General features: G+C 44.8%; 1 long non-coding RNA gene and 16 other non-coding genes across 18 annotated transcripts; 9 read left to right on the top strand and 8 right to left on the bottom strand.

The window, feature by feature from the left end:
• Positions 1-36,506: 36,506 nt before the first annotated feature.
• Positions 36,507-36,580, top strand: TRNAN-GUU (transfer RNA asparagine (anticodon GUU)). The gene has a single exon. It is a non-coding gene; the product is annotated as a tRNA-Asn (tRNA).
• A 10,356-nt stretch (positions 36,581-46,936) lies between these two features.
• TRNAV-CAC (transfer RNA valine (anticodon CAC)) lies at positions 46,937-47,009 on the top strand. Its single transcript has one exon. It is a non-coding gene; the product is annotated as a tRNA-Val (tRNA).
• A 4,551-nt stretch (positions 47,010-51,560) lies between these two features.
• Positions 51,561-51,634, bottom strand: TRNAN-GUU (transfer RNA asparagine (anticodon GUU)). The gene has a single exon. It is a non-coding gene; the product is annotated as a tRNA-Asn (tRNA).
• Positions 51,635-52,186: 552 nt separating this feature from the next.
• Positions 52,187-52,258, top strand: TRNAH-GUG (transfer RNA histidin (anticodon GUG)). Its single transcript has one exon. It is a non-coding gene; the product is annotated as a tRNA-His (tRNA).
• A 1,860-nt stretch (positions 52,259-54,118) lies between these two features.
• Positions 54,119-54,190, top strand: TRNAE-UUC (transfer RNA glutamic acid (anticodon UUC)). Its single transcript has one exon. It is a non-coding gene; the product is annotated as a tRNA-Glu (tRNA).
• A 5,873-nt stretch (positions 54,191-60,063) lies between these two features.
• Positions 60,064-60,134, bottom strand: TRNAG-CCC (transfer RNA glycine (anticodon CCC)). The gene has a single exon. It is a non-coding gene; the product is annotated as a tRNA-Gly (tRNA).
• Positions 60,135-65,567: 5,433 nt separating this feature from the next.
• Positions 65,568-65,638, top strand: TRNAG-CCC (transfer RNA glycine (anticodon CCC)). The gene has a single exon. It is a non-coding gene; the product is annotated as a tRNA-Gly (tRNA).
• Positions 65,639-71,511: 5,873 nt separating this feature from the next.
• On the bottom strand, positions 71,512-71,583 carry TRNAE-UUC (transfer RNA glutamic acid (anticodon UUC)). Its single transcript has one exon. It is a non-coding gene; the product is annotated as a tRNA-Glu (tRNA).
• Positions 71,584-73,443: 1,860 nt separating this feature from the next.
• Positions 73,444-73,515, bottom strand: TRNAH-GUG (transfer RNA histidin (anticodon GUG)). The gene has a single exon. It is a non-coding gene; the product is annotated as a tRNA-His (tRNA).
• A 551-nt stretch (positions 73,516-74,066) lies between these two features.
• On the top strand, positions 74,067-74,140 carry TRNAN-GUU (transfer RNA asparagine (anticodon GUU)). The gene has a single exon. It is a non-coding gene; the product is annotated as a tRNA-Asn (tRNA).
• A 4,551-nt stretch (positions 74,141-78,691) lies between these two features.
• TRNAV-CAC (transfer RNA valine (anticodon CAC)) lies at positions 78,692-78,764 on the bottom strand. Its single transcript has one exon. It is a non-coding gene; the product is annotated as a tRNA-Val (tRNA).
• A 10,353-nt stretch (positions 78,765-89,117) lies between these two features.
• Positions 89,118-89,191, bottom strand: TRNAN-GUU (transfer RNA asparagine (anticodon GUU)). Its single transcript has one exon. It is a non-coding gene; the product is annotated as a tRNA-Asn (tRNA).
• A 24,432-nt stretch (positions 89,192-113,623) lies between these two features.
• LOC131810721 (U1 spliceosomal RNA) lies at positions 113,624-113,787 on the top strand. Its single transcript, XR_009345699.1, has one exon. It is a non-coding gene; the product is annotated as a U1 spliceosomal RNA (small nuclear RNA).
• A 1,267-nt stretch (positions 113,788-115,054) lies between these two features.
• TRNAQ-CUG (transfer RNA glutamine (anticodon CUG)) lies at positions 115,055-115,126 on the bottom strand. The gene has a single exon. It is a non-coding gene; the product is annotated as a tRNA-Gln (tRNA).
• Positions 115,127-129,062: 13,936 nt separating this feature from the next.
• On the top strand, positions 129,063-129,226 carry LOC131810723 (U1 spliceosomal RNA). Its single transcript, XR_009345702.1, has one exon. It is a non-coding gene; the product is annotated as a U1 spliceosomal RNA (small nuclear RNA).
• Positions 129,227-133,838: 4,612 nt separating this feature from the next.
• LOC131809594 (uncharacterized) lies at positions 133,839-136,469 on the bottom strand. Of its 2 annotated transcripts, XR_009345233.1 has the most exons (3): positions 135,346-136,469; positions 134,948-135,095; positions 133,901-134,235 (listed from the first exon to the last, which is right to left on the bottom strand). It is a non-coding gene; the product is annotated as an uncharacterized LOC131809594 (long non-coding RNA). The 2 variants fall into 2 exon arrangements; XR_009345232.1 differs by having other exon boundaries at positions 133,839-135,095.
• Positions 136,470-136,567: 98 nt separating this feature from the next.
• Positions 136,568-136,641, top strand: TRNAN-GUU (transfer RNA asparagine (anticodon GUU)). Its single transcript has one exon. It is a non-coding gene; the product is annotated as a tRNA-Asn (tRNA).
• Positions 136,642-143,013: the final 6,372 nt, after the last annotated feature.

The raw sequence follows: 143,013 nt of genomic DNA, 5'->3' as shown, positions 1-143,013 counted from the left end.
TTATACTCATATGTGGACGTTTTTTTTAAAATGTGTGGAATTAAAGAAACAAAACAAATGAGCAAAGAAGGGGGGGAGCAAAAACCAAGAAACCTACTCTTAATTAGAGAGAACAAGGAAGGAGGTGTTTTGGGAAAATGGGTAAAAAGGGGGACTGGGATTAAAGCCTAGACTTAATAATGAAAAAAGTTAAATGAAGAATTCATCGCCAGGTGGCAGTGTTGGTCGGCTTTAAATTTCTCCAAATACCATACTATCAGATGTTTGGTGCTACCAGATTTATATTTTCTACCAATAGTTTTCTGAAGCAGTCAATGAGTACACATCCTCCTGTATTCTCAGCTGGTGCTTTCAGGGTTGGGGTCCTGTTTAATCTGTCTTTGGAACCAGCACCCAGAGAAAGCACTGTCTTCCCCCAGAGAAAGCAGGGTCTCCCCAGGTGGCCAGAACCTGTTTACTGGCTGAGCCCTCTGTTTTCAGGGTGTTTGTCTCAAAGTTGTGCTGTATGTAAAACCTCATATTTGGGTTGTTGATTGAGGTGAGAGGCTGGGGAGCCCATGGAAGCATTCTTGTTGCCACAGGCAAAGATAGCAAGAGTGGTTTCAGCTGCCTTTTGCCTTCTTGGGGCAAGAAAAGGGGCCCAATAGCTCAGATCTGCTCAAAGACTGCACCCTGGATGCCCTTCCTCCCCCATAGACTCTTGCGATGGAGAACCCAAGCATCCAGAGTGATCGCTGCCAAACAAGTGTCTGAAAAGTAGAAGACCAACTACCTGAAGTTACCAGTCTCTGAGTCTCCTTAGAGCAAGAATTCTTTCCTTTCCTTCTCTGGATTTCTAGTGCTTAGTGTCTCATAGATCATCAATATTTTTAAAAATCCATTTAGTATTTAGTTCAACAGACATGTGTTAAGCACCTGCTATATGTCAGGCACATATCTAGGGATGGTAGATATAACAGTAAACAAGCCAGCTCTGTTTGCTGTTCTCTGAGAGTGCATATTTCAGATCAGAGAGAGACAATAAGGAAGTAGGTACATAAACAAGAATGAATGTGCTCAGTCCTATGGGGGGGAAAAAAACAGGATGGCATGATAAAGTATAGTAGGTGGGGATTAGACCCAGTGGCATGGGTCTCTAAGGAGGCTGAGTCTTCAATGATGAGCAAATGAAGGCAATGTGAACAAATCAGCAAAGAGAAGATCTCCCAAAAGGAAAGGGGACAGAGAGTGAACAGGTCCCATGCAGGGAAAGAGTTTGGCAGGTATGAGGAACAGAAAGAGGGCCAGAGGGATCGGGGCCCCTGAAAGGGGGAGAAAACGGGCAGTAGAGCAGAAGGGAGCAGAGAGGAACTAAGTAATTGGGGCTTGGTGATGTGATCCTGGAATATGGATTTTATTGTTATTTTTTAAGATTTTATTTTAGAGAGAGAAAGTGAGAGAGTGAACATGAGTGGGGGGAAAGGAAGAGAAGAAGGGAGAGAATCTCAAGCAGACACTACACTGAGATCAGAGCCCATTGCGGGACTCGATTTCATGACCCTGAGATCATGACCTGAGCTGAACTTGGGTGCTTAACCAACTGAACCACCCAGGCACCCTGGACATTATTCTAAGGGTAATATGGAGTCAGACTTAAGAGCACTTAAAGCTGGGTAATAACATGATTACTTGAAAGAATGAACGAACGAACGAATGAATGAATGAATGAATTGTTCCAGTTTAGTTCTGCACCTGTTACTTCACTAACTGTAAAATTCTGATGTAACTTTTCATGTTCAATGAGATTTTCAGATCCAAATGATGTCTAAAGTCCTAGAAAAGGCTATACTTTTGACTGCGAGGAAAGATTTCCCTTAAGGAAAACGTGCATTTGGAAGATGTGAAACCCCATCTAGGGATCATACATTACTTAAAGTTCTTCTTTTACTTATTCTCCCTGTTTGCCTTCCTCTTACTCTAACATTTCTCCTTAACCCCTAAGTTCAAGAGAGAGAAAAAAATAGCAAACATTTCAAAAAGGATTGGCTAATGAACCATCTGTGTTTAGCATTCAGCTGCCCTAAGAGGTTTGAGCTTGAGAATCTTTCCTTTGTGATTAACCCTTTACATATTAGGGGATACTACATTTCATCACACACACACACACACACACACACACACACACACACAAAGTATTGGTGCCAGACCTGGAGAGAAGGCTAACTGCAAGAGAAGAGCCACCCAGGGGTTGCATCAAATGACAGACAGCAACAGCTCTGTGTTCTTTCTGTAAGCACTGGACCATAAGTCAGGAGATTTGGATTTTGGTCCAGGTTATATGAATTCACTGTCTGGCCTTGGGCAAACACAGACTGAATTATTTCCCTTAGGTTCATTCTCACAAGAGCACGGTAATATCTGTCTCCTTCATGTTACAAAATAAAGTTGCTTAGATCATCATGTATCCTATGCTTTCAGACATAGAAAGAAACCCACAACAGACATCCCCCCGTTTCAGTTCAGTGTATTTCCAGAGCTCTTGGCTCAAGGGGCAGTATTGTAAGGCATACTACTCATTGTTTATTCATGGTTGCTGCTTCTCTTCAACTCCAGCAGAAGCAAGTACACCGTGAGGAGAAAGGACAGGTCTCCCACGGTCATGAGGAGCAGAGCAGAGGGATGCCAGAGAAACAAGAACATGTGCAGGGGGACTTTGTAAACGTCATGTCAGAAAATAGGGATATGACTCATGGGCATTCTCTTTGAGAATTTAAGACTGTGAGTATATGATAGCTTCAAATACATGAGGCTCAATATGAAAATAAAGGCAGATGCGCACTCTGCTCTGAGGTTTTCTCTTCTCGCCATAGTCACTCGCCTGGTCTTATGTAATATCAACAAAGTGGGAGGTTTGGGTTCATTTTTTTTGTTTTTGTTTTTGTTTTTTTGAAGACTTTGTCTTCAAATGGAATGGAAGTAAGGTTCATAAAATTCAATGGATTGAACTTGTTATCTGGGATGAATTTTTTCTCTTGGAAGGCAATCTTTACCTTTATTTCCTCTTAAAACCATGGCTAATTGCCCTGACAGGGGCATTCCATTGAGCTGTGTAGTCTCTTTGGTAATGGTACTCCAGTTCGGCCACAAAATTCGGTCTTGGTTTTCCTCATTATTGTTGACTGCTAATATGATTTACTGCTGCTATGTAGACTTAGCTCTTACCCTTTAGCCAAGAGGAAATGACACAGCTGTTTGAGTGTTGAATAAAAAGTGATTGCTCAAGTGATCATCCTTTTCTCTGTTTATGGCAAATTTGACAAAGAAATTACATTCTACAGAGACCAGAACCATATAATTTTGGTTCTGTATATGATAGGGCACCCATAACCCTTCCCAACTGTTCCTTCCAAACTTCAGTGTCTTTGATTTCTAATGACATTTCTTTATTTTATAGTTCAGTATTTCCTAGAGGAAACAAAAAGATCAACACATAAAGGATTCATACAGGATTATAAGACTCATTGATTAATATACTAAACATCCATATATATTTGATATCAGTTTGCCAGTGCAATACAAAAAACATTAAGGAACTTCCCTAAGAAAAAATTGTTTTTAAAATGAGTGCTTTATAACTTGTTATCTTTGAAAAAAGATATAGTACATCCGAAAGATACACCTTTTTCAATATTCTGGGAGTAGTCAAAGAGAAGCAAATATTATTATTGAGCACAGATCAGGCCATCTTTCAGAGGCTGCCAGAACTACATTGTCTCTCTTTTGAGACTTACAGAGCCAAGTTACTTATGGCTCTGTGCATGGTCAAGTGGCATTCAGTATTATAAACCAAATCTTAAAAGATGGAGTCAGAAATGTCCTGTCAAGTTTCTGGAAAAATCCTTTGTGGAAATTCATACCCTTTATAAAGAAATGCAAAAAAGGGGGGCAGAGGAGTCAAGATGGCAGAGAAGTAACAGGCTGAGACTACATCAGGTAGCAGGAGATCAGCTAGATAGCTTATCAAACCATTGAGAACACATACAAATCCAACAGGAGATCGAAGAGAGAAGCAGCAACAATTCTAGAAACAGAAAATCGACCACTTTCTGAAAGGTAGGGCCAGCAGAGAAGTGAATCCAAAGCAACAGGAAGATAGACCACGGGGGGAGGGGCTGGCTCCTGGCAAGTGGAGAAGCAATGGAGCACAAAATCAGGACTTTGAAAAGTCTGCTCCACTGAAGGACATCACTCCGGAGTCTAAACCGGGGTGAAGCCCACGTGGAGTCAGCGTGGCTCCAGGTCCCGCAGGGTCATGGGAGGATCGGGGGTGTCTGAGTGTCACAGAGCTCAGAGGTATTAGAGTGAGGAAGCCAGCTACAGAGACAAAGCTGAGGAGTGAGCTCTCAACTGATACCTTGTACCGGTCACAGGCTGGATGAGCTCAGAGCACAGCTGGAGGCCAGGGAGACGGGAGCAATTGAGTGCTTTCCTCCAAGCATGGCCAGAGGCCAGGGAGATGGGAGTGTTTGAGCATTTTTCCCCAAGCGCAGCCGGAGGCCAGGGGGATGGGACTGATTGAGCGCTTTTCTCTGAGGACGCACTGAGGAGCAGGGGCCGAGCTCTCAGCTACTCCGGGCCAGAGATTGGTAGGCCGCCACTATCATTCCCATCCTCTGGAAATCTATGGAAAGCCTTCAGGGAACAAAAACTCCCAAAAGCGAACCCAACCAGATTACTTAACCTCGCCCCTGGAAAGGGCAGCGGGGCAATTCCGCCTCGCTCAAAGACACTTGAGAATCACTACAACAGGCCCCTTCCCCAGAAAATCAACAAGAAATCCAGCCAAGACCAAGTTCACATACTAAGGAGAACAGCGGAATTCCAGAGGAGGAAAAAGCAAAGCAAGGAATTCATGGGTTTCTCCCCAGGATTCTTTAGTCTGGTAGTTAATTAATTTTTTTTCTTCTGCTAATTTTTTAAAATGTTTTTTAACTTTTACCCTTTCCTATTTTAACTTTTTAAAAAATAGTTTATCTTAACAATATCTTTCAAAAAATAATAATAATATATATTTTTGAACCTTAATTAATATAATCATATTTTATCCTTCATTGTATCTCACTATATCTTTTGTATACACATAGGGCTTCTTCTTCTAAAAAATGTGGGGTACAACTTCTTCTAATAGATCAAAATATACCCTAAATCTAGCTCTGGGCTAGTTCTAGATTCAAGCCTGAGCAAATTCTCTCCACTTCTTTTCCTTTATTCTCCCCACCAGCTGACTTTATCAACTCCTTTTTTATAAATTTAAAAATATTTTTTTCCTCATCTTTATAGGCATATTCTTCCCTTCAATGGGTCTAGCTGTATATATGTTTTTCATTCTTTAAAATGTTGGGTGGTTGTTTCTTCTAAGAGACCAAAACACTCAAAAAATTAAGTGGGTGACTTTGTTATAGTCACCAGTCTAATGTATATATATGAGATATATATATATATATATATATATGACATATATATTTCTTCTTTTTAAAATGTTTTTCTTTATTCATTTTCTTTTTTTAATTTTTTTTTTCTGAACTTCTTTTTATCCCCTTTCCTCCTCCCCACGATTTGGGGTCTCTTCTGATTTGGTTAAAGCACATTTTCCTGGGGTCTTTGCCACCCTTTTAGTATTTTATTTGCTCCTTCATATATTCTTATCTGGACAGAATGACAAGGTGGAAAAACTCACCAAAAAAAAAAAAAAACAAAAACAAAAACAAGAGGCAGTACCAAAAGCTAGGGACCTAATCAATACAGACATTGGAAATATGTCAGATCTAGAGTTCAGAATGATGGTTCTCAAGGTTCTAGCCAGGCTCGAATAAGGCATGGAAGATATTAGAGAAACTCTCCCTGGAGAGATAAAAGCTCTTTCTGGAGAAATTAAAGAACTAAAATCTAACCAAGCTGAAACAAACAAATAAAAAACTATTAATGAGGTATAATACAAAATGTAGGCTCTTACTGCTAGGATAAATGAGGCAGAAGAAAGATTTAGTGATACAGAAGACCAAATGACAGAGAATAAAGAAGCTGAGCAAAAGAGAGACAAAAAAATACTGGAACACAAGGAGAGAATTTAAGAGTTAAGTGACACCATAAGACGAAACAACATTAGAATAATTTGGATTCCAGAAGAAGAAAGAGACAGGGGAGCAGAAGGTATATTGGTGAGAATTATTGTAGAGAGTTTCCCTATATGGCAAAGGGAACAAGCATCAAAATCCAGGAGGTGCAGAAAACCCCCCTCAAAATCAATAAGGATAAATCCACACCCCATCACCTAATAGTAAAATTTACAAGTCTTAGGGACAAAGCAGCCCGGGAAAAGAAGTCTGTAACATACAATGGTAAAAATATTAGATTGGCAGCAGACTTCTTCACAGAGACCTGGCAGGCCAGAAAGAGCTGGCATGATATATTCAGAGCACTAAACGAGAAAAACATGCAGCCAAGAATACTATATCCAGCTAGGCTATCATTGAAAATAGAAGGAGAGATTAAAAGCTTCCAGGACAAACAAAAACTGAAAGAATTTGCAAACACCAAACCATCTCTACAGGAAATATTGAAAGGGATCCTCTAAGCAAAGAGAAACCCTAAAAGTAGTAGATCAGAAAGAAACAGAGACAATATACAGTAACAGTCACCTTACAGGCAATACAATGGCACTAAATTCGTATCTCTCAATAGTTACCCTGAACGTAAATGGGCTAAATGCCCCAATCAAAAGAAACAGGGTATCAGAATGGATAAGAAAACAAAACCCATCAATACACTGCCTACAAGAAACTCATTTTAGACCCAAAGACACCTCCAGATTTAAAGTGGTGGAAAACAATTTACCATGCTAATGGACATCAGAAGAAATCTGGGGTGGCAATCCTTATATCAGATCCATTACATTTTAAGTCAAAAAGTATAATAAGAGATGAGGAAGGACTCTATATCATACTCAAAGGGTCTATCCAACAAGAAGATCTAACAATTTAAAAAATCTATGCCCCTAACATGGGAGCAGCCAACTATATAAACCAATTAATAACAAAATCAAAGAAACACATGATAATAATACAATAATATTAGGGGACTTTAACACTCCCACTGAAATGGACAGATCATCCAAGCAAAAGATCAGCAAGGAAATAAAGGCCTTAAACGACACACTGGACCAGATGGACATCACGGATATATTCAGGACATTCCATCCCAAAGCAACAGAATACACATTCTTCTCTAGTGCGCATGGAACGTTCTCCAGAATAGATCACATCCTGGGTCATAAATCAGGTATCAACTGGTATCAAAGATTGGGATCATTCCCTGCATATTTTCAGACCACAATGCCCTGAAGCTAGAACTCAATCACAAGAGAAAAATTGGAAAGAACCCAATACATGGAGAATAAACAGTATCCTTCTAAAGAATGAATGGGTCAACCAGGAAATTAAAGAAGAATTGAAAAAAATTCATGGAAACAAATGATAATGAAAACACAATGGTTCAAGATCTGTGGGACACAGCACAGGCAATCCTGAGAGGAAAATATTCAGTGAATCATGCCTTTCTCAAGAAACAAGAAAGGTCTCAACTACAGAACCTAACCCTACACCGAAAGGATCTGGAGAAAGAACAAAAAAGAAAGCCTAAACCCAGCAGAGCACAAATCAATGAAATAGAAACTAAACAAACAAACAAAAACAATAGAACAAATCAATGAAACTAAGAGCTGGTTCTTTGAAGGAATTAATAAAATTGATAAACCCCTGTCCAGACTTATCAAAAAGAAAACAGAAAGGACCCAAATAAATAAAATCATGAATGAAAGAGGAGAGATCACAAGCAACACCAAAGAAATACAAACAATTATAAGAACATACTATGAGCAACTCTATGCCAACAAATTTGACATCTGGAAGAAATGGATACATTCCTAGAGACATATAAACTATCATAACTGAACCAGGAAGAAATAGAAAGCCTGAACAGACCCATAACCAGTAAGGAGATTGAAACAGTCATCAAAAATCTCCAAACAAACAAAGCCCAAAGCCAGATGGCTTCCCAGGGGAATTCTAACAAACATTTAAAGAAGAATTAATTCCTATTCTCCTGAAACTGTTCCAAAAAATAGAAATGGAAGGAAAACTTTCCAAACTCATTTTATGAGGCCAACATCACCTTGATCCCAAAACCAGAGAAGGATCCCATCAAAAACAAGAATTACAGACAAATATCTTTGATAAACTCAGATGCAAAAATTCTCACCAAAATACTAGCCAGTAGGATCCAACAGTATATTAAAAGGATTATTCACCATGACCAAATGGGATTTATTCCAGGGCTACAAGGTTGGTTCAACATCTGCAAATCAATGTGATACAATACATTAATAAAAGAAGAACAAGAACCATATGATACTCTCATAGATGCTGAAAAAGCATTTGACAAAGTGCATCATCCCTTCTTGATCAAAACTCTTCAAAGTGTAAGGATAGAGGGCACATACCTCAATATTATCCAAGCCATCTATGAAATACCGACCGCAAATATCATTCTCAATGGAGAAAAACTGAAAGCTTTTCCGCTAAGTTCAGGAACACAGCAGGGATGTCCGTTATCACCACTGCTATTCAACATAGTACTAGGATGTCCATTATCACCACTGCTATTCAACATAGTACTAGAAGTCTTAGCCTCAGCAATTAGACAACAAAGGGAAATTAAAGGCATCCAAATCTAAAGAAGAAGTCAAACTATCACTCTGTACAGATGATATGATACTATATGTGGAAAACCCAAAAGGCTCCACTACAGAACTGCTAGAACTTGAACAGGAATTCAGTAAAGTGTCAGGATATAACATCAATGCACAGAAATCAGTTGCATTTCTATACAGCAATAACAGGAAAGAAGAAAGAGAAATTAAGGAGTCAATCCCATTTACAGTTGCACCCCAAACCATAAGATACCTAGGAATAAACCTAACCAAAGAGGCAAAGAATCTATACTCAGAAAACTATAAAGTACTCATGAAAGAAACTGAGTAAGACCCAAAGAAATGGAAAAATGTTCCATGCTCATGGATTGGAAGAACAAATATTGTGAAAATGTCTGTGCTACCTATAGCAATCTACACATTTAATGCAATCCCTATCAAAATCCCATCCATTTTTTTCAAGGAAATGGAACAAATAATTCTAAAATTTATATGGAACCAGAAAAGACCTCAAATAGCCAAAGGAATATTGAAAAAGAAAGCCAAATTTGGTGGCATCACAATTCCAGACTTCAAGCTGTATTACAAATCTGACATCATCAAGACAGTATGGAACTGGCACAAAAACAGACACATAGATCAATGGAACATAATGGAAAGCCCAGAAATAGACCCTCAACTCTATGGTCAACTCATCTTTGACAAAGCAGGAAAGAATGTCCAATGAAAAAAAAGACAGTCTCTTCAACAATTGGTATTGGGAAAATTGGACAGCCCCATGCAGAAAAATGAAATTGGACCATTTCCTTATGCCACACACGAAAATAGACTCAAAATGAATGAAGGACCTCAATGTGAGAAAGGAATCCATCAAAATTCTTGAGGAGAACACAGACAGCAATGTCTTTGACTTCAGCCGCAGCAACTTCTTCCTAGGAGCATCGCCAAAGGCGATTTTTGCAAAGGCAAAAATGAACTATTAAGACTTCATCAAGATCAAAAGCTTTTGCACAGCAAAGGAAACAGTTAACAAAACCAAAAAATAACTGCAGAATAGGATAAGATATTTGCAAATGACGTATCAGACAAATGGCTAGTATCCAAAATCTATAAAGAGCTTAGCAAACTCAGTACTCAAAGAACAAATACTCCAATCAAGAAATGGGCAGAGGACATGAACAGACATTTCTGCAAAGAAGACATCCAGATTGCCAAGAGACACAAGAAAAAAAATGCTCCACATCACTCGGCATCAAGGAAATACAAATCAAAACCCAAATGAGATATCACCTCACACCAGTCAGAATGGCTAAAATTAACAAGTCAGGAAATGATAGATGATGGCGAGGATGTGGAGAAAGGGGAACCCTTTTACACTGTTGGTGGGAATGCAAGCTGGTGCAGCCACTCTGGAAAACAGCATGGAGGTTCCTCAAAAAGCTGAAAATAGAGCTGTCCTATGAGCCAGCAATTGCACTCCTGGTACATACCCTAAAGATACAAACGTAGTGATCCGAAGGGGCACGTGCACCCGAATGTGTATAGCAGCAATGTCCACAATAGCCAAACTATGGTAAGAACCTAGATGTCCATCAAGAGATGAATGGATAAAGATGTGGTATATATACACAATGGAATACTATGCAGCCATCAAAAGAAATGAAATCTTGCCATTTGCGACAACATGGATGGAACTAGAGCGTATCATGCTTAGCGAAATAAGTCAAGTGGAGAAAGACAACTATCATATGATCTCCCTGATATGAGGAAGTGGTGATGCAACATGGGGGCTTAAGTGGGTAGGAGAAGAATAAATGAAACAAGTTGGGATTGGGAGGGAGACAAACCATAAGTGACTCTTAATCTAACAAAACAAACTGAGGGTTGCTGGGGGGAGGGGGGTTGGGAGAAGGGGTTGGGGTTATGGACATTAGGGAGGGTATGTGCTTTGGTGAGTGCTGTGAAGTGTGTAAACCTGGCGATTCACAGACCTGTACCCCTGGGGATAAAAATATATGTTTATAAAAAATTAAAAATTAAAAAAAAAAGAATGTACCTCTATAAGAGATAACAAAATAAGAACCAGCCAAGGAAAGTAAATATGTTTGTTGACTTCTCCTGAATATATATGAGGACCTTTTGATTGGTCCACCTCCCACATAATTTATAAAGGAAGGAAAACAGTTACACGCTAATATGCAGCTGTTTGAAATGGCTTCAGTGTTAAAAAAAATATCTCATATTTCAGGTTGTTTTTCATTGGGTAACATGCACCCATTATATGATATTACAAAGCGTTTTGTTAGGCCATGGAATCTGTGGCACAGATTTTGTATGCTCAGTCATAGACTTCATGTAGGGAGAGGAGTTATGTGTAGTAGATGGGTAAGAGCATAGACGATGTAAGTCAAGAGAGTGGGTTTCAGATTTTGACTATTTCTAGGGGTATAGCTCAGTGGCAGAGCATTTGACTGCAGATTTTGACTATTTCCTGTGAATGAGCACTGTTGGCAAGTCACTTAAGTCATCATCTCTGTGGATGATGACTCAATTACATTCTTTTGTTTCTAGTAATCATCTCTGACTTCTGTAAATGTTTTCTGTTTGTCTCTATGCTTACTCACATGAAAGAAGGCAGAGCAACCTCCACGAATCCAGAAAAGTTGGTCCTGACGATGTTATACCTGCACAGCTCTCCTACAGTGTTCTCAGGCTGGAGGGAGCAGCTCTCTCTATCTTGGGCAAAATGAATCCTAAGGAATCCTCTTTAGTGGTGGTGAATAGACAGACTGGGCCATTGTTTAGTTTAAAATGATGCATTTGGTTTACGTTCCTGGAATATTAATCCCATAATGTTTTATGCTAATTAAGCTATACCATGGTTAGAGCTTCCTTCTGACCACCCAATAAAGTGATTTTTTAGAGCTCCATGACATGACATGATTTACAACAGCCAAGCATTCTAGACTGAACCACATGATAGCTCTTCTGAAGGCTTGGGCTGCCATAACAAAATGCCACAGACTATATGACTTTAAAGAGCAAAAATTTATTTTCCTGTAGCTCTGCAGACTGGAAAGTCTAAGCTCAAGGTCTGACAGTGTTCTGTTTCTGATGAAGTCTCTCTTCCTCATTTTTAGGTGACCATCTTCTTACTGGATCCTCACATGGCCTTTCCTCTGTTTGTAGAGAAAGACAGCAAGAGGTCTCTTTCTCTTCTTCCAAGACTATCAGTCCCATCCGATTAAGGCTCCACCATTATGATGCCACTACGTCCTTAAAATCCAATCTCCAAATACAGTCACACGGGCCATTAAGGCTTTGATATATTACTTTGGGGGGCATAATTCATCCATAGCCAATAATAAATATGGAGATTTATTGGCATTGTCTCAATTTCTTAATGCGTTTTTCTAAAGAAAAGCAATTATTTAAATGCATGGCTAGATATGGTTTGACTTTTTTATTTTAATGGATTTTTTAATGATAAAATACTTCTGCTTCTTTGCTTGACACTGCTAGTCTTATACTTTTAAAGTATATTTAGGTACATTATAAATCCGAAGGTCAGTTTTGTTACATCACCAGCTGTTGAGGTCAAAAGATTACCATAGCTTTATAAAGTGCCATTAAAACAACTGTATGGGGAGCAAGAAACAGGAGCACCATCTTGTAAGACCAGACAAATTGAGTTCTGTACCTCCTGAAAACTGTAAAGCTTGTGAACCCGAGGTCTAAGGAAAATCACACACAAATAAGTAACTTCTGCAAACTTGATCAGCTTTCAGACTCACTGAACTTTGCCTTCCTCATTAATTCACCCACAATCCTTTCTCGTACCCATGTTCTTTCATGGTCAAGAATTAAATGTAAAACCCTTCCATGAAATGCATCCAAAGCATAAGCCGAGCCTCTAGCAGGAGAAATTCTTGTGCTGGGAAGTAGTGGAACAACTTTGACCTTATATATTGATCCAATAAATCTGAACTTTCAGGTGAATAGAGATTCTTGGGCACAAGATGGATCACAAGATGACCTTATTTAGAAGAATAAATAATGTAATCATATACAGCCCTGAAGAGAAAGACATCAACTCTGGACTGAAACAAGTTATTTAATACTTGAATTATTGGCAGGTTTAACACTCATCAGATGGACCAGAATAATGAGAAAGTATTATAGGGGTTATTTTATAAAGTACATTTCTAGCAGTTATCTGATCAATAATTGCTGTTGATGGAGTACCTACTAGGAAACAGTATCAAATAGAAAAAAGCATAGATGCTCTGCTTTCCACATTGAGACAACCTTCCAAGGTCACTTAAAGTATTTTAAACTAATATAAAACATATATGCATTGTCTTATAAACAGAGGATTTCAGGGACGCCTGGGTGGCTCTGTTGGTTAAGCAGCTGCCTTCGGCTCAGGTCATGATCCCAGTGTCCTGGGATCAAGTCCCACATCGGGCTCCTTGCTTGGCGGGGAGCCTGCTTCTCCCTCTGCCTCTGCCTCTGCCTGCCTCTCTGTCTGCCTATGCTCGCTCGCTCTCTCCCCCTCTATCCGTGACAAATAAATAAATAAAATCTTAAACAGAGGATTTCATATGAAGGGCAAAATAATTAAAATGTTACTTATTTTTTAAAATGTTTTACTTACTTGAGAGAGAGGGGGCATGAGAGGGAGAGAGAGCATGAGTGTGTGGGGAGAGGCAAGGGGAGAAGCAGAGGGAGAGAGAGAAGCAGACTCCCCACTGAGCAGGGAGCCTGACATGGAACTTCATCCCAGGACCCTGAGGTCATGACCTGAGCCAAAGGCAGCTGCCTAGCCAACTGAGCCACCAAGGCACCCCTAAAATTTTAAAATGAAAATCATAGACAGTGATATTTTATTCCATCCCAAATTACTGAGCTCCATTGTAGTGAACGCTGTCAATTCACTATTCAGAATAGGTCAAACATGGGGGTGAAGAGGTACCAAGGGAAAAGAAAGAGCTCTAAATAAATGCTTGTCCTTGCTATAGAGTTACTCTGGTCTCTCTTTGGGGTGCTGAAATCCACCTGCCCCCACCATACTCTTTCCCTTAACTGCCATTTGTCTCTTACCTCGGTTTGAGTGCCTTGGTGAGAGAGTGAAGAGAAGTAACTCTGGGGATTAGCTGTGTGTTGTAAAGTACTTTTGCTAATAGTGTAGATAAGCACCTGGTTCAGAGGTGGTTAAATCAAGGCCATGGAGCATTCTTGCTTTGCGTGGCAGAAATCTCCAAGTTGTTACTGAGCTTAAATGTAATGTAAACTGCTAAAAATCAATAATTAAACTTATGCCTTTAACTGTTAAGTGACTGATCTAAAAGCCCCACCCCTCTCTCTGAAAAAACATAAATTAAATAGCCGAAGTCTGCTGTTGGCAACTGCAGTGAGTATATGGGACATGCAGTCTGGGAGTATTTGGATTAGGAGTAAATTGTATGCATGGAGTGTTCAACCACTGAGAAAATATTATGAGTCTTCTAGGACATGTTCACTATTAAATGATATGAATATATATCAGATAAAGCCAAAATCTCCCCAGAAAGGAAACAATTCACAATTCACAAGACTGTACATCCAAAACAGTAAGAAAAAATTAAATGTGCTTTCTTTTGGGTCTTAAAATAATAAAATTCTCTATTATAAAATTTCCTCTAATGCCACTTGGAAGGAAAATATTATCATAAAGGCCAAGTGGAGGGAAAGTCAAGATTCATATCCAATCTATATTGAACTGTATTCAAACTATACTAAACTGTATTAAAAAGTGTTAAGTTTTTCGTAATATGAAGGCAACAAACCTCACTAGAACACCTCAAGAAACCAAAGAAACAGAGACCTCATTTAATCCAAGGGAGAGACTGATGGCTAAAAACAGTCAGGTGTTCCATTCAGCACCTTCTGCTGAGGGTACAGAGTTGGTAAAGAAGAATCTATGGCCCTGTGTTTTTCCTTCAAATTCTGGCTAAATCGTACGTGTATGTTTGTGCACAATGAAGAATTTCTTTTTTTTTTTTTAAGATTTTATTTATTTATTTGACAGACAGAGATCACAAGTAGGCAGAGAAGCAGGCAGAGAGAGATGAGGAAGCAGGCTACCCGCTGAGCAGAGAGCCCGATGCGGGGCTTAATCCCATGACCCTGGGATCATGACCTGAGCCGAAGGCAGAGGCTTTAACCCACTGAGCCACCCAGGCGCCCCGCAATGAAGAATTTCATTAGGCCTCAGATTCAGCTCCTGCCTCCTTCCTTTGTATGGATTTGTCTTTTAATGTAGATTATAAAATTCTCTCTGGCAGACACCCTAGAATTTTGTCTGCTGTGGTACACACTTCCATTGAGCACTCAGTACACCAGACCTGGCTATCCATGAGTACCTTCTCTCTGGAAGCAAGAGTGCCCTCTACTACTTGATCTTTCCTAGTGCACTAAAGAGTAATCTTCCTGGGAGAAGTGATTCTGCTCAACTAGGCAAGATGATTTTGCTGGGGAAGAGTTTGCCCTCCGTGCTTCTCCGCTGGCATGGCATTAACAGAATTCTTTGAAGGCCATGGCTTCACCAGGGCTCAGTCACCCCACGTTCTTTAGATAATACCACACAGTCATCTAGAGGCATCTCAACTAAGTGAGCATGACTATCCCAAGTAGGCAAGGGTCCTCCCTATTAAATATTATTAGATATAATTTGGTGCCCTGGGAAAGTCTTGAGGAAACCCATCCCACTAAGGACAGGGCATTGTAAAGGCACAAGAACATGCTCAGAAAACACCTCGACAGTCATGCTGAATAAGTCGCAAACAAGATCCTTTGGTGACATGGTCACTAGATATATAGAAACATGAACCATGACAGCCAGAAGGAACTTTGGCAATGTCATCACATCCGACCCAATGCCAGTTTACAGATGAGGAAATAAAAGTCCATGGTAGTGTGGTGGACTAGTTAGGAGAAATGAGGCTCGATTGTAGGCTTCCTGATTCTTCCCGCCCTGGGCTTTTTACACAACACCAGCATGCATCCTAAAACACACTAGTGATTGAAAGCACATCTCTAAAGCTGTGATCTCTGAATATTGTTGTTGGCAGTGGAATTACAGTCCTTGGTTTTGCATTTCTAACCAGTGTTTTAACCTTGAGGAATTCAATCTGACTGAATCTCATTTTTAATTTTAAATTAGAGAGAATTCTGTCTATCTCAAGGAGTTGTGGTAAAAACGTAACACATATTGCATGACAAGGTGCATTCTGTAAATATAATGTTAAAATGGAAATGAAAATTTTTCTTTGGAAGCTTATCTGTGGCTTGTGTTTCCAGAAGGTGGGTTGAATACATGTTTTGTTTTATGCAATGGGCAAGCCTGATAGCTCACTACTGTCTTCAGTATTAGTGGAATTTATCTTCTGTTCATGTGCTTATTAACCATTTGTATTTTTTATTCATATCTTTTAATTAAAATTATTTTCTTATTTAGCTGTTTGTGGTTTTCTTGCTGTTTTGTATTTTTTTTAATATCTTAGAATTTTTTTTTAATATATGATATAAGTATTTTCACCCAGCCTGTTTGTCTTTTGTGTTTTTAATTTGTAAGTGTCACAAACTGCCTATGGATTATCAGAGAAGAAGTCATAGAGGGAAAAGAGCTGGTTTGTTATTTCTTAGAGTTATTTATTTATTTATTTATTTATTTTTAATTTTAATTTTAATTTATATATATATATATATATATATATATATATATATATATATTTTTTTTTTTTTTTTAGCACATCACGGCCAGTGCTTTTTTGTGGGTCAGTCTGAAGGTACAGGAGTGGGCAGGCCCCACAGCCTCTTGCTGGTGCTGAGGCTCACATGGCACCCCCACCACCTCAGATGGGAGCTCCAGGGCCAAGGCAGGAAAGTTCTTAATATTTTATACACATCAGTTTGCCTTGACTATTGAATTTTTACTATATATGAATACTATATGACTCACATCTCATCTGCAACTTCTTAGTATATATCACATTAAATTAAAAACAAAATTTAATAAAACTCTTTTCAGATTCAATTTCCCAAGCAAAAATTTTCAGAGGTTTTCAAGGATTTATCTTCTGCAAAATGAGAGATGAGACCAAGAAAAAAGAAAAGCATGAAGTCAAGTGTATCCAAAAAAGGAGAACAGTTGAAGGAAGACCCAGAAGGGCAACTGCCCAGCATTCTCACAGAGCAACCAGTACAGATGGAAGGAAGAAAGACCTTCTCCTGATGTATGATGTGATTTTTTTTAAAGTATATGCATGTATTATATTCACTAGAAATACTTGAGAAAAAGAGTGGTATGTTTAATGTTGCTAACTTTAAGCACACAAAGCCCTAACTCTGCATTTTTATTTTTATAACATTGCATTTTTTAAAAATTTAATTAAGTGTTGGAGTGCCTGGGTGGTTCAGTCGGTTTAGGGAAATGAATTTGGTTTTTACTCAGGTCATGATCTCAGGGTCTGAGAATTGAGCCTTGCATGGGGCTTTATTGTCAGCGTGGAGTCTGTTTGAGATTTTCTCTCTCTCTGTCTCTCTCTCTCTTTGTCTATCTCTCCCTCTATGCCTCCCACTCTTCCTCTCTCCCTCTAAATAAATAAATAAAATCCTCAAAAGAATTTAATTGAATGGCAATATCAGTCAATACAAAAGTAAGTATAGGTAAGTAAAATCAAAGTCTCTGGCCACCTCCTACCTGCTCAAGAGTCAGTAATTATTTTCATTATGCATCTTCTCAAACTCTACTGTGCATACTTTTTATTAAGATTATGTTTTACTAAAAAAAATCATACTATCTATATTCTTTCACAACTGTTGTTTTCCCACAAGGCCATGTCACAGATATACTTCCTTATCAATGAACACATGATCAGCTTAGTCTTTTATATAATTGTACAGATTTCTGCAGATGGACAGAACACAATTTATTTAACCTGCACCTTACTAATAGATATTTGGATTGCCTCCAATTTTTCACTAATGCAACAAATGCTGCCAGAGACATTCAGACACATGCTTCTTTGTACAAATATTTTCTTAAGATAAATTTCAAGATATAAAATTGCCAGTTCAAAGGATAGATGTGTTTTAAATTTTAATAGATTAGAAAGTGAAAGTTCCTTTCCCCAAAAAGGGCTGTACTGTTTTACACTCACACTAAAAATAGATAAGTAGTCATTGCCCCACATTTTACCAATTGCTGATATGACTAATCTTTTAAAGCTCTGTGTCATAAACCACAAATTTTTTTTATTATTAGTGGGGTTTATCTTCTTTTCATATGCTTATTAGCCATTGATATTTTTAAATTCATATCTTCCAATTATTATTATTTTACCATTGGGCTGTTTGTGATTTTCTTGTTATTTTATAGTTATTGGTTTCTTAGGTGTACTCCTTTTATTACATACTCTGCAAATATTTTCTTCCAGGCTATTGTTTTTCTTTTAAGTTTTTAAATTATAAGTGTCCTAATATCACCAATCCAGGGCTTGAAAAAATATGATTTTTCTCTTTGTCTGCATTAAAAATAAATCAAAGCAAAATTAAGCTATTGAGAAAATTGTTATTGAAGGCCCAGTATATTCGGTAATCACAGAGGATACTAAGGTAGAAAGATGAGCCCTGATAATAAAGATCACCTATTACAAGGAGGAGATAGACCTGAAAATAGCACAAGTTCACTAAAATAAATTTAGAACATAATATACATTGGAGACAGGGGAGAATGAATGCCAGAAACTACCTGTGGGTTATCATTATCACATAAGAACTCAGAGAGAGGAAAGAGCTAGTTTGTGATTTCTATGAGTTCTTAACTTTTTTGGACACATCAGTTTGCCTCAACTGTTGAATTCTTATTATATGCTAATAGTGTATGGATCGAATATATTTTGTAACACCTTAGCATATTTCATTTTTAAAAATTGTTTATTCTCAAAATTTTAGTAAGCAAATTCTTCAAACTGTATGTATCTTATTGCCATTAAATCATGTAGATTTTTTAAAGAACAATTAAAGAGTGAGTCATATGAATGTGAAACACAAAAACTATTTCACTTTTAAAGTACTCATTCTAAATCAGAGAGGGAGACAAACCATGAAAGGCTCTGGACTCCAGGAATGAAACTGAGGGTCACAGAAGGGAGGGATGTGGGAGGATGGGTAAACAGGTGACGGGTATTAAGGAGGCACATGCAAGGTGATGAGGACTAGGTGTTATACACAACTAAGGAATCATTGAACACTACATCAAAAACTAATAATGTCCCATATGTTAGCTAATTGAACATAATAGAAAATAAAATACTCTAATATTTCAAATTTAATAATTTTTAATAATCTGAAATTCTTCACATTTACCAAAATATGACCCATCTAGCGATATTTTCTAGGAACAATTTATAAAATCATGTTATATGAAAAATAACTCTCCCTCCCAACACCCTACACAGTCCCTCCATCTAAACATCCCCACTTTAAAGGAGGAAAGTATGATAAAGTGTTTCTTTTAAATCACTGAAAGCTTTCTTTTATTGGTTCCCCTTCTCTGACTCTGGCATTTGCCTTGTCTTGCATGAACTATCCCACAACAAACTCATAAAATGATGACTCCAACTGCTCATAGTATCTCAAAACCTCTTCCATTATTCGAGGTGTGAAATACAATTGGAAGGCTAGCCTACCATCAACAAGAAACAACAAGGCACTGAAACACTTACCGCATGGCAATCCACAGCCCTGTTCTGCTCCTGTGACCTTTATAGCATTTTTCATTCTTCTCTACCCGATCCCCTGCTTGGTTCAGTTCTTTTCCAGTATTCATCTGAAAAAGATTTTCAAGGAAACTTCTGCTGCATGTAAAAGGTAAAGTGCTGACCTTGGCAAGTTTTCTTCTCTAAATATCTCTCTTTTACCCCATCCCTAGAAAGACGGAAAATAACCTTTGAATACCTTGAATTTTTTTTTTTTTAAGATTTTATTTATTTATTTGACAGAGAGAGATCACAAGTAGTCGGAGAGGCAGGCAGAGAGAGAGAGAGAGGGAAGCAGGCTCCCTGCTGAGCATAGAGCCCGATGCGGGACTCGATCCCAGGACCCCGAGATCATGACCTGAGCCGAAGGCAGCAGCTTAACCCACTGAGCCACCCAGGCGCCCCGTGAATACCTTGAATTTTTTAATAATAACAATAAAAAGTCCAAGTAAACTTGCTCTACCTATACTTCTAAGCAATGAGAGATTTGTTTCTAAACAGCTCTAGGGGATTTCACCATATGACTCCTATTAATTGGAAATTGCTGAGCTAATCTCTCCATGTGACATTACAAATATTAGCTTCCCATCCAACTTTGTTTGAACTTTACTGTATTTCTTTTGCTGTTAGAACAAGAACTGTAAACCTGGAAAGAATTTTTAAGGTCAATCCATTTAGTCTTCTAATATTACATATGAAGGAATAGATGGCTAGAGGTTGTTGCTGATTATCAAATGGCTGTATGAGTTTGGGCAATTTGATCTGCTGACTTTATTTTTTTTTTAAAGATTTTATTTATTTATTTGACAGAGAGAAGTCACAAGTAGATGGAGAGGCAGGCAGAGAGAGAGAGAGGAGGAAGCAGGCTCCCCACTGAGCAGAGAGCCCAATGCAGGACTTGATCCCAGGACCCTGAGATCATGACCTGAGCTGAAGGCAGCGGCTTAACCCACTGAGCCACCCAGGCGCCCCTGATCTGCTGACTTTAAAGACCAGCTTGGAATTGAGCAAGCTGTTTGTAGGCACCATCTACATAAAAGATAAGAAGTAAGGAAGCTTGAAGAACCATCTAGATGTTCAATTCTGTGTTGCAAGGGTTTTCTTTTATCCTACAAAGATTATTACTAATGATTGTGTCCATATTTGGAAGCAGTCCATATAAAAGACTGTATTGGGAGAACATGGTAAGGGTCACCAGGTCAGTCAACTAAAGGGTAATTATTATGAATAGGGAATAACCTTGTGGAATGATCTTTATAGAATATATTTTGCAATGGCTGCCTGAATTAAAAAAAAAAACTGCACATTGCAGCAACATCATAAAAGCTTAGTTTTAGGGGCACCTGTGTGGCTCAGTCAGCTAAGCGTCTGCCTTCAGCTCAGGTTATGATCTCTAGGTCCAGTTCCCTGCCCAGTGGAGGGTCTGCTTCTCTCTCTCCCACTGCTTCCCTTCAATCTCTCTCTCTCTCTGTCTCAAATGAATAAATTTTTTAAAAATCTTAAAAAATATTTTTTTAAAGCTAAATTTTAATAAGCTTTGGTTGGGTGGGCTCCTACAGCATGGGTCACTTTGTAAAGCTTTCAAATACATGATGAACCATTCACTCCATGGTGTAAGATGCTCAGTGGGTATTTTGCCTGCCAATAATTCTCAGTCACATTGCAATCCCCCTTGCAGAAATGGAAATTCTTGCACATTTATAGGTTCAGTCCTTTTATTTAGAGCAAATGAGATGCCAGTTTTTCTTTCATGATATTCTGCTTCTACTTATTTATTTATTGGTTTTTGGTATGGAAGAAATAGGTTATCTTCTGGTGACCTTTTTACAACTGAATATTTTCATACATTAGTCAGATTACACAGGGCATATGGCATACTTTACAAGCTATTGTTGCCTATTCAAATGTCTCCTCAGGTGGAGAGAAAACATTTGGCGTTCATTCCTCTATGATTCATGATCCTTTTTTTTTTAATTTTTCAATTTATTTATTTTCGGAAAAACAGTATTCATTATTTTTTCACCACACCCAGTGCTCCATGCAATCCGTGCCCTCTATAATACCCACCACCTGGTAGCCCAACCTCCCACCCCCCGCCACTTCAAACCCCTCAGATTGTTTTTCAGAGTCCATAGTCTCTCATGATTCACCTCCCCTTCCAATTTACCCCAACTCCCTTCTCATGATCTTCTGACCTTGTCTTTGTGGTGGTCATAGTGACCCAGGTGTGAAAAAAGGACAATTCAAATCTGACTCTTATGTTTGTCTCTTTAGTTTCTATTCCAATGAAAGTGGAATATTGTGAAAACCAATAATTCATGCAGTTAGTTTTTCCTCAGGGAGAGGCAAATGTCTGACTAATTAAAAGAGAGCCCATCAGTACTGGTGCTGGATGTTTAAACCTAACAGTTTCTAGAAAAGATATATTTCTTGTGTAGATATTTGTATCTGGAAAATTGTTTGTTCATCAAAATATTTCTTCTGAATAATGAGTGATCCCATACTTAAAGCCACAAATATCACAATGTTACATGTGGACGTTTTTTAGCTTTGTGTTTAGAGACCTTATTTTCTCTCACTGCATACAGAACTGATGATTTTGATTTTACCATATATGGGGCTTTATCACAGCGGAAACATGATTTAGCAACTGAAGCATAACTCTTCACTTATTTCTACTTTGTAGTTCCTTAGAAATGGCTCATGACATGACATCAAATGACATCAAAGCCAAATTCTGCAATTAGAAAAGGGTTTGCATCAACTGGACTTTGAAAACAGAAAACAACAAAACCACCCCCAAACTCTTGAAATAACAAAAGAAAAAATGCAGCCAAAAAGGGGAAAAAATTAGTCTTGGCATTTGCTCATCTCTTTTAACCCTTGTTCCTTCATCAATAAAAACACACCAGAAAAATTGTTGTGAACAAATGGTCTTCAATTGCAAACAACTCTTTAGGAATGTTTGCAAAGAAATGGCAGAGTACATTTATTGAGCCTGGATCAAACCCACTTGTCTTCCATGATTTAGCTTTGATAGACTTAAATTTTCATTGAGAATTGACATTATGGGACTCTTTCACATAGGCTATGTGGAGACTAGCAGTGAACACGAGACACCAACCAACCAAAGAAAGAAGAGCATATTTAGAAGCACAAGCTGTGAGGCACATCTCACGCAAAGAGATTTCATCTCTAGGTATGTATGCCCTTGAAGGCAAGAATCAGCACCTGAAAGCCAGAACCGCTGTGCTGTTAGGAATGAGCCTGGCTTCTGGCAGTGCCAGAATTCTGTTTTCCTAAAGTAGTTACTTGGTGTAGAAACCTAGTTTCAAACACATCAGACATGTGGAAGATTGGGGTCTTCCCCTTCTTGAACTTCACAGGGTAAAAATCTCTGTCCTTCCACTGCATTCTGCAGGCATAGCTACAAAGCTGGTCTGAACAACTTAGAAAAGCCTTAGTTTCATCGGCACCTGTCTTAGGAAGACATGGGCATGTGACTTAGCTGGACTTATCAGGATATGAACTTGAGCACATATTACAAATGAAAATCAAATCACATTTTTTTTCAGCCTAAAAGGCATGAACGTAAATTTCTAAGATGATTCCACATTAAACGACGTGGGATAACAGTAGTATGTCTTTCTATGGACCTGTTTCTCCTCCCATACAACTTAAAACTTCTTTACCTCTCTTGAACTTGTCAGCGCAAGCCCATATGCATTTACCTGTGTATCCTAACTAGATACAATACAATATAATTTGTATATAATAATTAATATAATATATAATAAATATAATCCTAATACATATAATAAATAAAATATCTTAATCCTTCCACAAGTAATTATATTGCGTATTATTCAACCCTTCACAAGAAATCCCTTTAAGATCTAAGGGATGACAGCCTCATCAAGTATTCATTGCCTACCTGGATGCATTTCCATTTTTGGAAGTATCCTCTCACTTTCTGCTTCACATACAGGAACACAAAAAGAAATACAAAGGAAGGCACCTTGAAAGAAGAACTTCACTAAATAGTTATCAAATGAGAAAATTACATATCCAGATATCCCACACATTCTAATAAGACGAGATATACATGTGCTTGCATGTCTAGATGGGATATACAGTCTCAGCATATAGAAATATGCATAATTTTCTCCTACAACATCATTAGAGCCAATTACATATCTAGCCAATTAGTCTTCAGAGCAATTTTCTTCATATTTTCTTTCTCGTCAGCTAAAATGGCCCTACAAGCACACGGCAACCTCCATGTTCAGCAATCTGACTCTTCCCCACTCCCCGCTGTCAGCTCTCCTCCACCATGCTTAATATTTTATGCCTTCCTTGCAGGGCCACCTTCCTCCTCCCTCTCCGGTTCTGTTCATTCTCCCACCCTCTTCTCGAGTCTCAGATACTGGGCAAGACTCCAGCTATTTGTAAGTGGACAAAACAGTTACATAGAAATTGTAATAGAAACAAAGAAGACTCCCTATCTGATGTCATGGATGGCCCCAGACCTCTGCTGGTTCTCTCCATCTGTTTGTCCCTCAGTTACAAAGAACAGAATATGTCATCACTCAATGCAGAATTGGGTTACCAAAGTGTTCTTCCATTCCAGCCTGCTTCTCGAATCTCTCCCTACTCCATGAGAAGGGAGACTTACTGGTTCTGGAGAGAGAGAGAGCATTCATGGCTAAGCTCAGCATTGCACGTTTGTCCCCAAGTACAGAGTAATATCGGGGAAATTCAGCCCTGTCTTGTAAGCCTGAACTCTAATGCGGGCCCTGGGAAATTCCCACCTTCAAGTTGAACACACATTTGTAAGCTGGCGGAGCCTGCCCCTTCCTCATCCGAGGCTCAGCCAGCTCACTCCAGAGCCTGGGAAGACCTGGGTAGCTCATATCCTGCCCTCAGCTCTCTGAACACCTACCTCAGCCTTATCAGAGCAGATGCTAAGTATCAGGACAGCTCTGCCTTGGCTCAGAGGATAGAATCAATGTGGGCTTACAGATTTCCCTGTCTCCCGCTGTCCATTTCCACAGGGGCAAGTCTGAGGCTCCTATGCTTCTATGATAGTGCTTCTCAATCTTTTTTTCAACCTTGTTCTCCTAAGGTGCTTTGTAAGACATGTTTTTTATTTTCCTTAATAAATTAGTAAGTTAATTAAATTTCCCTCATGATACTTTAATACCACAGATATACCATTCTGTTTATACACCGTATGTGTTTCTGTGTTTTATACGTAACACAAATATGAGGCTTTTCCTTCCCAAGAACCAATCTTCACCCTTTGGAGGTGATATCATCCCCAATAGTTTGTACACTCTGTGGATTTGTGTCTCCAAGTTACGACTGGCTCTGAGTTTGATGTAAGCAAGGGTCTCTAGCCTTTAGATTTTCTACTTGACATATTCTCCTGTGTGCCTCACCCCACAGCCTTCTCAGCCATGGTGCATTTCACTTTATAACCTCTCAGCATTAGGAAGTACCAGGAATGTCCATGAGGTTTCTTGGCAGAGGTAGGGCTATGGGGAAACAATGAAATGTGGACAACATTTCTTGCAGTTAACCACTAGATTAGCCAGAAATCATCTGCTGATACCAGGCTAATTGTCTCCTGGTTCCTTATCTAAATGCCTGGGGATATAGATGTGTGGCCCAGCATATGCACTGTTTATGAAACCTTCCCATTAGAATAGAATCAATGTTGGAGGGGCTTATCTGGACAGCTAGCACAGGAAAATTGACTGGGGGGCCATTCAGAGTGAGGAAAGAAATGTGGGGCAACCTAGAGACTAAGGAGATGACAGTCCAGTCCAGTCCCCACATAGATCCTTCTGAAGATCACCTCCTCTTAACCCCCCACTTTGCACTTGCTGTAGACAATGTTCTTTGTGTTCAAGATACAATATGGTCAGGACTGCATTTTTATTTTTATTTTATTTTTGTTATATAAAATTTTGTTAAATTTATTTATTTTCAGCATAACAGTATCATTATTTTTTCACCACACCCAGTGCTCCATGCAATCCGTGCCCTCTATAATACCCACCACCTGGTACCCCGACCTCCCACCCGCTCCCCGCCACTTCAAACCCTTCAGATTGTTTTTCAGAGTCCATAGTCTCTCATGATTCACCCCCCCTTCCAATTAACCCCAATCCCCTTCTCTCTAACTCCCCAAGTCTCCATGCTTTTTGCTATGCTCCACAAATAAGTGAAACCATATGATAACTGACTCTTTCTGCTTGACTTATTTCACTCAGCATCATCTCTTCCAGTCCCGTCCATGTTGCTACAAAAGTTGGGTATTCATCCTTTCTGATGGAGGCATAATACTCCATCGTGTATATGGACCACATCTTCCTTATCCATTCATCCGTTGAAAGACATCTTGGTTCTTTCCACAGTTTGGCGACCGTAGCCATTGCTGCTATAAACATTGGGGTACAGATGGCCCTTCTTTTCACGACATCTGTATCTTTGGGGTAAATACCCAGGAGTGCAATGGCAGGGTCATAGGGAAGTTCTATTTTTAATTTCTTGAGGAATCTCCACACTGTTCTCTAAAGAGGCTGCACCAACTTGCATTCCCACCAACAGTGGAACAGGGTTCCCCTTTCTCCACATCCTCTCCAACACATGTTGTTCCCTGTCTTGCTAATTTTGGCCATTCTAACTGTAGTTAGAATTTGTAGTTAGAAAATATAGTTAGAAAATGTAGGTTTTTTTTAAAGATTTTATTTATTTATCAGAGAGAGAGAGGGGGAGAGAGCGAGCACAGGCACACAGAATGGCAGGCAGAGGCAGAGGGAGAAGCAGGCTCCCTGCTGAGCAAGGAGCAGCTGCTTAACCAACTGAGCCACCCAAGCATCCCAGAAAATGTAGTTTTAATTTGAATCTCCCTGACGGCTAGTGATGATGAACATTTTTTCTTGTGTCTGATAGCCATTTGTATGTATTGATTGGAGAAGTGTCTGTCCATATCTTCTGCCCATTTTTTGATATGATTGTCTGTTTTGTGTGTGTTGAGTTTGAAGAGTTCATTATAGATCCTGGATATCAACCTTTTGTCTGTACTGGCATTTGCAATATATTTGACATTTGCAATGTCATTATAATGACATTTGCAATGTCATTTGCAAATATCTTCTCCCATTCCGTGGGTTGCCTCTTTGTTTTCTTGACTGTTTCCTTTGCTGTGCAGAAGCTTTTGATTTTGATGAAGTCCCAAAAGTTCATCTTCGCTTTTGTTTCCTTTGCCTTTGGAGACATATCTTGAAAGAAGCTCTTGTTTCTTTATTGATTTTCTGCTTCGATGATCTATTTCTGAGAGAGGCATGTTAAGATCTCCAACGATTAGTGTATTCATATCAATATGACTCTTTATCTTGATTAACAGTTTTCTTATGTAATTGGCTGCTCCCATATTGGGGGGCATAGATATTTACAATTGTTAGATCATCTTGGTGGATAGTCCCTTTAAGAATGATGTAGTGTCCTTCTGGATCTCTGACTACAGTCTTTAGTTTAAAATCTAATTTGTCTAATATGAGAATTGCTACCCCAGCCTTTTTTTGAGGCCCATTGGCATGAAAGATGCTTCTCCATCCCTTCACTTTCAGTCTGGGTGTATCTTTAGGTTCAAAATGGGTCTCTTGTAGACAATATATGGATGGGTCCTGTCGTTTTTTCCAGTCTGCAACCCTGTGCCGTTTTATGGGCGCATTTAGGCCATTCACATTGAGGGTGATTATTGATAGATACGTTTTTATTGACATCGTGTTACCTTTGAAATCTTTCTTTCTGTAGATTGTCTCTATATTTCTGTTCAATGCTATTCTTGGGATTTTTCCTCCTTTAAAGAAGCCCCCTTAATATTTCCTGCAATATCGGCTTGGTGGTTGCATAGTCTTTTAAGCCTTGCCGGTCCTGGAAACTCTTTCCTCTCCATCCATTTTGAATGTCAGTCTTGCTGGATAAAGTATTCTTGGCTGCATGTTCTTCTCATTCAGTGCCCTGAATATATCTTGCCAGCCCTTTCTGGCTGCCAGGTCTTTGTGGACAGGTCTGACGTTATTCTGATGGGCTTTCCTCTGTACATAAGGATCTTCTTTGTCCTAGCTGCTTTCAAGAGGTTCTGCCTACAATTATAATTCTTCATTCTTACTATTAGGTGTCTCGAGGACTCTCGAGAATCTGTAATCTTGGGGGGAAACCTTTTGGCCTCTAGTACATGAACACTGGTTCCATTCACAAGATTTGGAAAATTTTCATGAAGAACTTGTTCCACTATATCTTCTAGACTTCTTTCTTTCTCCTCCCCTTCAGGGATTCCAATAATTCTGAGGTTGGAACGCTTCATGGCATCATTTATTTCCCTGATTCTGTTTTCGTGGTGTCTAAGCTGTTTGTTCCAGGCTTCCTCCTGATCCTTTCTCTCTATCTGTTTGTCCTCCAGATCACCAATTCTATCTTCTGTCTCAGTTACTCTAGCATTGAGAGAATTTAGATTAGATTGGAACTCATTGAGAGCATTGTGAAGCTCATCCCTGGTAGCTTTCAGCTCTTCCCTAATATTGAAAACATGATCTCTGGTCATTTTCAGTTCGGCCCTAATCAATTCCGTTTGGTCACCCATGGCTTTCTTCAACCTAGCTATTGCTTGGATAATTGTTAGCCTGAATTCTCTTTCCGACATATTGTCTATGTTGATAGCCATTAGCTCTGTTGCAGAAGGTCCATCCTCTGTATTTTTTTTTCTGTTGGGCATTCCTCCTCCTAGTCATTTTGGTGAGAGCTGATGAACAGGTGTAGCTGGGTGTATCGACTGTGGTGCAGTCAAGGTGCACCCTGGAATGCTTCTGAGCAATCAGGGTTCCCCACCCATTTGAGAGGAAAAAGAAAAGGAAAAGAAAAAAGAGAGAGGGAGAGAGACAGGAAAGAAAGGTGAGATAAAAGAGAAGATTTAGCCCAAATGGGCCCCAAGGTAAGATTTATGGAGTATACAAACAGACACAAACAAAAAGACTGATAAAAATATATGACAAGAGAAAAAAAATATATATATATATATATTTGCATATATATATATATGCAAATAAAGGAAGCACCTCGTCAAAAAGTACCCTGAGTGTAAGATTTATATACTATCAGGACAAACACAAAACACAGAAATACTGGTGGAAGAAAAAGATGGGAGAGTGGTTGTAATTTCTCAGTGTGGGTGAGGAAGGTTGTTTTGATTCTTCCTGGATGTATCTTGATATCTTTGTTAAAGGACTCAACTTTCCTAAGATAAAGGGGGGATTAGGAATTGGTTTACCTATAGGGGTGGCATTGATTGGGGATAGGGGATTACCTTGAAGTTTAACTCTATATGAATATTAGAAAATAAAAATTTAAAAAGGATTAACTAAACTAAACTAAAATTAAAAAAAGAAATTTAAAAAATAGAAATGCAAAAGGAAAGCACAGGTGTATGTATCAAAAAGTTCAGGTTAGAAGGTTCTTATGGAATTTGATGTACTGGACATCTCACTGTGACGGTAAATAGGTTAAAAATTATCTATATAATAATAAAAAATTAACCATATATAAAAAAATGAGCCAGAATAGTGGGATCAAATTAATAATAAAAATTGTCCTATGAAGTAGTGGTGGTTGTTCTCTTGTCGTCTTTTTTTTTTTCCCCTTTCCTGGTTGGTTTTCTGGGGGAGGGGCCTGCCACGTGGGTTTTCAGTCCCGGAAGTTCTCTCAGCTAAGTCCTGCCGCCCCCCTCAAGGGGGTGGGCTCTGAGGAAACTGGTTTTTTCAGGCTTTTGTTCTCTGGAGGTTTTTATATTTGTTCACTTTTGTTTTTCTCTCTCGACTTGACCGCTTTTGATGGTTTTGTAGGTTTAGAGGAAAACAAACTGCACCCTGACCTCCCTCTCAGAGAGAAGCCTCAGTCTGGCTGCAGAGCCCATATAAATCCCCCTTGGCCGCTGGCAGAGCAGGTTCCCAGTTGCGGTCCCAGGGGACTCAGGATTTTTTCTTGTACCCAAAACCACGGCAGCAGCGGCTGTCTGGGCAGCTCCAGACTACCAGACAAGTTCCAAGAGGTGATCACACACTGAGATTTTCCCGCTGGCCCGGGCTGGGAGTGCCTGGTCTTTCCGGTCCGAGAGCACTGGGCTGGCGTTTTTGTGCACCTCTCTCAGGGGAGGGCGAGGGGCACAACTCGGACTCTGATGGCACAGCAGGGCACTTGCGTGGGGACTGCAAAAAGGCTGTGCTTCTGTTGGCTGGCGAGGCTCCCAGCGCCTCATGGGAGCCATGCGCCATGCACTCTCAGGCTAGCTGGTGGTTCAGGGACTGAGATCTGGTTTCTCTTACGCACTCTCTCTGCCTCTGTGCAAGGGGTGGCTATCCTGGATCTGGGGACTTAAGCCCCTACCCCGCTGGTGGAAATTCATGTGTATGCCCTTTATTGGAGAGAAGTGGGTGAGCCTGGATCTAGACAGGGAACAAACCATTTAGAATCCCTTTCATTGTACTGGGGCAACAACACTGGAAAGCTGGATCTGTGCAGTAGCTAAATCGAGCGAAGGTTGGTAGCACAGCGGGGCTTTTGCACCCAGCAGAATACCCAGGAGGGAGGTCCAAGACTGGTGAAGAGGCCAGGCTAATCCTAAAGCTCCCAAGAAGAGAAAGCGGTCCTCTAGCACAGCTGTGTAACCAAACAAGGAAGAAAGGACACGTAAAGATTCCTTGCTCCGGATGCCACTGGTTCACTGAAGTGTGATGTAAAGCTATGTCAGGCAGCATTCATGCTTAAGATTGAAAAAGGAGAAGTTCTTTCAAACAAAGGTTGCTGCCTGGCTATAAATCATAAAAGACAAGGCAACAAAGTATGAATCCACCAAAGAGCGGCTGCAGCCTGGCTTTGAGGAGTGACCACTGTGCATGTACAGGACAGAAAGGATGACTGCTCCCGTATTGGCCTTTTCTACTGGCCACACAGAACCTTCGTCGTTCAGTTTACTGCAGTATAAAAACAGCGGCTTTCAAACATGTTGCATCATTTCACAGCAAGAAATAGACTGTGTATTATGTCTCAGCGCATACACATATAAAACCATATAAGTAACTGAAGTAAAAGTTTAACAAACTGCCATGTATTGCTTATTTTCCGTATATGCCAGGCATGTACTCTCCTTTCTACTTTTTAAGTAAAATTTTTTCTTTTTTATTCATATATGGATAAATACCCCTATAATAAAATCTATAAATTACAGATAAAATTGAAGATACATATATCATCCATTCAACTACATAAGCAGATAGAGATAATAGTTGTATTTTCTACTCAAATAAACGTTCATCAGAACTCATCAATGGTCTATGACCGCAGTTTGAAACATACCAGAATTTACAACAAATCCTTCCACAGTAGGAGAAAACTCTTAGGAAAGCTCATGGATTCTTCCTCTTCCAAAGGCACACCTGTTCCCTTGTGTGCATTCTCTCAGCATCAGTGCACATGGCATATGCAGAGTTCATGTATGCTTACTATTCTAAGTGTTTTGACATTTTTCTCTTTGACTCATTTGTATTTTTAGCTCCTTTTCCAACCTTTTTAACCACTTGTAATCTTTGCTTTTTAGGGACTATTAAGAAGCAGGCAACTAACCCTCCTATACTGTTGGTGGGAATGCAAGCTGGTGCAACCACTCTGGAAAACAGCATGGAGGTTCCTCAAAAAGTTGAAAACAGAGCTACCCTACAATCCAGCAATTGCACTACTGGGTATTTACCCTAAAGATACAAACGTAGTGATCCGAAGGGGCATGTGCACCCGAATGTTTATAGCAGCAATGTCCACAATAGCCAAACTATGGAAAGAACCTAGATGTCCATCAACAGATAAATGGATAAAGAAGATGTGGTGTATGTATGTACACACACACACACACACACACACACACACACAATGGAATACTATGCAGCCGTCAAAAGAAATGAAATCTTGCCATTTGCCACAATGTGGATGGAACTAGAGGGTATTGTGCTTAGTGAAATAAGTCAATCAGAGAAAGACAATAATCATATGATCTCCCTGATACGAGGAAGTGGAGATGCAACGTGGGGGTTGTGGGGGATAGCAAAAGGATAAATGAAACAAGATGGGATCATCTCACAAAACAAACTGAGGGTTGCCGGGGGCAGGGGGTTAGGGAGAGGGTGGTGGGGTTATGGACTTTGGGGAAGGTATGTGCTATGGTGAGTGCTGTGAAGTGTGTAAACCTGGCGATTCACAGACCTGTACCCCTGGGGCTAATAATACATTACATGTTAATAAAAAATTAAATTAAAAAAAAGAGGCAGGCAACTGTCTATCATAAATTAGCATCCTGTAGTACATTAGCAAACTTATAAAAACATTTCAAAATTTTTAGAGATATATTCTTATAATAATTTTTTGGTAAAAATTAAAAAGCCAAAGCTAGATAAACTATGTTTAGCAATTAATGTTTATCTTTTTTGGAAATGATTTAGATATTCAATGAATATCTACTATTTAGTCTAACAGTACAAACGGTCTCATTCATATTTATTTAAATTATTTGCTTTTAACAATTATACTTGGATTAGACATTAAACAGTTAATCACCTTCCTTCCTTTCTTTCTTTCTTTCTCTCTCTCTTTCTTTCTTTCTTTCTTTAGTAGGGTCCACGCTCAGCTTGGAGCCCAATGTATGGCTTGAACTCACCACCCTGAGCTCAAGACCTGAGCTGAGATCAAGAGTCAGAAGCTTAACTGACTGAGCCACCCAGGGCCCGAATTAATCATTTTATTTCTTTCATTCACGAATTTTGTAACACAGAGATAACACAAGCTTATTTGACTAGTAAACCCAAGTAGAAGAAGTTGTTTATCTGCATTATATTTAATGCGGATAACTGAAGATGCTCTTGTTTTTATTAAATCAACAAACTTGAATTATCTTTTGTTTACCGAAGATTATCCTAAATTATATGAACTTGAAAACATTTAGGTTAGCCTTCATGCTATTACTGAGAACTTTAGGAATACTTAATTTATAAACACTTAATTTTCCCTAAGCCAATTAAGCAGAACATTTAAAATTAATTTTGGCGATACCATCCTAAGGTAGCAACATACCATATCTGTAACAAACATATATGGACACAAACACAGAGATCTTATAGTTTTGTTTTGTTTTAATTTTAGCTATGTCTCAGGGGAAAGCTCAAGCTCAAGAGAATAGATGGATCCAAATTATGTTTCTAGCAGATGGACTAATTTAAGGTTTCCTGCTCAGATGACCAAAGTCTTTTATTAAAATTTTATTATTATTATTTGCATTCCATGTAAGGAAAGTTTCAGAGGTGTTTTGGACTTACTTTGTCCTTTGTATACTATTCAAAGAATGCTTGGAATCCTCTTTTTTAAGGGTGCCCCCAAAGGTTTCCTGGAGTGGTCACTGCAATTTTAAATGATCCAACAGTTGTTGTAAAACACTGGGCATCACAAGTTTTGCAAGCCTTTTAAACAAAAGAGTACTCCTCAATAGTGAAAACCCTGCAGTGGCATAATGAGCATCTCTCTCTCTGGGCAGCCACCCACCCGATCCCTAAGAAAGACAACCACCCCAACCGAAAGCAGAGAGGTTGGTACGTTGAAGAGGACTCAGTACAAGTGAAAGGCTCTTCATATTCTGTCCCTGAGCACAGAAGTCTCCTATGGCTACTGCAGCTGCTTCCAGGAGCCACTGACCCTGCTGTGAAGTCACTTCAGGTCCTGCTTCTCACAGCAGGCATGCAACCTAAAGGTGTCAGGAGGCAATGATTAATAAGACTGTTTATTTGGGATCAAAGAACTGCAATTCCGCACACATACTTGAATAACAACCTAAAGAGTTGCTTAGCGAGACCCCCCCCCCTTTTTTTTTAAACTTTCCAAGGTAGAGTCCAAGTGGCACGGAGTACAGAGTCCAATAGGAGGCTTCTTGAACTCAAGACTTTGAGATCCTAGATCTGACACTTAAACCCACCAAGCCGCCAGAGCGACCCTAGCAGACTTTCCATTGGGGTTGATGGCAGAAAGCTAATCTTGACTGTGATTGATTGCTAAGGTTATCACTAAGCAAAGTGGCAAGTTACATATTTTCGGGCTCAGTCCTTGTAATATTTGGAGTTTGGCTCAACTCAAAAATTCCTGATTCTACCCAGTGGAGGCGTGCATAAAAGCCCATCTCCTTAATGGCTTCCTGGCTCCATTTTATTTTATTTATTCTCTTATTATTATTATTATTATTTTAAAGATTTTATCTATGCGTTCGACAGAGGGAGAGAAAGAGATCACAAGTAGGCAGAGAGGCCGGCAGAGAGAGAGAGGGGGAAGCAGGCTCCCCACCAAGCAGAGAGCCCGATGCTCGATTCCAGGATTCCAGGACCATGAGATCACGACCCCCAGCCAAAGGCAGGGGCTTAACTAACGCTGCGCCACCAAGGCGCCCCGCCCCCCGCCGGCTTCATTTTAAAACCCCTTCACGCAAGAGGCCCCATTTCATTCGATCTTTCAGATTCTTTTCTAACAACTGGAAAGGAACTCTAAATTTTTGGACTAATATAAATTTTCCGTAATTTGATCAAGATACCAGTTACTTTTAGCAAACTCACTGGGCTGTGCACTTCAGATTTGTGCACTCTATGTTCAGTCATTTACTGTACGAAGAAAAAAATGTTAAGATTTCATTTATTCGTTGGATTTTATTTAAAGTATCCAGCTAAAGTGCGAAGTCTCATTTCATTTCGTCCCTATTTTGGTCTAAAAAGCCCTACTGGGGACGCCTGGGTGGCTCAGTTGGTTAAGCAGCTGCCTTCGGCTCAGGTCATGATCCCAGGGTCGTGGGATCGAGTCCCACATCGGGCTCCTTGCCCTCTGCAGGGAGCCTGCTTCTCCCTCTGACTCTGCCTGCCATTCTGTCTGCCTGTGCTCGCTCTCGCTCACTCTCTCTCTGACAAATAAATAAATAGAATCTTTAAAAAAAAAAAATAAAAAAAATAAAAAAAAGCCCTACTGATGTTTGAAACACCTCAACCAGAAAAATCTAAAAAAGAAAAATATGTTAAGATTTCATTTATTCGTTGGATTTTATTTAAAGTATCCAGCTAAAGTGCAAAGTCTCATTTCATTTCGTCCCTATTTGGGTCTAAAAAGGCCCTACTGATGTTTGAAACACCTCAACCAGAAAAATCTAAAAAATGATTTTTAGAAAGATATCAAAGGTATCTTTGGTGACTCCTCCTTCACCTCCTTCCAGACGTGGGGCAGTCCGGCATTTCGAGATGCCTGTAAGTCCAGCGCGCACCGTGCGGTTTCCCCTTTTCTCAGCGCAGAGCGCGGGGGTCTCGGGAAACCGCGCTCTTGAGCCGCTGGTAAGCGGCGCAACTCTGCAGAATTTTAACACTCGCCACAACCTCACCAGACTCTGCTTCGAGGCGATTGCAGCCGAGTGCAACGCAGAGTACTGAGCACTGTACGATGACAGAGAGCCATGGGCCGCCTGGCAACCGCTGTGTTCTAAGCCGTTCTAACAGCCTCGATGATATTTTGCTGCTCCCCCCCCACCACCACCCTTTTTAAACAGAGCTACGGGTCTACGCGGTTTTCCTTCTTTCGGGTTCTCTTTTTCCTTCCTTCCTCATCCGGCTAGGATAAAAGAAGCATTCTCGTCTCTCCAGGATCGGGCCCTCACCGCTGCCCAGGCCGCCTAGGAAGTCTCAATGCCTCCGGACCTGCCTCCGCAGCTTCTCGCCCCCCGCCCCCGCCCCAAGGCGCCAGCCTTTCTCCCCGCGCCTTCCGCAGCAGGCGCCCACGCCCGCCCCCAAGGAAAGCCGGTGGCGCGTGTGGGGCGGGGCTGGGCGCGCGCGGACGAAGCGTGCGGACGGCCCGCCCTACGTAGGCCCTTTCTGGGGCGTCCGCTGGGGATGCCGCACCATGAACTGTTAGAAGTTTGAGGAGTTTGGAAAAAAGGAAATTTCCATTTGAAAAGTTTTTCAGGGGGCGCCTGGGTGGCTCAGTGGATTAAGCCGCTGCCTTCAGCTCAGGTCATGATCTCACAGTCCTGGAATCGAGCCCCGCTTGGGGCTCTCTGCTCAGCAGGGAGTCTGCTCCTCTCTCTCTCTCTCTCTCCGCCTGCCTCTCTGTCTACTTGTGATCTCTCTCTGTCAAATAAATAAATAAAATCTTAAAAAAAAAAAAAAAAGAAAAGTTTTTCAGGATTTCCATTCACGAAGGGCCTAAGAGCTAAAGACGACAGTGGAATCTGACAAGTTCCAGGAGAGCGTCCTGGTGCGTGAGTGACCCCCAGTCTCGGCGTGGGGACGTTAGAGCGACCATCACCACGACCGCTGCCCGCGCAGAGCTTGCCTGCTGGGCACGGGAAACCGAAGGCGGCAGCGGAAGCGCCCCCACCCCCCGCCCCGAAGGCATCCCCGAATGTGGACAAATGCTCTCCTTCTGACCACTTGTATTCCTCCCACCCCCTCCAGCCCGCACAGCGGTCCTGGTGCAGGTCCCCCGCACCCCTGAGGACAGGTGGCGACGAAGGGCGGGCTGGTGAAGGCGGAGAAACGGCAAGTGCCATCAGGCGAGCCCACCGACTTGCACCGTCCCGCGGAGCCCACTCGCCTCAGACCACGAGGACCCTAGCGTTTAAGGCGGGTGGGGAGCAAAGGGGGAGAGGCCGTTGGGGTGCCCTTTTGTCTTCAGAATCGCCCGGCGCCGAGGTTTCCCGTGATGAGCACGCGGCGTCTGCTGCGATCCTGGTCTCGGGTTTTCCAAGGCTTTGGAACGTCTACTGTCCAGTGTGCGGCACATTGCGAGGTAAGGAGCTACTGACTACCTAAGAAGGCGGGGGAGAACGGGGAGCTTGTGTCTCTGTGGCGCAATCGGTTAGCGCGTTCGGCTGTTAACCGAAAGGTTGGTGGTTCGAGCCCACCCAGAGACGGAGGGCCTAGCTTTTAACTTGAGTTCCGCGTCCTTCCTGCTGTTTATCACTTGCACATTTCTTCACATAAAAGTGTTACTGGATTCCGGGTCCTGTCTAATTCACATCAGCTCTTAAATAAGACCCACCGGCCCCCTCTCCCCAACCTGATTCTCTTAGAGTATGGTCTGGCCTATCATTTGGCATGCATATAACTGCTGTTACTCCATGACAGTTTTTTGTCGTTGTTGTTGTTGTTTGTTTTCTGCTATGTCCATGAAAATCAGCTCAGACATCTCAGTGGAGCCAATAGAATCCTGCCCTTGACCGGCTCCTCCTGCACACCTGGACCGTTAGTGCTGTTGGCTCAGTTCTGTTGAATCTCATGGGCAGAAAGTGAGCTCTTTGCCTTTTACATACTAAGTAGGGTGATTGGAAAACTCTTCTTTTTCTCTCTCTTCCTCTCATTGTGCATCATTATTTTCCCCTATCCGCGTGCATCAGTGTGTGACTGTGGTTTAATTTTATGAAGTGAATTCCTGGGACTAATCTCTGATGAGTGGTAGTTGCCAGGGATCTTTATTCCCTGTTAGGTCGTAAATGACAACTAATATAGCCTGTGAGACTCTTAGATTTCTGTTGTCCTGAGGATTCTGGTTGGTATTTTCTGGTATGTACTTGGGGAATGCTATTGTTTGCTTGGTTCACATATATATTTCTGTATATTGAGAGTATGTGGGTGGTGCTGTGGATATTCTTGGGTGTTCTCTTGACTCCCTACAAAAGTTTAACTGAAGGATTTGTTGTTTTCAGTGTTCTGACATTTCGAAATCATATGCCTTGGTGTTGTGCACTGCACAGTTTCTCAGACCTTCTCAGGCTTCATTCCTTGTCACACACTGATTTGGGGGGGGTGGGGCACGGTGCTTGTTTTTGTTTTTGTTTTTGTTTTTTTTTTATCACAGCAACCACCAAAATCCAGTTTCATGTACAAGTATCACTGAAGAGAATGTGTAGCATAATCTAATGTTCATGAATTTTACTGTATGTAAATTACATCTCTATAAATCTGACTTAAAAAAAAAAAAAAAAAAAAGACTGACAATCCCAAATGCTGAGAGGATGAGGAGCACTGGAGACTCTTAATTCTGGAAACGGTAAAAATAAATTCCAAAACTGTTGGGAAAAAAATTTGGCAGTGTCAGCTAAGGGTCATGCCTTCATGGTTATATACTGTGGCCCAGAAATTCTACTTTTAGCTACATACCTTAGTCCCGTGCTCTCCAATATGAGAGGTCAAGCTACATGCAGCTACTGAACCCCCGAAAAGTTGTTAATATTGCATGTTGCAATGACAATATTTTTATATAGTAGGTCTAGTACAATATTAGATAGATGTTCATTTTACTCTTTCATTTTACTTTTTAAAAGGTATCTACTAGAAAATTTAGAACTGTATGTGACTGCCATTATATTTTTATTGAAACGGGCTGTCTTAGAGAAATGTATATGTCCACTAAAAGACATAGAAAAGAATGTTCATATCAATCCAAAATATCCTAAACTGGAACCAACTCAAACATCCAAGAGCTTAATAAGTATACTGAGATATAATTCATACAAGGAATACAAAAACAAGCACTGCATGGAAAACATGGATAAATATCACAGACATAATGGTGAGTGAAGAACTCAGACCATGCCTGTCTCCCCCCGCAAAAAAAAAAAAAAAAAAAAAAATATATATATATATATATATATATATATATGCTTTATGATTTAATTTATGTGAAAGCAAAGACAAATATATACATAAATACACACACACACACACACATACATACTGATAAAATGTGGGGGGGGTGTGGGGCTTTGGGATGGAGATGACTCCGTGAGCTCTTGGGTGGGAAAAGTCATGAGGAAGATTTCTGTGGTCTGCTAATGTTCTGAACTTTAGTTGGTACTACATCAGTGCTTATTCAGGTTGGCTTATATTGGTAAAGGCTTTTTAATGGTCCACGTTTTGTACTTTATATTTAATACATATACATATTTACTCTTTTGGTTGGAAAAAGTTCAAAGCCACTGGGCTAGGCTGAAGTGAAGTTGATACTTCTGGTTTGGCTGAGGCAAGAAGGCAAAGTAAATTTAAAGTATCTATTGTGATATTTTTGCTGTCCTCAGACTGTTGGCTTTCCTGTGCTATCTGCTATCTAATAGCCTCTGTGTTGCTCACAACCATTACCTTAAGTTGATATTCAACTGTTAAAGGTGTGTCAAAGTGATACCCAAGTGGGCATCGTCAAATCTGCTCTTTTCAGAATAATTATGGCTCAACAGGGATGGTTATGAGCTCAAGAAATCCTGATGGAGAAAGTAGTTCAGTTAGGCTGAATTAAGAGGTGCCAAAGCAAGGGCCTGGCAGGTATTACACAAAGAAAACTGGGGAGGCGGAGTCACCACATTCATCCCACAACTAAACTTTGAAGAACTTCTGGGAGCATTCACACAAATAGCTAAAAATATTGACCTGACGAGTGAGGCAGCTTCACCAGAATTAATTGTTTAGACTAGCTGTTTGCTGGCTTTCAGCTGATCCGTTTACCAAGGAAAGGAAAAACAAAACCAAAATATTCTCAAGTCTTCTGTACGGGTTTTTCTTTCTCCTCCCTTTTCTGTCTCTTTTCTAAATCCTGTTTTTCTCTTTGCTAAATGACAACATTCTTATAGCTGTTCCATTTCTGTAAGTCGACAATGAGTGGGATAACTCTTTCATAATCTCTTTACTACTGATACAGAAATATAATTTTCATATGAACCTCTGTATACACATCATAGCTAGCTTTGAAGTATGTGGAGGGGTGGAAACTCTTCTGTGGAAATGTAGCCCTTGGACCATCCGAAGTTAAACGGCCATCTAGTCGTTAAATAAAGCCAGTTCCCAGGTAGTGTTTGGTCAATACACCCATTGTCCTTTTCTCTGTCTCTGGGTCACTCTCCATTTTGGTCCTTTGTGTCCCACCCTCAGCTTCTGGCGGATCTGGGAGACCTGTTGTGTTTTCGCTTTGCTCTGGGATGTTCTTTCAGTCTGGGACAGACTTGGGGAATGAAGAGTATTGGCATCCATCCAGAGTCAAAGTCCCTGAGGTGCCAGAGCTTTGCTGGGCTTGGCCTTCTGGCTCCCATGGAAGGTCAAAACCTCGCCATCACCATTTAAGTGCTGTCTCAGAACTTTGTCTTTACTCTTTCATGACTTCCATTTTTGTTCCGCAGTCCTCTTTGTGCTATAGAGAAGTTAGCTTTGCACAATTCAGTAAAAACGCTGCTCTTGAGAATCAAATGCAGTGTCCTGGGAATGGGACAAAAGTTCTACCAGAGACGCACAGTGGCTGACATGACTGTCTTACTCCTGCCTCACCTAATCCGCACAGAGATGGCATGGCTCTATGTGACCTCCTGCCAACCAGAGCCTGGAGTCATGCTCTCGTCCCAGGGACTTTCAAAAACAAGGAAACCTCTGCAGTGTACAACATTGGGCCAACACAGTTCTTCAGCAACATCAGTCAGACCTGGGGGGAAAGGCCTGAAGCCACCACCTGGGTAGAGCCCCATGACCAGCCAAGGGACGGAGACCCCACCTGTGAGAGGGCAGGACTGGCTGAGGCTCCCATTTGTTCCCTTGGGGAAGCTGTGTGGATCTGATGAGGAAGCAGAGGCAGCAGAAGAGATGGCCCCTGGGGTTGAACTGACATTCAGCAGTATCTAGGCAGCTGAAGAAAGCAATTCCGGATTGTTCTTGGGGGTGCCTGGATGGCACAGTGGGTTAAGCATCAGACTCTTGGTTTTGGCTCGGGTCCAGAACTATTGGGCCTGCACTCAGCATGGGGTCTGCTCAAGACTCTCCTTCCCTCTTCCTCTCTTCCTCTGCCCCTCCCCCCCCACTTGCTCCTCTGTGTTCTCTCTCTCTCAAACAAATCTTAAAAAAAAAAAAAAAAAAAGAATTGTTATTAAAAGCGAGGTGTCTGGGGTACCTGGGTGTCTCAGTGGGTTAAGCCTCTGCCTTTGGCTCAGGTCATGATCTCAGGGTCTTAGGATCCAGCCCCGCATGGGGTTCTCTGCTCAGCAGGGAGCTTGCTTCCCTCCCCCCACCCACCCCCACCCCGTCTCTCTGCCTCTCTGCCTACTTGTGATCTCTGTCAAATAAATAAATAAAATCTTAAAAAAAAAAAAAAAAAGCGAGGTGTCATTAATCTGTTTACTGCTGCAGAGCAATTAGGCAGACGATGAGTTAGTCAGCTTCACCAGATGGGGTATGCTGGTTATTATCTAACCTGTACTATCCTATACTGTAGCCAGGGCTATGTGTAGCTATTTAAACTTAATTATGAAGTACAAAAAACAAATTTGAAAATTCAGTTTCTCAGCATTAGCTACATTTCAAGCACTCACTTGCCATAGGCGTCCGGTGGCCTCCGCATTTGAAACTGCACCTCTGGCTCATTCATCTGGCACGTCAGTACACATGAGATTTGTTTATTTGAAGGTCTAGACTTGTCTTTCAGCATTAGATTCATTTTAGTCCACCTAGTACATCCCTAGGACCAGCAGCTCCTGTGTCTGTACTGAACTCTCCGCTTTCCCTGAGCCTTACTGGAGAGGAGGACTTTCCTGCTTTCCCTGGGCTGGTGAAGAGGAACCCATTCCAGACCCTGGCTCCTGCAGGGCAGTGGTGAACCGGGCATGACCAGGGTCTTCTTGCCTTGATCACTCAAGCCCAACATTGCTCTAGGTTCCTCTAAAGGCTGCCCCTGCCCACACCTCAACGGAATACTTGGGGAGGCTCCTGGGCTCTGCTTATTACTTCTGTTATTAACTATAACAACTCGATTTTTTCCTTTTATGTAGTTTTAGAGTTACATCCTGTTTGTGGTAGTTCCTACTGGTATTTCAGTTGTGATGCTGATATACAATTAATTTTAAAAATAAATCAAAAGTGTGGGAACTATTAGCTCATCAGTGATAAAGGTACATGGATGTAGTCAAATATGGAAGGGCTCTGTTCCTAATGAACTTGGAGAAGCATGATTCTGTCTCAGTTTTAGGGACTGGCCTCCCTTAGCCTTGTCCCTCCCAGGAGCACTCCCTTTTGCCCTAAGTCAGGTAGGCAGGTATGCTCACTTGTCTGTCTCCTCTGGGCTTTCAACACAAAAGGCACTGTCAACTGTTTTTTTGTTTTTGTTTTTGTTTTTTTCGGGACTCCCTGGGGATGTTCCCTGTTCAGATCATTAAGAAGAATCAAGATTTCAGAAGTGCTTCTGGCTGGGAGATGTGATTACATCATCCCTGAAGCCATGGAGTCTGTTTCTGGGGAAGACTAAATCTTTTTCTGTGCTCTTTCTCTTCTACGTCATCAATTAGTCCTCAGTGTTTTGTAGGCTTTACTTTGAATCTTCTCTCTCTCTCTCTCTTTTTTTTTTTCCTCAGATGAGGGGTGCTGAATAAGAAGGAGGGGAGGGAAATCTTGGTGAAGTCTTCTCCGTGAGCACTGGCACGATGGCCCAGCACAGGGGCTCTGGGGGCAGACGGCCTGGCTCCGAGTGCTGGCTCTCACCATCAGTGGGATGGGGCCCTTGGCAAGTCAGCCAGCCCTCCGGTGCCCGAGTGTCCTCATCTGCAACGAGGGTGGTCAGAACCTGCACTGTCTCGGGGTTGTATGTGGGCTGGCTACACAAGGAACCGTGTGCCCGTCGCACAGTGAAGCTCTGAGAAAGCTGCTAGTACAATGGGAATTAAGACTTTGCTTTCCACTTCTAACTGTACCACACTGCCAGCTTTCAACATTCCTCAGAAGAAATGAGGGGTGTTAAATGGTTTGGTTGGCATATTAGTGACCAGCACCAGAAAAACTGGTTACTTAATGATTTTGAAAGCCATCTGAGTGGAGATAGTGCAGCAGGGGCCTGGATCCAGCGTCCTCAAATCCTTGGACCTTGGACAGGCATGATGATTGTTCAGCTCATGGTGGACAGTCTTTTGCACATGCTTCTAGCAAGAGCTTTTAGTATCTGGTCATACTTAATCCAGGTATTATAAGAAAACTTCAAGTATGCACTAGTGATCCCCCCTTCTTTTAAGAAAAAAAGAAAAAGAAAATATAATTTATCTGGAAGTTGTAGATGTCATCTTTCAGTGATGACGGTGTATTTGCAGTAAACCGGCATTCACCTTGAAAAGAAATAATGTCTGCATTGAAGGAATTCTGTTTGAAATCGTCGGGAGAACTATCCATTCAGCTCGAGAGAGAAGAGAAAAGTGAAGAGAAGCTCAGTGGAATAAAACTAGTTTTCTGCCTTTTCCCCCTCAGGAACAAGACCTTGAGGAACTGGAGAGATGGCAGCTAGTAAGAGTCAGAGAAAACAGCAACACATTAAGAAGTTTCATAGAGGGGCTCCTGGGTGACTCAGTCCTTGGGCGTTGGGTGTCTGCCTTCGGCTCAGGTCATGATCCCTGGGTCCTGGGATCCAGCCCCCCACCCCCACCCCGCATCCGGCTCCCTACTCTGTGCAAACTGCTTCTCCCTCTCCCACTTCCCCTGCTGTGTTCCCTCTCTCGCTGTGTCTCTCTCTGTCAAATAAATGATCAGAATCCTTAAAAAAAAAAAAAGTTTCATAGATCTGGACAGAGAGAGAGGAGAAAGGGGTAGGACATGTGGAGCTGACCAAGGATTCAGACGTGAGGAGCCAAGATCCTGGAGTAGGTTAAGTGAGCTGCATGCTTGGGACAGAATTTCCCCTGGACACATTCGCAAATTAAGCTATGTGCACATAAGAGGCTAGAAGTCAAGCAGAGTGTGGCTGAAAAGAAAGTGGAATTTTCAGCACTGCCATGGTGCTAAGGAGATACAAACTGAAGTTCAGGATTCATTGAAGAGGAAGGGCCCGAGGAAACATGCCACGGTCTCAGGTGGGGGAGCCCTGGCCATCTACAGCACAGCAGTTCGAGCAAACTAGCTGGAGACTGAGGCTTCCCCTGAGGGCAAACAAACTGTAAATCAGCTTAGTCAGGGATTAGGGTCGATCTGTTCCTCTGCTGCCTCCTGTGGGAGAGGGTGAATATCTTCAGAGAAAGACAACATCTTTCAAACAGGCTATCATTGTTCACACAACAGTTTCATCATTCAATCACAATACTCTAGGATTGTAAGGGAAGAGAAGCAAGGGGGTGGGGAAGCAAACCATGGAAACTAACTCATGGGTGATTGAGATACTGAGTTATGGGTTATTATTTTAGTTAGTAGAACATGGGGACTCTTGATCTTGGACTAGTGAGTTCAAGCCCCACCTTGGGTGTAGAGAGGTTCCTTAAATTACTTAAAAGTTACCTACAATTACTTTAAAAAGATAAAGTGGTATGATTCAGCTGACCAGAAAAGGGATGACAAGATAAAAAGTTTCATCAGAGAAACAGAATCCATTTTAAAAATCAGATAAAAACTACAGAAATAAAATACATAATAGTTGGCATTTTAAAGAGTTAATAGTTGAGTTTCATAGCAGTTTGGAAGAGAGATGATTATCCTGGAACTATGTAAGGAGAAGGAAACTCTCCAGGCTTAAGCATAGAGAGCTGAAAGGAAGAGAAATTCAGAAAGCAGTGTAATAGAGATATGGGCCATGTCCTGAAGGCCTAACACACATGTAATTAAAGTCTCGGAGGCTGGAGGAGACAGCAAATGGGGCGGAAACCATATAGAAAGATATTACGGACGATTAAGGAAAAATTGTGATGATCTATCCAACCACATGTGGAAGAAGATCAGTGAACTTCAAGCCAGAGAAGGACAAGAAAATCAGGGGCCCAAGCTGGTGAACTCCAAAGACAAATGAAAACAATCAGAGCAGCACCTGGATGGGGAGTGGGTGGTGAATTCCTATTACATCGTCGGAAGATTGGAAGCTGAATTCCCAGCAAAAACAATGAAAAAGGAGACCTTAGGGAAGGGTTAGAGCAAGATCATTTCCAACCTACTAGGTGCTGCTAATCCCTGGCCAGATATCTGTCAAGAGGAAGTGAAGACCTTACCACATTAGTAGCTTACCCCAACTAAAGGAAATGCAAAAGGTAACTCTTCAGGCTACCTGGGCGCAAGAAAAATCTGGAAAAATGAAGGTAGGAACGAAGAGCAACAGGTAGATAGGTTAAATATGTGACTAAGTCAAATAAATATCACTATCCAAACAATAATAATAATGTCTATGAATTCAAAATGTATGTTGAAATGAAAGTAAGGCCAAACACCCAAAAATGAGGGGAGTAAATGGAATTGAGATGTTCCAGAGCTCTAGCATTGTCTAGGAGGTGTTAAAGGTGCTAATATATTCAGTCTTTTGCATAGATTTTATAGACTACATGAAAAAAGTAACTTATTTGTGTACATATGAAACAAGTATATAGTTTAATCTTGAATTAATATTACATAGAACTAAAATAATATTTTTGAGAATTCTCAGGTTTTAAAACTAATTCACTTTATTTTGGGGTGGAATATTCTGGCTATACCTGTTATGTCCTGTGGTCTAATCTGTCATTCAGAGACACTGTTAATTAACTTTATGTTTAATGTTAAGGTTATAACATTAAGTATACCGCAAAATGTGATAAAGGTATAAGCCTCTGTGAGTATCAGCCAGCCTAATGTACTTCCATCAGCTCAGGAAGTTTCCTGGCAAAATATTTAAAAAAGGGAAGCCCTGTTCTCGACTGATACTTCCTGGCAGTGGGAGCACACAGGAGTATCAGATAGGTGCATTTGAATACATAGGTTTTAGGTGTACAAACATGCCTTTATGGTGGGCATCTTTTGCTGAACACACTGTTTGAGGGAGTTATTCGTGTTACTGCCTTATCCATAGTTTGAATGTTTTTACTACACAGTACTAATCCATTCTGAAAATACATGTGAGTTTTATCCAGGTTGGCCTAGTATAAATGACATCGCACCAATGTTCGTGTAGAAGCTTCCTTTGGATGTAAGCATTCGTTTTTCTCGGGAAGTTAATAGCAATTTATTACCAGGTAACAGGGTAGGTATATTTTTTAACTTTATGAGAAACTGCCAAATATCAGGAAAGTGGTCGTGCTTTAAATGGACTGCAATCAATACCACACAGTAAGGTCCTACACACTTGAATGGGGGACACAGAGAGAAAACAACTTGAAAAATCTATTTTTCTAGGCTTCTCCTCTCCACTCTGCTCCCAGTACTTAAGGCCTCTGTGGGGGTGGCTCAGTAGTTTAGGCGTCTCCTCTGCTTTCTGCTGGGGTCCTGATCCCAGAGTCCTGGGATTGAGCCCCACTTCAGGCTCCCTGCTCAGCGGGGAGCCTGCTTCCCTCTCCCTCTGGTGGCTGGTGCCCCTGCTTGTTCGTTCTCTCTCTCTCTTTCTGTCTCTCTGTCTCTGTCTCTCTCTGACAAATTAAAGATCTCTGTGAAGGTGGCTCTGGTCACACCAAGTGTCACCACCAGCCTATTCGGGTCTGGCTGCAAAGCCACAGAGAGACACCAAGGCAGCCCAGACAAGAGTCATTCCTAAACGCCAGGTAGGAATAGCCCTTCCCTCCCCAGTCAGGACTCTGTGACTCTTGGGCTCTGTGCCAAACTCTAAAAACCATTTCTTGCGCTTCCTTTTCATCCCTCCGTGCCTGGATTTCACTAGACACTGTCCGATGGTCATGGCCACAAGCGTCTTGTCAGTGGCTTTAAGGCAGCTCAGGCAGGAACCCGAGGGACCACCCGAGGATACCAAAGAGATTGCGGTTTGGCGAGAGGACCGCGGAGAAGCGCAGAGAGAAAGGGCGGGCGAGGGCAGAGCGCGCAGGGCAGGCGCGGCGGGGCAGGCGGGAGGCCGGGCAGAGGGCGTCCTCCGGTTCCTGGGAGGATTCCAGGCGCCGAGCAGCGGCCACGAGCCGAGAGCACCGACCGCCCCGCAGCGAAGCGGACCACCGACAGCCCCAGAGGGCGGGTGACCCCCGGCCGGGTGGAGGGGGCGCCTGGGGCTGGGACGCACGTGACCCGCCGCCTCCGGGAGCTGGAGAGTCGGCGGGGCGCCTTCGGCACCGGGGCGCGTCGTTCTGGATGTGGAAGCCCTGCCTTTGATGCGGATCCCGAAGCCAGACTGACGGCGGCCCCCGGCTCTTCGCTTCCTCGGGGGAGACGCGGGATCCCAAACCGGCGCCGCAGCGGGGCTGCGGTCCCTTTACCTGGAGGGTCGCGAGGGCTTTCAGGGGCTTTTTGCACTTAGGAAAGAAAGTGGTGGGCACAACAGTAGGGGTAGGACGGAAGCTGTTCAGGCTCCGGCATGAGATCCTGCCGCGTGCTTCGTTTCCGTAGTGTAGTGGTTATCACGTTCGCCTCACACGCGAAAGGTCCCCGGTTCGAAACCGGGCGGAAACAACAGCCTTTTGCCCCCTAGTCCTCGTGTTGACAACCCACAAAGGAGGACGCTTGGAGCCAAGGGGAAGGCAGCGTGCGCAGCCTCATTTTCCTTTCAGAGAAACAAACACGAAGCCAGGCTGCAGCTCCCTTGCTTCCTGACAGCCTACTGCGCACTTGACAACCTGGCCTCGTTCGTCCGCTGCCGGCCTCGCTGGAGAGCGGGGGCCACAACCAGTCAGGCAGGCCGAGAAGGGCACCGGGGACAAAGCCCAACGCACGTTTCCTCTACCTCCAGAAACCCCCTAACCTGCTCCTCTGGCGCCTCAATCCGCTCTACAGGCGGACAGGCACCCGGGCTCGGAGAACCGACCACGTCCTCCCGGAGCCGTACACTTGGTTTTCCCGAGCCCAGCCCGCTGGCGCAACAGGTGGATTTGCCCCCACAGAACCAAAGAACACGAACTGCACCTGGGACTCGTCGAGTCGGCGTTTCAGGCTCCACCCGATGAGCCCACGGGGGAGCCGAGGAGCCCTTCGGGTGCCATCATCAGGACAGCCCTTGAGTTAGTTGGGAGGCCACCAATAGAGGGACTGACTCTCTGCTCCTCACCCTCACCTTACTCATCGGGAAACCGAGGCTCACCAAGAGAGCATGGCCTTGGCTCTGCCACACACAGGGGTAAAGCTAGACTAGAATGGAGCACCGACCAGTTAGCTTGGGGTCAGACCTCAGAGCCCAAAGTGCTGCTGAGGCTGGGAGAGATGGAAGAGCAGCAGGGCAAGGGCTGGGAGCTGTGGGCCGCTGGGAAACGCCCCACTTTTGCTCTGCCCATCTGAGAAATCTAACTTTATTTTCAGGGTTTTCATCTGCAAGGGCCAAAGCAGGGATCCTGTGTGGATGCCGGGTGATCTGTGGGATACGATTTGGATTTTTCACGGCTACTGGTCAGGTTCTAGTCGCAGTCAGTAGGACCTTTCAGCACTGTCTCCTTACTTAGGATTTTCCTTTTCCTCCCCTAAATGTGCTGTGCACCAAAGGGCACGTGCAAAGGTGCCTCTGCAGTGAGTCCCTAAGAGCCAGAGGACCAGACTCCGGTTCCTTGGAATCACCTGGGTGGGAGAGCAGAGCTGGGATGAGCAGCCAGGGCAGGAGCTCACCTCCATCCCCCTCAGAAACCTAACCTCTCACTTCAAGGGTTTTCATCTACAGAGAACCTGCGATTTGACTGGATCACTCCTTTAAAACAAAGAAACAAACATATTTTGAAACACACAAAACAAGTTGCAGGTGTGGGAACATCCTGTATCCCTCACCTCAGTGCACCAGTTAGCATTTTCCCACATTGACACACCTCTCCCCCCCCCCCGCCCCCATATATTCAGTCTGGACACCCTTTGAAGACCTCTCAAGATAATTAGTTGGGCCACTGTCGCTCATTTCCTTGGGCAATGTCCCTCAAAACCAGCCTCTGCAGGACCTCTCCTCCAAGGCTAAGGGGAGGGCTTGTCCTCTGGAGGAGGCCCCTCTGGTCCCTTCAGGAACCAGACACCTGTTGCCCTCAGACTGTAGAGAAGCTTCAGGTGGACTGAGTGGTATGGCCTCTCCCAGAAGGTGCAGGCCAGCTTGTGCCCTGCACCTGTAGGAACACAATTAGGGTGTCATGCCCTGCAACCACTTGCCCTCTGGACTCCTTCTGGTGGCTTTGATGGGCAGAGGGTCTAGGGTCAGCCTGAGCCTTAGAACCCCCCACCCCAAGACAGACCCCTCAGGGAGGTGTAGCTCCCCCTTAGCTCCTGCCCTCCTGGTTGTCTGTGCCCTGCAGGGATCTGAAAGGGTCCTGGCCCAACAAATGGGGGAAGAATCCTTTCCTCTGGGGGGAGGATGAGGGGAGCAGGTGGAAAATTCTTCAAAAAGAAGGAGTTTTCAAGAGCTTTCCAGAGCTGTCTGCATTGGTGCTGTCAGGTAGGTGGTGGCCCTGTGATCCTGGTTCTTAGTCTTATTTTGTCCTGGCCTCGAGCTGGTCCTGGCTCCAGTCTGAGTCCAAGCAGACACCGGCAACTTGTGGTTTGTATCCAACTGTGCCTCTCCTCAAAGTGGGGAAGTGCCTGCGCTTCTATTTCCAGGACCCCAAGGGTCAGCAGGGGGTGGGGGTGGGGGTCCCAAGGATGCTATTGATGGGGTTTTCTTCTTTCCTTCCCCCCCCCCTTTTCTCTTCCTCCCTTCCTTCTTTCCTCCCTCACTCCCTCCCTCCTTCCTCCTTTCTTGCTTCCTTCCTTCGCCTCTATCTTTCCCTCTTTCTTCTTCTCTCTCTTTCTTCCTTTACATGTTTTGTTTAAGTAATCACTACTCCCAAGGTGTGTCAGCTGAACTCACAATCCTGAGACCAAGAGATGCATGCGCTACTAACTAAGCCAGCCAGGTGCCCATCCCACTCCCTTTCTTGCTGAATCTGTAACTCAGGGACAACAACAAAAACAAACAAGAACAAAAACAAAAACAGTTTAACTATAGATTAGTGGTCTCAGTGCTAGTTACAAGGAAAAAAAAATCAAGTGAAATCTTGAGTACTTTTAAAATACTTTTAAGGATTTCAGTAATTTATATATAATGGCATAGAAGATGTTTCTATCATGTGGTATTTCTGAAGAGGACTCCTTGTGTGCATCAGACTGCTTTAATAATTTTGATCTGAAAACTGCTTTATGTTGTCTTCTAGTCTTTCTAATACTGTAGAAAATACTGGTAGATGATATTCCAGTTTATACAAGTCTTGGGTTTATTTTCTCTTCAAAATCCTAGTGACCCTTAGCTGCCTCAATCTCCTATACTGCTTTTACTGGTCCAACAAACACACTTTAATTCCAGTACTACTTAAGAGTTTATACAATATGAAATTGTGTGTTTCAGTAAGATGAATACATCCTATTATATATTTTTAAGGAGACTAAGTCTTATAATTCTGAAAATCACAGTGATGTAATTATTCTTACAATTGTGTGTGTGTGTGGGGGGGTGGTAAACCATTTTACGTATCATATACAATCCCACCATGCATTTCTCCATTATGTGTCAGGTCAATTTGCAATTTGAAGATCTACTGTGATCTTTAAGTTCTTCCAAGGATATTAAATTGAGTTACTTAATGTATCAGCTTAGCTTAGAGCATCTCTAATTAAGAGATAAATCACAAAAACTTTTAAGACAGTGCTGCTGCACATTTTTAGGCATTAGATAGGGGGGTTGATGGAACAGGTTGAGGGCAGTCGACCTTTAGGAGATATCGGTGAGTGTAAAAAACACATGCGATGTCTGCTCCAGCAAGTGAGGGAGGGGCTATCAGTGAACAGTAGGGCAACGTTAAAAGATATGAGTGATGAGGGCGGGGGGGGGGGGACAGAAAATGATGTGAGTGATTGGAGTCCCTGAACAGAATGGGGGGCGGGGGGGGGGGAGAAGCCATTTTTGAGGAATTGAAGAATTTCCCATCATAATAAAAATGATAAACCCACCAACCCAAGGAGCCAAACGAACGAGATGAATGAGCGCAAGACACATGAAGAAAACCATATCCATTCACGTCCTAATTATATTGCTCAAATCCATGGGAAAAGAATAAAAAAATTTGCAAAGCCGCCAGAGGAGAAAGGTGTGATACCTACAGAACACAAAGATGAAGATGATGTGGGCTTTCTGGTGGGAAGCAGTGTGAGAAGGCCCTGGAGCAAACTTCAAAGTCAACGAGGATGTCCCCTCCAAAAAAGGCTTTCAAAAATGAAGGTGACACTGACACAGAAATGTTGACAGACTACATCACCAGCAGACCCACACTACAAGAAAGGTTACACGTACCACATGGGAATCTGCATTTAGCCAAAGGGACGGAAGGGCAACAGACTGGTAACCGCGTGGGAAAATAGATAAGATTCTTTTCTTATTACTTAAATCTCTTTAAAAACACGAGACAGATGAAACCAAAGTAGTAAGGATGGGTTTGGGGGTTTCTAACACGAAAAGTAAACGGCACGATGGCTACAGCATAAAGATGGACAGGGAAGAAACGTGAAGAGGTAGGGGATCCCTTAGAGGGAAGCCGGGAAATTACAGGTGTATGCGGCTATAAAGCTTGAAGCAGTCGCTGAAATAACAAAACAAAGAGTTACAGCTAATAAGCCAAGGAGGGAAAGGAGTGGATCATAGAAAAACCACGGAAACACTACGTCAGAGCAGTTGCTCTTCCAGGACTTTACCCTGTAGAAGTAGTCGTCTAGTACAAGAACGATGACGACAGCAGTATTTTATCCATACTATCCTCGAATCAACTTAAAGAGTATAAGGAAAGGATTCAATAAATACTGGCACAAACACACGCAGGCAGAAACTTCTCTGCCTCGTTAAAAGGCATTCGGAGGGTTGTACTCATTCGAGGACGTCCGGATTCGCAGCGACCTGTTTTCCTCCACAGCTCTCCTTCTCCAGAGTCCGCGGTGGCCTTCGAATCTTGGCCTCGGTCCTCCTGTTGTGCACAGGCCAAACGACAGGACCCTTTCTGCCTTCTAAAAATACTGCCGCGTCCCTGGGTGGGCTCGAACCACCAACCTTTCGGTTAACAGCCGAACGCGCTAACCGATTGCGCCACAGAGACCTTCGGGAAGCCTCCGCCCACATCCCGGTAGAGAGCGAGCACGCGCTCAACGCTAGGGGGAGCCACCCGCCTCCGGGGGGGGGGGGGTGCGAGTGGCCCGCCCCCTCCCCGGAGAAGCCGAAGGCCAACTGGTTCCCGGGAGGTTTCTCCCCGTGGATTCCGCGGGCACCCGACCTTCGGCGCCGCTGGCGCTCGGCTTGCTCCACTCAGCGGCGGTCGGTGTGGGGGAAGCTGGAGAGAGGGTGGGGTGCGGCTGCTCAGAAGGCGGCAAACGCCAAGAGGCGGCAAAGAAAAGCGGGGGAGGCGGGGACGGGATGGCGAGACTGCCCAGGACCCGGATTGAGGGACCGGACAATGGTTTTTTGGTGGTGGTTTTGTCCTTATCGCGTAGGAGGTTCCGAGGAAGGGAAGGAAGATCCGAGAGCGGGTAGGAGAGACGCCACAGCACCAGTACCTGCAGTTTGTCCGATGAGAAAACAGTGCAGCTACAGGAATGATTTTGCGTCAAAAGTCCTATTGCGACTGGAAGGCCGGCCGCCGGGAGGGTGGCGCGCCGTGATCGTATAGTGGTTAGTACTCTGCGTTGTGGCCGCAGCAACCTCGGTTCGAATCCGAGTCACGGCACTCTTCTCGGCCCCTCGCGACCCGTCCCTTTTACTTTGTCTTTAAACACCCCCACCCTCGGGGCGCCAGCGCCTCGAACCTGGGGGCCCGAGAGCCCTGCTTTCCGCTGGCCACTGGGCGCCGGGAGGTCTTCTTCATTCACCCGAAGGAAAGGAAAACTCCACTCGCCGCTAACCTCGGGACCTTCTCCGCTCTGACTCGGAGCGTAAGGAAACTCAACCAAATGGCTTTTCTTCAGCGCGCCTCCAAACGAGGACAAGTCCTGGAGTCCCCAGCTGTCCAGCGAGAAGCCTCGTGGGCTGTCCTTGCTGGGAAGTGGCGTCCCCGTGGTCCTCAAAAAACCTTAAGGATCTTCAAAGACCAGAGAAAAGTGCCTGTCAGGTAAGTGACAGCTCTTCCACAGACCTGTTGAGCGCCTCAGACCTTGGCTCCTGCGAATCTCTGTCTCGGGGGAACTCTTTCAGTCCTTGGCTGTAGTCCTTGGCGTCATCGCAGCAACCTCTCCAGTGGCTCGTGGCATACCCTCAAGGGTTTGAAAATGCCTGTCGGCAGCCCCTTCCACGCCCGACGGTATTTATTCATCGCGATACCACTGAGAGTTGTGCTTGTTGCACATCCTTGCCAGGATGGCGTGTTTCCCATCCTTACCAGTAGTGCTATCTCGATGTGATTTTAACATCCATTTCCCTAGCGGCTAAAAATACTGAGCACCCTTTTATGTGCTTTGTTGGCCTCGTGTATCTTCTTTTCCGAAGGATCTGTTCATGTCTTTTACCCATCTCAAAAACTTGAGTTGCCTGATTTTTTTTTTTTTTTTTAATTATCAGTTTGGAGGCGCTCACAGCACCCTATAGCTACAGGTGTGGGGGTTTGCTTGCTTGCTTGCTTGCTTGTTTGTTTTTTGTTTGTTTGTTTGGTTGGTTGGTCAGATATGTTTTGTGAACATTTTCTCCCTGTCTGTGGCATGCTGTTTTCACTGTCTTGGTGGCGTCTTTGAATGAGAAGATATGGTTAAAGTTGATGAAGTCTAACTTGCCCTGTGTGTTTTTTGTTTTTTTTTTTTAAAGTACATATTTTTTCCTGGTTCTTGTTTAGGAAATCTTTGCCTACCACCAAGTCACAAAGTAACCTCCAAAAGGTTTATGCCTTCAACTTTTACGTTTTAGGAGGCACCTCCCATTAATTTTTGTGTGTAGTGTTGGGTAGCAGTAAAGCTGTTTCCGCCCCCGATATTGAACCTATTTCCTTACCCGGTTGAACTGTTTCTGTTGAAAACGAATTCACCAGGTCATCTGTGGGTCAGTTTCAAGTCTCTCGGCTCGGTCCATTTATCTGTGTGTGTCTCCTGATGCCGCTGGCACATTGCAAGGTCAGTAGGGGCTCAGAGTAAGTCTTCAAGTCGCGTAGGGTGAGCTGCGGGGGCAGCAGGTTGTAGGCGGCATAGATCCGGAGTCCAGTTCCCGGCTGCGGAGCCTTCCTTGAAAGCGGTGTCAGTCCGCCGGAATCCACCGGGTGATGCGAGGACCCCGGGGTGTCACGCCGGGCGCCTCCCTTCCCGCGCTCTCGCGGCACCGCCTGTCCGCACGCTACCGCCTCGCGAAGGCGCGTCACCAGGGCGGCTCTGAGGGGCGACCGGGCCGGGCCGGGGCGACTCGCGCCGGGACGGGTGGGCCAGGCAGGGCCCTGGCGGCCCTTGGGGCGTCTCCTGCGGCCTCTTGTGTTGGAGAGGGCGGGGACGGACCGTCCTTGTGAAAGGGCTCCGGGGAGGACGGGTGACCTCCCTGAAGGCTCAAGGCCTTCCACGGCTCAGGGGGACAGGACTTCCGTGGGAAGGCGGTAGAAGAGAAGGCTCCCGCGTGCTCCCTGGTGGTCTAGTGGCTAGGATTCGGCGCTTTCACCGCCGCGGCCCGGGTTCGATTCCCGGTCAGGGAATCGCTTTTTTGACCAGGCATCTTCCCTTCTAGCCCTGCAGCTGCGCGCCGGCGGTGTGCTCCCCCCACCGCACCGACTCTTCCTCTCCCGCGGCCGGGGGGAAACGATGGCTGGCCCCTTGGCAGGGCGCGCCGGGCTTGATTGTGTCCAGGTCCGCCGCCCGCAGAAGTGACTGCAGAGGGCCACTAAGCAGCTGACTCGTGTTTACATCTACGCGGCGGAGGTTCAAATCCCCGTGGGGCCGCCCCAGAGGCGCCCACCAGGCTAAGCTCTGGAGGCCAGGCCACGTCGCGGGGTTCGTGTGTACCCCGGACGCGAGCCGGTGGGCCCAGTTCCTCGGCTCAGTTCGTGCGGGGAAAGCGTACTACGCGTTCGGACCCGATACCCGCGAGGGCTGAAGGGAGCGGGTCCTCCCCGAAGGCTGTCTCATTTGCAGATTAAGCGGCGTAGGGAGGTGATGTTAGCTGACGCAACAAAAGGCAGCGAGTGAGGGGTGCACTAAACGGAAAACTTACTGCTTCCGTAAGCCGAAGGTAGGGATAGAAATCCACACCCGGATCCCAAAACGATGATACCCCAGTCAAATCCCCCAGTTTCTCCCAAGGGCTGTTGCATTTAGACCCTGTAGACTTTACCAGGCGCTGGGCCCGTTTTCTTTTTTCCCTTCGACCCTGGCTCTGAAGACCTGTTGAGGTAAATGTGACGTTCCGGTAAGGCTGGAAGAGAGAGCGAGCCAGGGCCGACGGAGGTGCTGTGGACCCAGCAGGCTGCAGAGGCGACCGGTGCGGGGTGGAGACCAGGCCGCGCAGGGGCTGCGGGGCGGTGAGTGTGGGGCCGCTGCCGAAGGCGGATGGCCTCAGGGGCCAACTCGTGGGTTCTCGTGGGGGCAGGTGTGCGAGGGGAGAGGGGCGAGTGTCTCTTGAACTCCTTTCGGGAGCGGTTTGGAAGAATGGCGAGGGCTGGGTGGAGGAGAAGTTGGTGACCCTGAGTGTACCAGGCAGGAATGGAAGGCTGTAGGGGTCGGTGGAGGTCCGCTATAGGCAAAGATAACTATTTTCTTGACGGTGGGGTATTGACTGCATTTTCCGTCCGTTACTTGGCTGGGTGCTTTTGTTCTGGCGGTGGTTTCGCCCCCCCCCCTTCCTTTGTTTTTCTTTTTTTCTTTCTTTTTTTGCTTCTTTAGGTCTCCTCTCCTCTCCTTGCCCCCAAGACTGTCTTTTCTTCACTCTTGTTCTCGCTGAGACCCTAGGTGTGTGCGCAGTGGGGCACCCTGAGGCTGCTTTCTACAGACCCTTCGGTGGAGGAAGCATGGTTGAGGGGTTGGAGGTGCACAACACCGCCCGGTTCCAGCAGGCCGCACGGGAACCTTCTGTGGTGGTTCACTCCAAGAAATCCAGGAATTCTAAATTCATCCCTGCCATCTGGGTAATGATGAAGGCAGAGTTTTCCAAAGTAAGAGAAGAATACCATCTATTTCATTTCTGATTACAAGGTCTTTTTGTGTGTGGGTTTTGGGTTTCTTTTTTTCTTTCTTTTGTGTGTGGGGTGTGTGTGTGTGTGTGTGTGTGTGTGTTCGTATGTTTGTTTTTCGTTAATTAATCTTGATCGGTACCTTAAAAAAAAAAAAAAAAAAAAAAAGAGCCTAAAGGTAGATGGCAAGCTTGCCACTAACATTTGCAAGTGTTCATGCAAAAAGTAAAACAGAGGCATCAAATCAAATCTCCTCCCGCTCCTGGGTGGACCTTGAGGGCTAGGAACACAGAAAAATGGACATTGTCAGTCCCAGGCTCCCTTGAGAAGGCATATAGGAGGTCCTCACTACATTAAGGTGGGACCCGAAGATCCAAAGCCCTGGCGGGTAAAGGTGATCCCATCTAGTCCTGCCCCTTCTACTTCCAGGGCTCTTTGGACAAGGCGGCCTTGGCTCTCCAAACAGAATAAGGAAAAGGAAGGCTTAAGAGGCCCTTGACAATAAACAAACTGGAGTAGGCGGGCGGCACAGGCAAGCAGGCCCTGGCTGGCTCACCGGGTAGAGCAGCCACTCTTGATCCTCAGGCTTGTAAGTCCCAGCCCCACGTTGGGTTGGACGTAGAGATAACTTGAAGATAAAATCTTTAAAAGAAAGTAAATAAAAAGCCCCTGAAGAAATTGTGGCGGCGGGCTTGACCTCTAGTGGATTTAGCCTTGAGTACACATAGCCTGGGTAAGTCTGGGAGACCGTGGGCCATCAACTTGGTGGGTATGTTTCCCAGTCAGTAACAAACCCCAACCAAGAGCCTGCCAGAGGAGAGCATAGTCAAAGGAGAACATACTCATCCAATAACACTTCATCCAGGTACCCTCCAGTAGCATCTCAAGAGAATCAACTTGCATCTAGAATTCAGTTATAAGACAGAAGGACGAAAGCTCAGATATCTGGAATTTTAGAGATGCTTCCATCCATCCTTGTCTCAGGGCAGACATGAAGATGGAAATTGGGACATAATTCTGAAAGAAACAAAACTGAAAAGATTGCAGCTACTGCATAAGGTGTGGTGAAGCCAGTCTTCAGAGGACCATACACACCTTTTAAATGTAAATCATGACAATTGGGGCTAATTCCTAATGAGCTAAACCTCCATCTCAAAGAGTTACCAAAAAATTTTTTAAAAATAACAAGAACAACAAAAGCATATGGGACCAGAAATTAAATATAAAAGCAAGAATTTGAAAATTAGAAAAGACATGAAAATAAAAAAGAAAATGAGAAGTGAATATACAAAAGCAAAAAGTCAGTGGTTGGCTCTTTGAAAAGACTGCTCTGATAAAACTGGGAAGAGGGAAGATGGAAGTCACTGCTACTCAATGGGTAGACACGAGATTAACACTAAATGAGTTCATAAACATGCATATGCCAACCCATTAAATGTTTTAGAGGAAATGTAGGTATATTGCAGTATGATGTGGGTAGGGTGGGGAGGAGGACTGGTCCTACAAGCATTAATTTTTTTTTTTTTTTTAATTCTTTGCAGGCTTTCTTCCTGCAAAGAAAGCCCAAGGACCAAAAAAGGTCATTAGAAGAAATGACTCCAAAAGCAAAGAAATTCTACAAGCATCAAAAGATGACAGAATTCCCCAACTTAGGTTTATGAGTTTGGGTGGAAACCAAAAACCCCAAAAAGGCAATGGGAAAAACAGAAATTACAGGCCTCGCTTAGTGCTGAGTATACACAGCTGCGGAAACAAAAAAAAAAGACTGAATCAAACAAAATATATATTTAAAATGTGTCATGACAAAACTGGTCTTACACTGGGGAAGCAGTTGATTATCATTAGAAAATAAATGAATTCGTCACACTAACAACTTATATGGGAGGAAAATGGGAATCACCAAAGCCCAGAAAAGGTGTTTGAAAAAATTCGTTATCAGTTTATGATTTTTCAGAACCTCTTAGCCTAACAGGAAGAGAACAGCCCTCATCTGCTGAAGGGGTAGCTTCTAGACCAAAAAACAGACAGACAAAACCCCTTCAACACACATTATAGTTGATGATAGAATACTGACCTTTTCCCCCCTTACCCTTGCCAATCAGGAATTGTCAGGAAGCAGACAAAGAGGCCCGCTGCCATCACTTCTCTACACCACTGTGATGGAGATCTTAGCCAGTGAGGAAAGGCAAGAAGAAGTAGGAGAAGTGCAAATGAAAAAAAAGAATACTACAATTATTTATATATATGAAATAAATTACTGGAACTATTAAGAGAATCGAGCTTCTTTGGTATATACACAAATAGAGAAAGCAGGCTATGATGAAGATTCAAAATCCAAAGGTGTTAAAAACATTATAAATGTTCAATGATTATAGCATATAAGAATTCAATGCCATGTACTGTGCCGGGTGGGGGGAGGAGGGGAGAAGAGGGATGAAATATGATCCCTACCTCCACCATCACCAGAGTAACTTCCATGTGGATTAGGCACCAAAATGTGAAACGAAACCACGGATGATTTTAGTTGGTATTAATGTATCGAGGTAGTCGCATGATCTCAAGAGTAAGCAAGGATTGAAAACACAAGACAAAAAAGACCAATTTTTAGTGAAGAGGCTAAGTCACCTGCTTCAAGAATCTCTGTTCATTGCAGCACAGAATCAAGGGTAAAAAGTCAAGGCACAATTGAGGCGAATGTATCTGCAGTCAGCATAATCAAGTGGTATCAAAGATTCTTAATGAGTTATTGCAAAAGGAGAAGAAAAAGACAGACCTATAGGAAAAATCACCAAAGTCGGGGGAAAAAACACAGGAGAAAATTCAAGTGGCTAACCAACATGGACCCGTGCTCCAATTCATTACCAAGAAGGGCCTTCAAAACGGAACCCTGATGAGAGAATATTACAGAGAGGCAAAATAACAACAGCACCACTAATAATTAAGTGGGAGTAGGGGGTGAGGTAGAAGGTTATGACCTGGTAAAGCATGGGAGTGGTTGATTAAAGGGCTAATAATATTTTACTTCTTCATCTGTGTGTAGGCTACACAGGTGTGTTCTGTGCATTTTACCTTATGTATGTTACAATTTTTCAACCCCCCACCCTCAATCTTCCCCACTCCCCCCACCTTCCTCCCACCCCCTCCACAAAACTCTTGAGGTTGAATCAATCACGTTTGTTTTTTAAAATTTTTGAAGATTTTATCTGTGTATTAGAGAGAGAGCGCGCGCGCGCGTGCCTGTGAGCCTGAGCTGCGGGGAGGGGCAGAAGGAAAGGGAGAAGCGGACTCCCCGCTGAACAGGGAGCCCAGCCCGGGGCTCCATTCCAGGATCCCAGATCAGGACAGGAGCGGAAGGCAGAGGCTTTAACCGACTGAGCCACCCAGGCGCCCCTAAATCAAGTTTGTTGTGTTGGTTGTTGTTTAGTTTATTTTTTAAAGCGGAAAGGAGGGGAATCTCCCCCAATGTCACTAATCTTCACTTTTAAGCTGCTGTTAGGTAGGCAAATCCTCCAAAGATTTTCGGAGGAAAATTCGTCACCCGTAGCGTCTAACGCAGTCACGCCCCTACTACCCTCTAATTGGAATCCTTTCCAAGGAGCGCCCAAGAGCTAGAGAACAAACCCGGCTCCACGGTTCCCGGAGTCTTTAGTTCCTCTTCCTTTCACAAGTATACTCTTCTTCTTCCGGCCCACACCTGTTGAGGCGCATCGCCGGGCACGCGGCGGTCCTTCCCCGGAACCGCGATGGGCCGGCGGGAGGAGCGCGGACCGCGGCGACCAGCCGCGCGAGCGAGGGGCCTCTGGCCGCAGCCCCCCTGGCGTCCACCAGCCTGCGCCTTCCTCGGGCCGCCGACGCCGCCCCGGCCACTGGGTGTCTGCCCGGCCCCGGGGCGGCTCCCCTCCGGCGACCTTCCCGTGGCTGCCCTCGCTCCGGGGTGAGACGTGGCCCAGCGGCCGACCCCAGGTCCAGCACGGGCCTCAGTGACCTGGTGGCCCTTTGGGTTCCGTGGGTCCTGCAGGGGAAAGCCTGAAAGTAACTGTGGTCTTAAGTCCAAGCAGTCTAAACTGCAGACCCCGAGCAGACACTTGGGGGGGGGGGGTGGACAGGTGAGAACTCTCGAGCGAGGTGGTTGCCGCGCTGCACGCCAAAGGCTACTCCACTCAGGCCCAGCCCCAGTGTAGATCGGCTCCTTCTTGCTTTCTGCTTGGAAATGGCCCGCGGATTCGGGGTCTCGTTTTTCCTGCTCCTGGCGGCCAGAATCAGGAAACCACAGGACCTGGCCTGTGCCACCGGGAAAGCGAGGAGGAGGGGCCTCGTGAGCGTCTGAGGTCTGCAGGGGAGGGGAGAGGAGCGGGGAAAGGCACAGGAGGGTCGCGGATGGGAAAAAAGGGAACGAGGCAGGATGCATTGGCCGGGAATCGAACCCGGGTCTCCCGCGTGGGAGGCGAGAATTCTACCACTGAACCACCAATGCCTCACACACGCCTCGGCGCATGGTGGGTCTCTAGAAAGAAGTTCCAGAGTGACCGTGGGAAGGAGCACCGGGGAGCGGAAACGCTCCAGAAGACGTTTACGCGGTCGTCTTTGGAGGACTGACCTAGCAAGCCCACAGGCACTCGAAGCAAAGGCTTCGGAAGGAGGTTTCCATCAGGCAACAGCGTCAAGTGGGGACATTCGAACAAGATAGCAAAATAAACTGTTCCGTCCGCTCACACCACAACTCTGAGAAAGTTGTGATGTGAGCAACTGTACAACAGACTCCGGCAGGAAAACGTGGGAAATTCATCCAGACCCCTTGATCAACCCTCAGCCTCGAACTGTCGCTATACAGAGTCTGAGAACGTATCTTACTTGCCAGTTTTTTAGGCCCCACATGTTGGGGCTAGGAATCAGTATGACTTTTTGAAGGACAAGAGCCACAGTGTTGCAAGGAATCCCTTCTTGCTAGAAGGAAAGCTAGGTGGAGGCTGAGTTACAAACTTAAACTCAGCAAGGAAAACAACCATCAGGTCACCCTTTAGGAACTTTGGTTCCATCTGTCCTTTGCCCAATACACAAAACACACTCTGGCTCTGGCCAATACGCTTTCAGTTATCACCTACATCGACAGGTGTACATTTATTCCCATATCTCTTCCAAAACTACAAACCTGCACTTCCAACATACTGCATCCTGAGGGAGCCTTCCACAGCCTAAATCTGGACACACCTGTACCTAATACCACCTAGTGTCCTCATATTCCTTCACTACAGTGTCTTGATATCTGTACGATGTGTATTCTGCTCGCCCCCCTACCATCCCTATTATCTGTCTCCTGCCATTTCTCAGGTCTGGTAGCAGTGAAGTGCTTGACAGGTCAGGAAGAATCTTAGGATCTCATGTCCAGGCACTTGCTTCTCTCTACAGGTGAGGGTCTCTCACAATGCCCGCTTTGTTCTTCAAATTCATTCTCATGGTAACTCTTTTCCGTGTGAATCTAAAAGCACCATCCTTATAGGAAAAAAATGGATTTAGTTTGACCTCATTAAAATGAAATCCTTCTGCTCTGCAATAGATTCTGTTCTGGGAGTCAAAGACAAGCCAGAATCTGGGAGTAAATATTTGCAAATTATTTATCTGATAATGGACTTGTATTCAAAATACACTAATAACTGTATAACTCAAAAATAACAATTTCAAAACCCAATTCAATAAAGGGCAAATATCTGAACAGTCAAGGATATATATGTGACAACTCAGGACATGAAAAAATTTTCAACATTATTTGTCATTAGGGAATTGCAAATTAAAACAACATTAGGATACCAGTACACACGTATTAGGATGTTTAAATCTAAGAAGTTACATTACCAAATGCAGTGAAGATCTAGAGTAGTGGGAACCATCATTCATTGCTTTGGAATGCAAAACGATACAGTCACTTGGAGAGACTGTTTGACAGTGTCTTGCAAAGCTAAACCTAATCTTACATATGTACTGCATCAGTATCCTAGGTCTTTACCGAAATTTTTGAAAATTTATTTCCACACAGAAACTCACACATGAATGGTCACAGAAACAGGAAGCAACTAAGATACCCTTCAGTACGTGAATGGATTGAACTATGGAATGGAGTAGTATTAAGAAATAAAAAGAAATGGGCTACTATTACTAATGGGCTCAGTGGGTTAGGCCTCTCTACCTTGGGCTCAGGTCATGATCTCAGCGTCCTAGGATAGAGCCGGGCATCATTGGGCTCTCTGCTCAGCAGAGAGCCTGCTTCCCTACCCTCTCTCTCTCCCTGCTTCTCTGCCTGCCTCTCTGCCTACTTGTGATTTCTCTGTCAAATAAATTTTTTAAAATAATCTTTAAAAAAGAAGCCTTTGGGCGCGTGGGTGGCTCAGTGGGTTAAAGCCTCTGCTTTCGGCTCAGGTCATGATCCCAGGGTCCTAGAATGGAGCCCAGCATCGGGCTCTCTGCTCAGCAGGGAGCCTGCATCCTCCTCTCTCTCTCTGCCTGCCTCTCTGCCTACTTGTGATCTCTGTCTGTCAAATAAATAAAATCTTTAAAAAAAGAAAGAGCCTTAAGTTCATATTGCTAAGTGAAAGAAGCCTGTCTGAAAAGACCACATATGACACTCTGGGAAAAGGCAAAACTATAGAGATTAAAAATGATCAGTGGTTGCCAGGACTTGGAGAGGGGAAGGATGATTATGTGCAGTATGAAGAATATTTAGGGTATCAAAAGTATTCTGTATGTCATAGTAATGATAGACACATGACATTATCAATTTGTCAAAATTGATTTGTCTTTAAAAAATGAAGAGTTTTAGTTGATAATAATGTGTCAATATTGGTTCATTATTTGTAACATAGGTATCATATAAATGCAATATATTAATAATAGAACTGGGAGAACTGAATAAGAGAACCCTGCTATCTGTTCAATTTTTTTTGTAATCCTAAAACAGTTCTAAAATTAGTGTATCGATTAATACAAACCTGAAGTTCCTTTGATCAGATTTGGTGAAGTAAAACAAAAAGTCACAATAAAAATTATTTTCTTGTGAGTGTGTCTCTCCACATGGAGTTCATTCTTGTCCTTAATTTTACCAAGACCAGCAAACTAGGACCTAACTCCTTAGAAGGTCAGAAGCCCCACAACCCAATTCTCTGCATTCAAGTGTCTCCCTTCCTTGAGCCCCTAATGCCTCTCCTATAGCCACTTCTATCCTTCAGGAACTTCACTTTTTGATTCCACTACATGTGCTATGTGGCCAAAGGATAGGATAGGATAAAGAACAAGGGTAACAGTGGTTTTTTTTTTTTTATCATTATTCATTTATTTGACAGAAAGAGAGAGAGAGATTGAGAGAGAGCCATCACAAGTAGGCAGAGAGGCGGGGGGCAGCGGGGGGCGGGAAGCAAGCTCCCCGCTTAGCAGAGAGCCTGATGCCGGGCTTGATCCTAGGACACTGAGATCATGACCTGAGCCAAAGGCAGAGGCAGAGGCTTTAACCCACTGAGCCAATTGTTTTAAGTACAATTTCAAATCGCAGAGAACCACCAGGTACATCTGAGTCTTCAAAGACATACTCTTGCCAGGTGATGACTGCACTGCAGGTCAACAAACATGTGGGATCAATTCAAGGCTCAGAGCCCTACAAAATCCCTATTTAGGGTAGCTCCTTAAGGTCTTCTGTTCTGGAATTAACTAAAGAGGCATTGTTGCTATTTTTCTCCCTGCACTGCCACTGCCACTTCTGGAAACCAGAACCCAGAATCAACCCGTTTTCTCTGTGCAAAAAGAAAAACTTAAAAGTGGAAGGCATGTGCATTTGCTAGGAGTTGAACCTGGATCTCCTACATTGTTCTTGTGGAACAAGAATTCTACCACTGAACCACCAAAGCTTCATCCTAGGTTGCACCTAGGTCTTATCGTCTTCAAAGACTCTGAAAAGAATTCTTAAAATAAATGTGTATAGATCTCTTTGGTAGACACATAGATCAAACAGTAAAGACACCCAGAGCAAAGTCTGCATAAGAAACTTAAATTATGCAACACTATAAAGTTGAGGTATTCAAATAAAAATCATCTTCTCACTTCAGATGCATTCTTTTGCTGCCCCATTTCTTAGGGCCTCCAAGCTCCCTTTCCTCCCAAATTTAATACCAACATGTCTTTCCCCTCAATAGACATTCAGGACCCAGTAACATTTAGGGAAGGTAGACTTTTGTGGATATACCTGAGTTAATCCAGAAGATCTGGGTGATAACAGCTTCTCTCACCCTACCTCTATTTTGTGTCCTGGAAAGAGGCCAAGGATCAATGGTCCTGCTTTTTTCCTGTATTTGAGAGAGACTTACAAAAGGATGAATACCTGAAAATTTCATTGGAAGATCTTCCATTTAACCACACCTCCTTTGGCCACTCAAGGAGGCCATACCATGACAAAAAATTGGACTAGATCCTAGACAGATGCTAGAATGTTACTCTTCTAGCCAATATAAACTGTTTCTTTTCTTTCTTTCTTTTTTTTTTTTTTTTTGTCCTTTGCCTCTGACTGATATTCTGATATTTATATTTTCACTCTTTAATGCTTGCATTCTAGGGAGAGAGACTTTGCACCTCTGTGGCTCCTGTCCTTAAAAAGTCATACAGATTCCTAGCCCTAACATGTGGGGGAGCTCTCCAGGTCCCGTGTCCTCCCGCACCCCCCCCCTTCTTAATTTCCCCAAGGAATTTCCCCAGAGAAAATTGGGGAAAGAAATTCTCTATTTCAGTGTCATCAAAGGACATTTCAGCCATCCATGTTTTTCTAAAAAACAGCCTGCTCCTTATATGGCCAATACACCAAGCCCTGTGCTTCAAGAGGCATCTCAGAGTCAACAAATGCTACAACTCACCGCAGCCAGGAGTTCAATTTAAGGAAATTAGATTCTCCAAAACAGCTAATCATCAGTCACAGGCTTACTAAAATACACCAAGCCCTGTGCTTCAGAGGCATCTCAGAGTCAACAAATGCTACAACTCACCGCAGCCAGGAGTTCAATTTAAGGAAATTAGATTCTCCAAAACAGCTAATCATCAGTCACAGGCTTACTAGTAATCTTTTTTTTTTTTTTAAAGGATTTTATTTATTTATTTGACAGAGAGAAATCACAAGTAGTCAGATAGGCAGGCTTCCTGCCAAGCGGGACTCAATCCCACTAACCCTAAGATCATGACCCCAGCCGAAGGCAGCGGCTTAACCCACTGAGTCACCCAGTCGCCCTGTACTAATCCTGTCATAATTATGGTATATCACATATCCACTGAAATACTTAGAACACCTTAAGAGGCAGATAAATACTATTGTTATAATGATCACAGAACGACATAATTATTGTACCCACAAACCCTCCCCAAACAAAAACCCAGTAACAAAGACCTAACTGCATTAACCGAAATGTGTTTCTTCCTTAGATCTTCTAATTCCTCTACCAATTCCAACCAGCATCTGCTGCTTCTTACTTTCCCCGGTTAGAATTTTACTTGCTCTGAACTGGCAAGTTAGATACGTTCTCAGACTCTGTATAGCGACAGTTCGAGGCTGAGGGTTGATCAAGGGGTCTGGATGAATTTCCCACGTGTTCCTGCCGGAGTCTGTTGTACAGTTGCTCACACCACAACTTTCTCAGAGTTGTGGTGTGAGCGGACGGAACAGTTTATTTTGCTATCTTGTTCGAATGTCCCCACTTGACGCTGTTGCCTGATGGAAACCTCCTTCCGAAGCCTTTGCTTCGAGTGCCTGTGGGCTTGCTAGGTCAGTCCTCCAAAGACGACCGCGTAAACGTCTTCTGGAGCGTTTCCGCTCCCCGGTGCTCCTTCCCACGGTCACTCTGGAACTTCTTTCTAGAGACCCACCATGCGCCGAGGCGTGTGTGAGGCATTGGTGGTTCAGTGGTAGAATTCTCGCCTCCCACGCGGGAGACCCGGGTTCGATTCCCGGCCAATGCATCCTGCCTCGTTCCCTTTTTTCCCATCCGCGACCCTCCTGTGCCTTTCCCCGCTCCTCTCCCCTCCCCTGCAGACCTCAGACGCTCACGAGGCCCCTCCTCCTCGCTTTCCCGGTGGCACAGGCCAGGTCCTGTGGTTTCCTGATTCTGGCCGCCAGGAGCAGGAAAAACGAGACCCCGAATCCGCGGGCCATTTCCAAGCAGAAAGCAAGAAGGAGCCGATCTACACTGGGGCTGGGCCTGAGTGGAGTAGCCTTTGGCGTGCAGCGCGGCAACCACCTCGCTCGAGAGTTCTCACCTGTCCACCCCCCCCCCCCAAGTGTCTGCTCGGGGTCTGCAGTTTAGACTGCTTGGACTTAAGACCACAGTTACTTTCAGGCTTTCCCCTGCAGGACCCACGGAACCCAAAGGGCCACCAGGTCACTGAGGCCCGTGCTGGACCTGGGGTCGGCCGCTGGGCCACGTCTCACCCCGGAGCGAGGGCAGCCACGGGAAGGTCGCCGGAGGGGAGCCGCCCCGGGGCCGGGCAGACACCCAGTGGCCGGGGCGGCGTCGGCGGCCCGAGGAAGGCGCAGGCTGGTGGACGCCAGGGGGGCTGCGGCCAGAGGCCCCTCGCTCGCGCGGCTGGTCGCCGCGGTCCGCGCTCCTCCCGCCGGCCCATCGCGGTTCCGGGGAAGGACCGCCGCGTGCCCGGCGATGCGCCTCAACAGGTGTGGGCCGGAAGAAGAAGAGTATACTTGTGAAAGGAAGAGGAACTAAAGACTCCGGGAACCGTGGAGCCGGGTTTGTTCTCTAGCTCTTGGGCGCTCCTTGGAAAGGATTCCAATTAGAGGGTAGTAGGGGCGTGACTGCGTTAGACGCTACGGGTGACGAATTTTCCTCCGAAAATCTTTGGAGGATTTGCCTACCTAACAGCAGCTTAAAAGTGAAGATTAGTGACATTGGGGGAGATTCCCCTCCTTTCCGCTTTAAAAAATAAACTAAACAACAACCAACACAACAAACTTGATTTAGGGGCGCCTGGGTGGCTCAGTCGGTTAAAGCCTCTGCCTTCCGCTCCTGTCCTGATCTGGGATCCTGGAATGGAGCCCCGGGCTGGGCTCCCTGTTCAGCGGGGAGTCCGCTTCTCCCTTTCCTTCTGCCCCTCCCCGCAGCTCAGGCTCACAGGCACGCGCGCGCGCGCTCTCTCTCTAATACACAGATAAAATCTTCAAAAATTTTAAAAAACAAACGTGATTGATTCAACCTCAAGAGTTTTGTGGAGGGGGTGGGAGGAAGGTGGGGGGAGTGGGGAAGATTGAGGGTGGGGGGTTGAAAAATTGTAACATACATAAGGTAAAATGCACAGAACACACCTGTGTAGCCTACACACAGATGAAGAAGTAAAATATTATTAGCCCTTTAATCAACCACTCCCATGCTTTACCAGGTCATAACCTTCTACCTCACCCCCTACTCCCACTTAATTATTAGTGGTGCTGTTGTTATTTTGCCTCTCTGTAATATTCTCTCATCAGGGTTCCGTTTTGAAGGCCCTTCTTGGTAATGAATTGGAGCACGGGTCCATGTTGGTTAGCCACTTGAATTTTCTCCTGTGTTTTTTCCCCCGACTTTGGTGATTTTTCCTATAGGTCTGTCTTTTTCTTCTCCTTTTGCAATAACTCATTAAGAATCTTTGATACCACTTGATTATGCTGACTGCAGATACATTCGCCTCAATTGTGCCTTGACTTTTTACCCTTGATTCTGTGCTGCAATGAACAGAGATTCTTGAAGCAGGTGACTTAGCCTCTTCACTAAAAATTGGTCTTTTTTGTCTTGTGTTTTCAATCCTTGCTTACTCTTGAGATCATGCGACTACCTCGATACATTAATACCAACTAAAATCATCCGTGGTTTCGTTTCACATTTTGGTGCCTAATCCACATGGAAGTTACTCTGGTGATGGTGGAGGTAGGGATCATATTTCATCCCTCTTCTCCCCTCCTCCCCCCACCCGGCACAGTACATGGCATTGAATTCTTATATGCTATAATCATTGAACATTTATAATGTTTTTAACACCTTTGGATTTTGAATCTTCATCATAGCCTGCTTTCTCTATTTGTGTATATACCAAAGAAGCTCGATTCTCTTAATAGTTCCAGTAATTTATTTCATATATATAAATAATTGTAGTATTCTTTTTTTTCATTTGCACTTCTCCTACTTCTTCTTGCCTTTCCTCACTGGCTAAGATCTCCATCACAGTGGTGTAGAGAAGTGATGGCAGCGGGCCTCTTTGTCTGCTTCCTGACAATTCCTGATTGGCAAGGGTAAGGGGGGAAAAGGTCAGTATTCTATCATCAACTATAATGTGTGTTGAAGGGGTTTTGTCTGTCTGTTTTTTGGTCTAGAAGCTACCCCTTCAGCAGATGAGGGCTGTTCTCTTCCTGTTAGGCTAAGAGGTTCTGAAAAATCATAAACTGATAACGAATTTTTTCAAACACCTTTTCTGGGCTTTGGTGATTCCCATTTTCCTCCCATATAAGTTGTTAGTGTGACGAATTCATTTATTTTCTAATGATAATCAACTGCTTCCCCAGTGTAAGACCAGTTTTGTCATGACACATTTTAAATATATATTTTGTTTGATTCAGTCTTTTTTTTTTGTTTCCGCAGCTGTGTATACTCAGCACTAAGCGAGGCCTGTAATTTCTGTTTTTCCCATTGCCTTTTTGGGGTTTTTGGTTTCCACCCAAACTCATAAACCTAAGTTGGGGAATTCTGTCATCTTTTGATGCTTGTAGAATTTCTTTGCTTTTGGAGTCATTTCTTCTAATGACCTTTTTTGGTCCTTGGGCTTTCTTTGCAGGAAGAAAGCCTGCAAAGAATTAAAAAAAAAAAAAAAATTAATGCTTGTAGGACCAGTCCTCCTCCCCACCCTACCCACATCATACTGCAATATACCTACATTTCCTCTAAAACATTTAATGGGTTGGCATATGCATGTTTATGAACTCATTTAGTGTTAATCTCGTGTCTACCCATTGAGTAGCAGTGACTTCCATCTTCCCTCTTCCCAGTTTTATCAGAGCAGTCTTTTCAAAGAGCCAACCACTGACTTTTTGCTTTTGTATATTCACTTCTCATTTTCTTTTTTATTTTCATGTCTTTTCTAATTTTCAAATTCTTGCTTTTATATTTAATTTCTGGTCCCATATGCTTTTGTTGTTCTTGTTATTTTTTAAAAATTTTTTGGTAACTCTTTGAGATGGAGGTTTAGCTCATTAGGAATTAGCCCCAATTGTCATGATTTACATTTAAAAGGTGTGTATGGTCCTCTGAAGACTGGCTTCACCACACCTTATGCAGTAGCTGCAATCTTTTCAGTTTTGTTTCTTTCAGAATTATGTCCCAATTTCCATCTTCATGTCTGCCCTGAGACAAGGATGGATGGAAGCATCTCTAAAATTCCAGATATCTGAGCTTTCGTCCTTCTGTCTTATAACTGAATTCTAGATGCAAGTTGATTCTCTTGAGATGCTACTGGAGGGTACCTGGATGAAGTGTTATTGGATGAGTATGTTCTCCTTTGACTATGCTCTCCTCTGGCAGGCTCTTGGTTGGGGTTTGTTACTGACTGGGAAACATACCCACCAAGTTGATGGCCCACGGTCTCCCAGACTTACCCAGGCTATGTGTACTCAAGGCTAAATCCACTAGAGGTCAAGCCCGCCGCCACAATTTCTTCAGGGGCTTTTTATTTACTTTCTTTTAAAGATTTTATCTTCAAGTTATCTCTACGTCCAACCCAACGTGGGGCTGGGACTTACAAGCCTGAGGATCAAGAGTGGCTGCTCTACCCGGTGAGCCAGCCAGGGCCTGCTTGCCTGTGCCGCCCGCCTACTCCAGTTTGTTTATTGTCAAGGGCCTCTTAAGCCTTCCTTTTCCTTATTCTGTTTGGAGAGCCAAGGCCGCCTTGTCCAAAGAGCCCTGGAAGTAGAAGGGGCAGGACTAGATGGGATCACCTTTACCCGCCAGGGCTTTGGATCTTCGGGTCCCACCTTAATGTAGTGAGGACCTCCTATATGCCTTCTCAAGGGAGCCTGGGACTGACAATGTCCATTTTTCTGTGTTCCTAGCCCTCAAGGTCCACCCAGGAGCGGGAGGAGATTTGATTTGATGCCTCTGTTTTACTTTTTGCATGAACACTTGCAAATGTTAGTGGCAAGCTTGCCATCTACCTTTAGGCTCTTTTTTTTTTTTTTTTTTTTTTTAAGGTACCGATCAAGATTAATTAACGAAAAACAAACATACGAACACACACACACACACACACACACACACCCCACACACAAAAGAAAGAAAAAAAGAAACCCAAAACCCACACACAAAAAGACCTTGTAATCAGAAATGAAATAGATGGTATTCTTCTCTTACTTTGGAAAACTCTGCCTTCATCATTACCCAGATGGCAGGGATGAATTTAGAATTCCTGGATTTCTTGGAGTGAACCACCACAGAAGGTTCCCGTGCGGCCTGCTGGAACCGGGCGGTGTTGTGCACCTCCAACCCCTCAACCATGCTTCCTCCACCGAAGGGTCTGTAGAAAGCAGCCTCAGGGTGCCCCACTGCGCACACACCTAGGGTCTCAGCGAGAACAAGAGTGAAGAAAAGACAGTCTTGGGGGCAAGGAGAGGAGAGGAGACCTAAAGAAGCAAAAAAAGAAAGAAAAAAAGAAAAACAAAGGAAGGGGGGGGGGCGAAACCACCGCCAGAACAAAAGCACCCAGCCAAGTAACGGACGGAAAATGCAGTCAATACCCCACCGTCAAGAAAATAGTTATCTTTGCCTATAGCGGACCTCCACCGACCCCTACAGCCTTCCATTCCTGCCTGGTACACTCAGGGTCACCAACTTCTCCTCCACCCAGCCCTCGCCATTCTTCCAAACCGCTCCCGAAAGGAGTTCAAGAGACACTCGCCCCTCTCCCCTCGCACACCTGCCCCCACGAGAACCCACGAGTTGGCCCCTGAGGCCATCCGCCTTCGGCAGCGGCCCCACACTCACCGCCCCGCAGCCCCTGCGCGGCCTGGTCTCCACCCCGCACCGGTCGCCTCTGCAGCCTGCTGGGTCCACAGCACCTCCGTCGGCCCTGGCTCGCTCTCTCTTCCAGCCTTACCGGAACGTCACATTTACCTCAACAGGTCTTCAGAGCCAGGGTCGAAGGGAAAAAAGAAAACGGGCCCAGCGCCTGGTAAAGTCTACAGGGTCTAAATGCAACAGCCCTTGGGAGAAACTGGGGGATTTGACTGGGGTATCATCGTTTTGGGATCCGGGTGTGGATTTCTATCCCTACCTTCGGCTTACGGAAGCAGTAAGTTTTCCGTTTAGTGCACCCCTCACTCGCTGCCTTTTGTTGCGTCAGCTAACATCACCTCCCTACGCCGCTTAATCTGCAAATGAGACAGCCTTCGGGGAGGACCCGCTCCCTTCAGCCCTCGCGGGTATCGGGTCCGAACGCGTAGTACGCTTTCCCCGCACGAACTGAGCCGAGGAACTGGGCCCACCGGCTCGCGTCCGGGGTACACACGAACCCCGCGACGTGGCCTGGCCTCCAGAGCTTAGCCTGGTGGGCGCCTCTGGGGCGGCCCCACGGGGATTTGAACCTCCGCCGCGTAGATGTAAACACGAGTCAGCTGCTTAGTGGCCCTCTGCAGTCACTTCTGCGGGCGGCGGACCTGGACACAATCAAGCCCGGCGCGCCCTGCCAAGGGGCCAGCCATCGTTTCCCCCCGGCCGCGGGAGAGGAAGAGTCGGTGCGGTGGGGGGAGCACACCGCCGGCGCGCAGCTGCAGGGCTAGAAGGGAAGATGCCTGGTCAAAAAAGCGATTCCCTGACCGGGAATCGAACCCGGGCCGCGGCGGTGAAAGCGCCGAATCCTAGCCACTAGACCACCAGGGAGCACGCGGGAGCCTTCTCTTCTACCGCCTTCCCACGGAAGTCCTGTCCCCCTGAGCCGTGGAAGGCCTTGAGCCTTCAGGGAGGTCACCCGTCCTCCCCGGAGCCCTTTCACAAGGACGGTCCGTCCCCGCCCTCTCCAACACAAGAGGCCGCAGGAGACGCCCCAAGGGCCGCCAGGGCCCTGCCTGGCCCACCCGTCCCGGCGCGAGTCGCCCCGGCCCGGCCCGGTCGCCCCTCAGAGCCGCCCTGGTGACGCGCCTTCGCGAGGCGGTAGCGTGCGGACAGGCGGTGCCGCGAGAGCGCGGGAAGGGAGGCGCCCGGCGTGACACCCCGGGGTCCTCGCATCACCCGGTGGATTCCGGCGGACTGACACCGCTTTCAAGGAAGGCTCCGCAGCCGGGAACTGGACTCCGGATCTATGCCGCCTACAACCTGCTGCCCCCGCAGCTCACCCTACGCGACTTGAAGACTTACTCTGAGCCCCTACTGACCTTGCAATGTGCCAGCGGCATCAGGAGACACACACAGATAAATGGACCGAGCCGAGAGACTTGAAACTGACCCACAGATGACCTGGTGAATTCGTTTTCAACAGAAACAGTTCAACCGGGTAAGGAAATAGGTTCAATATCGGGGGCGGAAACAGCTTTACTGCTACCCAACACTACACACAAAAATTAATGGGAGGTGCCTCCTAAAACGTAAAAGTTGAAGGCATAAACCTTTTGGAGGTTACTTTGTGACTTGGTGGTAGGCAAAGATTTCCTAAACAAGAACCAGGAAAAAATATGTACTTTAAAAAAAAAAAACAAAAAACACACAGGGCAAGTTAGACTTCATCAACTTTAACCATATCTTCTCATTCAAAGACGCCACCAAGACAGTGAAAACAGCATGCCACAGACAGGGAGAAAATGTTCACAAAACATATCTGACCAACCAACCAAACAAACAAACAAAAAACAAACAAGCAAGCAAGCAAGCAAGCAAACCCCCACACCTGTAGCTATAGGGTGCTGTGAGCGCCTCCAAACTGATAATTAAAAAAAAAAAAAAAAATCAGGCAACTCAAGTTTTTGAGATGGGTAAAAGACATGAACAGATCCTTCGGAAAAGAAGATACACGAGGCCAACAAAGCACATAAAAGGGTGCTCAGTATTTTGAGCCGCTAGGGAAATGGATGTTAAAATCACATCGAGATAGCACTACTGGTAAGGATGGGAAACACGCCATCCTGGCAAGGATGTGCAACAAGCACAACTCTCAGTGGTATCGCGATGAATAAATACCGTCGGGCGTGGAAGGGGCTGCCGACAGGCATTTTCAAACCCTTGAGGGTATGCCACGAGCCACTGGAGAGGTTGCTGCGATGACGCCAAGGACTACAGCCAAGGACTGAAAGAGTTCCCCCGAGACAGAGATTCGCAGGAGCCAAGGTCTGAGGCGCTCAACAGGTCTGTGGAAGAGCTGTCACTTACCTGACAGGCACTTTTCTCTGGTCTTTGAAGATCCTTAAGGTTTTTTGAGGACCACGGGGACGCCACTTCCCAGCAAGGACAGCCCACGAGGCTTCTCGCTGGACAGCTGGGGACTCCAGGACTTGTCCTCGTTTGGAGGCGCGCTGAAGAAAAGCCATTTGGTTGAGTTTCCTTACGCTCCGAGTCAGAGCGGAGAAGGTCCCGAGGTTAGCGGCGAGTGGAGTTTTCCTTTCCTTCGGGTGAATGAAGAAGACCTCCCGGCGCCCAGTGGCCAGCGGAAAGCAGGGCTCTCGGGCCCCCAGGTTCGAGGCGCTGGCGCCCCGAGGGTGGGGGTGTTTAAAGACAAAGTAAAAGGGACGGGTCGCGAGGGGCCGAGAAGAGTGCCGTGACTCGGATTCGAACCGAGGTTGCTGCGGCCACAACGCAGAGTACTAACCACTATACGATCACGGCGCGCCACCCTCCCGGCGGCCGGCCTTCCAGTCGCAATAGGACTTTTGACGCAAAATCATTCCTGTAGCTGCACTGTTTTCTCATCGGACAAACTGCAGGTACTGGTGCTGTGGCGTCTCTCCTACCCGCTCTCGGATCTTCCTTCCCTTCCTCGGAACCTCCTACGCGATAAGGACAAAACCACCACCAAAAAACCATTGTCCGGTCCCTCAATCCGGGTCCTGGGCAGTCTCGCCATCCCGTCCCCGCCTCCCCCGCTTTTCTTTGCCGCCTCTTGGCGTTTGCCGCCTTCTGAGCAGCCGCACCCCACCCTCTCTCCAGCTTCCCCCACACCGACCGCCGCTGAGTGGAGCAAGCCGAGCGCCAGCGGCGCCGAAGGTCGGGTGCCCGCGGAATCCACGGGGAGAAACCTCCCGGGAACCAGTTGGCCTTCGGCTTCTCCGGGGAGGGGGCGGGCCACTCGCACCCCCCCCCCCCGGAGGCGGGTGGCTCCCCCTAGCGTTGAGCGCGTGCTCGCTCTCTACCGGGATGTGGGCGGAGGCTTCCCGAAGGTCTCTGTGGCGCAATCGGTTAGCGCGTTCGGCTGTTAACCGAAAGGTTGGTGGTTCGAGCCCACCCAGGGACGCGGCAGTATTTTTAGAAGGCAGAAAGGGTCCTGTCGTTTGGCCTGTGCACAACAGGAGGACCGAGGCCAAGATTCGAAGGCCACCGCGGACTCTGGAGAAGGAGAGCTGTGGAGGAAAACAGGTCGCTGCGAATCCGGACGTCCTCGAATGAGTACAACCCTCCGAATGCCTTTTAACGAGGCAGAGAAGTTTCTGCCTGCGTGTGTTTGTGCCAGTATTTATTGAATCCTTTCCTTATACTCTTTAAGTTGATTCGAGGATAGTATGGATAAAATACTGCTGTCGTCATCGTTCTTGTACTAGACGACTACTTCTACAGGGTAAAGTCCTGGAAGAGCAACTGCTCTGACGTAGTGTTTCCGTGGTTTTTCTATGATCCACTCCTTTCCCTCCTTGGCTTATTAGCTGTAACTCTTTGTTTTGTTATTTCAGCGACTGCTTCAAGCTTTATAGCCGCATACACCTGTAATTTCCCGGCTTCCCTCTAAGGGATCCCCTACCTCTTCACGTTTCTTCCCTGTCCATCTTTATGCTGTAGCCATCGTGCCGTTTACTTTTCGTGTTAGAAACCCCCAAACCCATCCTTACTACTTTGGTTTCATCTGTCTCGTGTTTTTAAAGAGATTTAAGTAATAAGAAAAGAATCTTATCTATTTTCCCACGCGGTTACCAGTCTGTTGCCCTTCCGTCCCTTTGGCTAAATGCAGATTCCCATGTGGTACGTGTAACCTTTCTTGTAGTGTGGGTCTGCTGGTGATGTAGTCTGTCAACATTTCTGTGTCAGTGTCACCTTCATTTTTGAAAGCCTTTTTTGGAGGGGACATCCTCGTTGACTTTGAAGTTTGCTCCAGGGCCTTCTCACACTGCTTCCCACCAGAAAGCCCACATCATCTTCATCTTTGTGTTCTGTAGGTATCACACCTTTCTCCTCTGGCGGCTTTGCAAATTTTTTTATTCTTTTCCCATGGATTTGAGCAATATAATTAGGACGTGAATGGATATGGTTTTCTTCATGTGTCTTGCGCTCATTCATCTCGTTCGTTTGGCTCCTTGGGTTGGTGGGTTTATCATTTTTATTATGATGGGAAATTCTTCAATTCCTCAAAAATGGCTTCTCCCCCCCCCCCGCCCCCCATTCTGTTCAGGGACTCCAATCACTCACATCATTTTCTGTCCCCCCCCCCCCGCCCTCATCACTCATATCTTTTAACGTTGCCCTACTGTTCACTGATAGCCCCTCCCTCACTTGCTGGAGCAGACATCGCATGTGTTTTTTACACTCACCGATATCTCCTAAAGGTCGACTGCCCTCAACCTGTTCCATCAACCCCCCTATCTAATGCCTAAAAATGTGCAGCAGCACTGTCTTAAAAGTTTTTGTGATTTATCTCTTAATTAGAGATGCTCTAAGCTAAGCTGATACATTAAGTAACTCAATTTAATATCCTTGGAAGAACTTAAAGATCACAGTAGATCTTCAAATTGCAAATTGACCTGACACATAATGGAGAAATGCATGGTGGGATTGTATATGATACGTAAAATGGTTTACCACCCCCCCACACACACACACAATTGTAAGAATAATTACATCACTGTGATTTTCAGAATTATAAGACTTAGTCTCCTTAAAAATATATAATAGGATGTATTCATCTTACTGAAACACACAATTTCATATTGTATAAACTCTTAAGTAGTACTGGAATTAAAGTGTGTTTGTTGGACCAGTAAAAGCAGTATAGGAGATTGAGGCAGCTAAGGGTCACTAGGATTTTGAAGAGAAAATAAACCCAAGACTTGTATAAACTGGAATATCATCTACCAGTATTTTCTACAGTATTAGAAAGACTAGAAGACAACATAAAGCAGTTTTCAGATCAAAATTATTAAAGCAGTCTGATGCACACAAGGAGTCCTCTTCAGAAATACCACATGATAGAAACATCTTCTATGCCATTATATATAAATTACTGAAATCCTTAAAAGTATTTTAAAAGTACTCAAGATTTCACTTGATTTTTTTTTCCTTGTAACTAGCACTGAGACCACTAATCTATAGTTAAACTGTTTTTGTTTTTGTTCTTGTTTGTTTTTGTTGTTGTCCCTGAGTTACAGATTCAGCAAGAAAGGGAGTGGGATGGGCACCTGGCTGGCTTAGTTAGTAGCGCATGCATCTCTTGGTCTCAGGATTGTGAGTTCAGCTGACACACCTTGGGAGTAGTGATTACTTAAACAAAACATGTAAAGGAAGAAAGAGAGAGAAGAAGAAAGAGGGAAAGATAGAGGCGAAGGAAGGAAGCAAGAAAGGAGGAAGGAGGGAGGGAGTGAGGGAGGAAAGAAGGAAGGGAGGAAGAGAAAAGGGGGGGGGGAAGGAAAGAAGAAAACCCCATCAATAGCATCCTTGGGACCCCCACCCCCACCCCCTGCTGACCCTTGGGGTCCTGGAAATAGAAGCGCAGGCACTTCCCCACTTTGAGGAGAGGCACAGTTGGATACAAACCACAAGTTGCCGGTGTCTGCTTGGACTCAGACTGGAGCCAGGACCAGCTCGAGGCCAGGACAAAATAAGACTAAGAACCAGGATCACAGGGCCACCACCTACCTGACAGCACCAATGCAGACAGCTCTGGAAAGCTCTTGAAAACTCCTTCTTTTTGAAGAATTTTCCACCTGCTCCCCTCATCCTCCCCCCAGAGGAAAGGATTCTTCCCCCATTTGTTGGGCCAGGACCCTTTCAGATCCCTGCAGGGCACAGACAACCAGGAGGGCAGGAGCTAAGGGGGAGCTACACCTCCCTGAGGGGTCTGTCTTGGGGTGGGGGGTTCTAAGGCTCAGGCTGACCCTAGACCCTCTGCCCATCAAAGCCACCAGAAGGAGTCCAGAGGGCAAGTGGTTGCAGGGCATGACACCCTAATTGTGTTCCTACAGGTGCAGGGCACAAGCTGGCCTGCACCTTCTGGGAGAGGCCATACCACTCAGTCCACCTGAAGCTTCTCTACAGTCTGAGGGCAACAGGTGTCTGGTTCCTGAAGGGACCAGAGGGGCCTCCTCCAGAGGACAAGCCCTCCCCTTAGCCTTGGAGGAGAGGTCCTGCAGAGGCTGGTTTTGAGGGACATTGCCCAAGGAAATGAGCGACAGTGGCCCAACTAATTATCTTGAGAGGTCTTCAAAGGGTGTCCAGACTGAATATATGGGGGCGGGGGGGGGGGAGAGGTGTGTCAATGTGGGAAAATGCTAACTGGTGCACTGAGGTGAGGGATACAGGATGTTCCCACACCTGCAACTTGTTTTGTGTGTTTCAAAATATGTTTGTTTCTTTGTTTTAAAGGAGTGATCCAGTCAAATCGCAGGTTCTCTGTAGATGAAAACCCTTGAAGTGAGAGGTTAGGTTTCTGAGGGGGATGGAGGTGAGCTCCTGCCCTGGCTGCTCATCCCAGCTCTGCTCTCCCACCCAGGTGATTCCAAGGAACCGGAGTCTGGTCCTCTGGCTCTTAGGGACTCACTGCAGAGGCACCTTTGCACGTGCCCTTTGGTGCACAGCACATTTAGGGGAGGAAAAGGAAAATCCTAAGTAAGGAGACAGTGCTGAAAGGTCCTACTGACTGCGACTAGAACCTGACCAGTAGCCGTGAAAAATCCAAATCGTATCCCACAGATCACCCGGCATCCACACAGGATCCCTGCTTTGGCCCTTGCAGATGAAAACCCTGAAAATAAAGTTAGATTTCTCAGATGGGCAGAGCAAAAGTGGGGCGTTTCCCAGCGGCCCACAGCTCCCAGCCCTTGCCCTGCTGCTCTTCCATCTCTCCCAGCCTCAGCAGCACTTTGGGCTCTGAGGTCTGACCCCAAGCTAACTGGTCGGTGCTCCATTCTAGTCTAGCTTTACCCCTGTGTGTGGCAGAGCCAAGGCCATGCTCTCTTGGTGAGCCTCGGTTTCCCGATGAGTAAGGTGAGGGTGAGGAGCAGAGAGTCAGTCCCTCTATTGGTGGCCTCCCAACTAACTCAAGGGCTGTCCTGATGATGGCACCCGAAGGGCTCCTCGGCTCCCCCGTGGGCTCATCGGGTGGAGCCTGAAACGCCGACTCGACGAGTCCCAGGTGCAGTTCGTGTTCTTTGGTTCTGTGGGGGCAAATCCACCTGTTGCGCCAGCGGGCTGGGCTCGGGAAAACCAAGTGTACGGCTCCGGGAGGACGTGGTCGGTTCTCCGAGCCCGGGTGCCTGTCCGCCTGTAGAGCGGATTGAGGCGCCAGAGGAGCAGGTTAGGGGGTTTCTGGAGGTAGAGGAAACGTGCGTTGGGCTTTGTCCCCGGTGCCCTTCTCGGCCTGCCTGACTGGTTGTGGCCCCCGCTCTCCAGCGAGGCCGGCAGCGGACGAACGAGGCCAGGTTGTCAAGTGCGCAGTAGGCTGTCAGGAAGCAAGGGAGCTGCAGCCTGGCTTCGTGTTTGTTTCTCTGAAAGGAAAATGAGGCTGCGCACGCTGCCTTCCCCTTGGCTCCAAGCGTCCTCCTTTGTGGGTTGTCAACACGAGGACTAGGGGGCAAAAGGCTGTTGTTTCCGCCCGGTTTCGAACCGGGGACCTTTCGCGTGTGAGGCGAACGTGATAACCACTACACTACGGAAACGAAGCACGCGGCAGGATCTCATGCCGGAGCCTGAACAGCTTCCGTCCTACCCCTACTGTTGTGCCCACCACTTTCTTTCCTAAGTGCAAAAAGCCCCTGAAAGCCCTCGCGACCCTCCAGGTAAAGGGACCGCAGCCCCGCTGCGGCGCCGGTTTGGGATCCCGCGTCTCCCCCGAGGAAGCGAAGAGCCGGGGGCCGCCGTCAGTCTGGCTTCGGGATCCGCATCAAAGGCAGGGCTTCCACATCCAGAACGACGCGCCCCGGTGCCGAAGGCGCCCCGCCGACTCTCCAGCTCCCGGAGGCGGCGGGTCACGTGCGTCCCAGCCCCAGGCGCCCCCTCCACCCGGCCGGGGGTCACCCGCCCTCTGGGGCTGTCGGTGGTCCGCTTCGCTGCGGGGCGGTCGGTGCTCTCGGCTCGTGGCCGCTGCTCGGCGCCTGGAATCCTCCCAGGAACCGGAGGACGCCCTCTGCCCGGCCTCCCGCCTGCCCCGCCGCGCCTGCCCTGCGCGCTCTGCCCTCGCCCGCCCTTTCTCTCTGCGCTTCTCCGCGGTCCTCTCGCCAAACCGCAATCTCTTTGGTATCCTCGGGTGGTCCCTCGGGTTCCTGCCTGAGCTGCCTTAAAGCCACTGACAAGACGCTTGTGGCCATGACCATCGGACAGTGTCTAGTGAAATCCAGGCACGGAGGGATGAAAAGGAAGCGCAAGAAATGGTTTTTAGAGTTTGGCACAGAGCCCAAGAGTCACAGAGTCCTGACTGGGGAGGGAAGGGCTATTCCTACCTGGCGTTTAGGAATGACTCTTGTCTGGGCTGCCTTGGTGTCTCTCTGTGGCTTTGCAGCCAGACCCGAATAGGCTGGTGGTGACACTTGGTGTGACCAGAGCCACCTTCACAGAGATCTTTAATTTGTCAGAGAGAGACAGAGACAGAGAGACAGAAAGAGAGAGAGAGAACGAACAAGCAGGGGCACCAGCCACCAGAGGGAGAGGGAAGCAGGCTCCCCGCTGAGCAGGGAGCCTGAAGTGGGGCTCAATCCCAGGACTCTGGGATCAGGACCCCAGCAGAAAGCAGAGGAGACGCCTAAACTACTGAGCCACCCCCACAGAGGCCTTAAGTACTGGGAGCAGAGTGGAGAGGAGAAGCCTAGAAAAATAGATTTTTCAAGTTGTTTTCTCTCTGTGTCCCCCATTCAAGTGTGTAGGACCTTACTGTGTGGTATTGATTGCAGTCCATTTAAAGCACGACCACTTTCCTGATATTTGGCAGTTTCTCATAAAGTTAAAAAATATACCTACCCTGTTACCTGGTAATAAATTGCTATTAACTTCCCGAGAAAAACGAATGCTTACATCCAAAGGAAGCTTCTACACGAACATTGGTGCGATGTCATTTATACTAGGCCAACCTGGATAAAACTCACATGTATTTTCAGAATGGATTAGTACTGTGTAGTAAAAACATTCAAACTATGGATAAGGCAGTAACACGAATAACTCCCTCAAACAGTGTGTTCAGCAAAAGATGCCCACCATAAAGGCATGTTTGTACACCTAAAACCTATGTATTCAAATGCACCTATCTGATACTCCTGTGTGCTCCCACTGCCAGGAAGTATCAGTCGAGAACAGGGCTTCCCTTTTTTAAATATTTTGCCAGGAAACTTCCTGAGCTGATGGAAGTACATTAGGCTGGCTGATACTCACAGAGGCTTATACCTTTATCACATTTTGCGGTATACTTAATGTTATAACCTTAACATTAAACATAAAGTTAATTAACAGTGTCTCTGAATGACAGATTAGACCACAGGACATAACAGGTATAGCCAGAATATTCCACCCCAAAATAAAGTGAATTAGTTTTAAAACCTGAGAATTCTCAAAAATATTATTTTAGTTCTATGTAATATTAATTCAAGATTAAACTATATACTTGTTTCATATGTACACAAATAAGTTACTTTTTTCATGTAGTCTATAAAATCTATGCAAAAGACTGAATATATTAGCACCTTTAACACCTCCTAGACAATGCTAGAGCTCTGGAACATCTCAATTCCATTTACTCCCCTCATTTTTGGGTGTTTGGCCTTACTTTCATTTCAACATACATTTTGAATTCATAGACATTATTATTATTGTTTGGATAGTGATATTTATTTGACTTAGTCACATATTTAACCTATCTACCTGTTGCTCTTCGTTCCTACCTTCATTTTTCCAGATTTTTCTTGCGCCCAGGTAGCCTGAAGAGTTACCTTTTGCATTTCCTTTAGTTGGGGTAAGCTACTAATGTGGTAAGGTCTTCACTTCCTCTTGACAGATATCTGGCCAGGGATTAGCAGCACCTAGTAGGTTGGAAATGATCTTGCTCTAACCCTTCCCTAAGGTCTCCTTTTTCATTGTTTTTGCTGGGAATTCAGCTTCCAATCTTCCGACGATGTAATAGGAATTCACCACCCACTCCCCATCCAGGTGCTGCTCTGATTGTTTTCATTTGTCTTTGGAGTTCACCAGCTTGGGCCCCTGATTTTCTTGTCCTTCTCTGGCTTGAAGTTCACTGATCTTCTTCCACATGTGGTTGGATAGATCATCACAATTTTTCCTTAATCGTCCGTAATATCTTTCTATATGGTTTCCGCCCCATTTGCTGTCTCCTCCAGCCTCCGAGACTTTAATTACATGTGTGTTAGGCCTTCAGGACATGGCCCATATCTCTATTACACTGCTTTCTGAATTTCTCTTCCTTTCAGCTCTCTATGCTTAAGCCTGGAGAGTTTCCTTCTCCTTACATAGTTCCAGGATAATCATCTCTCTTCCAAACTGCTATGAAACTCAACTATTAACTCTTTAAAATGCCAACTATTATGTATTTTATTTCTGTAGTTTTTATCTGATTTTTAAAATGGATTCTGTTTCTCTGATGAAACTTTTTATCTTGTCATCCCTTTTCTGGTCAGCTGAATCATACCACTTTATCTTTTTAAAGTAATTGTAGGTAACTTTTAAGTAATTTAAGGAACCTCTCTACACCCAAGGTGGGGCTTGAACTCACTAGTCCAAGATCAAGAGTCCCCATGTTCTACTAACTAAAATAATAACCCATAACTCAGTATCTCAATCACCCATGAGTTAGTTTCCATGGTTTGCTTCCCCACCCCCTTGCTTCTCTTCCCTTACAATCCTAGAGTATTGTGATTGAATGATGAAACTGTTGTGTGAACAATGATAGCCTGTTTGAAAGATGTTGTCTTTCTCTGAAGATATTCACCCTCTCCCACAGGAGGCAGCAGAGGAACAGATCGACCCTAATCCCTGACTAAGCTGATTTACAGTTTGTTTGCCCTCAGGGGAAGCCTCAGTCTCCAGCTAGTTTGCTCGAACTGCTGTGCTGTAGATGGCCAGGGCTCCCCCACCTGAGACCGTGGCATGTTTCCTCGGGCCCTTCCTCTTCAATGAATCCTGAACTTCAGTTTGTATCTCCTTAGCACCATGGCAGTGCTGAAAATTCCACTTTCTTTTCAGCCACACTCTGCTTGACTTCTAGCCTCTTATGTGCACATAGCTTAATTTGCGAATGTGTCCAGGGGAAATTCTGTCCCAAGCATGCAGCTCACTTAACCTACTCCAGGATCTTGGCTCCTCACGTCTGAATCCTTGGTCAGCTCCACATGTCCTACCCCTTTCTCCTCTCTCTCTGTCCAGATCTATGAAACTTTTTTTTTTTTTAAGGATTCTGATCATTTATTTGACAGAGAGAGACACAGCGAGAGAGGGAACACAGCAGGGGAAGTGGGAGAGGGAGAAGCAGTTTGCACAGAGTAGGGAGCCGGATGCGGGGTGGGGGTGGGGGGCTGGATCCCAGGACCCAGGGATCATGACCTGAGCCGAAGGCAGACACCCAACGCCCAAGGACTGAGTCACCCAGGAGCCCCTCTATGAAACTTCTTAATGTGTTGCTGTTTTCTCTGACTCTTACTAGCTGCCATCTCTCCAGTTCCTCAAGGTCTTGTTCCTGAGGGGGAAAAGGCAGAAAACTAGTTTTATTCCACTGAGCTTCTCTTCACTTTTCTCTTCTCTCTCGAGCTGAATGGATAGTTCTCCCGACGATTTCAAACAGAATTCCTTCAATGCAGACATTATTTCTTTTCAAGGTGAATGCCGGTTTACTGCAAATACACCGTCATCACTGAAAGATGACATCTACAACTTCCAGATAAATTATATTTTCTTTTTCTTTTTTTCTTAAAAGAAGGGGGGATCACTAGTGCATACTTGAAGTTTTCTTATAATACCTGGATTAAGTATGACCAGATACTAAAAGCTCTTGCTAGAAGCATGTGCAAAAGACTGTCCACCATGAGCTGAACAATCATCATGCCTGTCCAAGGTCCAAGGATTTGAGGACGCTGGATCCAGGCCCCTGCTGCACTATCTCCACTCAGATGGCTTTCAAAATCATTAAGTAACCAGTTTTTCTGGTGCTGGTCACTAATATGCCAACCAAACCATTTAACACCCCTCATTTCTTCTGAGGAATGTTGAAAGCTGGCAGTGTGGTACAGTTAGAAGTGGAAAGCAAAGTCTTAATTCCCATTGTACTAGCAGCTTTCTCAGAGCTTCACTGTGCGACGGGCACACGGTTCCTTGTGTAGCCAGCCCACATACAACCCCGAGACAGTGCAGGTTCTGACCACCCTCGTTGCAGATGAGGACACTCGGGCACCGGAGGGCTGGCTGACTTGCCAAGGGCCCCATCCCACTGATGGTGAGAGCCAGCACTCGGAGCCAGGCCGTCTGCCCCCAGAGCCCCTGTGCTGGGCCATCGTGCCAGTGCTCACGGAGAAGACTTCACCAAGATTTCCCTCCCCTCCTTCTTATTCAGCACCCCTCATCTGAGGAAAAAAAAAAAGAGAGAGAGAGAGAGAAGATTCAAAGTAAAGCCTACAAAACACTGAGGACTAATTGATGACGTAGAAGAGAAAGAGCACAGAAAAAGATTTAGTCTTCCCCAGAAACAGACTCCATGGCTTCAGGGATGATGTAATCACATCTCCCAGCCAGAAGCACTTCTGAAATCTTGATTCTTCTTAATGATCTGAACAGGGAACATCCCCAGGGAGTCCCGAAAAAAACAAAAACAAAAACAAAAAAACAGTTGACAGTGCCTTTTGTGTTGAAAGCCCAGAGGAGACAGACAAGTGAGCATACCTGCCTACCTGACTTAGGGCAAAAGGGAGTGCTCCTGGGAGGGACAAGGCTAAGGGAGGCCAGTCCCTAAAACTGAGACAGAATCATGCTTCTCCAAGTTCATTAGGAACAGAGCCCTTCCATATTTGACTACATCCATGTACCTTTATCACTGATGAGCTAATAGTTCCCACACTTTTGATTTATTTTTAAAATTAATTGTATATCAGCATCACAACTGAAATACCAGTAGGAACTACCACAAACAGGATGTAACTCTAAAACTACATAAAAGGAAAAAATCGAGTTGTTATAGTTAATAACAGAAGTAATAAGCAGAGCCCAGGAGCCTCCCCAAGTATTCCGTTGAGGTGTGGGCAGGGGCAGCCTTTAGAGGAACCTAGAGCAATGTTGGGCTTGAGTGATCAAGGCAAGAAGACCCTGGTCATGCCCGGTTCACCACTGCCCTGCAGGAGCCAGGGTCTGGAATGGGTTCCTCTTCACCAGCCCAGGGAAAGCAGGAAAGTCCTCCTCTCCAGTAAGGCTCAGGGAAAGCGGAGAGTTCAGTACAGACACAGGAGCTGCTGGTCCTAGGGATGTACTAGGTGGACTAAAATGAATCTAATGCTGAAAGACAAGTCTAGACCTTCAAATAAACAAATCTCATGTGTACTGACGTGCCAGATGAATGAGCCAGAGGTGCAGTTTCAAATGCGGAGGCCACCGGACGCCTATGGCAAGTGAGTGCTTGAAATGTAGCTAATGCTGAGAAACTGAATTTTCAAATTTGTTTTTTGTACTTCATAATTAAGTTTAAATAGCTACACATAGCCCTGGCTACAGTATAGGATAGTACAGGTTAGATAATAACCAGCATACCCCATCTGGTGAAGCTGACTAACTCATCGTCTGCCTAATTGCTCTGCAGCAGTAAACAGATTAATGACACCTCGCTTTTTTTTTTTTTTTTTAAGATTTTATTTATTTATTTGACAGAGATCACAAGTAGGCAGAGAGGCAGAGAGACGGGGTGGGGGTGGGTGGGGGGAGGGAAGCAAGCTCCCTGCTGAGCAGAGAACCCCATGCGGGGCTGGATCCTAAGACCCTGAGATCATGACCTGAGCCAAAGGCAGAGGCTTAACCCACTGAGACACCCAGGTACCCCAGACACCTCGCTTTTAATAACAATTCTTTTTTTTTTTTTTTTTTTAAGATTTGTTTGAGAGAGAGAGAACACAGAGGAGCAAGTGGGGGGGGAGGGGCAGAGGAAGAGAGGAAGAGGGAAGGAGAGTCTTGAGCAGACCCCATGCTGAGTGCAGGCCCAATAGTTCTGGACCCGAGCCAAAACCAAGAGTCTGATGCTTAACCCACTGTGCCATCCAGGCACCCCCAAGAACAATCCGGAATTGCTTTCTTCAGCTGCCTAGATACTGCTGAATGTCAGTTCAACCCCAGGGGCCATCTCTTCTGCTGCCTCTGCTTCCTCATCAGATCCACACAGCTTCCCCAAGGGAACAAATGGGAGCCTCAGCCAGTCCTGCCCTCTCACAGGTGGGGTCTCCGTCCCTTGGCTGGTCATGGGGCTCTACCCAGGTGGTGGCTTCAGGCCTTTCCCCCCAGGTCTGACTGATGTTGCTGAAGAACTGTGTTGGCCCAATGTTGTACACTGCAGAGGTTTCCTTGTTTTTGAAAGTCCCTGGGACGAGAGCATGACTCCAGGCTCTGGTTGGCAGGAGGTCACATAGAGCCATGCCATCTCTGTGCGGATTAGGTGAGGCAGGAGTAAGACAGTCATGTCAGCCACTGTGCGTCTCTGGTAGAACTTTTGTCCCATTCCCAGGACACTGCATTTGATTCTCAAGAGCAGCGTTTTTACTGAATTGTGCAAAGCTAACTTCTCTATAGCACAAAGAGGACTGCGGAACAAAAATGGAAGTCATGAAAGAGTAAAGACAAAGTTCTGAGACAGCACTTAAATGGTGATGGCGAGGTTTTGACCTTCCATGGGAGCCAGAAGGCCAAGCCCAGCAAAGCTCTGGCACCTCAGGGACTTTGACTCTGGATGGATGCCAATACTCTTCATTCCCCAAGTCTGTCCCAGACTGAAAGAACATCCCAGAGCAAAGCGAAAACACAACAGGTCTCCCAGATCCGCCAGAAGCTGAGGGTGGGACACAAAGGACCAAAATGGAGAGTGACCCAGAGACAGAGAAAAGGACAATGGGTGTATTGACCAAACACTACCTGGGAACTGGCTTTATTTAACGACTAGATGGCCGTTTAACTTCGGATGGTCCAAGGGCTACATTTCCACAGAAGAGTTTCCACCCCTCCACATACTTCAAAGCTAGCTATGATGTGTATACAGAGGTTCATATGAAAATTATATTTCTGTATCAGTAGTAAAGAGATTATGAAAGAGTTATCCCACTCATTGTCGACTTACAGAAATGGAACAGCTATAAGAATGTTGTCATTTAGCAAAGAGAAAAACAGGATTTAGAAAAGAGACAGAAAAGGGAGGAGAAAGAAAAACCCGTACAGAAGACTTGAGAATATTTTGGTTTTGTTTTTCCTTTCCTTGGTAAACGGATCAGCTGAAAGCCAGCAAACAGCTAGTCTAAACAATTAATTCTGGTGAAGCTGCCTCACTCGTCAGGTCAATATTTTTAGCTATTTGTGTGAATGCTCCCAGAAGTTCTTCAAAGTTTAGTTGTGGGATGAATGTGGTGACTCCGCCTCCCCAGTTTTCTTTGTGTAATACCTGCCAGGCCCTTGCTTTGGCACCTCTTAATTCAGCCTAACTGAACTACTTTCTCCATCAGGATTTCTTGAGCTCATAACCATCCCTGTTGAGCCATAATTATTCTGAAAAGAGCAGATTTGACGATGCCCACTTGGGTATCACTTTGACACACCTTTAACAGTTGAATATCAACTTAAGGTAATGGTTGTGAGCAACACAGAGGCTATTAGATAGCAGATAGCACAGGAAAGCCAACAGTCTGAGGACAGCAAAAATATCACAATAGATACTTTAAATTTACTTTGCCTTCTTGCCTCAGCCAAACCAGAAGTATCAACTTCACTTCAGCCTAGCCCAGTGGCTTTGAACTTTTTCCAACCAAAAGAGTAAATATGTATATGTATTAAATATAAAGTACAAAACGTGGACCATTAAAAAGCCTTTACCAATATAAGCCAACCTGAATAAGCACTGATGTAGTACCAACTAAAGTTCAGAACATTAGCAGACCACAGAAATCTTCCTCATGACTTTTCCCACCCAAGAGCTCACGGAGTCATCTCCATCCCAAAGCCCCACACCCCCCCCACATTTTATCAGTATGTATGTGTGTGTGTGTGTGTGTATTTATGTATATATTTGTCTTTGCTTTCACATAAATTAAATCATAAAGCATATATATATATATATATATATATATTTTTTTTTTTTTTTTTTTTTTTTGCGGGGGGAGACAGGCATGGTCTGAGTTCTTCACTCACCATTATGTCTGTGATATTTATCCATGTTTTCCATGCAGTGCTTGTTTTTGTATTCCTTGTATGAATTATATCTCAGTATACTTATTAAGCTCTTGGATGTTTGAGTTGGTTCCAGTTTAGGATATTTTGGATTGATATGAACATTCTTTTCTATGTCTTTTAGTGGACATATACATTTCTCTAAGACAGCCCGTTTCAATAAAAATATAATGGCAGTCACATACAGTTCTAAATTTTCTAGTAGATACCTTTTAAAAAGTAAAATGAAAGAGTAAAATGAACATCTATCTAATATTGTACTAGACCTACTATATAAAAATATTGTCATTGCAACATGCAATATTAACAACTTTTCGGGGGTTCAGTAGCTGCATGTAGCTTGACCTCTCATATTGGAGAGCACGGGACTAAGGTATGTAGCTAAAAGTAGAATTTCTGGGCCACAGTATATAACCATGAAGGCATGACCCTTAGCTGACACTGCCAAATTTTTTTCCCAACAGTTTTGGAATTTATTTTTACCGTTTCCAGAATTAAGAGTCTCCAGTGCTCCTCATCCTCTCAGCATTTGGGATTGTCAGTCTTTTTTTTTTTTTTTTTTTTAAGTCAGATTTATAGAGATGTAATTTACATACAGTAAAATTCATGAACATTAGATTATGCTACACATTCTCTTCAGTGATACTTGTACATGAAACTGGATTTTGGTGGTTGCTGTGATAAAAAAAAAACAAAAACAAAAACAAAAACAAGCACCGTGCCCCACCCCCCCCAAATCAGTGTGTGACAAGGAATGAAGCCTGAGAAGGTCTGAGAAACTGTGCAGTGCACAACACCAAGGCATATGATTTCGAAATGTCAGAACACTGAAAACAACAAATCCTTCAGTTAAACTTTTGTAGGGAGTCAAGAGAACACCCAAGAATATCCACAGCACCACCCACATACTCTCAATATACAGAAATATATATGTGAACCAAGCAAACAATAGCATTCCCCAAGTACATACCAGAAAATACCAACCAGAATCCTCAGGACAACAGAAATCTAAGAGTCTCACAGGCTATATTAGTTGTCATTTACGACCTAACAGGGAATAAAGATCCCTGGCAACTACCACTCATCAGAGATTAGTCCCAGGAATTCACTTCATAAAATTAAACCACAGTCACACACTGATGCACGCGGATAGGGGAAAATAATGATGCACAATGAGAGGAAGAGAGAGAAAAAGAAGAGTTTTCCAATCACCCTACTTAGTATGTAAAAGGCAAAGAGCTCACTTTCTGCCCATGAGATTCAACAGAACTGAGCCAACAGCACTAACGGTCCAGGTGTGCAGGAGGAGCCGGTCAAGGGCAGGATTCTATTGGCTCCACTGAGATGTCTGAGCTGATTTTCATGGACATAGCAGAAAACAAACAACAACAACAACGACAAAAAACTGTCATGGAGTAACAGCAGTTATATGCATGCCAAATGATAGGCCAGACCATACTCTAAGAGAATCAGGTTGGGGAGAGGGGGCCGGTGGGTCTTATTTAAGAGCTGATGTGAATTAGACAGGACCCGGAATCCAGTAACACTTTTATGTGAAGAAATGTGCAAGTGATAAACAGCAGGAAGGACGCGGAACTCAAGTTAAAAGCTAGGCCCTCCGTCTCTGGGTGGGCTCGAACCACCAACCTTTCGGTTAACAGCCGAACGCGCTAACCGATTGCGCCACAGAGACACAAGCTCCCCGTTCTCCCCCGCCTTCTTAGGTAGTCAGTAGCTCCTTACCTCGCAATGTGCCGCACACTGGACAGTAGACGTTCCAAAGCCTTGGAAAACCCGAGACCAGGATCGCAGCAGACGCCGCGTGCTCATCACGGGAAACCTCGGCGCCGGGCGATTCTGAAGACAAAAGGGCACCCCAACGGCCTCTCCCCCTTTGCTCCCCACCCGCCTTAAACGCTAGGGTCCTCGTGGTCTGAGGCGAGTGGGCTCCGCGGGACGGTGCAAGTCGGTGGGCTCGCCTGATGGCACTTGCCGTTTCTCCGCCTTCACCAGCCCGCCCTTCGTCGCCACCTGTCCTCAGGGGTGCGGGGGACCTGCACCAGGACCGCTGTGCGGGCTGGAGGGGGTGGGAGGAATACAAGTGGTCAGAAGGAGAGCATTTGTCCACATTCGGGGATGCCTTCGGGGCGGGGGGTGGGGGCGCTTCCGCTGCCGCCTTCGGTTTCCCGTGCCCAGCAGGCAAGCTCTGCGCGGGCAGCGGTCGTGGTGATGGTCGCTCTAACGTCCCCACGCCGAGACTGGGGGTCACTCACGCACCAGGACGCTCTCCTGGAACTTGTCAGATTCCACTGTCGTCTTTAGCTCTTAGGCCCTTCGTGAATGGAAATCCTGAAAAACTTTTCTTTTTTTTTTTTTTTTAAGATTTTATTTATTTATTTGACAGAGAGAGATCACAAGTAGACAGAGAGGCAGGCGGAGAGAGAGAGAGAGAGAGGAGCAGACTCCCTGCTGAGCAGAGAGCCCCAAGCGGGGCTCGATTCCAGGACTGTGAGATCATGACCTGAGCTGAAGGCAGCGGCTTAATCCACTGAGCCACCCAGGCGCCCCCTGAAAAACTTTTCAAATGGAAATTTCCTTTTTTCCAAACTCCTCAAACTTCTAACAGTTCATGGTGCGGCATCCCCAGCGGACGCCCCAGAAAGGGCCTACGTAGGGCGGGCCGTCCGCACGCTTCGTCCGCGCGCGCCCAGCCCCGCCCCACACGCGCCACCGGCTTTCCTTGGGGGCGGGCGTGGGCGCCTGCTGCGGAAGGCGCGGGGAGAAAGGCTGGCGCCTTGGGGCGGGGGCGGGGGGCGAGAAGCTGCGGAGGCAGGTCCGGAGGCATTGAGACTTCCTAGGCGGCCTGGGCAGCGGTGAGGGCCCGATCCTGGAGAGACGAGAATGCTTCTTTTATCCTAGCCGGATGAGGAAGGAAGGAAAAAGAGAACCCGAAAGAAGGAAAACCGCGTAGACCCGTAGCTCTGTTTAAAAAGGGTGGTGGGGGGGGGGGGGAGCAAAATATCATCGAGGCTGTTAGAACGGCTTAGAACACAGCGGTTGCCAGGCGGCCCATGGCTCTCTGTCATCGTACAGTGCTCAGTACTCTGCGTTGCACTCGGCTGCAATCGCCTCGAAGCAGAGTCTGGTGAGGTTGTGGCGAGTGTTAAAATTCTGCAGAGTTGCGCCGCTTACCAGCGGCTCAAGAGCGCGGTTTCCCGAGACCCCCGCGCTCTGCGCTGAGAAAAGGGGAAACCGCACGGTGCGCGCTGGACTTACAGGCATCTCGAAATGCCGGACTGCCCCACGTCTGGAAGGAGGTGAAGGAGGAGTCACCAAAGATACCTTTGATATCTTTCTAAAAATCATTTTTTAGATTTTTCTGGTTGAGGTGTTTCAAACATCAGTAGGGCCTTTTTAGACCCAAATAGGGACGAAATGAAATGAGACTTTGCACTTTAGCTGGATACTTTAAATAAAATCCAACGAATAAATGAAATCTTAACATATTTTTCTTTTTTAGATTTTTCTGGTTGAGGTGTTTCAAACATCAGTAGGGCTTTTTTTAATTTTTTTTATTTTTTTTTTTTAAAGATTCTATTTATTTATTTGTCAGAGAGAGAGTGAGCGAGAGCGAGCACAGGCAGACAGAATGGCAGGCAGAGTCAGAGGGAGAAGCAGGCTCCCTGCAGAGGGCAAGGAGCCCGATGTGGGACTCGATCCCACGACCCTGGGATCATGACCTGAGCCGAAGGCAGCTGCTTAACCAACTGAGCCACCCAGGCGTCCCCAGTAGGGCTTTTTAGACCAAAATAGGGACGAAATGAAATGAGACTTCGCACTTTAGCTGGATACTTTAAATAAAATCCAACGAATAAATGAAATCTTAACATTTTTTTCTTCGTACAGTAAATGACTGAACATAGAGTGCACAAATCTGAAGTGCACAGCCCAGTGAGTTTGCTAAAAGTAACTGGTATCTTGATCAAATTACGGAAAATTTATATTAGTCCAAAAATTTAGAGTTCCTTTCCAGTTGTTAGAAAAGAATCTGAAAGATCGAATGAAATGGGGCCTCTTGCGTGAAGGGGTTTTAAAATGAAGCCGGCGGGGGGCGGGGCGCCTTGGTGGCGCAGCGTTAGTTAAGCCCCTGCCTTTGGCTGGGGGTCGTGATCTCATGGTCCTGGAATCCTGGAATCGAGCATCGGGCTCTCTGCTTGGTGGGGAGCCTGCTTCCCCCTCTCTCTCTCTGCCGGCCTCTCTGCCTACTTGTGATCTCTTTCTCTCCCTCTGTCGAACGCATAGATAAAATCTTTAAAATAATAATAATAATAATAAGAGAATAAATAAAATAAAATGGAGCCAGGAAGCCATTAAGGAGATGGGCTTTTATGCACGCCTCCACTGGGTAGAATCAGGAATTTTTGAGTTGAGCCAAACTCCAAATATTACAAGGACTGAGCCCGAAAATATGTAACTTGCCACTTTGCTTAGTGATAACCTTAGCAATCAATCACAGTCAAGATTAGCTTTCTGCCATCAACCCCAATGGAAAGTCTGCTAGGGTCGCTCTGGCGGCTTGGTGGGTTTAAGTGTCAGATCTAGGATCTCAAAGTCTTGAGTTCAAGAAGCCTCCTATTGGACTCTGTACTCCGTGCCACTTGGACTCTACCTTGGAAAGTTTAAAAAAAAAGGGGGGGGGGGTCTCGCTAAGCAACTCTTTAGGTTGTTATTCAAGTATGTGTGCGGAATTGCAGTTCTTTGATCCCAAATAAACAGTCTTATTAATCATTGCCTCCTGACACCTTTAGGTTGCATGCCTGCTGTGAGAAGCAGGACCTGAAGTGACTTCACAGCAGGGTCAGTGGCTCCTGGAAGCAGCTGCAGTAGCCATAGGAGACTTCTGTGCTCAGGGACAGAATATGAAGAGCCTTTCACTTGTACTGAGTCCTCTTCAACGTACCAACCTCTCTGCTTTCGGTTGGGGTGGTTGTCTTTCTTAGGGATCGGGTGGGTGGCTGCCCAGAGAGAGAGATGCTCATTATGCCACTGCAGGGTTTTCACTATTGAGGAGTACTCTTTTGTTTAAAAGGCTTGCAAAACTTGTGATGCCCAGTGTTTTACAACAACTGTTGGATCATTTAAAATTGCAGTGACCACTCCAGGAAACCTTTGGGGGCACCCTTAAAAAAGAGGATTCCAAGCATTCTTTGAATAGTATACAAAGGACAAAGTAAGTCCAAAACACCTCTGAAACTTTCCTTACATGGAATGCAAATAATAATAATAAAATTTTAATAAAAGACTTTGGTCATCTGAGCAGGAAACCTTAAATTAGTCCATCTGCTAGAAACATAATTTGGATCCATCTATTCTCTTGAGCTTGAGCTTTCCCCTGAGACATAGCTAAAATTAAAACAAAACAAAACTATAAGATCTCTGTGTTTGTGTCCATATATGTTTGTTACAGATATGGTATGTTGCTACCTTAGGATGGTATCGCCAAAATTAATTTTAAATGTTCTGCTTAATTGGCTTAGGGAAAATTAAGTGTTTATAAATTAAGTATTCCTAAAGTTCTCAGTAATAGCATGAAGGCTAACCTAAATGTTTTCAAGTTCATATAATTTAGGATAATCTTCGGTAAACAAAAGATAATTCAAGTTTGTTGATTTAATAAAAACAAGAGCATCTTCAGTTATCCGCATTAAATATAATGCAGATAAACAACTTCTTCTACTTGGGTTTACTAGTCAAATAAGCTTGTGTTATCTCTGTGTTACAAAATTCGTGAATGAAAGAAATAAAATGATTAATTCGGGCCCTGGGTGGCTCAGTCAGTTAAGCTTCTGACTCTTGATCTCAGCTCAGGTCTTGAGCTCAGGGTGGTGAGTTCAAGCCATACATTGGGCTCCAAGCTGAGCGTGGACCCTACTAAAGAAAGAAAGAAAGAAAGAGAGAGAGAAAGAAAGAAAGAAAGGAAGGAAGGTGATTAACTGTTTAATGTCTAATCCAAGTATAATTGTTAAAAGCAAATAATTTAAATAAATATGAATGAGACCGTTTGTACTGTTAGACTAAATAGTAGATATTCATTGAATATCTAAATCATTTCCAAAAAAGATAAACATTAATTGCTAAACATAGTTTATCTAGCTTTGGCTTTTTAATTTTTACCAAAAAATTATTATAAGAATATATCTCTAAAAATTTTGAAATGTTTTTATAAGTTTGCTAATGTACTACAGGATGCTAATTTATGATAGACAGTTGCCTGCCTCTTTTTTTTAATTTAATTTTTTATTAACATGTAATGTATTATTAGCCCCAGGGGTACAGGTCTGTGAATCGCCAGGTTTACACACTTCACAGCACTCACCATAGCACATACCTTCCCCAAAGTCCATAACCCCACCACCCTCTCCCTAACCCCCTGCCCCCGGCAACCCTCAGTTTGTTTTGTGAGATGATCCCATCTTGTTTCATTTATCCTTTTGCTATCCCCCACAACCCCCACGTTGCATCTCCACTTCCTCGTATCAGGGAGATCATATGATTATTGTCTTTCTCTGATTGACTTATTTCACTAAGCACAATACCCTCTAGTTCCATCCACATTGTGGCAAATGGCAAGATTTCATTTCTTTTGACGGCTGCATAGTATTCCATTGTGTGTGTGTGTGTGTGTGTGTGTGTGTGTGTACATACATACACCACATCTTCTTTATCCATTTATCTGTTGATGGACATCTAGGTTCTTTCCATAGTTTGGCTATTGTGGACATTGCTGCTATAAACATTCGGGTGCACATGCCCCTTCGGATCACTACGTTTGTATCTTTAGGGTAAATACCCAGTAGTGCAATTGCTGGATTGTAGGGTAGCTCTGTTTTCAACTTTTTGAGGAACCTCCATGCTGTTTTCCAGAGTGGTTGCACCAGCTTGCATTCCCACCAACAGTATAGGAGGGTTAGTTGCCTGCTTCTTAATAGTCCCTAAAAAGCAAAGATTACAAGTGGTTAAAAAGGTTGGAAAAGGAGCTAAAAATACAAATGAGTCAAAGAGAAAAATGTCAAAACACTTAGAATAGTAAGCATACATGAACTCTGCATATGCCATGTGCACTGATGCTGAGAGAATGCACACAAGGGAACAGGTGTGCCTTTGGAAGAGGAAGAATCCATGAGCTTTCCTAAGAGTTTTCTCCTACTGTGGAAGGATTTGTTGTAAATTCTGGTATGTTTCAAACTGCGGTCATAGACCATTGATGAGTTCTGATGAACGTTTATTTGAGTAGAAAATACAACTATTATCTCTATCTGCTTATGTAGTTGAATGGATGATATATGTATCTTCAATTTTATCTGTAATTTATAGATTTTATTATAGGGGTATTTATCCATATATGAATAAAAAAGAAAAAATTTTACTTAAAAAGTAGAAAGGAGAGTACATGCCTGGCATATACGGAAAATAAGCAATACATGGCAGTTTGTTAAACTTTTACTTCAGTTACTTATATGGTTTTATATGTGTATGCGCTGAGACATAATACACAGTCTATTTCTTGCTGTGAAATGATGCAACATGTTTGAAAGCCGCTGTTTTTATACTGCAGTAAACTGAACGACGAAGGTTCTGTGTGGCCAGTAGAAAAGGCCAATACGGGAGCAGTCATCCTTTCTGTCCTGTACATGCACAGTGGTCACTCAGCCGCTCTTTGGTGGATTCATACTTTGTTGCCTTGTCTTTTATGATTTATAGCCAGGCAGCAACCTTTGTTTGAAAGAACTTCTCCTTTTTCAATCTTAAGCATGAATGCTGCCTGACATAGCTTTACATCACACTTCAGTGAACCAGTGGCATCCGGAGCAAGGAATCTTTACGTGTCCTTTCTTCCTTGTTTGGTTACACAGCTGTGCTAGAGGACCGCTTTCTCTTCTTGGGAGCTTTAGGATTAGCCTGGCCTCTTCACCAGTCTTGGACCTCCCTCCTGGGTATTCTGCTGGGTGCAAAAGCCCCGCTGTGCTACCAACCTTCGCTCAATTTAGCTACTGCACAGATCCAGCTTTCCAGTGTTGTTGCCCCAGTACAATGAAAGGGATTCTAAATGGTTTGTTCCCTGTCTAGATCCAGGCTCACCCACCTCTCTCCAATAAATGGCATACACATGAATTTCCACCAGCGACTAGGGTCTTAGAAGTATTGGTGAGTCAGCCTTTAGTTATCCTTCACCTTTAATCCTTTCTTTCCCTCCCTAAAACTGGAACAATTGTCTGTTCTGAATTTATTCAATCCCCTAGTCTTTACTGATGGTTGCTTATCCTACCCTATGAACCAATCACAGACTCTCAGGACCCCTTTCATGCAATACCATCAGTGCTGCTGCACATACACCACACACACGTGCACATACCCACTTATACACATAGGTACATACAGTTCCAGTAAAGTTGAAACGCTATAAGCATATTTTATCACAATTAATTATCATTGTTCTGGAAAGTCGATGCAATTAGGTGGGAAAACAAGATCAGCAGTATAAATATTTGCAAAAATGAGGTAAAAATATTTTATGTAATAGGTCTATAAATGCAAGAAAATCAATGGTAAACTATTGGAACTGGTAAGAATTAATTAAAATCACCATTTATTGCTGAGTGGAACACATTTTAAAAACTGGATGACTATTTTGACCTTATTTGAAATTATGTCTGTGCATGTGTGCACACATGTGTGGGTGTATGTGGTGTGTAAGGAAGAGAATGTTAAAATGGTGACAGTGGTTATCTCTTTGGGTGATAAGATTATAACTATTTGTTTTTTTCCTTATCTATAGTTTCCAGATTTTCTATAACGAACATACGTTTTTATAATAAATAGATAAGTTTTAAAATGGAAGAAAAAAAAAGAACCTCCCCCATGTTTTAAAACTACTTGCAAGGCCGGGATTCTGGTGATGGCTTCTTTGACATTGATATCCTCTGCTGTCTGTTGGGAACCTGTTCCATCTTTTAAGTCTTTATTCTGCCTACTCAGAGCAACCCTCTTCAGCAATATGGGAATCCCGTTGTGCCTCCTTGTTCTGTCATTCCCAGTCTAGCAGAACAATGTCAGGATGAACCTATAAAAATTAATGGATTTCAAGAAAAAAAAAGAATGGGTTTCATATTGTAATTTATTTATATAAAACAGAAACTTAATATCCTTTCATTTGCTAAAAGGACAAAGATTTCCTGTACTTTTTTAAAAAAATATTTTATTTATTTGACAGAGAAGGAGAGAGAGGGAGAGATACCACAAGTAGTCAGAGAGGCAGGCAGAGAGAGGGGGAAGCGGGCTCCCTGCTGAGCAGAGACACCCCCCACCCCCGCCAACCCTGATGTAGGGCTCGATGTAGGGCTCGACCCCAGGACTGGGGGATCATGACCTGAGCTGAAGGCAGAGGCCTAACCCACTGAGCCACCCTGGTGCCCCATTTTCCTATATTATTGGTCTGCAACCTGAGAGGAGATTTATAAAGGAAAGCAAAGATTTCATGTTTTATCAAAATAATTTTCTGTGCTTTATCAGGTCTTTTATGGGTTTTGCTCAACTATGTAACCTCCTGGTATTGGCTTTTAAAATCTTTTATTGTCACTGTGGTCAAATACATAATTAAGTATTGATTCACAATCTGTGATCCTACTTAGTCTGGTATCTAAAACCTTTTGGTATTTTTGAAAAACTTGCATCCACCTTGGCCATTTTCTTTCTTTCTTTTCGTTTTTTTAAAGGATTTTATTTATTTATTTGACAGAGAGAGATCACAAGCAGGCAGGCAGAGAGAGAGAGAGGGAAACAGGCTCCTCGCTGAGCAGAGAGCCCGATACCGGGCTCGATCCCAGGACTCCATCCCAGGACCCTGTGGTCATGACCTGAGCTGAAGGCAGAGGCTTAACCCTCTGAGCCACCCAGGTGCCCCCAACCCTTGGCCATTTTCAAAGTTCTTGGACATTCAAAATTAGACTCAGGAGAAGCAAAGACAAATTTTTGGCTGATTAAGCAGCAAAGACCCTGGCCTTAAAATTGATCAAAACCAAGGCAATTATCTCCTGAAGGAAAATCTGAAAGTCCTCAGTATAAGGTATGTTCAATCTAGGACATCCCACAAAGAAAAACCTTATTGGGCTGACCACAGTTGTAGTTTCAGTCCACTGACTAATTTATGGTACAGCCCAAACAAGAAACCTATCTTGCCACAGTCCATGAAAAGACCCCTCATGAAAATGACTCATCATCAGCTGACCCACTGGGCAGCTGATAAACTTAGAAATCTCGTGAAACAATATGAGAGGAGCTAGCTGTATTTCTAGGACCACCAACGAAGCACAATTAACTGGTACAGTATCTTTCCTTTTTTTTTTTTTTAAACCAATAACTTGTTATTTTCTTTATAACACTTTGTAATCATTTTATTGGGGAACCTCCTTTGTCTATTTCTCTATGAAGTAATATGGCAGTATTTGTAATGTGTCCTTATACTCCTTGTGGACTTCTCTGCAGGAAATGAAGAATTCCACGAATGGGCTTATACTTGGCATTTTAGCTTGGAAAACACCCTTCAGATTCTTTGGGGGAATTAATCATGAAGGACTGTTGGATTGAGGTATTGGGGCTGTTACTTGTCCTAATAAGTATGCTAACTCTGGTTGCAATATTACCCAGTAAGTAAAACTCCTTAGTTGGTGGTAAAACCCTGTAATATTGAAAAACTCACTGCTTTCATAGGTTATTTGCTGTACAGACTGAATCTCTTACTTGTTCATTCCTCTATCCTGCCTGAAACCCATATAGTAGCCAAAATACCTTACTGACTTTATCTAAGTTCTTCTTACAATGGCCTGTTATCAGGAATAAATTGTAGCCCCTGGGTTAACATATTATTTTTTCTTGTGACCCTCATTGCCGATGGTCAAGCCGTATCTTTTTGCCCCTACCCTGCAAGAAACCATCGTCTGACTCTACAAACCTGACTGACTGTTGATTTGTGCCAGAACAAACCATACTCATGAGATACCTGAATGAATAGCTTGGCCTCTATCCCTAGAGAGATAGAAAAATTTTACTGGTAAGAATGTATAGTATTCTCTGTGTCCTTAAAAAATATTCAACCACTTTTTCTTTGGCTAATAGCTTCCTTGCCCTACCCTCCTTCCTATGAAAACCTTCCTTTCTAAAAAAACAAAAACAAAAAACCTTCCAAGGAGCATCTCTGCTTGCTACATGGGATGCTGCCTGATTTATGAATGGCCTAAAAAAGCCAATTAGGTCTTCATATTTACTAGGTTGAATTTCATTTCATGGGATATCGATATATATTTTTAAAGATTTATTTATTTATTTATTTATTAGAGAGAGAGAGAAAGAGAGTGAGTGAGCCCGGGCATCGGGGAATGGCAGAGGGAGAGGAGGGAGAATCCCAGGCAGACTCTGTGCCCGGCACAGAGCCGACGTGGGGTTCGACGTGGGGCTCGATCTCATGAGCCTGATGTCACAACCTGGAGATCACAACCTGAGCCAAAACCAAGTCATTGTTTAACTGACTGTGCCACCCAGGCGCCCCTGGATATATATATTTTTAACTTTATTAGAATCTATCAGTTTCCCAGGATGGTTGTACTATTTTACTCTTACCAGCAACAATAGATAAATTGGCTGCACATTTTTGTCACCATGAGTGTTCTCTGTCAAATTTTAGCCATTCTGGGGCGGCGCCTGGGTGGCTCAGTGGGTTAAAGCCTCTGCCTTTGGCTCAGGTCGTGATCTCGGGGTCCTGGGATTGGCCGCATTGGGCTCTCTGCTCAGTGGGGAGCCTGCTTCCCTTCCTCTCTCTCTGCTGCCTCTCTGCCTACTTGTGATCTCTGTGAAATGAATAAATAAAATCTTTAAAAAAAATTTTTTTTAGCCATTTTGATAGGCATGCAATGGTATATCAGGGCATTTTAAATTTGTGTTTCTAAGGAGTGGTGGATGATACTGAGAATTCTTTCTTATGCCTCTTGGTCCTAAAGAAATCTTTTGTGAAGAGATTCCAAGTGTTTTGTCCACTTTTATAATTGGCTTGGCATTTTTTTTTACTTTTTTCATAAACTTTTTTTTTAAAAGACTTTATTTATATATTTGAGAGAGAGAGCATGAGCAAGGAGAAGGTCAGAGGGAGAAGCAGACTCCCCGTGGAGCTGGGAGCCTGATGATGGGGGACCTAGTCCCGGTACTCTGGGATCATGACCTGAGCTGAAGGCAGTTGCTTAACCAACTGAGCCACCCAGGCACCCTTATGTAAACTTTTTATATTAGAATAGATTTAGATTTATAGAAAAGTTGAGAAGATAGTACAGAAGATTCCCATATACCGTGCATTCAGTTTCCCCTACAATTTGCATTTTACATTAGAGTGGTATGTTTGTCATAATTGAACGAATACATTATTATTAACTAAAGTTCATATTTTATTCAGATTTCCTTAGTTTTTACATAATGACCTTTTCTTATTCCAGGATTCTACCCAGAATATCCCATTATATTCTCCTTATGCTCTTCTTGACTGTCACAGTCTCTCAGATTTCCCTTCTTATTAATGATCTTGAAAATTCTCAGGAGTAGGGGCACCTGGGTGGCTCAGTGGGTTAAAGCCTCTGCCTTCAGCTCAGGTCATGATCCCAGGGTCCTGGGATCAAGCACTGCATCGGGCTCTTTGCTCAGCAGGGAGCCTGCTTCCTCCTCTCTCTCTGCCTGTCTCTCTGCCTACTTGTGATCTCTCTCTGTTAAATAAATAAAAAGATCTTTAAAAAAAAATTCTCAGGAGTACAGGTCACGGACTTTGTAGACTCCCTCAGCTGGGATTTGTCTGATGTATTTCTCACAATCAGGGGTTATGGGTTTTGGGAGGTAAAGTACCATTCTCACCACTTTGCATCATGGGTCTTGTTAAAAAGAAAACCACAGGCTCAAAATAGCATCATTTAGGTTAAACCCCAAGAAAGTAAACCAAAACTTCATACCTAACCTAAACTGCAGTTTCAGCCTCCCAGAAATGTAACCTTTAACCAGTCAACATGGAATTTCTTGGTCAGTACTAGGGACTTTACTGGTACACTCCTTCCTCTCACCCTAGGAGGGCAACCTTGCCTGAATAACATATTCTCTACTGATAAGTACCTTGGTCTTGTCTTTCTTTCTTCTTCTTTTTTCCTTAAAGTCTTCTCTTTGCCTTTAAAAACCTCCTTTTGGAGTCAGCCGGATGGTATAGTTGGTTGAGTGTCCGACTCTTGGTTTTGGCTCAGGTCCTGATCTCAGCGTCCTGGAATCCAGCACCACGTGGGTCTCGGTGCCCAGTATTCGGAGCGTGGAGTTGGCTTAGGGTTCTCTCTCTCTCTGCCCCTGCCCACCCTGTTCCCTTTCTCTCTCTCTCTCAAATAAGTAAATCTTAAAAAAAAAAAAAAAAAAAAAAACCCTCCTTTTATTTAGCCCAGCAGAGCTCTGCTGTGCTTATTGGTTGGAATGCTGCCTGATTCAGGAATCATTTTAAAAAAACAGTTTGATCTTCAAATTTATTTGGTTGAATATTATTATTTACAAAGATTTATTTATTTATTTATTTGAGAGAGAGAAAGAGCGCGTGCGCGAGCGAGCTCAGGAGCTGGGCTGGGGAAGGGCAGAGCTGGACTCAAGGCTGGATCCCACAACCCTGAGATCATGACCCCAGTTGAAATCAAGAGTCCGAAACTCAACCGGCTGAGCCACCCAGGCACCCCAGAACTCTATTTCTTAACAATATGTACTATTACATTATTTATCTCTATTGATGTTAATCTTGATCAGCTGGCTGAGGGAGTGTTTGTTAGGCTTCTCCACTGTAAAATCACTTTTTATCCCATTTCCATGGGTAGGGAAGTGAGTAGCCCACAGTTAGTGTAGTAGCTACATAAATTTGGGATACTTCTGCCTGAGACATTTGTCTATTTTCCCTATTCATTTTTCTATCTATTTACTTATATCAATATGTACATGCAGATATTTATTTATTTTAAAATATTTTATTTAATTGAGAGAGAGTGAGATCAGGAGCAGGGAGAAGGGGCAGAGGCACAGGGAGAAGCAGACTCCCCGCTGAGGAGGGAGTCCAGTGTGGGGGCCGGGTGGGGGGTGGTGGTGGTGCGGGCGCTTCTGGGCTTGATTTCCATCGCTCAATCGCAGGACCCTGGGATTGTAACCGTCCCTCAGGATAATATACTGCTTAAAATATAACTAATGAGGAGTTGTATTGGTCATGCAAGCAGGCTTAAAAATGACCTTGAGAAAAACCTGTACTAGCAGCGGGCCACTAGGGGAGAGGATGATACAGGTCCTTGAAGCCGAGCAGCCAGGAACGCCCAGCCCGCTCAGGGCGGAATACCGTCGGCTTCCCTTTTCCGTTGTCTCCCTAGCCCCAGAGAAAGCCCGCTGTGGAGGTAATCCCTTTAAGTGCGCTTGCTCTCGCACAAATTCAAGCTGCCTGACCGGGCACACCCTACTCTTCTTCTTGTTTACTGACGAGTTTCGTGGTCTACGTCTTCCATCTCTTTGTTGGTTGTTATCTTGTATCTAATAAATAACTGAGGGCTGGCCGTGCTTCCTTTACCTCCCCTGCGCCTTTAGGAAGCGGCAAGTGGCGCCCAAACAGGGACGGAAAGGAAACAGGACAAGAAGCCCCAAGGTGAGTTTTTGCAGGGCTGTGCCTCACCCTCCTCCCCCCACCCCCTGCCTGTGAGCTGTGGGTACTTACCAGGGTATGGCCAGTGCAGTGTGTTCAGAAGTTTTACTTCGAACTCTTTATCTAGTGTTCGGGCAAGTTAGGTCCCCCTGGGGTCTCGACCTTCAGGGAACAACTGCCACAATAGGGAAAGAAAGTGGGAACTAAACTTCTCTGGTTATTTCCAGGGCAGAAGACATGGAGGAATTAGTGTGCACAGGGACTTTGGAGAGGCTAGGTCCTTCGGGTGGTAGGTGTGTCTGATGGGTCTTTGAGGTATTGCATATTGGCGTCTAAAACCAGTGTTAACTTTTATTCTTTCTCCTGGTGGTCCCTGGAGTCCAGAGTCATCTGGTCACTGATTCACATGCTAGACTTGGACAGACCTTTGGGCCACAACTCACTATGCAGTGGGGATGAAGAAATAAATCCCCAAACAGAGAGACATTGCAGGGCTGGGCAGACACCCTGGTGGAGGGGAAGGAATTAGGGGAACAAGGAAGTGGGGGATACATGGGGGGAAGAATCCACAGGGAGATGAGGGGAACTAGGTAGAGGTAGGCCTCAGTCTTTGGTGGTTGTGGTAAAATCAAGAATGAGTTCCCACGTGTAGAGCAACATGTACAATAAAATAATTTCCATTACTGTTGCATTATAGTCCATAAGGGAAATCTTCTCTTTAGGGGATCACTTTTATACTTAGGGGTGGGTAAGTCCCACTGGGGTAGGCCATGACAGTCATCAGCCCTGCAGTTTTGGAGGAGGGAACGCCGGCAAAAGAACACCCAGGGATCATCAGGTGTGTCTACACCTGTTTCACTCAACAAAGCTTATGTGGGTCCCAGACATCAAACTGCACGCCACATTGGCAAATTGAGTAAGTGCTGCTAGTAATTCCTTTCTTGAAGGAATAAGAAATGATTGAGCCAGTGCCATGGGAGTGAGATGCAAGGTCAGAACCTAAATGATTTTCTCCATCTTCTCCCTCTGAACATCCAACTACCTGCACACACCAGTTCGCAATTGCCTTCAGTCTCTGTGGAGGTTTATAAATTTTCATAATTTCTCTAATCCTGTTTCTTCCTTCTGTAATTCTACCAGGGTAGCTTTTTGAGTTGGTCAACAGCCCAGACCACTTCAACATCCTGGATCATTTGTCTGGTCTTGATACTGTTAAAGAGTAGGCGGTCAGTTGGGTTCTGACGGGATAGCTGGAGGTCAGCAATGAGGAAGCCATCACCAGCTATCTGGAAGGTCAGAGGCGTGTCTGGGCAGCACTCCACAAAAAGCTGGATCAAACCAGACAGGCCCAAGGTGGCCAGTGCCAGGACAGGAAACCCTTGACCAAATTAAGAAGAAGAAGAAGAAGAAGAAGAAAGGGAAACCCAGCCTCCCACCCCAAGGTAGTAAGCCTGTTGATATTGATCATCAGTGAAAGACTCCCCCCCACCTCCCACCCCCTGCCATCCAGCTCCCTCTTGCTCTAGCTCTCCCTGTCCCTCTCCCTTTCTCTCCTCCTCTCCCTCTCTTTAGGACTGGCTGGATCGAGGCCTCAGGGTCCGGTGTCTCCCCAATTCACCTGGCAACAGTAGGTTAAAAAGAAAGCCAGGCCCCAAATGGTACCACTTACAAAGACCCCAACCCAGTAAGAAAACACTTACTACTTAGCCTAACTGCAGTTTCAACCTCCCAGAAATGTCACCTTTGACTAGTCAACATGGAATTTGTTGGTCAGTAGTAGGAACTTCACTGATAGGCCCCCACCCCTCCTCCTGTGAGGGCAACCTTGCCTAAACGATGCATTCTGGCTCACAAACTCCTTTCTTCTTTTATTTTTAAGCCCTCTGTGTCAGTCTTTAAAAACCTTTGGTCTCTGTAAACTCAGCAGAGTTCCCCTGTACTTGCTAGATGGGATGCTACCTGATTTGTGACTCATTTAATAAAGCCAATTAGAGCTTCAGATTTCATGGGTTTGGTATTTTTAAGATTTTTAAGATTTAAGCATAGGAATTAAAAGTGAACTTCTAGTGGCTTTCAGGGATAATGAAAAGCAGGCATGGTGCCTCAGTCTGTCTTGCTCTTTCCAAGGACTATTGGTAAGATTCTCTTGGTTTGAGCTCCCCTCTTTTTCTTCATTGGAGCTACTGATCTAATTGGCTTCTCGGTCCAGGGGTAATGGGGGTAGACAAGACAGACGGGAGGCTCAGAGAGAGCTGCAGTCCTTAGCCCTTGGTTCAGTCTGCTCTGTAGTTCCTCGTTGGGGTCCTTTCCCCATTTCCAGTCCGTGGTTTCCATTTACTCGGATTTGCTGGTTGGTCCTTTCCTCATTTCCTGCCCACTCTCCATGTACCAAAGTCTACTGGTTGAGTCCATGCTGGGAATTGCTGGTGGTATGCGGGGCCTTCTCTTTGCCAGTAACATCTTTTGGTTACTGCTGTTGTGTTGAGGTGCCCTTGTTTATCTTGTCTTGTGGGAACAGAGGCTTAGGTAATTGGATTCTGAAATTCTAGAGTCAAGCGCGCCACCTTCTGGCCAGCCTGCTTGCTTTGTGTTGAAAAACTTGTGGGGCCAGGAGCTGTGAGTAAGTACAGAGATGGCAGTTTTACTCGAAATACAACTTGGAATTACAGTGTCCATGATGTGGAACATTGCAAGTACCTAAGATGAGTTAAGAAGTGTATTTAAAAGTAAGAGTTTTCCAATTTAAACAGAATGGGATACTTGTTTCAGTTGGCGAGCCAACGCCTCCAGATGCCTTCCAGTGTATTGAAAGATTCATTGCAAAAGGCTCATGGAAAATTAAAAGACTATAACTCTGATGTAACTCCTGTTGATCCCCTCTATCGTCTGAGTACCCATTCCGCTAATCCTGTGAATTGTATTTCTACTCTGAAGAGACGACACAGCTGTAAACAAAAGGCCTCCCAAGCCGATGGCTTTACAGACAATTCCATACCTACCTTCAAGAGAGGGCCCCATATGGGCCTCTCTCAGAGTTGATGAAAATGAGAGATTCTCTGGTAAACTGCTGTATTACGCCTATAACCAGACAAGGGGTAACTCCGGTAAATACCAGAGCCTGCACAGGGGATCCTGGAAAAACTGGCAGAAGCCAGTGAAGGGTGGAAGCTCTCACCAGAATCGGTTCTGAATTTCTATCTGTAGCACCCAGTTGAGAGAGAGAAAAAAATTTCATATTGTCCCTTTCTTTTCGGATCCAAGCCCATTACATTGATCCTTTCTCTCCCTGGGATAGCTATTGTCTTCTTGTTTGTCTCGTTCTGCATTACTGGGCTAGGTGTTTGGTCTGCCTGGGGCATCCAACTTGTGTTTTGTTTTGGCTGTCAGGGTGATTTTGGATTTTGGAAAGGTGATATCTTTTGCATCTTCTTTGGGGACCTAGCTTACACCCAAGCAGGGTTATTCAGTAATGCCAGAAAAACTTAAAATTGAAACTGTACCCGTAGGGAAAGAAAGCAGATAATGTAGTTGGATAGGTGGCTCCCCCGAAGTTGTCATTTAACTTAAAACCCAAATCTTTCAGAAAGTGACAGGAGCTGTCTTGATCTTACATAAGTTTTGCAGAAGTTAGCTCTAGAGGCATTTCAGAATTCACCTATTCCCTTACTGATCCCCAAATCTCCCGTTTATCTCCAAAAGACTTGTAAATTGTTGGCCTTAAAAAAAACCAGAGTAAAAAAAAAAAGGCACCCCCCCCCCAAAGTAACCATAGTGTCTCTGCACCCGTGTGTGTGTGTGTGTGTGTGTGTGTGTGTGTACTGTAAAGTCAGTATTCTTCTTCCTGGATGGTATTGTTGAAATTAATTTGTAAAAGAGTTTCATTCATTTGGTTTGAAGGCAAGTGCTTGTAAGGATTGGGCAGTCTAAAACTCAGAAAGAAAGAAAAACTGGGGCATCTGAGTGGCTCAGTCTGTTATAAGCATCTGGCTCTTGATTGCAGCTCAGGTCTTGTGAGATAAGCCCCGCATGAAGCTCCAAACTAGGCATGGATTCTCTCTCTCCCTCTGCCCTTCCCCAACTTCCTCTATTTTTTTAAAAAAAAGGAAAAGAAACTAACCCAAGTGTCTTTTAAATTTGTATGATCTGGGAAAATACAGAATTAATAAAAGCTAGTTTAAGGGGTGCCTGGGTGGTTCAGTGGGTTAAGCCTCTGCCTTCGGCTCAGGTAATGGTCTCAGGGTCCTGGGATGGAGCCCTGCATTGGGCTCCCTGCTCAGCGGGCTGCCTACTGCCACCCACCCACCTCCTCATCCCCCCCACCCCTCCACCCCCTCCTGCTTGTGATCTCTGTCTGTCAAATAAGTAAAATCTTTTTTTAAAATTTTTTAAGAAAACTAGTTTAAGGTTGATGGCTTAATTAAAACAGACACATCTTTAGAGTTACCAGCATTAAATATAAAACTTCTATTTCACTGGAATTTACTAGTTTCCTTTAGTAGTTTCCCCAAATCTTTTTGGCAATCTGAAACCTTAATAGTTTCGCTAAGTTAGTTAAATGATAAGTTAAATTCATTAAATACCTAGCTCATTTTCAGATAGACAGAATATTAAAACATTATTTTGGCTTCTGATTACAGAGAAACTAAAAGATATTTAAGTGTGTTAGTGCCACACTAGAAAATTTTAAAAGGCAAGTGCTTCTAGAAATTATAAAATATACTCAGAAATTTGCAAATCTAAAGAAGCTCATGATACAGGCAGACTGGGTCTGAGGACCCAGGGAGGTCCCACAGGACCAGCCAAGAGGGTCCTTGACTTCCCACAGGACAGAAATGAAACACAAGCCAGAGAACATGAAAACAGAGTTTCCTAAATAGGGTGAGTGACAGGTGGAGAATAGCAGACCAAGTAGTTGGAAGACTGGGAAAGGAAAGAGGAAGTCTCCTTGAGGCTAGCAGTTTATATTGGAGAGGGTCTAGGGTTATGTTTCTTCAAGAGTATGGTAGGACCCAATCAAAGGTGTCAGGGGAACAGTAGGTGTTACTGCATAAATTAGGGAAGGTAGGGATATTGATGCCAGCGTTAGCAGAGGTTGGTTTGAAGCTAATATCCTGAACCATGTTTGGTTCTTAGGTGTTAACGGGTGTTTGGGGTCTAGGACAGAACTCAGAGTATGATTTAATTTCCTTGGTCACCCTCAAAGTGGGAACATAGCTGCTTTGGCTGATTCAGGGGCAACAGATGGAGTGTGAGTAAATGGGGCCTAGCAGAAAAACAGCAGAGATGGACACTTAGAATTTCTAAAACGGAGTCCCTTCAATTTCCTACCTCACTGCTGTAATAGTCAGTTCACAGGAGCTTATTATGACTAGACATTAAGGTTTCTAAGAGTTAAAAAATTCTGATACAAGTAACTAAGACTACTGGAAATAATAAGGGAAATGTTTCCCTCTACAAGGAAAAGTGAAATACATGGTTTTGGTAAGAAAAAGAAGGAGGGATAGAAATACATTTTTGTTGAGGGAAAAAGAAAGTACTTTTGTGTTAGTGACTAAAGTGAGACTGATAATTTTAAGAAGGAAAACATAGGACAACATCAGAATTTTTTAAGTAAATTCTACCCCACATGGGGATCAAGCTCACAACCCCAAGATCAAGAGCTGCATGCTCCCCTGACTGAGCCAGCCAGGCACCCCCAAAATCTGAACGTAAAAAGAAAGTTGTAGGGTTGTTTAAAAAAATAATAATAATAATTTTTTTGAGAGAAATTTTAATACGTGATCAAGCTGGCTGACATACAAGCCAACGGCAACAGATTTCTATAAAGATAATGATACATTTGGATAATGTCCATTGTGCTCCTGCAAAGAATGGCCCCTTGTTGCCAGATTTTTGCCATCTTAAAGGTCCTATACCCATGGCAAGCAGTCTGCTCCTGAATCAGAAAAACTAAGGTGGGTAAAGAATGGCTGTAAATTAAAGGAACAGCTGGGGCTGTGGAAAACCAAGGTGGTCACTTGGTTCTTCCTGGCTCCCTAACCAGCCCCATTTTTTGGGTTTTGCACTCTCTAACCTACCATAGTACATTTAAATGGACTCAGATGATAAATAGACATTGGTGGAAAGACTTTACATAAAGTTACAGGAAACAGTCTACCAGCAAAGTCTGACCTGTCAGGTCTATAACCCTGGGAAAACTCCCTTTGTTCTAGAAGCCTCAGACCTCCCTCTGGACCCTTCGAACACGTGCAGCTGGACTTCATTCAGTTGCCACCTGGTAGTAGACGTTATCAATATGTTCTTGTTACTGTATGATATGTTTTCCAGATGGGCTGAGGTTTATCCTTAAACTGCAAGGCTGATGTCCTCACAATAGTGGAAAAACTGTTAGAAAGTGTGTTTCCCACTTGAATTATACCTTCCACGTTCTCCACATCCCTGGACAAATACAAACCCTGACAAAAACCTTGCAGACTTTTTGGAATTTTCTCCCTTGTCAGTAATAGCAGCAGCTACAGGAAGTGTGTAGTGTCTTTGCTCAGGGCTGTCGTCCGCAGGTTAAAGAAGCCTTCCGAGTTGGGCGTTCAAAGGATTCTGTCAGTCACTGTCTGGCCTGATGACTGGGTATTCTGGAAGTGTTGTCAGAGGAAGACAGCCCTTGAGCCTCATGCAGAGGAACCTTACCAAGTGTTCCTGACCACAGACACTGCTGCAAAACTAGGAAGCATTGATCCTCAGGTCCACATCACACAGCTAAAAAATGTTGCACCTGACACTTGAGTCAGCACAGATGCTGGAGACCTTCAAATCAGACTGATGAAGAGAAGCAGCTGACATGGAGATCCACTGCTTCGGTCCCAGACGATGGATCAAGACTTCATACTTGAACTAAACACAAACCCCTTACTCCTCCTTTTCTTTTCCTTTACTCTGGCATCAGCCCGGAAAGAGGAACACCTTCATCTTTACCCCCCCCAGGCCATTGCTAAGTGGGGGTAACCTCGGGAATTTAGAACAACCTTTTATTTCAGGCTAGGGAAAAACAAAACACAACACAAAACACCCCCCCCCCCCGTAATTCTGCCCCCAGCTTTTCATAAGCAAAAGAAGGCAGGCACCTCATTGGTGGAATCGCCATTTACATTGTGAGAGAGGACCTACCTGGAGGCTTTTGTGATTCAGGATTCACTCCTGTTGGCGGATCCCTTCTTCCTGGTAAGGGATAAAAGTAAATAAGGCGATGATCAGGAACTTCTTAATTTCTTGAAGTTATTACAGAATCTGCTGCTGAAGCAGTAGCTGCTAGGCAAAGATTGGTAAAATCTCTGGCCACAGTTGTTCTGGATAATGAAATAGCCCTCCATCCTCTTCCAGCTGCAGAAAGACGGGTCTGTGCTGTGGCCACACCCCCTACTAAACCTGCATTGACACTTGCGGAAGTTAAAAGCCAGGATATTTTTTCCTCAACATCGTCCCCGCCCCCCCCCCCTTTCTAAAAGGAGGCCCCGTGAGCGAGCACACAGCGAGAGATGGGGGCTGATGTAAGCCAAGACAACGCCTGAGAAGGAAGCTGCAGAAGAGGTGAAACTCTTCCTGGTCTCCTTTAGGGTCTCTGACTGGGCCTGAGAATTAAGTTGGCTGTGAAACAGACTTTATTTTATTTATTTTTTTTAAATTTATTTATTTAAGAGATATACAGAGATCACAAGTAGGCAGAGAGGCAGGCAGAGAGAGAGAGAGAGAGAGAGAAGCAGGCTCCCCGCTGAGCAGAGAGCCTGATGCGGCACTCCATCCCAGGACCCTGAGATCATGACTGGAGCTGAAGGCAGAGGCTTTAACCCATTGAGCCACCCAGGTGCCCTAAAACAGACTTTGACAGGAGAAAAGCACGGAGGTATTTTACACTATGTGGAAGCTGTCAAGGAAAAATAAAGACCCCAAAAGTGCTAAGGCCTACATGCTTGCGCACTAGATTAAGCAAGAGTAGAAATTTTGAAAAAGTAACCAAAACATAGGAGGAGGCAAAAGACACATAAGAGTTAATTTAACAAGGTCCATTTGCAGAGATTTCTCTCGGCCTCAACTTCCTGTCTCTGATAACAAGAATGTTTCTTAGCTCCTGGTAGAGGGGAGAGCATCTTTACAGGGGAGCTTTATCTTCCTCTGCGTAGGAAGGAGGTCGGTCAGAGCACCCTTCTTGAGTCTGCTCTTTTTCAAGTATGTCTTTAGCTCAAAATAATCCTTATGCTAGAGTGTCATATTTTGGGGTGCCCTATTAGGCCACCCCTACATTGGTGGCGCCTGAATCTGGGACTTCCAACACCCAGAACTGTGAGAAATAAGTTGCTTTTATTGTTCAAGCCACCCAGGCTGCCGTGTTTCGTGATAACAGTGTGAGCATATTAAGAAACCCATCTATGATGCCAGGACTTGGTAGTTGACAATTTCCGGAGTTCTCGCTCCTGCTTCCCATGTGGGGTCCACCGGAGAGAGCCAGATGAGCGGTGTGCCCCAACCAATCTCACAGGATGCCTAAATTCAGTTGGTGTGAAAAATAATAAAGGGAAACTTAACTAAAATAGAGGCCAGAAGGGGGAGCCATACCACCAGCATCAATTACAGGAAGCATTGTCAGTTGGAGACTCCCAACAGAATTCTCAACAGGAAAGAATTCACAGTGACAGGTCCCAAAAGGAAAATATGTGGATTGTATCTCCTACATAAAACTGACTACCCCCCACCAACTCAGCCTGTGAGAAGCCGTCATCACCCTGAACTCTTGCTTTTCTCCAGTGGATTTTTGTTCAAAGCAACCCCTCCCAACTTCTTCCTCCTCCATAAGAGGACATTCCCCTCCTTTGTTTACTCAGCCTGCCTGTGGTTTTGCCACAACATGCATATCGTGAATTTGCAATTCTCTGCTGTTTCCAAATAAGCCCATTTTTGCTGGGAAAATAACTTATTTTTAAAGTTAACACCTGCCTATAGTTTACCCTTGCTATCGGCCTCCAATCACGGCGCACATGAAGCCTTCCCATTTTCTGCTAGAAAGCTCTCCCACTCCTCTGCCTTCCTTTCAGTCTCTGCAAAACCACAAGCTGCAAGCTCTGAATAAGTAGCATCCGCTTTCCTTTACTCGGGCTCCTCTCAGCCCTCCTCCATTGGTCCTAGTCCTCGGCCCTCCAGGCCCAGTCCCAGCAAGAAGCCCCTCACTGTTGATGTCTAACCCAAGTTTCTGTGAGTAATTTTCCAATCACTGACCCACAGTTGTCTTTGCTGTATTTGGGAGTTGCCATCAGGTTTATACTGAAGTGTCTCCCCTACTGCAGTAGCTAAAGCAAAAAATCGGCCTTACATTTTTAACAAGTGCCTGCACATTCCCTGACAGGACCACGCCAGGTCTTTCCACTCAGGCTGATAGCAAGTCCAAGCTCCTCTTGTTCCCTCCCCATGCCAGGCCAGTAAAGAGGCAAGATGTTGGGGCAGACTGCATACAGAAAGACAGCAAACCAAGGAGATGGTAGACTTTTTTTTTTTTTAAGATTTTAAAAAATTTTTCGTTTGACTGACAGAGATCACAAGTAGGCAGAGAGATGGGGGAGCAGGCTCCCCACCAAGCAGAGAGCCCGCAATCATGACCCCGGCGGAAGGCAGAGGCTTTAACCCACTGAGCCACCCAGGCGCCCCAGAGATGGTAGACTGTTAACCCAAAGAACTATTTCCTCTTGGCAAGAAGTTCAGGTTTCTTTTATGTTACCAAAGAGGAAAGCGAGAGGGGGTCAAGAACTGGATGATGTGTGTGTGTGTGTGTGTGTGTGTGTGTCATCCTGTAAGTTTTTTGTCCCTGGTCAGCTGATCTTTGCGTCCAGGAATCTGGTCGTGTTGATCCTGTAAATCTTTAAACATAGCATAGCCATTTCTGTACCTACTTCCTTATCTTCTCAGGTGAGGTGGATGTCAGGTAAAAAGCAATCTTTGCAAAACTTAGCTGTCAGATGCCTACAAGCAGAGCTACGCAATCCAATATTCTGACGGTATAGGTCATAGCAGCAAGGGAAATAGAAGCAATACAGAGGAAGACATGCCCTTTCTGTTACAAGGCTAGTCAGATTCCCCAGGAAGTATTCCTCACTGCCGCCTGGACAATGCGTCTGGCTGCCAGGATTCAAGGAATGGGGCTTGGATCAAGCATTCACATTCACTGGCTCCATTGTCACCTAATCCCTGTTACCGACTCGTCTCCTGGCCTGACTGGCCAGAGACACTTCCTTTACCGCTTGCTTTACCGTCTCCAGAGGAGAATCCTTCAATGAATACATTGTGACAGGAGCAACCGAACAGAATCTACTTTTAATGTTAAAATAAAGAGCCTTTCAGTTGGGTTTCCCAGGCCGGAGCGCCACTAGCGGTGAAAACGGAAGGCGAGGGGCGCCTGGGTGGCGTCTGTGTGCCTTTGGCTCGGGTTATGGTCTCAGGGTCCTGGAATCGAGCCCCATATCGCGCTCCGTACTTGGCGGGAAGCCTGCTTCTCCTCCTCCTACTCCCACTCTCCCTGCGTGTGTTCCCCTCCCTTGCTCTGTCTGTCAAAACAACACAAAAACCCAGAAGCGTTGGTTTTCAGTCACCTGTTGTCTCTATAGTTTCATAAATTCAGCTGCTTTCGGATACTGGATAGCTTTAATAATTTATCTATTGGAGCGTGCGCATGCGCGGGGAGGGGGGCGGTGGAAGGCGCGGAGCACAGGGGTAGACCGGGAGACAGTCCCAGCCGACTGCGGTGAGCCGCGAGTCCACTCGGGGTTGACTCCACCATTCCCACCCAGATCCAGACCTGAGGTGAAGCCAAGAATCCAGTGCTTAACTGCACCACCCAGGCGCCTCTGGACAAACTGAAATTGAAATTGAAATCCTGGATCACAAAGTTAAAACTGACTGGATCTAAAAGGAGCCCCTTCCCTTTGCTTTGTTTTACGCACCGAAAGGCATTATATTTGAAGAAAGGTATAGAGACATGAAGAGCCTGCCAGACAGGTTCCCCGCAGGCCAGAGGTTCAGACCCCACGCCTGCCGCCGCACGGTTTCGAGGTGGGAAGGAAAGAGGGGACAAGGACAGGGGCGGGGCTGTGCGCCGGAGGGAGGTGCTCCTGTGACGCCACACAGAGGGCGTGTGCTATGTAAATAAGGAAGCGCAGGGGCTGATGATATCGACCCCTGCCGCCTAAATACAATGGGATCTCCGGAGCTACGGGAAGCAGTGCGAGGCGGTTGACGGAGGTTCATTGTGCTGCAAGCGGGGAAGGTGTCGGGGGGCTCAAGAGTGGTGGGGAGAGAAGTGGTCGTGTGTGAAGAGTGCAAGGCGTGTGAAGCTGGTGTGGGGCGGTGGGCCTGCAAGTCATACTTACCTGGCAGGGGAGATACCATGATCATGAAGGTGGTTTTCCCAGGGCGAGGCTTATCCATTGCACTCCGGATGTGCTGACCCCTGCGATTTCCCCAAATGTGGGAAACTCGACTGCATAATTTGTGGTAGTGGGGGACTGCGTTCGCGCTTTCCCCTGGTCTTTTTCTCGTTGAAAGTCAGGCATTTTGATTCAAGTTTTTATAGAATGCTTGGTGTATTGTTAGCGTTGTAGTTTTTTTTCATTTTGCTATTTGTGGTGTTAGAGTAAGCTACGCGCGTGCGTCTGCCTCATAAAGGTGAAGGAAAAGGAAAATTCTTACTTTTCAGAGTTTGTGGTCTTAGCTAGGAAGGGTGGCTGTGCCCTGTAGCATAGTTTTTCGCTAGCGGCATGAATTTTCCTAGGTCCTTTTTCAAAAAAACGGGCTTAATTTTCTGTCGAGCAATGCTATTTTTTCTAAGTTAAGAGAATTTTGAACCCAGTGGTTCTGAGCCTCTCTTCTGGAGCGTGCTATCTTCGGTTCAATTTCCTGCTTTCAGATCCCGCTCCCTCAAGTGTCCAGAGTGACTGCACAGATTACCTACCCTCTCCTCTCCCTATTTTAGAGTTCTATTTTATAGGAAGGGAGGACTATGGTATGAAACGGGCCTGTCGAAAGAGTCAGTGAGTAGCACATTTACATTTGTAGATTGGGCCAGGGACCCAAGCACTTTTGGGGCACAACACTGCAGAGACACTGGACGTGATGAAAACGGATTTTATTAAAGTTACACCAGGGATCATTGTTCAGTGACTGTGGACACCCTCCACCCCGGCCCCCCAGGGACAGTGAAGTAACGCATTCTGTGGTCAGAATGACTGTAATCTTCTGGGCTGGAAGCATCTCAGAGTTAATGCTCGGTAAAAGCGGAATAAGGATTTAAGGCCTTGCTTCAAAAACAGGCCAGTGCACTTCCGGTTGAGGTCTCCGAACCATCAAAACCAGAGCACCCTCCAGCAAAACCTGCCTGACAAGACAAGTGGTGCAACGACAGGTCGCGCGGCGAGACGCCCTCGGGGTCACAGCATTTAGTGGTCACAGCCGCCGGGCTTTACTCGAGGCCCGAGGGGCGGTGGGGGATGAGAGGCCGCAGTGGCCCGGAGCCCCCCCTGTGGCTGCAGTGTCCGTGGCGCCGGGTGGGGGTGGGGATGAGAGCCGGGCCGCTCTGAGATGCGAGTTTCTGGGTTCCCGGTTCCTGAGGAGGCTGCGGAGCGCGGAGGACGCGGCTGCGAGGGGTCCAGGCGTGGGGTCGGGGGGCGACGTGCCCGGAGTTTCCCTCCGCGGGATTGGGGGCGGGGTGAGGAGCGGGTGAGGAGCGGGAAGGCACTTGTCCGCCTTGAAGAGTAAAAAAAAAAAAAAACAACCACTCTGTCCCCTTAAAGGGAAAGGTCCCACCGAGATTTGAACTCGGATCGCTGGATTCAGAGTCCAGAGTGCTCACCATTACACCATGGAACCTCTACAGAGGTGGTGTGCTGTCCTTCGCCAGAGGTGCCTAAATACTGATCCAGCATCCACAAGCCGGTCGGCAATCCCAAGTCTGTTCTCTGTACTGGCGGGACTAGACTAGACTACAGTTGGCCCGCGTCGGTGCTCATCCACCGTGCTTTCTCTCTGTCCGCCTCCTTTGATTGACTTCTGTCATGTCTCTTCCACCTCAGAAAATAAGGAAAATCCACTCTGGGCCTAGGGTTAGGGAAGAGTTCATAAACCACAGATTCTACCCCAGTTTTATCCAGTTTTCTGTCCAGAGGTGAAATTTCTGTTAATAGTACAGTGACTTTACTTTTCCTTGCCTTCACACTTTTCCCATTGCCCAGAGAAAAGGCAAGACTTGGGACTTCCTGGGTCCCTTGGTCACAAAGCACCCCTCACCCTCCAAAGCCACCAACTGACTCCTACATGCAATAGGTAAAGGTGTGTCAGCAGTGGAGTGGGACTGGGAGGCAGGGGGATTCCCCCCCACACACACATTTCTGGGTTTTGTTGTTGCTGTTGTTGTAAGCTTTTCTTCTGTTTCTGTTTCTGTATTTGTTAGACCTACAATACAAAGTAATCAGCCGTGTTTAACATTAACATCAAACACTCTGACAAACCAAACCAAACTTGACTTGCGCTGACTCAGAATCAACAGCATACCATTAAAGCCACAAGGCAGGGCTCTGACTCTTAAGACTGTTTTCGGAGAGTTTGGCCAAGTCCTCTCCATTCCAGTTTCTCAATATATCATAATCTGGAAACTGCACGCTTAAAAAACAAAACAAAATAAAACAACGAACATAATATCCATGTACCCAAGAGCACCCAGGACTGGGCCACAGGGTATGTGTCCCCAAGGTGTCTTAGAGTGTGCACGTGACTTAGGTACACAAAATACCACCACACTAAATATGCACATAGTGGATGTAAATCCATATTACATTCAAAATAGCCATCTGTGTATTTAATTTCCCCTTTACCTCCTCATTTTATCCCAAAGCCAATCCTTCCCTTACTCAGTACACAGAAGAGAAAAAAAATTAACATTGAAAGAAAAAAGCCGCTGCCTGAAAAACAATGAAAGATGCCCGGTGCTCTGGAAGAGGTATTTTGTTCCTCGAGACTGGATGAGGCTTGAATGGAGGCAGAAGGCGAAGGGTCTACTTTGTTACAAAGAAGAAGATGTTCTCCTCAAAGTTTGAGGAGAAGATGAAAGTGCCTTCTGGAAAACGAAAAAGTTAAGCCGTAACATCACCAAGTATTCCTCCAGGAAAGCTTGAAGTGAGTCAGGCTTTATGACTGCAAGGAACAGAAATGGACTATGACTGATTTCAAAAGGAAAGAAGTCTGTTGAAAGGATGTTAAGAGATCACAGAAAGGCCGGCAAAGCCAGAGAACCAGGCTCTGAGGAGGAGCGGGGAAGAGAGAGCAATGAGTGGAGAGAGTGTCCTTGTGGGGTCTGAGAGCCCAAGGTGAGAGATGGGGATGTGGTGGTGGTGGGGGAGCGGGGGCTGTCCTGAACAGAAGGGCCCCAGAAATGTAAGTCCTCCCCATCCTCGCTCTGTTTCTCCTCCCATTCTGCTGCTGCACCTCTCATCTCTCCCCAACTTCCTCAGCTCTCTTTCTCCTCAGCCCCTTTCCCCAGCCCGTTTCACCCCTTTATTGAGGCTGACCTATACTTGGAAGCAAGGGTTGGCAGGGTTTCTCACTCTAACATCAATGATAGGTGACTTTTCTTACAAATGAGAGAAGTGACTGGGTTTTGTGCCTGCGGTAGCTGATCCTGGTCTCTGTGCCCACACCACTGAGGCACCCCAGAGTCCTTGCTGTGCCCTGTTCTAGTTGGAGTTGGGGGTTATATCAGGTCAGATCCCTTGGCAGAAGCCTGAGGAAAAAGAGCAGATGGAGTGCCTGGGTGGCTCACTTGGTTAAGCAATCTGCCTTTGACTCAGGTCATGATCCCAAGAGTCCTGGGTTCGAGCCCCACATTGGGGGCCCTCTTCAGCGGAGAGTATGCTTCTCCTCCATCCCTCTCCCCGTTTCTTTCTCAAGTAAATAAAATCTTGGAAAAGAAAAAAATCCTGAAAGACAGGCAAAACCCCACCTTATACACAGGAGCCTCTGGGATTGTAAACTGTCACGATAGCTTTGGCTTGTAAGAAATGGTTAAAATTGCAGTCATTTTCTCCTTCACACTTTATGGCTGCCATCTTTCCTTTTCACTCTCTGCCAGACAGGAAATGGTTCATGTGTACCTCCGTCCCTGGAGAGCTTTACTGGGCTTTTGGACTTCAGTCTACCCAGTGGTCTTGCAATCTCAGCTCTCTGTTGAGCTCAAAAGAATGATTCGGTAGATCATTCAGCTTTCTCTTGTCCGAGTGGAAACTCCTTCCTCTTACAGATTCCTGTCTCTTAAGCACATGTGGAATTGCACTTCGGTTTTATGAAATCTGTATCTTTTCATGTGTGTCTGGACAAACTTCCCTTTGGTACTGTTTTAATTCCTTTAACGGAAGACAACTTCTCATGAGGCCTTTAGGTGGCGCAGATGAGCACCTTGAGGAGCTAGACAAATTAACACCAAATGCCTGTGCATTTGGTGCTGAACAGAAACCTCGGGATAGGCCTGTGGGAACTCGTAACCACCATCCGCAGCTATAGGTCAATTTTTGTAGTGGGGCTCTTAACTCCTTAGTCACCATACTTAATCTCTGTACTAGTTGGAGATGGGGGTTTATAATTAGGTCAAGTTTTTCAGAGGCAGTTAAGAATTGTTGCGATTCCAGTTTGTGGTCAGATCAGGGCTAGCAGAATGAAGAGGAGATTCTGGATATAGAAAAAAAGACAAAGAGACAGAATATTACATCTCCTTATCATCCTTACATGTGACATAATGTTACACCACAGCTTTATAACCCTTAGAATGGTGCTCTCAGTGGTAAATGAAATACTTGTTTCTCCAAGCATGTGAGGAGCAAGTTGGAAAAACTGGCTCAGTTGCTTAAATGATTGTGTATTCAGATTGAATCTGAGGGTTCCTAAAGTGCAGACTTCGATCTGTAAGGTGATGAGAGGATGCAGTCATGAAACTTCGTATCTTTCCCCCCTTCCATTATTTCCCCCCCCCCCCCATTTTGCCTGTTTCTGTGGTCCTTGCCTGGGGCTTCAATATACGTATAACTAAGGAAGGCACTATCAGTGCAAAAGACATGATATGCGGACTGTGAAATTGGACAGTGCTTATTCCAAAACATACTTTGACTTCCAGTTACATAGCCGGAGTCAGTGAATGCATCCTGATTACATGCATCCTGCTTGGGCTTCAATAACGAGGTACTGCAGGTTGGGTGGCTTAAACAACAGACATAATCTCACCATTTCGGAGGCCAGAAGACTAGAGTTAGCTTCTGATGAGACTTCTTCCCGGCATTTGGAGAAGGCTGCCTTCTCACTCTGTCCCTGAATGGCCTTTTCTCTGTGAACAGGAGAGAGCTTTGGTGCCTCCTCCTCCTCTTGTATGGACACCAGTTCTGTGAGATCAGGGCCCCATCTTATTAACCTCATTTAACGATTATTACTTCCTTAAAGGCCTTACCTCCGAACACAGTCACATGGAGCGTTAGGATTCAACATAAGAATTCTGGGTGAGGGTAGGGAGCACAGTTCAGTCTCTAACACCAAACAACAGGGACAGTCCTGTGATTCTTTACCTGTCAAATCCTGTGACACTTGCCTGGTGACGGGGCTAAGTTAACGTTAGCAAGGCTGTTGATCCTGCCGGTTCTAGGATTAGAAGAGCACACCTGAGCTGGAAAGCGTGGCCATACAGGAGAAAGCGTAGGTCCAACAAGAGAGCAAAAGGCTGTAGGGCCGGGAAGCAAAGGTTTTGCTAGGGTCACTAGAGGTCCTAGTGAATGATATCACTCCTGTTTCTACTGTTGGAGGCCTGAACCCATGCATCCCAGCTGTGGGAGAAACAGCACCACGTCTTGGACACCAACGCAGAGCATATATGCGGCCTCTTGGAGAATCTCGCTCAGCCCTTCGAGATGTTGCAACCCAGGTGGCAGTTGGCACTGTAACTAAGTCTTCAGGAGGCTGTCCCACTGGTTTCTCCCGCTAGCTGCTTCTGGATGGTGGGGATCATGGTCAGACTCGTGAATTCCACAAGTGTGGGCTCCTGCACTTGGTATTCTGTGAGGTGACTTCCCTAAGCAGAAGGAGTTTATAGTCTGCTTGGGCGGTCATAACGAGATACCATAGCTTAAACAACAACAATTATTTCAGAGTTCTGGAGGTGAGAAGTCCAATATCATGGTGCTAGCTTTTTTTTTGGGTGAAGACTCTTTTCCTGAGCTGCCTTTTCTCTGTGTCCTCATATGGCCTTTCCTCTGTGCTTAGGTGTACGTGTGCGGGCATGTGTGCACGTACACACACACACCCTGCTTATCGCCCTCGACCCACAAGGACAACAAGAAGCCCCAGTTCAGATGTAAGATACATCTCTCTCTCTATTTCCGCAAGTCTACACACTTACATACGTTTACATGACCAATCAGCGAGCAGGGTACAGGAGGGAGCAAATCAGGCTCTACACCTAAAGGAACAACTTCGCTAGCAACCAATGCTGTTTACTTCCTCTTTGGGCGTTCCGCTTAGTCTCACGAGGCACTCCTAACCTGGCAACTAGCCAGGCGCCATCTTTTAACGGCGGAGGCCGCCTTGGCCAGGGGCCTGCCTCCGACATCTTCCCCTTTTTTCTATTATGGCGGGGATCGTGCCTGTCTTAGGTTGTCAGTGGCGGGGAATATCCTTACCCGTCATCAGATGGCAGATATCAATGATCTGCGTCCTGTCTTAGGTTGGTATATTTCCCCCACCAATCTTACCTGTCGTTGACTACCGATCCAGCATGCTTAGCCACACTTGGGGGGATGTTCCAGCCTCAATGGCTAACAAGGCCTGCACCATGGCTTGCTGTTGCCTAGGTTGCTGTCGCCTCCAAATTTGCAGTTTCCTTACTAGTAGAATCAAGCCCACTACGAGGATTATCATCAGACCAATTATGCTAGCCCATTGTTTCGTAAAGGTTAACACATCTTGCAATGTTTTGATTATCTCTGGGAGGGTTGCAAGCTCAACTCTAGTGTTATTTATCCTTGTTATGCCTAGTAGCAGGTGCTGAGTGTAGTTTCGGAACTCTGCGGACTAATTCCCCCGCAAGTATTGGGAGAGCTGTCGGGAGACATTCTGTAAGTCACTCATATTAGTATAGGCTATGGGAGTTACACAAATTGCCGGGAAGGGTGCTATACATCCCAGTCCCAATAGGGCCCCCAATATGTCCACTTGTTCTTGAACCAAATCCACTCTCTGGTTGACTATTAGGATTCCTGCTTGCAGATGTGCATTGATCAGAGTCTGTGTTTGAAGGGCAGCCGCCGTTCCTTCTGCAAGGGTGTTCACAGCTTCCGCAGTGGGTATCGTTGCAGCAAGCGAGACTGCTGCTGCTGTGGCAGCTGCTGTAGATATAGCCAATGCTGTCACAATGACGGCTGTGATACCAAAATCTCTCTTCTTTCTGGATAGCACCACCGGTAACTTGTCCTCTGGAATGGAAACTGGGATAGGAACATGGGTAGGGATACGCATAATCACAGCCAGCTTGAAGGCCGTGACATTCCAGCACTGGGGAAGATAGCAGTTCTTAGTGCAATTCAACGTATCATTCAGCTCGCTAGCATTTGTTACGAGGAAAAGGAACGGTGGCGAGATGCATATGGGAGTGGGCCGATAAGTAATATTACTGGTACAAGACACATTAACTGTTGTCTCAAAGGTACTAGAGTCATTTTGTTTATAAGAACAGTTGAGGAATTTGCCACCATTTAACATGGACACTGCTGAGATATCAGTACATGCTCCTAGCAAGTTACAGACCTGCCATGCATCAAAGGGAGAGGAGGGATTGCCTTGCTTAGGATTTTGAAAGGAATAATTGTACCCTGTAAAGGTATTATTTTTATTAGTAGGAGAGCGTGGAGTGAATGTAAAGCTATGCATTTCATTGATGTAAACTGAGCGCAAGGTACTCTGACATCCAGACCATTCAGGTGGCCATACCCTGTTATTGGTGCACCTGGGCAACTTAAAAGGTTGATATGGCCCCGAGGCATTAATAGGTTTCACAGGGGCCAAACCCTGGATCACAGGTGGTCCCATTGAGGTATGTTTAGCAAGCCTTCATCTAGGAACCATGGAGCCGCCTTTTCCTGAGCAGTTTTTGCTTTTAGTGGAGTTCCATTGGCTTTCAGCAGGTCTTTTAAAGACCCTTCCAACCGCACTTTAGATACTTCAGATCCCATTATGAACACACAGACAACAGACGCGGACGTTAAAGACACTAACTAGCACACTAACTTTTTACACGCAAATACTTCAGTCGACCTTTACTCCCTGCTTTACCGCGGAATTCCCACTTTTGAACGTGGCTAATGTCCTCGCTTACCTGCGGACCTTTACTCCCCGCTTTCCTGCGGATTACCTTGCAAGATTCCTTTATTTAGTTCCCGGGTTTCGGCACCATTTATCGCCCTCGACCCGCAAGGATGACAAGAAGCCCCAGTTCAGATGTATCTTCTCTCTCTCTATTTCCGCAAGTCCACACACTTATATACGCTTACATGACCAATCAGCGAGCAGGGTACAGGAGGGAGCGAATCAGGCTCTACACCTAAAGGAACAACTTCGCTAGCAACCAATGCTGTTTACTTCCTCTTTGGGCGTTCCGCTTAGTCTCACGAGGCACTCCTAACCTGGCAACTAGCCAGGCGCCATCTTTTAATGGTGGAGGCCGCCCTGGCCAGGGCCTGCCTCCGACACCTGCTAGCTCGGATGCCTCTTCCACTTCTTAGAAGGACACCAGTCCCATTGGATTAAGGGCCCCACTGGACCTCATAACCTGAGTTACCTCCTTAAAGGCCCTGTCTCCAAGCAGGCACATTGGGAGTCAGGCACACACCTCTGAGTTTGGTGGCCGGGGAGGCAAAATCCAGTTCATAACCAGAAATAATGCTGTGTGGCATGCTGTAGGGGTGGATAAGGCATTCTGCAAGTGCATGGACAGGTGTTTTGGTAGAAGCGTTGTGGGCAGGGAAGGTAAACCTGTGCTCAAAGTGTTCCAGTGAGAAGAAAGACTGTGCCATCTATGATGGAAGTGGCCCGATGTCACGGATCTGCCGCTAGGGAGTTGTCCGTATTTGACCAGGGAATGGTGCTGTCTTGGTGACTGGTCTGTGCTCCTGGCAGACTGGGCACTCAGCAGTAGCTGTAGACAGGCCAGCCTTGGTGAGTAGAGGTCCATGTTGCTGAACCTGCCCATAACCTCCATCCTTGTCACCATAACCACTTTGCTCAGGAGCCCATTGGGTGATGCCAGAGTGGGTGACTAGAGAAAGAAGCAGACTGGTATCCACAGAACAGGTCCTCTTACCCACACAATTATTCACATCCTCGTGTCTGCGCTCATTCTGAGAAGTCTATCCACGTACTTCTTCCCGGGGCTCCCTTGTCACCAGTCAACATGATCAACATGTCTCATCTGAGTAAGATGAAACGCCAGGTATACTACTCAGAGTTCCACTCACTGGAAGGGTTGCCCTTCACCACTGTCCTTCAGGGCTGTCCCAGAAAGAGCTGTCATACTAAGGCTGTCCCCCTTTGGGCAGTGCCTGCATATCAGGCAGAACCATATGCAAATGGGGCTCCAGTCTTCTCTTTCTATGTGAGTTGTAGGGAATGCCCCATAAGGCTTCTCACGGTGCAGGCCGTGAGAGGGGTTGTGTAGCAGGAATGGGGACCATGGGCATTTGTGCCCCTTCTTCATGTAACTTCCTTGTACCTTCAGGGCCTGCTTGGGCCCTATTTCGTATGTACCATTTCTATTTGATGATGGAGTGAGCCAGTCTCCTTTGTTAGTTTGACCAAAATGTTCAAGTATCATGTACATAGTCCCCCAAATCCCTGCCTTTTCTAGGTGCTTGAGCAGGAGTATCCAGTGATACTTTGCATATCTCTATTGCCACGTTATACCATGGACTAGCAGTACTGTTTTTGCTACTGGAAATAGAGTTTTTAGTGTCTCTCAATCGAATCAGATCAGAGAGCCAATTCCAGAAACCCCGGACCCATTAAAAGACATTTTGAAGATTCTGTTCCTCTAGGGCAGCTCCTGGTACCAAAATGGCTTATGGGACTGTGGAGGCTTGATGAGTCCCATGTGATGAGAGAGCTCGGCTGGCTGGAGACTCAGAGAAGGGCTAGATAGAGCTGGTGTCTAATGGCAGTCTGCTGGCTGAGCTCCTCCTCACTTGTTCTGGGGAAGCCTTCAACCTACTGGAGGAGACCTGGCAGCAGTATAGGGAGTATTCTGCTTTAGTTAAAATCCACTGATTGAAACGTTATTCTCATCCAAAAAACTCCCTTCACAGAAAACATCCAGAATAACGTTTGACCACATACTTGGACACCATGGTCCAGTCAGGTTGACACATAAGATTAACCATCACAGCATAATACTTAAAGTGCACAAAATCAAAGACACAGAGCACATCTTGAGAGAAGCCTGAAGAAAAAAACATCCTGGTTATAGAATAACAAGGATTAAGTATTACATCAGAATTCTCTGCAGAAACCATACAATCAAGAAGAAAGAGTACAGTGAAATATTTAAAGTGCTGTAAGAAAATCCCCACCAAAAAAAAAAGAAAAGAAAAGAAAATCCCCACCAACTAAACAAAATGAGAATAAATGAAAATAAAATCTTACTGAGCTAACAGATGACAATTTGTTCAAAATGATAATATAGCAAAACTATATTAGATAATTATATTGGGCGCTGGGATGGCTCAGCTGGTTGAGTGGCTGCCTTTGGCTCAGGTCATGATATCAGAGTCCTGGGATCAAGCCCTACCTACATCTGGCTCCCTGCTCAGGAGGGAGTCTGCTGCTCCCCCTGGCCCCCATCCTGCTCAGGCTCGAGTGCTCGCTCTCTTCTCTCATAAAATCTTTTAAAAAGAATGTGTGTGTGTGTGTCTTAGATGATTATAGCTTGTGGAGAAATTAAGTGAGCAAACAGCAACATTCCAAACGGCAGTGGAGGGAATTGGAAATGCTCTGTTACAAGGACCTGCCTGCCCTGTCTGTGAAGGGTTGCAGTGTTATTTGCAAGTTGACCCAGATTGCTTGGAAATGTATATTGCAAACTACAGGGCAGTCACTAAAACATTTTAAAAAGAAACAGAATTGATATTCTAAGAGATGAGAAAAGAGAATCATGTAAAATGCTCACTGAAGACCATAGAAGGCTGAAAAAGAATGGAAGAGAAAAGGAACAATGAACAAAAGCAGTGAATAGAAACCGTTACAGATATGGAAGATACTAGTTCAACTATGTCCAGTAATCACTTTAAATGGTCTAAATACATCAGTTAAAAAACAGACTATCAGAGTGGTAAACAGGACCCAACTCTATGTTGCCTGTAAGAAGCTTAGTTTAGGATGCCTGGGTGGCTCAGTGAGTTAAACGTCTGCCTTGGGCTCAGGTTAGGAACGTAGGGTCCTGGGATAGAGTCCCACATCAGACTCTGTTTCTTCCTCTACCCCTGCCCCCCTGCTCCTGATCTCTGTCTCTCACGTTCTCTGTCTCAAAACATTTTAAAAAGCAACTTACAAACACAGGTAAATTAAGAGAGACAGCGAAAGTATACCATACTGATACTAATTAAAAGAAAACTGGAGTGGTTATATTGATTTCAGACAGAATATACTTAAGAGCAAGAAAAACTACAAGGAATAAAAAGTGGCGTTACATAATAAAGGGGTCAGTTATCCAGAGGGTATAATAATACTCGATGAATAAGTGCCTAAGAACAGAATACATGAGGCAAAAACTGATAGAAACTGTAAGGAGAAATAAACAGATTCAGTAGTGATTGGAGTTGAAGATTTCCAACTAGAAATACAATGCACGATGGAACAAAACTGGAAATCATTAACAGCTGGAGAACCCCAACTTGGAGATTATACAACACACTTTGAATACTACATGGGAAATTCTTGAGAAATTATTTTGAGCTAAATGAAAATGAAAATACTGCTTATAAAAATGTCTGGGCGGCGCCTGGGTGGGTTAAAGCCTCTGCCTTCTGCTCAGGTCACGATCTCAGGGTCCTGGGATTGAGCCCCGAGTCAGGCTCTCTGCTGGGCGGGGAGCCTACTTCCCCCTCTCTCTCTGCCTGCTGCTCTGCCTGCTTGTGTGTGCTCTCGCTCGCTCATGCGCTCTCTCTCTGTCAAATAAAATCTTAAAAAAAAAAAAAATGTGTGGGATGAGAGCACCTGGGTAGCTCAGTTACGTGTCTGCCTCCAGTTCAGGTCAGGTCATGATCCTGAGGCCCTTGGATGGAGCTTCTCTCTCGAGCCCCTCTGCCACTCCTCCCCACAGGTGTACACTGGCTTGCTTGCTCTCCCCCTCTCTCAAAACCTTTTTAAAAAACGTGTGGGATGTAGCAAGAGTAGTTCGTTCGTGGAAGTGTGTGTGTTAGCAAAGAAGATCTAAAAATCAATAATCTAAGATTTCACTTCGGGAAATTCAAAAAACAAAGTAAGATGAGAAGAAAATAAAAATGAGCAGAAAGCAATAAAAATTAGAAACAAAATTAATAGAGAAAAATCAGTGAAATCAAAAGCTAGTTTGTTTGGAATGATGAATAAAATTGATGAACCTCTAGCCAAACTAAACGAGAAATAGAGAAGATAGAAATTAGTAATACCAGAAATGGAAGACCCTTAGTACGATCGCGCAGACATTAAATTACCGTAAAGGACTATAAGGAACAACTGCTCCCAGATTTGATAACTTAGATGAAATGAACCAGATCCTTGAAAGACACAATTTACTCAGACTCTCACAAGGAGGAATAAGGCCTAATTGCCTCAATAAGCTTCTGAAAACAAAACCAGACCTAGTTTCACTGCTGAATTCTACCAAACATTTAAGGAAACAATACCAGTTCTCTACAATATCTTTCAGAAAATAGAAGACAGAACTTTCCCTGACTAATTCTAGGAGGCAAACTTGACCCTAATACCTGTTTAAAAACCGAATTCAGAGGCATCTGGGTGGCTCAGTCATGAAGAGTCTGCTTTTGGCTCAGGTCATGCTCCCAGGTCCCAGGGATGGAGCCCCACATCTGTCCGGATCTCTGCTCCATGGGGAGTCTGCGGCTCCCACTCCCCCTGCTTATGTTCCCTCTCTTTGAGGTCAAGTAAATGTTAAAATAAAAATAAAAAATTCAACCAAATACATTTAAAAATCTAATTAGCTTTATTATTAAAAATTCACGGGGGCACCTAGGTGGCTCAGTGGGGTTAAGCCGCTGCCTTCAGCTCGGGTCATGATCCCAGCGTCCTGGGATCCAGTCCCACATCAGGCTCATTGCTCGGCAGGGAGCCTGCTTCTCCCTCTGCCTCTAGCCTGCCACTCTGTGTGCCAGTGCTTGCGCTCTGTATCTCTCTCTCTCTCTCTAACAAATAAATAAAAATCTTAAAAACAAAACAAAAAAAAAAAAAACCACTTCCTAGTATTGACCAGGAAAGTCCATGTTGACTGGTTCAAGATTACATTCCTGACGGGACAGTGTGAAACTTCAGTTAGTTTAGGTATTAAGTCCTCCTCCTCTACTGACTTGGCATTTTAATCTAAGTGAAGCCGTTCTGGGTCTGCAGTTTTCTTTTTAACAATGCCCCTTCTTTGGATCAAAGTCAATTTAACTGAGAGATGTAATTAAAAACAACAACAACTTAAGGCACTAGTGCCACTCTCGCTTACCACTTTGTAGTTCTCTGTAGCTTCCGTTGATTCTTTCTTTGACATTCACAATTTCAATCAGATTGGGAGGTTGACCTCCAGAACACTTGCTAGAATCCAAAGTAAAAGCAAGGAAGTCAAAAACAGACATTTAGGGGCGCCTGGGTGGCTCAGTGGGTTAAAACTCTGCCTTCAGCTCAGGTCATGATCCCACCATCGGGTTATCCGCTCAGGGGGGAGGGAGCCTGCTTCCCCTTCTCTGTCTGCCTTTCTGTCTTCTTGTGATCTCTCTCTCTCTCTGTGTGTGTGTGTCAAATAAATAGATGAAATCCTTAAAAAACAAGCAAACAAGCAAAAAAAAAAACCCCAGACATTTAGTTCAGGAAAAGAGGGATGAGTTCAGGAGGTCCAAGCTTGAGTTGTAACCAAACTAACACGACTTCCCTCCTTGGTGAGTGACAGGTAGAGACTTCACCAAGTGGAGTTGCCGCACAAAGGAAACTTTGCTGCAAATAAGGACATCATGGGGAAGGGGAGGGGGAATAAATTCTAAAGCTGCGGCTCCCCAGGTAGGGATCAGCAGGTTCTTTTTACCTGGGGTTAGGATGAATTCTCAGAAAAAGGGGATGTGGTCATAGCCTGTAAAGGCTGACAGAATGTTGCATCGCACTTAGAAAACAGGCCTCTAAGGTGCGTCTAATGTTATGTTAATGAGGCTGGTGCTCCTCCTAGGGCCGAGAACAACACTTTGAAGAAGCAGCGGGTAGTTGGCCAGGGGGGAGAAGGGCTCTGGGCGTGCTGGGTGGGGTCTAGGGCTCCTTATCTCTGGTAAGGAATATAGGGTCTTGTTTACTTTTGGAAAAGGTACTGGGAGTTTTACCATTGATTTATTGTCTCTGATAGGGTTAGGCTAATTCCTAGCCTGGTAGAGACTGTTAGTTTTTGCACTCTCTTGAATTCCCTTAAAATTCTTAACTAAAGGTTTTGCCTTGCTTGGTAATTCGGACACCTCCTGGGAAGTTCCTGGAGAAGTGTGCTCAGGCGAGTAGCGAGGTAGGGCATCAGAGATCATGGAAAACAATCGGGCCAAAAATGACTTACCCTGAGTCCCGAAAGCTACGTCTAGGTTTTGACTGAGGACCCTTAACTCTTTCTGCTTTCAGAATAACGTGTGTTCCAGAAAAGGACTAGAAGAAAAAAAAAAAAAAAATTGAAAACTTTCCCATATCGAAGGGTTAGAAAGGGAAATGAATGAGATGTTCCGTACATGAAACTGAACTTTCAAGAATGGACTAGATTTCTGGGGCGCCTGGGTGGCTCAGTGGGTTAAAGCCTCTGCCTTTGGCTCAGGTCATGATCCCAGGGTCCTGGGATTGAACCCCGCATCGGGCTCTCTGCTCAGCAGGGAGCCTGCTTCCTCCTCTCTCTCCCCTGCCTGCCTACTAGGGATCTCTGTCAAATAAGTAAAATCTTTAAAAAAAAAAAAAAAAAAAGAATGGACTAGATTTCGCCACCAGTTGTGATGCCTCGAGAATTTTAATAGATGTACACACAGTGCTGCAATCAGAAAGCTGACTGGATCTGAAAGGAACCCCTTTCCTTTGTTGTTTTACACACTGAAAGGCATTATTTGAAGAAAGGTACAGAGACAGGAACAGCCTGTCAGGTTCCCTACAGGCGAGCAGAGGTTCAGAACCCACGCCCGTCGCCGCCGCGGATGGGGCTGGGAAGGAAAGACCGGACCTGGGGAGCCGAGGAGGGGTGGGTGGAAGGGAGGAGGTAGGCCGGAGGTCAGGGTTCTTGTGACGTCACGAGGAGGGCGTGTCTTATGTAAATATAGCAGCGCGGGGGCTGATGGTTCGACAGCTGCTGCCTAAATAACAATGGGATCTCCGGGGCTATGGGAAGCAGTGCGGGCGGTTGACAGAGGTTCGTTGTGCTGCGTGCGAGGAAGGCGTCGAGGGGCTCAAGAATGGTGGGGAGCGAAGTGGTCGTGTGTGAAGAGTGCAAGGCGTGTGCAGCTGATGTGGGGCGGAGGAGCGAAAAGTCATACTTACCTGGCAGGGGAGTTACCATGATCACGAAGGTGGTTTTCCCAGGGCGAGGCTTATCCATTGCACTCCGGATGTGCTGACCCCTGCGATTTCCCCAAATGTGGGAAACTCGACTACATAGTTTGTGGTAGTGGGGGACTGCGTTCGCGCTTTTCCCTGGTCATTTTTGTTTATAAAAATAGAGTGCGTTTTTTTTTTCTTAAGCGTTACTAGAGGGGTCTTTGTTTTAGTTTATACGTGTATTGGTTTTCTTGTATGCTTATATGGTTATTTCAATGGTGGTATTTTGTAGTATTTTTTGTTTTCCAGATTTACGGTGTCCTGTTTATACTAACTAGTGGCTGTTTTTTGAGTTAGCGTTTCTTTTTAAAGAAGAGGCACTTATACAGCTTTTATGTCATTGGGAATTTTGGCACGTTTTTCCAAAACTGTGTTTTAGTTGTGTTTTGGATAGTTTTAGTTGAGAGTTCTGTTGAGTTTTTAGTGTGGTTTTTATCTGCTGGTTTCTGTATTTGGTTTCTTAAGCATTATCACAGGAACGTCCCAGGATTTCAGTAGTAAGAGGGGGTTTGCATTAGCATAGGGTTCAACAAAGCTAGCTTTGCAGGGACAGAGTGGGACAGTGAACCCCATAAAAGAGGAAAGACGTAGAACTTGCCTCAACACTCCAAACTTTCAATCTTAACGTTAAGTAGTATCTAGCTGGTAGTGTCAAGGAGTTAAACGTCCAGCAGTGCCAAGGAACAGAAGAAACCCCGAGAGATAGGGCAAGAGTTGTTAAAACCAGCCTGCCTACTGCCATATGCCCAGAAAATAAATCAGCTGATAAAGTGCATGTGTGAATTGTCCTTTTCAGGGTTCTAATAGAATATGGCAGCCACTTCCATTTCCACCTTCCAAATTGATACGTTAAGCTAATGCAGAACTGTGCACGAATAGGAATTCTGGAAAATGTGCTTCCGGTTTAGAATGAAAATGGACACAAATCCACCACAGTCCACCTCTTACAGACTTGGTGTCTGCGTGGTATTCCTCCTGCTCCTTTAAAAATCATTTTTAACTTTCAGTATTAAAGACAATAGGAAAATCATGCTTTCTTCAAATAGTGAAAACATGCCAGCCCCCCCCCCCCCCCGCAAAGAATAAAATCCCTTTTCTTTGAATGATGTTCATTCCTCTTCCAGTTGAATCACCGTCATTCCCCCTACTTAGATTAAAAGTTGAGTACTATCAACACATCTTATATTTGTTAGCTGGTAGTGGGATGGAAAAGGAAAGAGGAAAATATTGGTTCATACATATGCAAAAATATTTGTATCAAAATAAGGAAGAAATACTCATTTTATTACGAGTCCTCACTTCTGCAACTGCCACTGGTATTTATGACTGTCTTCGCTACTAATTACATATTTCTTTTGCCCTCAGCAAGTACCACACTTCTGTGTTAGCAGTTATCTTGTCTGGTGGAGTGATCTATAAATCCTCATTCCTAGAGTCTCTGGACCGTTCTCTGTGTTACCTGTAGTGGATCGTTAAAATTTCCATTGACTTCCAATGAGAGTTCCAAAGGGTCTTCTGATGGCTTTTCTGCATTCCTCAAATACTCCTCCTTACCGCCATTGTGTAGTAGCAGCCCAAGTTGCCCTTGGGAACTAAGACTTGGGAACTAAGACTGCTGGATCAACAGATCAAAGTTACAGAGGTAGATGGGAAGCAAAATGTTCACTAGTATATCCCTAGGGGTAATAGTGAGAGGAGCCACTCCCATTTCTACCACTTGGTTCCCAAACTTTCCAGTAACAGCACCATATATTGGTTGCTAATTTAGAGTATATCAACCGTGTGAAATACTTGATTCTTTTTATGATTTTCATTTTTTTGTGTCAGTTCCTTTAATTAGAACACAAAATGGGGGCAGCTGGGTGACGCAGTGGGTTAAGTGTGTGGCACAGGTAGTGATTTAAGGATTGTTAAATCGCCTGCATAGGGCCCGGCCCAGAGTCTGCTTGAGAATCTTTCTCCCCTCCCTCTACCCATCTTGTTGGTTCTCTCTCTCTCTCAAAATGAATTAATAAATCTTAAAAAAAACAAACCAGGACACTCAAAGACATTGTATATTCCTTTTGTTCCATGTATATTACTTATAAATAATTATATAAAATATACATATGTAATTTATACGTATATATGTATTTTGAAGTCTGCTAAAATTAATACCCTGGGAGCTGGTTTCTCTTGACTGCTGTTTTTTTCTTAAGTATGAATTCAATGGGCCTCATTTTGTTGTTTCTTTGTGTGTCTAGTACTTTTTATTGTTTATAGCACACTTTGAATGATACATTGTAGAGATTTCAGATTCTGATACCTTCCTCCAAACAGTATCAATATATGTTCCACTAACCAATTTGATGACTAATGCATGACCTGGAGTTTGTGTAGCACTGGATTTACGTTTTGTTTAGGTGGATCTTTGGAAAGTCCAAGGGGTTTCCTAAAGCGCTCTAACTTGGTGTGACTCAACCTGGAAACTCCGGCTCCTCCCTCTGTTAATCTTACCAGGGCTTGGTTTTAATATTTGTTAGGGAGGGTCAAGCTTGACACTAGGGTGTGGTCTTCACACCTAAAACAGAGCAGTTCTGGTGTATCACCTCTATACTCAGAGTGGTAGAGTTGTTAACAGAGCCTGAGTCCCAGTGTTGCCAGCACTGATCTCTAGGATCTGTTGTTTGCCATCTTGTAGCATCCGTCCTCTGGTAAGCCAGATTGGATAGTAGCTTTCTGCGCATGAGCTGCTTTACACTCAGCAAATGACTGGCAGGAGACCAAATGTGGACTTCTGAAAAGTGGCATCTTTTCTCCTTTCCGATGCTCTGTGCTGAAGATTCCTGTTAACTTCAGCTGCCCTGATTTTGATGTCTGCCTTCACAACTCAGTGTGAATACCGTATTCTCCTGGGATTCCAGATTGCTGTGCCAACCTCAACCCTCTCTCATGGAATCACAGCCTTGCACTACCTCTGTCCAGTGTCTGTAAACAGACCCTTCACGTATTTTGTCCATCTTTGTAGTTGTTTAAAGTGAGAAGACTAATCTGGTGGTATTACTATATTAGAGTTGTGGGTAGAAACCCTGAATTCTTCCCAGTGCCTTTAAGGTGAAGGTGCCTAAAATGACTGGCTCAGTTTATGGAACATGAGACTTTTGATCTCGGGTTTGTAGGTTCGAGCCCCAAGTTGGGTATAGAGATTACTTACAAATAAAATCTTAACATAAAAATAAAATGAAAGATTTTAGGGGTGCCTAGCTGGCTTACTCATTAGAACATGTGACTCGAGCTTGAGATTGTGAGTTCAAGCCCCATGTTGGGTGTAGAGGTTAAAGAACGAAACTAAAGAAGTAAATAAAGTGCTTTCAGAAACTTTCAAAAAAGATAAGATGACGGATTTTTACATATATTACTGGTTTCTATTTTTAAAATCCTTGTTTTATTTATTTATTTGTTTATTTATTTATGACGGTTTTAGTTACTTATTTGTCAGAGAGAGTGAGCGGCACACAGCAGGCGGCTGAGCAAGCCCTGGGATCATGACCTGAGCCAAAGGCAGATGCTTAACTGACTGAGCCACCCAGGGGTCCCTAGATTACTGATTCCTAAATAATTTGAATACTATCTTCCACATTTACAAATGACCTAGGTGAAGGGTTTTGTTTTTATTTTTAACAGATATCAAGTATGATCTGGACCTTCTGGACTCACTTCCAGCATGGTGACCCCACAGTATCACAAGGAGATCTGAACTAACTATGCTGTTCTCTGGGCATATTCCCATGCTTGAACTTGAAGAGTGGCAACATACGCCACCCCAAAATATGACACTTTGACATAAGGATTGTTTTGAGCTAAGGGCACCTGGAAAACAGCAGGTGCAGGAAGAGCGTTCTGACACCTCTGACAGCAGGTGCAGGAAGAGCGTGCTCCCTTTTCCTTCCTGAAAGCAGGAGATGCGTGTAAAAGATGCCCTCACTGCATCAGGAGGAAAGAAGCATTCTTGTCATGTGAGACAGGAAGTCAGGGCCCAGAGAAATTGGTACAGACCTTGTTAAAATAATTTATATCCTCCTTTAATCTTCCCATATGTCTTGCTTTTTCATAATTGCCTCCCTTTGTTCAACCCAGTATAAAAACATTTAGGCCTACCCACTACTTTGGATTTTCATTTTCCTATTGGACCTTCCATGTTGATGTAAAAATCAATGTGCTTTTCTCCTATTAATCTGTCGTGTGTCAACTTAATTCTCAGGCCCATATGGAGTCCCTAAGACAGTAGAGGTAAAGTTTTGCCTTACCCACAGACTCTCCTAGGACTACAAAAGAGAGGATTAGCAAAAGGACAACTGTAAGGTTCCTGGTGCTGGTAGAACGAACTTCATGTAGGCCTAGTAGGCCTAGTAGAAAATGCCAGAATTCTCAGAATCAGAGAGTGGAAGAGTGAGACAGTGGAAGAGGGAGAGGCTGCTTTGAAAGACAAAGGTTGGAGGGGAGGCCCAGAAAGACAAGCTGTCTTTAAAGTGGGGACCAGTCCCTAGAATGTATCTCCTTTCTCCTCTTCCCCGGTTCCATAGCTCTTAGTTCTGAATCTTCTCCCCATTCTCTTCCCCAGCCTCACTCCTGGGTGCACCGGGTCTTTTCTCCCAAGCATGCAAATTTCAAACCTTCTTTCTACAGAAGACTCCTTTTGTGGTCTGCTGAAACCTGCACATGCTTCTTGGAATAAGGCTTTTAAAGATTTATTTATTTGGGGAGGGGGTTAGAAGGTGCACATGCTTCTTAGAATAAAGCTTTTAAAGATTTATTTATTGGGGGGGGGGAGCAGAGGAGAAAGAATGTTAAGCAGGCTCCGGGCTGAGCCCAGAACTCCCCCCACCGGGCTCAGTCTCAACCACCCTCCCAGGCTTAACCAACTGAGCCACCCAAGCATCCCAGGAATAAGACTTCTTAATGCATAGAACAGAACATTTAAAATTACAGAGGAAATCAGTTACTTTCAAAACCAGTTGTCTTCGAGCCTTTTCCTATAGTTTGGTAGCTGCAGAGGGAATGAGGTAGCCTCAGAGCTGGGCAGCTGAGCTTATGCAACCAAACCTCCCATGCCGCAACTCAAGACGATCCTGCAGTTGGGGTGGTAAAGAATAAGAATCTTGGTTTGTGCCAGTCTCAAAGTGAAACTGGACATCTTTATTATTTACCATCCAAACTGGGGTGGGGGAGGTGGAGGGGGGAAAGAAGTGGTTCTGGGAGCCGAGATCCAAGGGAAAGGGACGGTACGCCCCCTCGTGGCTACCTCGGGGATCCACACGGCACTGGCCACGGAGGGTACCCAATCGGTAGACAGCCAAATAAAATTCACTGGACGCTGGGCGATGCTCAGGACCCTAAAATTAGAGCGCTATGAACTGAGCTAGCAAGACGGGAGAAGTAGGTGCGCTTCTTTTTTCCCTAGCAGCTTGGAATCGTTGCTTAAATGTAATACCTGAGCCAAGACCTCAGCGTGTGGCTAATCTGGAAATAGGTTTGTAGAGAGTTTAATAGATTTCCTCCGGCCCACGGCTGATGGGCACTAAATCACAGTCCAGGCCTAGGACCTTCCAACTTCTGAGTTCAAGGAGGGGCCAGCGTAGCGGATGAAAAGTGCTGCGTGGAGATGGGGTTCAGCTGAGGGAGCAATGCCAGCCTTCGCCCCGGGCCTTTTAAAGAAGGGCCTCTCTCGGTGCTAGCTTCCGTCCAGATTGAACCCCAGACTTCCATGGAAAGGATCTCCAGGATAAAAGGATTTTCAGTCCATCCCAAGGGGTCCCACCGAGGCTTACCACAGATTCTCACCTCCTTAACCCTGTTACTGGAATTTTCCAATCGTCCACGAGGGGGCGCTTTCCCCCCAAGTTCTTTAGGCTCAGGTGAAAGTTGACGTGACGCCAAGTGCATTTTTCTGTGCCCAAGCCCCGCGTGTTCTCCGCCTCTTCTTGAGGGGCTGTCGGGAAAGTAAATTGAGACTCAAAGGAACGCACATATTAATAAATAGAATATTGTTAGCTACGTTTATAAAGAAAAAAACGTGAGTGCATGCTTGGAAGTAGCCCTCAAATGGCTACAAAGCTACAAAGCTGTAGAGAACTTTCAGCTCTATTTATGTGGGGTTAAAGCTACAGGGGTCATCGTCCGACTCAGTACAAGCATTCTTACTTTACTCCAGTAATAATAATAAATTCGCTCAGACACACCTTTAGAATTCTTCACCAGCCTCTCCTCCGGTTGTCTTTGAGTGTGCACCTCTTGGAAGTACAGACTTCACCATTGTCCACATTCCTCTGCAGGGCTCAGGGGCGCGGAGGAGCGCACAGCCGGTTTCGGGCGGGGGGCGGGGGGCGAGGGGCTGGGGCCGGGCCGATTCCCCCCAAGGGTGCGGTTTGCAGCCATGAACAGGGACTGTGGGCCCCCCAGCAGTTCCGATGCCCGCGTTTGGGAGGTCGCCAGGTCCAAAGGGTAATATCTCATGGCGCTGCCGTCTGTAAACCGGGCATTTAAAGGAGGAAAACTGTTTTTCAGAGTTGAGAGCATCAACCGCACACGGCAAATGGCGGGTGATCGAAATTAAGGAAAATCGGCCTTTTGTTCAGAGGCTGAGTGCTCGCGTCCTGTACCCCGCCCCTCACCAGGCTGCCCACGCCCCCTCGCTGCTACTCTCGTCGTTTCCTGGGCTCAACCCTCGACACCCCGGCCCCGGACCGCCGAAGCCATACTAGGCTGCTGCGTGGCGGTTCAGGGTGGGGACTCAGGTCCATCCTAGGGCGCACGAGTCCAAAGTCGGAGTTTTCGACGCATTCTCGATCAGCTCTGGGAACCAAAGCTCGTCCGCTTCGGAGAAACCTTTGCTGTCTTCCCTCTCCCGAGCCCCTCGTAGGACTCAAATGCCCACACTGCAGTTCTTGGCTCCCCTGGGCCCCCACGGCAGAGTGGATCCGTCACCAACCATTTAGGGAGTGCCTACCAGGGCCCGGCCCGGCTCGGGGACACCCGCTGCATCGCGAGCCACGCCCGCCCGGCCCCGTTGAGTCTACCCTTGCAGCGAGCTGGGGCCTTGGGGGTAGCGCCCAGCCCACGCGCGTCAGCCTGATCCTGCGGGGACTCTCTGGGAGGAGGAAATCGGAGTTAAGAACCGGAAGGTGGATGACTTCAGCCGAGAGGCTGCGGGCCACTTCCGGAGCCAGGAGGCGATGAGGCTGCGAGGAGCAGGCGGAGGGGCCGTGGGTCCGACGTTGGGCTCTTCGAGTCCCCGAGTGTCTGGCCCGGTGTCGATGTTCACACGTGCCCAGTGAGACGACCGGTGGCCTCAGTGTCTCCCGCCCTTCCGGTTTCCGGAGTGAGAGAATGAGATGTCCCCAGCCAGAGGTTGGAAAGCAATTTCTGAGATCAGGAAATGAATGGAGAAGGGACACCCTCCGTGTCTCTGTGGCGCAATCGGTTAGCGCGTTCGGCTGTTAACCGAAAGGTTGGTGGTTCGATCCCACCCAGGGACGGTCTCTTTTCCCAGCAGCTTGGAACCTTAGGTTACTTGCTAGTGAATTCATTTATCCTCCGAGTCTTCTGAACTTCTGTCCACTTTAAATCAGACTCGGAAATATCCTGCCCGAAGACCCAAGTTGCATCAAAGTGCCTAAAAGGAGGAATTTTTCAGCAAAGAAGTAAGCGTCTGGGCCTTTCTTTATCCCAGAGGCACTGCAGAGAGCCTCACTTCCCAAAACTGGGTTTTTACAACTGCACATCCTGGAAACTAGAAAATCCTAAGAATTGAGAACAACAAAACCTGTCTTCACTCGCGGTGAAGCCTCTAGTTATGGGTGCAATTGTGGTTCTTCCACCATGTGGCTTGAACAAATCACGAGTTTTCTGTGCCTCGATTTCTTTGTCTATAAGAGGGGGTGAATAAGAGTACTTCCTTCATGAATTAATTTAAATTTTTATGAGATGCGCATATAAACCATTTGACCACTTAATGTTAATTAAAACTTTTGAGTGGCATCTCGTCACCATTTCTGTTATTTACTTCATCTTCTTAAACAAATGGCTATCTTTCCATGGATGGGTTATTGTTTTGTGGTTTGTTTGTTTGTAATTTATTTTTATTTATTGATTGATTTTTCGATGGATTAGTGTATAGACAAACATGCCTTAATTGTTGGACGTGACATTGATTCTAATGTTTACTGTTGCAAATGCTTGTTCAAAGAACATCCTTATACAAATATTCTTATCACTTATGCATGGATTTCCCTAAAAGAGATTGCTGGAAGTGGACTTTCCTAATCAAAGTATTTGTCATTGCTAATTTTTTTTTTTGTCATTGCTAATTTTGCTAATTCCTGTCTAATGGCCCTCCAAAGAAGTTGTACCTAGTCATACTGCCACATTCTAAGAGGGCACCCTTTTCTTGGCAACCCAAACTGACACTTACCAGCAGTACAAATCCATCACTTTTGCTTGGGGAATGTTATTCCTTGTTGGTCTCACACATTACTGTGACTTGTCCATGAGGAGCTGGTGCTCCCTCAGTCTCCTTTGTTCTCTTGATCCCCTGGGGATCCTGGGGAAGTAGTTCACAGGGTTGGATTCATAGGACAGTAGAAGTCCGGTTCCCAATGTGCCTGTGGCAGAGAACCCAGTCTTTTGCTGCTTGAAGAAGAGTCAAGAACTCACCTGTCAGAGTGGGACCTTCATGGGTGGTCCTGAGCCAAATAAAGTAAGGAGAGAATTTTAAAATTTTCCTCAAATTAAGACTTCAGATGTTGGATATTTTTAAATGTTTTCTTTTTTCCTTTTTTTTTTTTTTTTAAAGATTTTTTATTTATTTATTTGACAGAGAGAGATCACAAGTAGGCAGAGAGACAGGCAGAGAGAGAGAGGAGAAAGCAGGCTCCCCGCTGAGCAGAGAGCCCGATGCGGGACTCGATCCCAGGACCCCGAGATCACGACCCGAGCCGAAGGCAGCGGCCCAACCCACTGAGCCACCCAGGCGCCCTTTAAATGTTTTCTTATGGCAGCAAGAGAGACTGCCTTCTCTGGACTTTCTTTGGGGAAACTTAGTAATGGTGTCCATTCTGCTGATCTTATGAAATTGCTCCCTTGGTGCTAGTATGTGATACTTGTTAGAAAACCTTGTCTGGTGAGCTGAAGTGAGCAAGTAGCTAAAGGAAACTTCTCATAGAAAGCAGAAATAGGGGATACATTCTCAAACAGATTTCCAAAGTCTTAATTTTGATCTTTTCAGAGGTTTTGGGTGGTGTCCTAGCTCAGGCTGCTATAACGAAATACCACAAACAACAGACATTTACTTCTCAAAGTTCTGGAGGCTGAAAAGTAAAAAATCAAGGTGGTGGCACCACTCCGTTCTTGGTGAGATCCCTTTTCTGGCTTCAGATGACTACCTTCTCAGTGACCATCATATTTTTACAAGGTGACCTTTGTCTTTTCACAAAGTCCCATCATGGGGTGCCACTCTCATGACTCCATCTAAACCTATTTACCTCCTGAAGGTTTTACCTCCTAATACCAGCACACTGTGGGTAAGGGCTTCAACATTTGGGAGGGACAGAAACATTCAGTCCACAATAGGTACTAACATTAAGAGGCATTTCCTGAGTGTTTAAAATACCCTTTATATGAAATGACCAGATTGCAGACTTCAGAGCAGTCGTGTGCAGGTGGGAGCAGAACTTGTCCTATAGTTCTGTGATCTTTTCCTCCTAGAGGAATTGTGTGTATGTGTGTGAACAGAAAATCGAAGGATTATAGAAAGATACATGAAAAAAATTACTTCCTCTGCTCAAGCTTCCAATTCCCAAAGACAAAATACTAATGTGATTGTTTTTGATAAACAACTTTATTTTTAATAAAACAATTATAGTTTTCAGTAAAGCCAACAAGCATGGCTTTATTAGTTCCATAACAAAGTAACTACTCCCTTTATAAGTATAGATTAAAAACTTCCGGTGAACCAGGCTGTCTTCACATGCTACAATTCAGACAAGCTTCTAGGCCTCTCAGCCACAGGGCTGGCCATTAACCCACAATAACTACTGGTCCCCTGACAGTGTGGGCAAGCCACATTCTCTGGGAAATTCTTAAAGCATCATGATCCAGAAGTTCCACAGGATTTTCTTTCCTTTCTTTCTTCCCTGATCTGCTTGTATGCTCTGAGCTAGAAGCTCACAGATACTAATACCCCCTCCTCCCCAAAACAAAAAACCAAACAAACGCAGTTAAAAAAATCTCCTGCATTTCAAGGTTCTAGTCACTCTACCAGTATTTTTGTGGAGAAGAGAATCCATATGGTATGAAAAGCATACATCAATTACAGAACTTTGTCTTAATGAAGTTGGAGAGCTCTGATAAGAAAATGGGGTTCTGGGGTGCCTGAGTGGCTCAGTAGGTTAAGCCTCTACCCTCAGCTCAGGTTGTGATCCCAGGGCATCGGGGATCTCTGCTCAGCGGGGAGCAGAGAGCTTCCTCCCTCTCTCTCTGCCTAGGGGCACCGGGGTGGTTCAGTTGGTTAAGTTCAGCTCAGGTCATGATCCCAGGGTCCTAGGATCAAGCCTGACATCACACTGACATCAGACTCCCTCTCCCTCCGCCTGTCTCCCAGCTTGTACTCTCTCTCTCTCTCAGATAAAAAAGAAAGACAATGGAGTTCTGACAAAGATGAGAGGAAAACCTAACCTAGGGTCTGTAATGGTCTAGGGGAAAGAAAGATTGAACCAAATACTTAACACAGCTCCAGTCCACACATCACACAGGTCTAAAGACAACAAGCAGATATGCTCAAGTCTGTGAGATGATTCAGGAAATGCAAAATCTTTTTGAAAAATTTGACACTAAAATGCAACTAATGATGAAATTATTTTACAGTGAAAATCTCAGAAATGTAGAACTGTACCACACAAAGCATGAATCCTAATGAAAACTATGACTTTGGTTAACAGTAATGTATCAGTACTTCTTCAGTTGCAATGAACGTACCAAACCAATGTTGGGGGTGGAGGAGAAGGAGTGTATGGGAACTCTGTACTCTGTTCAGTTTTTCTGTAAACCTAGAAGTACTCTTAAGAACTAAAGTCTATTAACTTGTTGAAAAACCTCAAGAATGTAAAGGCCATCTTTGCTTGGTATTCTCCATTTGTTGCTCCAGATCCATTCTCACCATTGCCTACCTTACTCTGTGCCCTGGAAAGTTAATCTTTTTGAACTGCCAGAAAGGGCTTCCCAGCTCAGCTTCCTGTTAGCTGTGGCCCATGGGCTGCAGTTGATTGGGGTTGGCAGGATGGGCAGAATATGAGGTCAGCGTAATTATTTTCTGCAGGCTGACAGTGACTGTGTTCTTTGCTACACCTCAAAGCCACAGCTGTTTTTTGGTGGCTCTGAGCTACAATTACCGCTTTTCCAGGTTCCAGAAACGTCTCTCTCCTCTTGCCCCATCAGGCCTAGTCATGGGTCTCCATTGTTGCTACTGCTGGAATACCACACCATACATTACCTGCATGGGGCCTGGGAATCCTGAGCTGGGAAGTTCCCGAAATCCCCCTAATCCTCAGCAGGTCTGGCCTTGGGAGAGCCTCAGAAAACGTGCCACAAAAGCTTTGGGAGGTCACCGCATCTCTGTTCACCACCTTGACTTTAATTCTTTAAATCAGTGATTGGCTATTTCCATCTCTGAAAACAAATATTGTTAATTCTTCATTTTCTAGTTTTAGGTACTTCATCTTTCTTCTGTCTACTCCCTCTACAATTACCACTGTGTGTGTACATGCACACACACACTTTCCCACTTCCTTAGCTTCCCAACTGTGATGATTAATTTGATGTGTCAGCTTGGGTAGGCCATGGTACCCAGATAATTTGGTCAAACATCATCTAGATGTTCTTGTGAGGGTATTTTATAGATAAGATTAATAGGTAAATCAGTGGACTTTGTGTAAAACAGATTACTCTCCATAATGAGCGAGGGGATCATCTAAACAATTGAAGGCCTGAGGGGGAAAAAATCAAGGTTCCCCCAAGAAGGGAGGAATTCTGCCTCCAGATCCTGCTTCAAGATTAGAACTACAATATCAATTCTTCTCTGGGTCTCCAGCCTACTAGCATATCTTGAAGATTTTGGATTCACCAGCCTCCACAATCATGTGAGCTAGTTCCTTAAAATAAAAGCTTCTCTTTCTCTCTCAATAGATAAATATTTTATATACACACATATTTATGTCCTAGGTATGTATATAAATACATCTTCTGTTGGTTCTACTTCTCCAGAGAATTCTTTTTTATTTTTTATTTATTGATTTTTTTAAAAGATTTTACTTATTTATTTGACAGATATCACAAGTAGGCAGAGAGGCAGGCAGAGAGAGAGGGAAGCAGGCTCCCCGCTGAGCAGAGAGCCCGATGGGGGACTCGATCCCAGGATCCTGGGATCATGACCTGAGCCGAAGGCAGAGGCTTAATCTACTGAGCCACCCAGGTGCCCCTCCAGAGAACTCTTAATACATCGATATACTCATATCATAATTTTGATAAGATCAGTGATTATTATTTTAAATATATATAAACTGTTAACAGACAAGCCATGTAATGTGATCAAAAAAATTTTTTAAAGATTTTATTTATGTATTTGACAGACAGAGATCACAAGTAGGCAGAGAGGCAGGCAGAGAGAGAGAGAGGGGAAAGCGGAAAGCAGGCTCACCGTGGAGCAGAGAGCCCAATACAGGGCTAAGTCCCAGGACCCCTGGATCACGACCTGAGCTGAAGGCAGAGACTTTAACCCACTGAGCCACCCAGGCGCCCCTAATGTGATCAATTTTGTGTAACATGTTCTCCTGGCATTAACAGTTACCTTAGTTTTCCATGCAGTCATTACTAAATCATAAATGGTTTCTTTCCAGTACTGTAAATCTCCCCTTGACACATTGAAACACACGTTTTGTTTTTTTTTCTTTTTTTCTTTCTTTTTTTTTTTTTTTAAGATTTTATTTATTCATTTGACAGAGATCACAAGTAGGCAGAAGGGCAGGCAGAGAGAGGAAGGGAAGCAGGCTCCCCACTGAGCAGAGAGCCAGATTCGGGGCTCGAATCCAGGACCCTGAGATCATGACCTGAGCCAAAGGCAGAGGCTTTCACCCACTGAGCCACCCAGGTGCCCCTTAAACCTTTTTCAAGAACTTGCTCCTGGCACATTCCCATCTCCTCCAGTCTAGACCACTTGACCTACAGGCCTTCCCTACTGCTGTCATCATCATACCTCTCTTTACCATTATCTTGGGGTTTCCATTGCCTCTTTTATTAGGTCATCTTCCTTCCTTCCTTCCTGTTTTTTTTTTTTTTTTTGAAAAGTTAAAAATCTCTTAATTTTTTATTCCTGGTACCACTACCACAATTTACAGGGCAATATACCTGATGTAATGAAAAGAAAAAGAAAAAGCTACAACAGATAAAAGACCTCAGGAATGTACATCTAATTGACACTACATTGCATTAATCAATAGCTGCACTTTTTGCAAACTGTGGTTATGACAGTCCTGAACAAGAAGGGTTTCCTGTTTAAGCTGCAGTAACTTTTCTGACTATGGATCATCGTTCCTTCTGTGGCAGATTTTTACAGTTCCTCTAATGCATTTGGGACGACTGTCTCAAAGTAACCTGCAGCTTTCCTGACAACTTCTCGCTCGCTCTCCTGCTAAGAACTGTAGCCCTTTTCTTCTGAAAATTTTTTAGAACCTTCTGCTACCATATCCACCACTTCTGCCACCAGAGCCATAACCACCGCCATAGGGACTGCCCGAGCTTCTTCCACCAAAACTGCCCCCCTTCATGGGTCCATAATTTGATTGCTGTTGTCCACTATA

The sequence above is a fragment of the Mustela lutreola genome, chromosome 10 (assembly GCF_030435805.1).
Source record: "Mustela lutreola isolate mMusLut2 chromosome 10, mMusLut2.pri, whole genome shotgun sequence".
NCBI lineage: Eukaryota > Metazoa > Chordata > Mammalia > Carnivora > Mustelidae > Mustela > Mustela lutreola.
The sequence above is the reverse complement of the archived record's forward strand: the minus strand, read 5'-3'. Positions and strand labels throughout refer to the sequence as shown.